The following is a 129,156-nucleotide window of genomic DNA, read 5'->3' as shown; positions in this document are numbered from 1 at the left end:
CAAATACAAGCCGGGCATCACCGATATCTCCACATTTTGCATACATATCTATTAGGCAGTTTGATACGAACAGCGGTACTGCATTCTGCTGGTTGCGCAATGCATAAGCATGAATTTGCTTGCCAATTCTCAGTGCAGCTAAACTGGCACATGCCACAAGGGCACATGATATGGTAAAAGCATTTGGTCTTGTTTGGTAATCTTGCTCGAACATCTTAGAGAAAAGTTTGAGAGCTTTATTTGCATCCCCATGTTGGGAGTATCCACCGATCATTACAGTCCAACTTACAACATCCCTATCCTTGGGGGGAAGAGAATCAAACATAGCACGCGCAACATCAACCTTTTTGCATTTAGCGTACATGTCCATCAGTTGGTTGATGACCATATTATCATCACCATGACCATTTTTACGCAAGTCTATAGGATATTTGATGGCATAACAATGAATCTCTTTACCATGCATCAATGCTCCAACAGAAGCACAACCTGAAAGAACTGAAATAAGCGTAACTTCATTTGGTTTTATCCCGGAAGATAACATCTGCCTACACACACCCAATGCTTCATATCCAAGCCCCCGTTGAGCATACCCTGAAATTGCAGCACTCCAAGTAACAACATCCATATTTATCTTTTCTTCCTGCATCTTCTCGAATAACCTAACGGCATCATCAAATCTTCCAATCTGTGAAAACCCAGCAACCATGGCATTCCAGGACACTACATCCTTTACTGACATGTTCGAAAACACTGTGTTTGCCTCATCCATCATCCCGCACTTCGCATACATATCCACCAAACAGTTCCCTACGAACATATTTTGTATTATCTCACTTGTGGTAGCAAAACCGTGCAACTGCTTCCCTAGTGAATGAGCTCCAATGGAAGCACAAGGAGGGAGAACATTCACAAAGGTAATATGATCTGGTCTGAATCCAAACTCGTTGGTCATCTTGCTAAACAATTCAAGCGCCACCTTAGGTTTGCCTAACTTTGCATAACTTTCTATTATAGAGTTCCAAGATACAACATCCCAAACAGACATTTCGTCGAACACCTTCCGAGCATCACCCAATGAACCACAACGGTAATACATAGCAACAAGCGCATTCCCCACGAAGACATTGGACATAAATCCAGTCACCAACGAAAGCCCGTGAGCAGAGACTCCACAAATAACGGAGGAGATCTCTCCGCAAGCCTTGAAGACGAAGGGGAATGTGTAATTATCCGGGGTCCATGACAGAGAATGCATAAGACGGAATAAAGAGATACATTCACTGGCGCGGCCATTCTCGCCGTGGAAGCGAATGAGAGAATTCCAATGGTAGACACCTGAATCGGAAGGTGGGAAGCGACAGAGTAGTGATACAGCAGAAGATGAGCAACCGAGGGAGATGTAGGTGGAGATCAGGTGGGAAGTAATATTCAAAGTTAGGATTCTGAAGGAGAGAAGTTTCTGGTGAATGAGTTTAACTTGGGAAATGGTCTTGCATTTGTGAATAAACGGCGGTGTTATCTCCGGCAGCGACGTGGAGAAGAGACAGACTTTAATGGATTGGTGAGATTTCGCGGCGGCGTTGGGGATGAGAAGGCGGCGGATCATACTAGAGTTACTTACTAGTGGCGGGTGATTTTTGAGTTTAAACTAAACAAATTTAATTCGGTTCGGTTCGACCGTGTTCGAAATTTAAAACCAAAGTATTTTCGGTTCGGTATTATAATCCGGTTTTCGAGTAGAGATTAGAAGAAAAGAAAGTAACGGGAACCGGATGTGAACAAAATATAATAGACCGATTGAATTTTAAGCCAACCGCAACCGGTTCCCATTACTTTCTTCTAATCTCTATCTATATTCCCAAACAGCATTTGAAAATTTTCAAAAATTTCAAAATCTAGAAAGCAGTAAATCGCAGTGTGTAGTTCCGAGAACCCAGACCTTTAATCTCCCGCCTCTTTCACACCATCAGACTCCATTATCGAAGCTCGTTCGCTCTTCTCTCTCTCTCCCTCTCGGAAGGTGAAATGCCGCGTAAACCTAAACATCGTGTACCGGAGATTCTATGGAGGTTATTCGGAAAAGGAGCCAGGAATTTAAAGGAGGCGATAGTAGATCTGATTCCTGATCGAAATATCCAGCCGGAAAATTGCCTGTGCAGGGGAAAAGGCTGTATCGGTTGCAGCAGCAATAAACCGGCGTTTCTGTTGCATTCCGATGATCCTATTCACTACCGTAAACTTCTTCACCGGTGTTTCGTTGTAATACACGAACAAACCCCTCCGCTTCTGGATTTCTCGCCGACATCTTGGTGGACACAGCGAGAGGTATGATTCTGCTCCACATTGATTAAACTATGCATTGCTTTGACGTTGAGACACATGTATTTTTATCAATTTGTATGATGTTGCTGATTTTTAAACATATTTTGCTTCAATTAAGTTTTTCAGATTGTTGAAAGAATTATTGAAATCAAGCAATCTGGGTGTGATTGCCAAAATGTGATATGTGCCAGGTATGACAAGGTGAACGCTTCTTCTACTTCTTCTGTCACTTGTGAATTTCTTTGTCCCCTGTTGTGACTCCTGTGTGTTGCTGATTTTCTTGGAATGCCTAATAGTTTCTCTTCCTGTTCATCTGTTTGACAGTATGATCAGTCGAGCTCTATTTTGGAGTTATTGACAAATTCATCTTGGCAGTTCCTTCTCAACCGGGTTTGTTGTCAAACCTTTTCATGATTTACTTTCAAATTTACTATTTTCCCGGTTGCTAAAAAATTACGTTCCCTTGTTTGTAGGTCGGTCATAATTTCATGGTATATCTTCTTCAGCAAACATCAATATTCTTACCATTATTAGGAAGAAAACACCAGCAAGTGTCTGGACCTCCTCTATGTATCAAGCAAAAGGGTAAGTCTGATTGTTCTCTTTTGAAGCTTCCACTTGTTACTTATCTGAATACGTTATGATTTTTATCTTTGCAATTTTCTTGGCTATCTATTATCTTTGGTAAAGTGTGCATTCTCCATTGGTGTAGAGGCATTGTCATCCTATGAAACCAAAAGAAAGAGGGATGACAACCAGCCTGATGACAACGTACAGCCATCAAAGAAAAAGCAGCGGCTTTCTTCTGCTGTCAATGACTGTCTTAGGGATGACTCTGCAGCTGTTACGCCCATAGTTGGCAAGGATGTAATTACACATAGAGAGAAAAAACCTAGTAAGCGTTCAAGATTGTATCTTAAGCGTAGGCGAAAGCAGGGAAAGGTCAATTCCCAGAAAGATGATTGTGATGCACCATGTATAACTTCTTGTACAAATGCTAATACTTCCACTGGGAATGAAGCTGATAAAAGGAATTTGCACATACGTGTAAATGGGGGTCTCACTAACTTCGCAAAGCAGGTAATTTTTCGTAAAAATGATTTGTGCAATCAAGTTATAGTTGAAAAATCACAAGTTTAAGTACAAATTTATTGCTTTTGAGTTTATTAAGAGACCAGTATAAGTTTCTCTTGATTTTCCCCAGCTTTGAAAGATTGATAGGGTGGGTTTTTTTATTTTTTTTTACTTAATGCATTTTACAGACCGTAGCATCTATCTTGTTGGTATTAGTAGTTATAATATTCTTCCTGGCACGTCATTACCTTCAAATTTGAAACCTGTTATTACGTATGGAAGATTTAATCACTGTGTTTTGTAGGCTAAACAAGTTAAAAGAAAGAAGCATTTTGAGTTTGGCAACTCAGAGACGTTTTCAGTTCTACCCCCAAATCGTATCCTTCATTGGAACATGTTCAGTGACTTGTAGCAGCGTTAGCTTAATTGAAATTTTATGTGTCTCTTCTCCATACAATTTTTCTGCACCGAGTCTGATTCCTTATGATATACAGACATTTTTAAAACTTTGAGGCCCAACTGCTCTGATTCAAAGTTCCTAATGAATCATATATTTGGTGAAGTAAACGCTTGGTCAATGGCGCCATCTCATGGCAAAGGCAATTGTCCTAGTGGATCTATTTGCTTGTAAGTCTTGCATTTATCCCCATAGGTTCTGTAACTCTTTATACCTTAAATCCGTGAAAACGTTCTTGTTTTCTTAGAGTATATATTGAGGAGTCAAAACCGGCTTGCAGGATACTAAGTTGCTTTTCAATTGTCTGAATAGGAAATGTTAACTAGATCCTATTTTATTTTGGTTTAGGTCAACACAAAAGTTTACCTAACTGGGATCATTTATATTATTCCAAAATGTTCTAATGTTTAAAGAAAACTAAAGTTATTCTGAAACTTGGAGCATGTATACAGATAATGGTAGTCTGAGTTGACTTGAAGAACGACAACGTTTTATTAGCTTTGTTGATTTAACTGATGCAGGGAAGTAAAATAATATCACGATTCTTTTTCCATTATTCTGCAGATACCATTCATTGCTCAAGTCTCTTAAAAGACTAATAGGAAAAGCAAAGTCCTCACACTTGAAAGTGTTACTTGATAAACATTGTCCAGTTGTCTTCCTACAAGAAGATGCATTGAAGTCTGCAAGTGCGGCTTTACAGGTTGATATATTTCCTTCAGAGACTGTTTCATATCAAACTTTGAATAATGTCTGGGAAGTTTTATTATGAACAACAGATTGAAACTAGAAAGTGAAAATCAACACAGTTGCTACTTGCTAGACTTGCATATATAATCCCCAAACCTGAATAAGAATTCGTATTTGTGGCACTTCCAACTGATCTTTGGATTGAAAAACCTTATATATCTTCTATTACAGAGTTCCTGGAGGCAAAGTTCAGATGAGCTGCCTCATGGATCAAGTTCAGAAAAGGGTAATACCAATCGTCCCAGTGTCGACGAATCGAAATTGTATTGCACGAAAGACCAAGTAGTTTCCTTTATTTGGGCCATATTTAGGTACATTGTTCCAGAAAGTTTGCTTGGGGATACTCATCAGATGAGGGTGCTAAGGCGAAACATAGCCTGGTTTGTTTCTAGGCGACGAAATGAGAAATGCACAGTGAAACAATTTTTGCATAAAGTGAAATCATCAGATTTCCCATTCTTCACCAGAAAACAGTTATGCTGTATTGTCAATGGACATGAACTCCAAGATGAGTCCATCAGAAGTACACAGCAGAGATTGTGCACGAAATGGATTTCTTGGCTTTTCTTGGAGATTGTCAAGAAATTGGTGTTCTTCAACTTCTATGCCACTGAGAGCCAAGGAGGGCGGCTTAACATTTATTATTACCGGAAAAACAGCTGGGAAAGGTTAATAAGCAAAGAAATTGGCGAAACCCTTGATGGATATGTCCAAGTGGACAGTGCTGAAGCTCAAGGTAGATTGAAGAAGCAGGGGTTATCGAATTTTAGAATTTTACCAAAGGCAAACGGTGCAAGGATGGTTTTAGATTTTAGTTCCTCGTCAAGGTTGCGATCTCTTCGCGATACACATGCCGTGTTGAAGGACATCCAGCTCAAAGAACCAGATGTTCTTGGGTCTTCTGTTTTTGACCATGATGATTTCTACAGAAACCTATGCCCATATCTGATCAGTTTGAGGAGTCAATCAGGAGAACTTCCTCCTTTGTTCTTTGTGGTTGCTGATGTAGTCAAAGCATTTGATTCAATCGACCAGGGAAAACTGCTTCATGTCATTCAAAGTTTCCTGAAAGATGAATACGTCTTAAATAAATGTAGGTTGGTCTGCTGTGGGAAGAGATCCAATTGGGTAAACACTATACTAGTCTCAAGTGATAACAATGCTAGCTTTCCAAGATTCACATCAACTGTTCCATATAATGCTCAACAAAGTATTATGGTTGATCAGGTATGTTTTTTTACTTTTTAACCTGAAACTATTTTACCTTTTTAGAATGATTAATATGATTAAGTAGAACAAGAGTTCCAGGTCATGGCGTAGCATTGTCATTGTGTCGATGGGTTCACTTTGGATTGTGTTGCCTTTTAAATTATTGATTGATCTTAAAAGACATACTTCGGTGTTTTATCTTTGCTTGATTAAAGAGGATAATAGGTTCAGGACGGTAAATGCTGACAAACTCTAGAGATCCCTTATTCTGTACTTATTTTCTTAAACTTTTTTAAAATTTGGGTCCAATTGTTTAGGGAGAAAGCCATCTAGTGAGGAAAAAGGATCTCATGATTTGGATAGGATATATGCTAAAGAACAACATGCTGCTGTTGGATAAAAGATACTATGTACAAATGTCTGGAATACCTCAGGGACACAGACTGTCATCCTTGTTATGTTGTTTTTACTACGGGCATCTCGAGAGGACTTTAATCTACCCGTTCCTTGAGGAAGCCTCTAGAGATACGTCTGCTAAAGAATGCAATAAAGAGAGCGATCTGATCAGTCCCACGAGCTATAAGTTACTGAGATTTATTGATGACTACCTGTTTGTGTCTACCTCAAGAGATCAGGCGACTAGCTTCTATCATAGGTTGAAACATGGATTTAAAGATTACAACTGCTTCATGAACGAAAAAAAGTACTGCATAAATTTTGAAGATGGAGAAGAGGCTAGGTGTTCTTCTAGCAGGATGTATGTGGATGATAATGGAATTCCTTTTGTCAGATGGACGGGTTTGCTTATCAATTCCCGCACATTTGAAGTGCAAGTTGACTACACAAGGTCTGCCTCATCTTTTTATTTATTTGGTCATTTTACTCATAAGTACACTTATTTAGCTATGTTTCCTTAGTCTTTACTGTCTAATAGATTGTCTGTTCGAGTCTAATTTTGTCACTCAAATTCATGGAAACAGGTACTTGAGTGGCCATATAAGTTCAACCTTTTCTGTAGCGTGGCAGAACCAACCAGTTGGCAGTCTTCGGCAAAAGTTGTTTTACTTCTTGGTTCCCAAATGTCATCCCATTCTATTTGACTCACATATCAACTCAGGGGAAATTGTCAGGTTAAACATCTATCAGATCTTTCTATTAGCTGCAATGAAGTTTCACTGTTATCTCTATGAGTTGTCCCGATTTTGGAAGCTTCATCCTCAAACTTCGTTCAAATTTGTCACAAGTTCTATCAGGTATGGAATAGAGAAAGTCTATTACTTTTGATTTCAGTTCGACTAATTTGGTTTGATTTTAGGACTGTTAAATAATTTAGTGTCCTTGTTATCCTTCCAATTCGATAGGTACATGTTCAGACTCATAAATAGAAGGATGCACCGATTCAACACAGGTTCTTGTTTCAGACCAGTTCTTAAACTATACAAAGAAGAGGTGATATGGCTTGGTTTACACGCTTATTTACAAGTTCTGAAGAAGAAAAACTCACGATACCGAATCCTCTTGATCTATTTGAAATCTGCACTTTCTAAACACCATCTTTCTCATTCTCTATCGCCGGAATTGGAGTATGCATCAGACCAGTCAAACTCTTCTTCACTTTGGAAATTGAGGTACTGATCCTTATTATCGAAGCTTATCTGAACTCGGATTATATCATTGTAATTGAAGTACCTTCTTCGAGATCAAATTTTTTAATAAATACTGAGAAACCCCGAACTTTTAAGTCTAATAATAGTAGAGAAAATCCAGGCATAGCTTTTATGTTACATCCCAAAGATTAAAACCACATTCCCAGCTTTCATATCAAAGAAACCAACCAGGAGAAACAAACGAAACAGTTTACTGGATGGATGATATTAGTTCTTTGAGTATTCAGACGAATGAATCGGAGAATACCCTTCTGGCAGTTGCGGCTGTGACTGTGACGGTTGTGGTGGTTGCTCAGCTTCGACCTTCTCTTTTGTTTTTTGTGTAACCTCTCCAGCTGCTTGAGCCACTCTGTTGAACGCTCCTGCGGCCCAACTCACACCAGTTAACACGTAACGGTTCTTCATCACAGCACTCCCTGCACTGCTCACAGTCTGTTCCGCAGCTGCATACACAGACTTGGTCCTCTCTGATACCTGAAAGTTTTGGTCCACCGCCTTGATTTTTTCATTCACCAAGCTTGTTCCAGCTGTAAGTTTTTGGCTTAGACCGATTTTTTGGTCTAGTGAAGCAACTCCTGCGGTTGCGGTTGAAGTGAAGCCATGTTTCTCATCAAAAGCTTTCGCTTTGCCGACGGCATCTTTTCCAAGAATGAAACCCCTTGCTAACATGCTGCTCACAACATCTTCTGCCTTCTGGACAACAGATTCTGCACCACCTCCACCGCTGCCCTGGGTTTCCTGATGAAATTAACACAAATTAAAACCCCTTCAGAGATTGCTGATTAGCTTCTCTATATATAAGAGTGTTGAGATGGAAACCTTGTTTGATATATCATATATGTATAAATTTAAGAGGTATATAATTATGCAAGTTAGTATGAATAATCGATTTTTTTTAATAACAAATCCTATTAACTGGAAGAAAGAAATAAAGAAAGAAAGAACAGTTTATGGGTGTATAGATACACTCAAGATGGAAGACATACAGCATGAGGGGCTTCCGGTGGACTGTAATTTGGAGCCATTTCAATGATGACTGATTGATCTGCAATACTCGCTCCCTGAGATAATATTCCTTGTTAGTATAATACGCAAATGACAAATTGAAACGAATTTTACATGTAATTCTCTGGTCCAGCCAGAGAACAGGTTCCATTAGGACTGACAAGTGAAAGTAACTCTCTTTTTCTTTCCATATAGAACAAAGGGTTAAATGCTGATGAGACCTTAACAGTTACTAAATTAACAGTCATATGTAACAGTTGGAGGTTACATTAATATATTAAGATAAGAAGAAAAAGGTTTTAGAGGAATAAAAGTGACTTAACTGATAAGAGCACAGCGGTCTCTGCTCCTTGAGGATCTTTGAATGTGACATAAGCACTATGCTCATTACTGCTGGTTACAACATGAGAAGAAAAGCAAATAAAAACTCTCAAGAGTGAAGACGATTTAAAAGAACAGTATCTAACTTTGCTGAGAAAAATCCCCGATCATTCAACTAATCCAAGAGTGAATGGACTTAAAAAAGCGTTAAAGTTCACGAGGATGAAATCAATGAACCCGAAAACTAACCTTTCAATGTCGATGCTTTCAACTTCACCAGAAAAAGAGAAAAACTCTTTTATATCATGCTCTGTAGCTCCTGAAGAGAGATTGCCAACTTTTACTGACCTTATCTGTCATCAAAAGATTATAGTAAAAAAACATTGATCAAGGGATCTCATCATACAAAATCATGTCTATTTAGAAATGACACAGAACTCGGGGGTAGATAAATATTCTAAATCAAAAAATTATGCTTCTTATAAACCCAACTGTTTTGAGAGAACAAAGAAAAATAATAGTTAGCTTAGCTGCTTCACTCGATGTAGCTCTATCGTCATCTTTCACAAATTAGACCCAAAAAACTTCACAAATAAGCAAGTTCCCCAACAAAAGTGCGCACAGGAATCAAATCATCTAAGTCTAAATAACGATTTTCCGAGAAGTATCGAGAGTTACATACACAGATCACACAATCAATCCGATTCCAGAAACAATAAAGACGAATTAAAACTACAAAAATAATCAAACTCGTCAAAAATAGCATCGAAGATACATGTCGGCATGTCCACAATAATAAACATACCACAGATCATCCGAAACTTCTGAAGCAGAAATCAAAATCAATTTAAACAAATCGTTCCAATCATCAGAACAAAATTTCCCGAGAAACGAAATATGACATCAAAATCTGGCAGCAGAGGAAAGGGATTACAAATTTATGCGCAAAAAAGAAAAAAAAAAAGATAAATTCAGAACAACATACCGCCATGGATTTGGATCTTCGTAGTTGCAGAGAGATTTGTTATTTCTTTATTGATATCTAAACGCAGTTCGAGATTGATGCGCAGAGGTAGAGAGAGAGAAGAGAGAGGGAAGAGTGTATTTTGCTTTATATGACACCGCACACCCAACGTGTGGGTTTGCGTTACGCCTTTAATCCTATTTTTTAGTTCTTTTTTTTTAATTTTTGTTCCCAACAAATTATATTTTTCCCACTTTATTCATTTATTGACCTTTATCTTGTTTCAGCCCAACTCTTCTTCTCTTTTCTCCTTTTGCTAGCCCAATAACTAACCCATTAATGTGGCCCAAAACCAATCATCTAATAAGCCTGCTTGGTACAATGTATTCGGAAAGAAGGGAAGGTCAAGTGGTCAACCATGACAGCGCAGGATCCTTCCCTCGCAATGACGTGGCGGCGCCAAAATAATTTAGTTACGTAATAATTTAATTCCCTTGACCACCATGTTCACGCCACGCGAACCACATGAGATTAAAAATTATTTTATAGTTTCATACAAATTATATACAAAAATCAAACAATAAATTTGGGGAAAAACTTGTTAAATCTACCTAACTCATTTCCATCGTCTTCGTCTAACCTTGTTGGTTCTTCCCCCAAAGAGAGAGAGAGATTTTTGAGATATTCGATCGTGAAGATGAGTTTTCAAGATCTTGAAGCTGGTTCTCGATTTCAAGCGCCGAATCATTTTGCCGGCGGGAGGCAACAGAGACCTTCGTCTAGTGGGAATCCATCTCAGGAGGTCGCAGCTGGGATTTTTAGGGTCAGCACGGCTGTTGGTTCTTTCGGTCGTCTCGTTAATCACATCGGAACGCCTAAAGATACTTTTGAATTGCGTGAGAAGCTGTTAGTAGCCATTTTATTAATCTCACTCTTCTTTTGTTTGTTAAATCTCTTTTGAGTTAATTAGGGTTTTGGTTTCAAATTATTCGATTTGATTTTTGCTCTCAATTATATTTTTAGGGTTTTCTAATTGTTTTTGAGACTGATCCTGTATTATTTTTCCTTACCTGAGAAAACATTTGAGATGGCTCATCTATGTTGATAAAACTTAAACCTTTGTTTAATGCCTAGATAAACAATGAGCTTGATTGGATTTTTTTTCGTATGTCTGTATTGAGCTGTTGCTATTTGGGTTAGTTTCATCTACTTGTTCCACAAATTTTCGTAATGTGTTAGGTTCGTCTGTTTGCAGGCAAAAGACAAGGTTACAGATAACAGACTTGGTGAAAAATACATCATCTAAACTGAAAGAAGCCAGTGAAGCCGACCTTCATGGAGCAGCTAGTGTAAGAATGCTTTCATTTTTTGTTTCCTTCTCCTACAAATGCTATGAAATGTTAGATGTGTGTAAGAGAACATTTTCTATCGAACCATTTTTTCACGATGGCACCATGGGATCTTGGTTAAATTTTTTTATTCATTTAGTAGGAGAATTGGTTGCCTGATAGATGATGTGTGTAAGACCTGTTTATTTGAAACATAACTCCTAATTCTTTGTTATACTTACATTTGCTCGCTTTACTTTTGCAGCCAATTAAGAAGATTGCTGATGCTAAACTGGCAAAAGATTTCCAATTTGTTCTTAAAGAATATCAGAAAGCTCAGAGACTTGCAGCTGAAAGAGAAATAACATATACTCCTGTGGTTACAAAAGAAATACCTACCAGGTAATCACTTTGACCAGTTATGGTTTCAATACCTGTTGAAAAACAGAAGATCATGGTCATTGAATGAATCTCAGTTGTTTCCTATATGAGGGAAACAAACAAGTTCCCTATATTATATACTCATATTCTTGTTGTTTATATAGCTTGGTTAATAATGTAGGATTAACTTTTGAACGTTTAGAAAACTTTCATTTTATGATTGTTTCTGATATTTTGGAATGTGAGTCTCACTTACACTTGCGTCATTGTTATGCCCTTCCATGCAGCTATAATGCACAGGAACTCGATACTGAATTTTTGAGAACCTCAGAGCAGCAAACTCTTCTTCAACAATCAAGAAGGTGAGGACTACTATCTGATTATATACGCCATTTTCCTTTGCTAATTCACTTGAGCATTTGTTAGCATAAGCAGAACCGAAACGTGACTCAAGCAATCAAATGTGCTCTTACACCTGTGTTTTGATTATTTAAACCTTCTTTCACTTTTCCTTTGTTCCTTCAGGAGATACATAACTGATTATCAAAGTTGTGCTTTACATTTTGTCATTTACTGTAGCCTGAATTGTTGATAGAAGCTTAATTAATTAAGAAGTTGGTTATGACCATGAAACCCAGTGAGAAATACATCTCTTGTTTATGGGCATTTTACGTTTCTCATATTTTGGAGCTAGGTGATATTTTTACAAACTTCTAATATTCTCATCCCAGGCAAGAAGTGGTGTTTTTAGATAATGAGATAACATTCAATGAAGCAATTATTGAGGAAAGAGAGCAAGGAATTAGAGAAATTCAAGAACAGATTGGTGAAGTAAATGAGATATTCAAAGATCTTGCTGTTTTAGTGAACGATCAAGGAATTATAATCGGTACGTAACCTTAACAATCACATTTTGTAGATCTCCTCCTTGTTTTCTTTTTGCCTCTTCAAAATCTCAGAAACCCTATAATGTGTTTTGGCAGATGACGTCAGCTCTTACATTGATAACTCACATGCTGCAACTACACAAGCAACTGCTCAACTCAGACAAGCAGCAAAAACTCAAAGATCAAACTCATCTTTGGTACGCTAAGGAGACTCTTCCCAATCTTTCTACTCTGTGATTTCGTACTTTTTTGCGGCTAAAGCTAACTCTGATATCTTTTATACTGTTGCAGACATGCCTACTTATTCTCATTTTTGGGATTGTGCTACTCATAGTGGTTATCGTCGTCTTGGTCTAACCATCAACTATCAAACTACAAGCTTCAATCTTCAAGCATCAAGTAAAGACTTATTGATGAAACTATACAAAGACCAGAAAAGAAATATATCTATTGTACAGATTCTTTATAATTGATCGTAACTTCTCATCGTGTGCATGTTTATGTATTAATCCACCGTAAGGATCTTTATGAGTAAAAGTTATTAACATGTATGTTTAATAAGCATGAACTATTCTTTCTTGGTTTTGAATCGGTAATGGGTAAGGGACCACGGAATTAACCATATCGAGATGATAATTGAATACGATGAACGTTTTCACACAAAAGTAATTTACAATAGAACCAACACAAAAGTTATTCACAAGCATGGTGGTAAATCTTTTACGTTTCTTCTTCTTTTTTTGTCTGTTAAAGTTTTGTGTGTAATGAAATGGGTACAAACACCCTCTGGTATATTCCTCCTCCTTTCATATTCCCTTTCACAACCTCACCTGAAATTTACATCAGTGAGAAACAAATGATAAATCTCAAGACCATTGCAACAATGCAGAGAAATAGATCGTGAACTTAGCTGATGTCCTTACCTTCATTTCCTCTGTGCTTCTGAGGAAAGAAGTCCCATTTGTTCAGTGAGATAATTCATTTGCTGTTGATTCCGGGTCCACTCATTTGTTGTAGGTTGTTCTTGTTCCATTACCAAGTCATTATTCTCCACTGACCCTGATAGAATCTCGTCTGTATCTCCAATCGCTTGGCTTCCATCATCAAAAAACTGTTCCCAGAATGGATCTTGGACTCCGGGCAGCTTAGAGACTCCATCCAGTAACTCATTCATCTTTCCCTCGCCTTCAGGAGAAATTGCTTCGCCTTCAAACACATCTAAAGCAGCCATTATTGGATCGAAACACTCTCCATTACCTGTCTCACATCCAACTAAATCAGATTCAGGACTCCAAGAGGCTGTAGGTACTACTCCTTGAGCCGGACTTGAACTTAAAATCGGCTGAACTAGACCAGCTTGAGGATGATGAGCCAAATATACTTCGGGTACTTGATTTGTTACTGAGTGGGATGTGTTGGGTGAAACCTCGGCCAATGTTACTCTATTTGAAGGGTTCCCATTGTCTACAGAGTTAGAACTGGGAACATCACCCAATAGAAAACTGTCAGAACTGTTTGAAACTGGTTCATACTGAGGTGTGGTACTCGTATTTAAGAACTGTCGAAGCATATTTTGTGCTGCTTCGTTTATCGATGGCTGATATTTAACAATCTGACGGTTAAGACCATCAGCCCCATGGCTTCCACAATTCTCCTGTTCATCTCCAGAAAGTCTCCTCTTTTTGTTGCTTCCAGGAATTTGTCTGCTGCCATCATTATTCTGTTGTACTAACTGGTTCAAGAAACCTGGACTTTGAACAGCCTTTGCTAAAAACGACATCATTTGTTGTTGCCTCTGTTCCATCACCTGAACTTTCTGTCCCACATTCTGCAGTTGGTTTTCAGTAACTTGTTGTTGCTGCCTTAACCTGACGAGTTCTTGCATAAGAACATTCTTATCCCGCTTAAGTCTTTCCACTTCTTCTTCTAGTCCAAACTTCCCCACCTCGACACAAGCACCAGCTGATGAGTTCCGAACTTGGGTCTGCTGCTGATTCTGCTGCACATGCGAAGATTTTCTCCTAACAATACCCTTCAGTAGTTGTTTTTGGCCTCTTAAAAACCCTTCATTTGCAAATTCCCATCGATCTGGATCAACTTTTCTGAAACCCTGGACATAAGAATACAAAGACACTATTATATAGAACGAAATGCAAAAAAATGTAGAACTGAAACGATGCGACTTTTCTTGAATTTTGGGAAAGGAGAAAGACATCATAGAGCAATGGTACGAAACATTACAAAGATGTATAAGTATATGTTATAGACCAAGAAACAGTCCAGAGTAGTTATATGTTCTAGTTATAGTATAAGTATGAGAAGGAAACAAATTCTCTGCACTGTGTCTGGCTGCAGCATAATACTACCACGTTATAAGCAAAGTAATAGTTCTTAGTTTACCAAGATGTACCTGGAGGGACATATACAAACGAAAGCAAAGCTAATAGACATTCTGTTTTTGTGATTTAGAGCTACAAGGCAGAAACATGAATGAGGAAACCAATCTTCGGACATATATGAAAGTGAGCCTGCAAAGTTCTGTGGAATGTTTTGGTGAGTAGAAATGACATAGTTTTAAAAAGATTCTCCAATACAGCCATGGGATTAATTACCATACTAAGCTTATATATAGTTTAAACCAGATAGTACATAATAATTTGCTTAGTTTTACTCGCCAAAGGTACAATTTAGATACAAAACATCTATCTAGATTGATGCCCTACAAGTTCAATTTTTCAAAATAAACCCTACAAAAAGCATCGATTAACAAATTTAAATCTGAACTAAGACTAGAACCCTTAAAACTTCACGGTTTCCATGAAATCCAGATAAAACTGATCCATTTTTTTTTTCTTTTTTTAAAGAATTTAATGGCAACAGAAACATTGACGCTTACATAAGTGTTTAACTGTCTGACAAAGCTGGAGAAATTGTTGTGCTTGAAATACTTGGGCAGGAGCACCTTCGAGAACTCAGGCACGCTCCAGACGACGAAGCTGTTATTCCCGCTGCTCCAAGACACGACCTCATTTGTCGACGGATCATCAACCATGTCGTAGGTTTTGCTCAAGAAAGGCGGCACAGAGTTCACCGGCGGCGGTATAGACGGCGAATTCGCCGATGGTACGGATTCTGGAACCGGTTCCATAACTCGAAATGAAAAAGCAAGAGCTACTTCAAGTAAATCAAACGATCAGATCAATCGATTGATCCCGAAAATTTCTTGTGTTCTTCGCGAGCTAGCTCAAACAAGACTCTCTCTAGTGTTAAAGACCTCAATCTTGATCGAAGAAAGGACTTCTCACAGGCATGGGCATTTCGGTTTGATTCACTTTGGTTCAGATTTTAAATTCGGTTACACTGTATCTGCCACCTGAATTTGGTTCGGTTAAAGTCGGTTTTCAGTTGAAAAGCACACGTAGCATCAAAAGCAGATTTTTATGTAACGCTTACATTTTTCTCGGTGAGTTTTCGTACGTGGCATATTATATACCGTCAAAATAATAAAGATTATCTATCCGGCGTTAGATTACATAATTTATATTATTTGTATTAAAAAAGCCACGTAAGACGCAGACAAAACTTTTCCTGGCTCTTATCTGAGAATCTCTCTCTCTCGTACTGACACTAGTAATTGAAAGGAATTTGAAGTGAAGCGGCGAAAACGATGAATCCGGTCGCCGTTCATCGCGTTTCTTTGGAATGCGTTTCGCGTTTCTCTTTGATCCATCGAGAATCAGGCGAAGGATTCTCCGGTCGTCGGATTGCGAATTCGCGTGGAAGGAATCGGCCGATTCGGCGGTTGCATGTGGTGACGGCGGGTTTGATCACCAGCGCTGACTCGTTCGAGGTAGGGCGGCTTATCGGAAGCTACGGATTCATGAATGTTACTAGGTACTCTCACCCGATAGTTTCTAATTTATATATCGAAATTTTGTGTAAATGTTCAAAGATGTATGTCTGAAGTCTGTAATTGCCAGAGTTTATGAAATGTATGGGTGAGGTTTGACAATGATTTGATTTGAATTTTCTGTGTATTTTCCAAACTTCACTTTCGTTAATCTCATTGAATATTGAATTTGCTTTCGTTAAATGATTATTGCGCATCTTGCTTATGTTAGATTCTGCTAAGTTTGTTGGTCTATTTTTAACTCTTATACAGTATATGGCGTCCTGTTCTACTTCGTATTCTAAAGCTTTTGCCTTTTTCTTTCACCTCTTTTATACCCCTAGTTATTCAGGTTTGCAGCCAGGACCTGACTTTGAATACACTTCTGATGATATTGGTCGATTAAAATCTCAAGATATTGGAGAAGGCGGCGTTAAGATCAGGTGCAGTTTTTGGCGTTATGTAGACAATGTATTAAACTATAGTATGTTTTGGTCAAGTTAAAAGTGTATTAGCCCCGGCAGTTGTCTGCAGACTATATGAAGGAAGAATATCTCAGGGTCCGTTTCGAGGAACACCTGTTGTCTTTAAGGTGATTCTGCATGCTTTGTCAAACTTGTTTCTTTTTCTCAGCAATCACTGTTGTTTTCCAAAGGCATTATCCATTTTTATGAATCTGGTTACATTATCCAATCCATTTAGTTTGTTCATTCTTTGTCTCACATACTCATCTCCGTAAAGGTATATCCCGGACAGCGTGCTGGTGGAGTTGAGGCTGACATGATGGCAGCAAACGAGCTTAATGCACACTCCTTTCTTCAGGTTGAATAAAGAGCCATCCAAAATTGCTAAATGGATTTGTTTGTTTACACTTCATTGGCATTAAATAGTACAATCACCTTGTTATTCTATTTATATATGCAGAGCAAAAGCCTGCCTGCTAATCTCCTTTTACTTGTTGGTGGCTTTGAGACACAATTTGGAGAACAGGTCAGGCTTACAGTTTGAGGCGCTTAAGTGTAGTATGTTGAGTCTAAGGTGCACAAGTATGTCGATATTTTACTTTATGGAACCTAGGTTGAATCGTTTTATCCATACAGTGGCTGGCATTTCGTGATGGTGGGAAAGATAGTGCAGCTGACTACGCACGAACTGCAAGTGAAAAAACATCAAGAGCTCGCTCGCAAGGAGTATGGAACCCTTATGAAAAAGAGGTGATGATGAAACGAAGGAGAAACTTTGTCATTAAAATTCTACAGGGTGCAATGAAAGGTCTAGCCTTTATGCATGCTAATGACAGGTTACACCAAAGTCTCGGGCCATCCTCTATTGTTCTCAAGTATGCCCCCCTACGAACACCTGAAAGTGATAGCACACGCACCTCTGTCTCGGTATAAGTGTATCATCTCTCTATTAATTTTGTCGATTTTTCTGAAATGATATTTAGTACACCAGCAGAACGAGAAGCCATCTATTTAATACCGAGGCTGCGAGATCTAGCCTTTTCTGTTGACATAAGGTTCCCTCACTCTCTTCCATCCCTGATTGATTATTTATACTTAGCAATTGGAGTTTTCTAATATTTCTCCATTATAGTCTTGCTGTTTATAGCTGGAACTAGCATTGTTGAGATAATGTTGGTGCTTTTTATCAACTCGCTGTTAATAGACTGAGTACACCTTTCAGGCCTTCATGCTTGGAGGAAGGAGCCACTTCTGGTGCACTGTCAGAGCAACTTTGGCGAAGGGCAACTGCTTCTGGTGCCTTTACAGTTTTTGAGAAAAGAGCTTTTGGGATTGCAGATGACATGTAATGCTTTTGCTTTCTAAGTCTTTCGCGTAATATGTTGTGAATATTGTTTGATAAACTCTTAACACATTCTTGTGGTTTACAGATATGAAGCCGGTCTTCTTTTGGCATACTTAGCCTTTGTTCCATTCTGTGAAGCAGGCGTAATGGATTCTCTATCTCTTCAGGCAAGATGTCATGTTACTGGATGCAGTTAATTTAAACAGATCTGTTTTTTTTCATCTTAACACTAATATCTCCTTATTGATCTCACAAACATATCAGCTCTCATCTTTTGTCTTCCCGAAACAGTTTCTGTTTAACCGTTATTTAATCCTATGAACTGCAGAGGCTACTAGAAAACACTTTCCGGCTGGATATCGAGGCTGTAAGAGAGTAAGCCTCTTGTTTTCTCCAGATTAACTTACATTCTGTTAAGTTATAAATGTCATTTGTTAGAAGCTTAAATAAAGCATTTTATTTAGCACCAAAGAGACGTTGTATACATTCAATCGTTTGTTCCTCCAAGTCTCCGAGTTAAAAAAACCTCACTGATGTGTTATACAGGTACTGTTTAGCCGATGAACGCCTGGAAGAAGCTGTTAAGTTTCTTGATCTTGGTGATAAAGCTGGTTGGGAATTACTCCAGGTATATAGTCCCTATGACTATCTCTGCATATATCTACATTTGGAAAGTTATGGTCCTTTGACCAATATAGTCTGTGTGTGTGGTGTTTTGGTAGGCAATGTTGAACGCTGACCATCGGAAGCGGCCAATGGCGGAAGCTGTTCTTAATCACAGATTTTTGAACGGCGTTTAATTGAGTAGAGATGAAGATTATGTATTTACATGTGTAGAATACAAACTATTAATCCTTGATCCATGTTCAGGACATGTTATAATCATAATTGTATGTCTGTGACGTGTTTCTATGTCAATATTTGGAAATAGCAGGATGATAAAAAGAAATTATCGTCATGATAATAATATGGCTCCATCTTCTCGAAGTCGAACCGATACCTGGCACTAGACTAAACCAAAGTTTTACTACAAAATAATGTCAAAGGAAAGGGAGAATAGTAGTGAAGAAGAAGCACGTGCTTGATTGTCGGAAGGCACGTGAGGTGTTGTGATCCGAAGAATGAAGCTTCGCTTTAACCCATTAACGATGTGGGGGAAACACGGCCAAGGAAGCAAAAGTCGTTTCTTCGAAAGATCAACAAAGCCCCCCAATCTTCGGATTCTGGAAACCCTAACCCACCCGGATCCGATTCAGACAGACTGGTCGGAGGCCGATTTGATCTGTAGCTGGATTTTTCCTCAAATGAAAAGTGTCGTAAATCTACAATTCCAAGTTGTTTGAGTCTTAAACATCTCGATCAAATGTCGCGGTTTCCTCGTGGATTCGTGGAGAATTCATCAATGGAGGAACCCAAAATCGCTCGTCGTCCAAGTATTTGCTTCAGGCCAATAAACCCTTGTGATTTAGAACGTTTGGAGCAAATCCATCGAGATATATTCCCTATCAGGTACAATTTTTAATTAACTTACCTTTGATATTATTATTCTAAATCTAGTTTTTGGATTTGACTTTCCCTTTTTTGGAAGTTTTATCAAAGCATTTGATTTGATTTGTTCAGGTATGAATCTGAGTTTTTTCAGAATGTTGTCAACGGAGGTGATATCGTCTCTTGGGCTGCTGTTGATCGGAGCCGCCCTGATGGTCATTCCGAGGAACTTATTGGATTTGTCACTGCCAAAATCGTGCTTGCTAGAGAAAGCGAAGTGAGTTTTCGAATATTGTCTTCCTTTCTCGTTTAGCTTTATTTTAGCTTCTGTAAACTAGGCTGCAAGGTCTTGTTCAAGTGTACATTTTGAATGTCAGAAATGGATTTTTTACGTTTTTAATTATCATTGAAGCTTGGTTTTAGTGGTTTTTGGGTTTCGTTTAGAAGCTGCACGTTCTTATCAGGTGTAGATTATGAATGTTTGAAACAGGTTTCTTATTATTGGAGAAAAAAGCTTAAAGTTGTTAATGGTTTTGAGCTATGATTGAAGCTTGTTTTGAATGGTCTTTGGATTTTGTAAAGAAGCTGCAAGGTTCTGTATAGTGTAGATTGTGAATGTTTGAAAGGGTTTCACGAGATGTATTTCTTACAAGGTTCTTGTAAATCATTACAAATTCAGCAGGTTTAAGTTTTTCATTGAAGCTTGTCTAGTCGTATGTTTACCACATGGGTTTTAACTTTTAAGCATTGTCTTCTCTTAGTTCTTCGCCTTTCGGTTTTATACTAATATTTCCTAATAATTTTGTACAGCAAGTAACAAGTTGTAAAGTTTAGATTTTCGTAATGTCCTATGTTTAAGCATGAACTGTTAAGCCACGTTCATAAGATGGGTATCTGACTAAACTTCCTAAACATCATATGGATCCATTTTTGTGACTTCTTTATTATAATTCAACTTGCTTGTTCTCAGTTCGATTAATATAACGAGTCAAGGACTATTTTTTTTTCCGTTTATGTATTGATAGTTATCTATGCCTTGCACAGATATCAGATCTAATAAGATATGACTCATCAAAGGGAGAGGAGACATTGGTGTACATCCTAACACTTGGAGTTGTAGAAACATACAGAAAACGGGGAATAGGTATTAATTATGATTCTGAACCCATGTAGTAAACCAATGACATGGATCTTTGATTCTTCTCTTATTTTGCTTGGTTTTGTTAATAATATTAAGTTCTGCAACTTTTTTATGCAGCTAAGTTACTTATTAATGAGGTCGTCAAATACGCTTCTAGTATCCCTGTGTGTCGTGGTGTTTACCTTCATGTGATTGCACACAACAATCCTGCAATTCGACTGTACAAAAGAATGTCTTTCAGATGTGTAAGGAGATTACACGGATTCTACTTAATCAATGGGCAGCATTTCGATTCTTACCTGTTTGTCTACTTTATCAACGGTTCTCGCTCTCCTTGCTCACCCTTGTATGTACAAAACACAAGTATTTTTTGCATTCTAAATTCTTTTTGCTGTGATGTTTCTTTGCGGTTTCTTCATAGATGGGGTTATCGTTGAATCATGGCTGCATTGCAGAGATCTTGCGGTGTTGGTTCTGAATTACATGAGGAGTGGAATCAAAACAGTCGCATCAAAGCTGACGATTAACCATGAAGATAAAGGCTCGAAATGGCTTAAATGCAAAGATAACACGCGGTGTCTCTTACCCACTCAAACCAAACGAAACCTTGCATCCGAAAGAGTATCATCCGGGTACGATTATGTTTAGTGTCGTCGGTCTCCAATTCGTAGACTCTGTAAAATCATTCATATCAATGTCTTCCATTAAGGTTATGATCCTCTTGTGTGTGCTGTGTAGAATAATAATGTAATAAAAATGTAAATATTTTGTGATAGTTGAAGACACTTTTCTTTGGGAGAGGGTTTCAAATTCAAACCACTGAAAAGTCTTTATACATTAGTTATAGCTTTGTTGAAAAATAGCTTTGTGCTTTGTAGCGAAAACTAGGATAAGCTCATATGTGTATTACTTAAATTACAAATACAATACCCTAACTTTCTTCTTTAGAAACCGGATTCGTCTTCATCATGAACACCTTCGCTTTGGCTCTAATTGGGTCTATCCAGCTATTTTACATGACATAGAGTTAACAAGAGATGTTTGAACAAATTACAAACCAGACCAAATTTGAACTGAACTGGAAATCTGCTATTCTAAAAATCGAAATGAGTTTTTAAAAAACATCTAGATGGGGTGGGTAATACTTCTTTTAAGTTTATCCGAAAAATCGAAATCAGTCTGAGCCAAAGCCCATATTTAACATCCTAGGTAGGAATTAACCATTTTGGAATCTCAAGACCAAAACTTTTCTAGTATATTGTAATTTTTTTTAAAAAGAACAGGGATTATCATACCAAAAAAAATGAAAGTTCAATAGAGATTAGAGAAGGGGAAAAAACAAAAACGAGCAAATTGAAGAACGAGGGAAAGGGAAAGAACCGGGAAACATCGGATTAGGGTTCACACTTCATCCGTTTTTGGAATTTTGACCGTAGAAGAAGAGGCTCCTGGATCTTGGGTTCCGGTTAAAGTACGTGAAAGATTATCTCTCACTGCGATTAGTAGTTCGAATGTTTTAGTTCGGTTCTGTTAACTCCTAGGTAAATCGAGAGTATTAGACATTAGTGTGTTCTCATTGTTGACTTTTTTTTTTAGCTTACATGGATTTATTTATATGATTCTGATAAATGCATGGTCAGAAATTGGGAAATTTTTTTATCATGTTTGCTTAGCTCATGATATGTGTATGTTCTGCAGATTTGAGTGAAAAACAAGAATCAAGTAGTTAAAGATGTCTGTGAGAGCTAGGAGGATTGTCTCTGGTAGGTCTGAGACAATAGCAGCTAATTACGCCTTTGATCCGTTAGAAGATGACAAAATTATAAGAAATAGGCTTCTCACACGCACGACTACCACCAGAGGCGAACCTCCGTTGAAGAAGCTTCAAAAGAAATTCACTTCTTTCGTTATTGAGGTAGACAAAGAAGAAGATAACTACGGTGACTGCGGTAGGCTCGCCAAAGCTTTTTTACAGGAGCTTTCCGCTTTTGAGATTCCTCTTCTTAAGAGCCAAGCGGTTGTTGCTGCGAATCTTAGGGAGAAAGATAACTTCAACGAGCTTAAAGGTGAGACAAATAGGCAGATAGTGCAGGCACAAGCTGATATAGAAGACCTTAAGAAACAGCTTGAAGAGAGTAAAATAGAGAGACAGCATAAAGAGGAGTGTGAAGCCATTAGGAAACTTATCTCTGCTCAGCCACCGAGTCAGGGACACAGAAGGTTATACATGAACTGAATAAGGAGATTGCAGAACTCGAGGCCGAGAATACCGCAAGTTGGAGACTTCTCGAGCTAAGGAAGAAGCAGTTTGCATTGTTGTTGCATGTGGTATGTCGGTTTTACATGTTTCATCGTATTTTACAGCAAAGATTCTAAACAAAAGTTTGCCTTTCTCGAGTTTCCTTGTAATGTTTTTGCTAAATTCTAACTTGTTTGTTTTTGGTTTTGTGAAAATTTGTATGTACAGGTGGATGAGTTGCAAGAGACAATGGAGGACGAACAGAAGAGTATGGTGGAAGAAATGCAGAGGAATATGTCGGAGGAAACAATGGCTGATGGCGCTGAAGCCATGTCCACTGATTAGCTCCTAATCTTAGCTACTCTGTCTTCTCTTGAATGCTAAAGTAGCCTTTCATTGCCAAGAATATGTTTTATAAATATCTGGTTTCTGGTTACCTCAGAACTAAAAGTGCAATGATTTAGTCACAATTGCAGTTTCAGAACTCTGCTTTGGCCGGTGGGTGAGAAATGGTGAACAAAGAAGGATACTACATTATGCAGATTCAGGAAGTTTATGTAGAAAATGGCAATCTTTTCAAAGCTTTTTTTGAGGACTATAAAAAAACTGGTTTTGACTTTTGAGTCTTCCATAAACCGGTGCGGTCATGAGAATTTTCTTTGGATATATTTACACTAAACTAATTTGGTTAACCGGTTCAGAATTATACCGACTAAGATTTAACCGGAATAATATATAAACACGTATATCTTCACTTATTTCCATTTATTCTTTTGCACAATCGTTCTCCTCTCGTCGCCACCAGAGTCTCTCCGTCTCTTTCCACGGCGAACTTGCGATCGTCTGCTGTATGCTACAGCTCTCTAGCTTGAAGCATTAGCTTCTCACTTTCTTTACAGTTACTAAGGCTTCTTTCTCTTCTTAATCTGCTATTCGTCGGCGTACGTTCGCAATTTTTCTGTAAACCCTTGGAAATTCCTCCTGCAATTCCTGATTGTTTTCAACCTTCTTTGTCCGTGGATCCAATATCTCAGTTGTACTTTCCACTGAAGGCTTGATCTCGAGGTAAGTCTATTGGATGTTGATGCACTTTTGCTTTCTCTGCGGATGTTTACGTTCTGTATCCGATGAATATCGTATTGCTTGACCTTGTTCCCTTTCCCGTTTATCCTCCAGTATTATACTTCGTGGTATAACCAGAACCAGGATTTGATTTTACCTTTTTCCCCAATGTTAATGAAATTCGTCTTAGGTTAGGGTTTTACTCGTTAATTGTGTTGTTTGGGATGTTGGGAAACGTTTGTCAAACTAATAATCTTCACCGGTACTTAGTTGGAGTAATTCACATGTAGCTGGTTCTGATTATCAATTTGCAGGAATAGTAGTTTTTTGCTCGTCTTGCTCATTCTAGTCTGCAGCCATTGTAAGTGTTGTTTCTGAGCTGTTCCATTTGGTGATTAGGTCTTGATTGAGTTCTTGGTTTTCATGTAGTCGTTTGAAGATGGAAGTTGAAAAGTCTAAATCAAGGCATGAAAGCAGAGAAGAGAGAGCTGAAAACGAGGGTTCTCCTGTTAGAGAACACAGAGATGGAAGGAGGAAAGCTAAGGATCATAGGAGCAAGGATAAAGAAAAGGACTATGAACGAGAAAAGAACAGGGATAAGGAGCGTGAAAGGGAAAAGGATCACCGTAGGGATAAAGAGAAAGAGAGGGATCGGAAAAGAGATAGAGAGGGAGACACTGAGAAGGAGATCTCTAGAGGTAGAGATAAAGAGAGGGAGAAAGAAAAGAGCAGAGATAGGGATAGAGACAGGGAAAGAGTAATAGAAAAGGAGAAGGAAAAAGAAAGAGATAAACATAAAGATAGAGAAAATGAGAGGGAAAGAGAAAAAGACAAGGATAGGTCAAGAGTGAAGGAGAGAGTGAGCAAGAAAGGTCATGAAGATGATGACGAGACTCAAAAAACTGCAGAAAGATATGAACATTTTGACAACAGAGGTCTAAATGAAGGTGGCGATAATGTTGATGTTACATCAAGTGGCAAAGAAGCATCTGCAATGGAACTTCAGAATCGCATTTTGAAGTAAGTGATTCTTGCTATTCAATCTTTGAAATTTGATATCAAGTGTTTTATATAATATGGTTGAGAAAATTTTGCCTTTCCATGATTTATGGATAGACTGATTTTCTGGGTATCCTATATTTCTTGCGCTCGTTTTGTTTCTTTGATGCTGTGAGCCTGTGACCGTATTTTATAATTACCTACTCTAACACCTAATATAAAGGATTAGAACATCTCTTTGCGAATATTGATTCTATCCCAGAAGTGCTGCTGTTTAGTTTACTGGTTACTAATTAGTATGATTTACTACTAGTATTGTTTTTGTATATCTTATGATAATCTTTTGTCTTGTTACAAAGTACTGTGTCATTACTCATAAGGTCCAAGGCTCTGCATATTTCTCGTTTGTTATATGACATCTAGATGTACGGGTAGTATAAGAATTAAAAAGATTTGTGTTCTCTTCCATAGGATGAGAGAGGAAAGAAAGAAGAAAGCTGAAGATGCTTCTGATGCTCTATCATGGGTTGCAAGGAGCCGTAAGATTGAGGAAAAAAGAAATGCTGAGAAGCAAAGAGCACAGCAGCTCTCCAGAATATTTGAAGAGCAGGTGTTACCTCCATTCCTTGGACATATTGTATCCTTTTATTTCTCCATAACCTCCTTTTATTTGACATTATTAATCTAATCATATCTTATATCTGTTCAGGACAATCTTAATCAAGGTGGAAATGAAGATGGCGAGGATGGCGGTATGTTTTCATTTCGAGTTCTTTCACCATTAACTTTAAATCGTCAAAATAAAAAACTAATCATGTAAAACGTGTATTCTATCATACCATAGAATCCCATTTTTTTTTTTTTTCTAAATCCAGTTTTTCATGTGATGCGTTCTGGTTGATGATTTATCTTGACATATTCTGGTTACAGGGCATCTATCAGGTGTCAAAGTTCTACATGGTTTGGAGAAAGTGGTGGAAGGTGGAGCAGTTATCTTGACACTAAAAGACCAAAGTGTCCTTGCTGATGGAGACGTTAACAATGGTTAGTATCTTTTTATGCTCTCTTGTATTTATGCTATCAGCATAGTTGATATGAGGGTCTGTAAACTAGATTTGCAACTATTCTGGCAGAGATTGACATGCTAGAAAACGTGGAAATTGGAGAACAGAAGCGTCGGAATGAAGCTTACGAAGCAGCCAAAAAGAAAAAAGGAATATATGATGATAAGTAAGTTAATATTTCAACGGCATTTAGATAGATGAGCATATATGTGTTGCTTAAGACTGAAACATGGCATGTTATTGATTATTAGGTTTAATGATGATCCCGGGGCAGAAAAGAAGATGCTTCCGCAGTATGATGAGCCCGCTACTGATGAGGTCAGTTACTCATTCTACCGGATTTCTCAATTTCCAGAAATATAGGCACTCCATTGTATAAATTGTTGTTACTGCTTTTGTCTTTAGGGGGTCTTTTTGGATGCAAAGGGTCGTTTCACTGGTGAAGCTGAGAAGAAGCTGGAGGAGGTACTATTCTTCCTAACCTTTTTTTAATATTAAGTGGATCGTAGTAACTAGTTAGTATACACTAATGGAATTTATTGTCTTTCATGTTCTACCTATCAGCTGCGTAAGAGAATTCAGGGTCAGACAACAAATACATTTGAAGACCTTAACTCATCAGCAAAGGTCACATCAGATTACTTCTCACCTGAAGAAATGCTAAAGTTTAAAAAACCAAAGAAAAAGAAACAATTGCGGAAAAAGGATAAATTGGACATAAGCTTGCTTGAAGCAGAAGCTATTGCATCGGGAATCGGAGCTGAAGATCTTGGTTCTCGTAAAGATGGCAAAAGGCAGGCCATGCAAGAAGAGAAAGAAAGAATGGAGTATGAAAAACGGAGCAATGCCTATCAGGAAGCCATTGCTAAAGCTGATGAGGCATCCAGTCAACTCCGAAGGGAACTAATTCAGCCTATTAAAAGAGATGAAGATGAGAGTATGGTGTTGGCAGATGATGCTGAAGATCTTTATAAATCGTTAGAGAAAGCTAGGAGGTTAGCTCTCATTAAGAAAGAGGAAGCTGGATCTGGTCCTCAGGCAGTTGTACATCTTGTGGCTTCTAGCACCAATCAAACAACAGATGAGAATAGCACCACTGGGGATGAAACACAAGAAAATACAGTAGTTTTCACAGAGATGGGAGACTTTGTCTGGGGTCTTCAGCGTAATGAAGGTAAAGTTTCAATCATCTTCTGACACTTTTACACTGTTATTTCTGTTATGCCTCTATTATATTGATCTGAATAGTACTTCCCACATTATTTGAAACATTTAGTTGGTGTCATACACGGCACTCTCTCTTACACATATGCATATACTAATTGAATGCATGGGGTTAGACTTGTCTGCAAATAGTTCTCCTACCTGCGGATCACTTAAACAAAACTGTGCTTAGTGGTTAGAAGTGGTATAGAGTTTTTGATCTATTGTTATGGCCTTTCAGTTGTGCGGAAGCCTGAAAGCGAAGATGTTTTTATGGAAGAAGATGAAGCACCCAAAGCTCCTGTTGATGTAAAGGAAGAGCATCCTGATGGGTGGACAGAAGTAAAAGATACTGATATGGATGAAGCAGATGATTCATCAGATACCAAAGAGGTAACTCCTGATGAAACTATACATGAGGTTGCGGTTGGAAAAGGATTATCTGGTGCATTGAAGCTTCTTAAAGACCGAGGAACCCTAAAGGAGAAGGTCGACTGGGGTGGTAGAAATATGGACAAAAAAAAGAGCAAGCTTGTGGGTATTGTGGATGATGAAGGAAGTAAAGAATCTAAAGATAGATTCGCAGACATCCGGATTGAGAGAACTGACGAGTTTGGTAGAACTGTAAGTGTTCTCAAGCTTTGCTTCTCACTCTTATTAAACTCGTCCTTGCGTGTATTTGTAAAATAATCGATGTTCAAATTTCATGTTGTTTAACAGTTAACTCCAAAAGAAGCCTTTCGATTACTCTCTCACAAATTCCACGGGAAGGGACCTGGAAAAATGAAGGAAGAGAAACGAATGAAACAGTACCAGGAAGAGCTCAAGTTAAAGCAAATGAAAAACTCAGACACACCATCGCAATCTGTTCAAAGAATGAGAGAGGCTCAAGCTCAACTGAAAACTCCTTACCTTGTCCTCAGTGGCCATGTCAAACCAGGGTATATATTTGCTTTATCATTCAGTTTTAGTTTTAGGCATCACTGAGAAGTGACGCTCAGTTTCTTTGAACTAACACTTGTTTGTTATATTTTATAGACAAACTAGTGATCCTCAGAGTGGGTTTGCGACAGTTGAGAAGGATATTCCAGGAAGCTTAACACCAATGCTTGGTGACACAAAGGTTACATGATCTGAGATAAAAAAAAATACATTCCTCTTCAACAACTTATTAATAAGATGCCTGATCCAGGATAATTATTGATCTTTTGCCTTAAAACGTTTCAGGTGGAGCACTTCTTGGGAATAAAGCGGAAATTGGAGCCTGGTAACTCGAACACACAAACAAAGAGACCAAAGCCTTGAAGGACACTTTCAGATAATCTTGCTTGCGTCTTTGCTTCACATCGATTTGGCTCTGGTAAACTCTTTTTCAGGATTCTGATTACGTCTCTGTTACAGTCTTTAGAAGAAGACATAGCTCAATATATAGATCCATGCGGAGACTGATGATATTTTGATGAAGTTGCCAAAAATGGCATGGGTTTGGTTTCAGTTCTGTAATCAAACTTCTTTTAGCAGGAAATGATTCAAAAGATCTCGAGTTTTTGATTCAGACAGAGATAAACCATAAGGTCCATAACCGTTGGCATTTTTATTTTCTCGAAAGTAATTTAAGTTCTTTTCTTGTTAAAATAAATTAATGAAATCGCTAACACATGTTTCTCCTTATATTTCCCTGTCACACCTCCAAATCAGAAATGTGCTTGAGTGTTTAACTTGAATTAAAATTGATAATTATGTTTCCTTTGACTGATAGTATTCAATATCAAGGGATTCCTTCTTCATGAGTCGGTTGACCAAAAAAAATGTTTATGAGTCGTCATCGTTTAGTTTCGGCCGCAAGATTAAAAAATAGTGCCAAGATGTTCTATCCCACGAGACATGTAGCGTAAGCTATGTAACTATAACTTTTATTCAATTAATCTCTGTTTTGTCTCCTATTAAAGTCAAAAGTGTCAAAACAAGATTGTGTCACTTTCGAGAGTATATTTTGTAGTTCACTTCTTCTTACCCATCGCCAACTAAATCTTTTAATCTTCCAATTATATTTGGTAAAACAAACAAAAAAAATATTATATATTTCTTATCCAAAAGTAATCATATTTTATTTGATCATTCGGCATGGGAGAGCCAAGGAATCTGTTTTGTTCTTACATGTTGACTAATATATAAAATACATCACAAGCTTGTTTGTTTTTTTCTTGCATTTGCGTATGCGTTTACGTGTCAACATTATGTTTACTTACTCTCCAGTTATTTTTTTGATATTTAAAATCCAAATGGAAGAAAAGATTTGCGTTTGTGCATGTTTATATATACTCTGAGAAAAGAAAACAACGTTTGTATTTGTTCATAAAATAATATATAACGGAGATGTATGTTATAGTAATTACAACAAACACGAATACTTTGTATCTAATACTGTAAGGTAATTAATTAAATTTGTACAAGATCAATGTTTACCACACATGGACTTAATTATGTAAAAAAACAAACTGTAAAGATTGGTGGACAACAAATATGTTTTTAACTCTATCGACAACAAATAAAATTATGAAGTATTCTCTCTTTTAATTATTTTCCAATCTTGTCTACTATTAAGGAAATGGCCATGGTTCCGAACACGTTTGCCTGCAAAATGGAGAATTAAACCATTAGACTAGCCAAACCCTCTCATGTGATAACTAAGAATCGCATACATGCAAGATTTATGTAGAAGAGTAATTAATCGAGAGGACTTACTCTATTATCTCTTTCCAATAAGAATCGCTTGCGCCATCGTCAATAATGTCACACCATGGCTGATGATGATCTTGTGTGAACGTTGAATTTGATGATGAAGGATTTGTAGTATGATCAGGATGATGATGATAATTTCCGATGTCATTTTTCTTGATCATGGGTTGTTTGGAATCTTCAGGAGAAGCAGGAACTAAAAGAGGGAGTGAATTATGATCATCGTGAAAATCGGGTTGTATGGGGCCGGAAGTTAAAGAATCCAAAGGGTGATCAACAATTTGGCTTTTCACCATCAAATCATCATGATCATGATTGTTCTCATCAAGAATATTAGAAAAGCTTTGAGACTGACCAAATATAGTTTGGTTCTCCGAGTAAGAAGATTGGCCAAAGAGGTTGTTATTGTTTTGCATGGTTGATGAAGAAAAAGAAGGATTATTGGTGTTGTTGTTGTTGCTAAGGACTTGAATCATATTGTGTATCAATTGAGCTTTAGCCAGACTTGTTGCATCCAACTGCACGTTTTGATTGAGATTCAAGAGGCTGTTGAAGTTTGCGGCGGCGGCCATAAGCTGCGGGAGAGCAGCTAGAACATTTAGATGGTCAGTTCTTGGCCTATGGGTCACTGGATCAATCCCCATCTGGAGAAGTTTCTTTCTCAAATGTGTGTTCCAATAGTTTTTTATTTCATTGTCCGTTCTCCCGGGAAGATTACCGGCTATCGACGACCACCTTTGAAAAAAAATCATACACTAAATTAAAGATAATCATACTGATAATATTATCATAGTGGATTAGTTTAAGACGACTAATTAATACCTAATATTGATTTGCTATGGTCATAACAAGAATTCGTTTTCAAGATTGAAAAAACGGCTACAGACGTATGCACCTAGAGAAAACCAGTGTAGTAGGTAAATGTATATATTCTTCATCCATAAACCATATACTAATATATATGTAAAACTTATATATTTCATATATTCGACTACTCTTGATTCTAGTTATAAACTCGATCCATCTTAGCTCGTTTCACACTAACTTTTTAGACCACACAACCTATGAGATATAATTAAAAGGATTTTGACTTAGAAAGAAAAAAAAAAAGTAAAGACTTATATATAAAGTGAAAAAAGCAAATTCATTACTTGTTTCCAAGAAGGGAATGGAGGTTAATAATAGTTTGTTCTTCTTCTTCTGTGAAATTTCCTCTCTTAATGTCAGGTCTCAAGTAGTTAGTCCATCTTAATCGACAACTCTTCCCGCATCGGTTCAAACCAGCTTGCTTCGGAAGAGCTCTCCAGCTTCCATGGCCATGTTTTTGAATGTGAACTATCAGTTTCTCATCCTCCTCTTGTGTCCATGGCCCTTTCTTTAATCCATTCTCATCGCAACATGGTGATCGTCCCATCTATACAACAAAAATATTTTTTAAGTAAGAAAGTAATCTTGAATAAATACTCAATCGCATAAGTATAGACTTGCATCGATCTAAGAGATAAAGTATAAAGATTGCAAACTTATGACTCGTAATTGAATTCATGATTATATTTGAACTTGTTAACGTGTGTATGAGCTAGCAGAAAAATATGTACGTATATGCATGCATGTATATGTATCGTCGAACCTGTTGAAGAGCACGTTGAAGGGAGAAAGATTTTGATGAAGGAGATCAAAATAATCTTTAGTGAATGAGGCTAAGTGTGTGTGTGTGTGATCTTAGCATTTATATAGGGCTTTTGTGTCTTGTATCTTGTCGGACGGAGAAGATCTTAGTTTAGCTTTTGACTTTGCTGACCTGAGAATGACGAAAATGTCCTTGTGGAAAGTTATCAAAATGTAATTGTAAGAAGAAGAAAAATCAAGGAAGAGAAGAGAAGATGATCAAGTTTGTGAAGCAATGTAGCTATAGGTACACAAAAGTTGCTGCAACTAATCCATATGTTGACAAAAGGCAGTTTGTATATTAATTTAAGCCCTTTTAAAAAAAAAAATTCTTACAAACGAAAACTAATATTAAGTATTATGGATATGTACATATATACTTATCATCATAGCTTTTTGTAATGAAGTATTCCTAACAGAAAACTAAATTAAACTAAGATCTTAAAAAATAGTTCAGTTTGTTTTCCTCTTCACTTGAAACTTAGCCATTTGGGTTTAGGCCAAAAAAAAAAAAATTCAACCATACACTGTTATCCTTCTTCTCTGTCATATTGCATACCTTTTAAGTGGTAATTCAAAAAAAAAAAAAATACTACACAAATCACGAAATTACTAATTAGTGGTTATATATGATCTAGGTTTTTCTTTTTGTGCTAGAAAAATATAGAGATGCAAAACTTTTTTGATTTGATATTTCATTAATTAGTGTTTTAAGTAATTAATGAAAGCAATTTTTCAAGATTCTCCCATTTAATTGATTATGTTTCAATTATATATAAGTTTGTCATTTCTCCCTTTTAAAAATATGCGTACATGGAACCTATTCGTACCAACATATATAAATTAGGTTTCCACGTGGATACGTTAAACTTGTTTCATCAGACGTTAAATTATATATAGTATTGTGTATATTGTATTTGATATATATCGTATTATACATTACAACATTTTTTGCAAGAAACAGTGTCGACAACAGTATGCATTACTGGTCATTAGTCAACAAATGATCCACACCATGCCACGTAACTCAACAACATATCATAATACGTATAAACAAACAAACAAAAGAAGTATATATATTGAAGTCAATTCATTCATCATTGAATATATCGTGTTCTTGATCAATAAAACAGTTGGCAAAAGAGTATCATTTATCAATAATTACAAATCTCGATCATCTTCATTTTTATTCTATACCTAGAAAAACTACGATTCCTTTATTTCTTATATATTATTCACGAGCCATGCATGCAGAGCTGGTGTTTGCACTTTGCAGGAATCATCGATGAGAATAATTAAAGCTTTATATAAATATAATTAATGCATATAATTTTACACTTTTACATTCCATTAATTTGAATATGAAAGCTAATACTTAAAATATTAAATTTCATTTCTCATGATATGGGTTAAATCTATAAGTTATCTCTATAAATTTTAAAACACGAATTTAGTACTACGAATAGTAAATATTCATATATATATAAACACTGCTATATATATATTACCATAATTGAAAAGAAATGAAAAAAAAAAAAAAAAGAACGTCTCGATCGAAAAGGTGGTTGATTATTGGTGTAAATTTAGTTTTAAGCACATCAAGTCACGCAAACATTAACCCTGGGACCCGTGAAAACCCTAACTCTTCTAAATTCTAACGACTAAACTTATTAATTTTCTTATTTTCTTAACACTTTTTGTTTTGTTTTTATCGCTCTTTTTAGATGTTTCTACGACGTTAATTTAGTCCCTAAAACCATTCTTATTGCTTCGACGTTGACGTTAATTGCATGTATTACATTATATATATATTTGTCACCTTAATTAATTTGTATAACCCTTTCTAATTATACACTACTATAGCTAGCTAGTTTATATATAACCCAGCCCAGCTGCAGCTAATTATATTCTTTTGACTTGTTGGATATATAGTAATCAAATTTGAACATTTCTTAAGAAAAAATAATTGTAATCTATCAAATTTCTACTTACAATAACAGCCAGTATAGAAAACAGATGAAGAAATCGTACGGAAGAAGTTTCCAACTAATCACAAGGAGACAACAGTGCTACAGTTGATATTCCGCTAACCAAACACCTTAAGGTTTTTAATTTAGTTTAGGACATAATCTTTTCTTGAATCATATATGCTTTTCTTGGTTATTTATATATCTTCGAAAATTATTTCTCATCATAAGTCATAAACTCATATGTTTTACATTACCAATTTTGGCCAGTAATCAATTTATTAAAGGCAATTAGATACCAGGTACGTACTAACACAGATTACTAATCTTTTTAATCGTGATCTAGGTTAATTCAGAATCTTTGAAATTCGCCTAGCGAGTAAAACAATTAAACCACTCACATTCAATTCTTATTATTTTTACTTTTACGCAAACCCAAAACTTTAAACAGCAAACAAAAAAAATCAAAGACTTGTATTCTTTATAATGCTCAAATTGACATTCACTGAAAAAAATATTAAAGGACAAAATTCGCTTAAGTAAGTACTTGAGTTTCTCCAAAAACTCATAAACCAACACAACAAAAGTAATAATACACACGTCACACATATATTGAAGAACCAAGTAAACTTTGTATCTATAAATAACTCCGATATGCATCAGTATGACCCGTTTCTTTCTGATGATAATTACTGGCCTGATGACAGTATATATTATCTTTTTGTGTATGAGTCAAACCTAACTTCTTGAAAAAAGACCTAACTAAAACGATCGATTTTGCACGTTACATTGCTATATATATGCATATATACGCAGAAATAATACATATTCTGGAAACCTTAAACTTAGTAATTCAACTAGTTAGTAGGATGGTACCGTCAACTTTGTACAACATTATGTTTCATAAACATAAAGAAAAAGTTAAACTATGCGGTTTGAAAAAAACTTATATACATTTTTTACTTGGAAAAAGTTACGTATACAACGAATGCAGTGGTTTGGGATAAAACTAACCAAACAGAGTGAGTCGTAATACCCAATATTTCACCTTACGCATGTACTTTTTAATTAGGTTAGGAAGATAACTAAAAATGAAAAGAGTTGGTTAAAACGAAGACTTCCATGGTCGAATATATTGCGTAACTAAGTCTTCGATTTACCTTCTCAAAGCCCGACTATACGGTAGAGGTCAATATTATGAGAAGGACTATTACGCAGACCTTTTTGAGTATGCATGTATATAAATTTTAGAAAGTGATGAATGAATTTTATAAAATTTATACCTTTTTTTGAGAAATTGCATGAGGCTAAATGCATGGACAGTCCAACCTAGAGAGAGTCCAGATGATGAAATGCTTATTGTCACGTAATTATTGCTGTTGAATATATATATGGTTACAAAAACAAATACGGAATCGATGAAACACTCAATTCTAAATTGAATGGCATATATCGACGATTATTGTGTAAGATGATTAATCAGATCGCGTTAATCATATAAATAGAACAAAAGCAGTTCAAATGGATGTATTGAAAACAATAAAATGGTAGACCAATTGAGGCAAGAAGAGACCTTGAGGAGGTCATGAAAACAACCCTCACCACTATGTATTTTCTTATAAACAAACAGACAGACACATAAATGTTGCCTCGACGGGGTCTACTTAGTATAGAATAAAAAGCCCAATATTGATTATTACGTATGCAATAGCCAACACGCGAATAATATCTCTAACCTATCACTAGCTCCTTTAGCTCTGCTTTCATAATAATCGTTTGCTTACATTGGAATACTTTTTCCATTTACCAATAATTCCGTCTTCCTGTGGTCGTGAATTAAGTTTGTCACGACTCGTCTTCAAAGCTCAAGAGGAAGAAAACAACAAGTTGGGTCGTCTCGTCGTCTTTTGGATAAAATGAAACATAAAGAGTAAATGTCGCCGTTTTGAAGGTTAGGACCAGCTTGGTTCTTGGCGCAGCCCTGCCCGGCGCTGTAGTAGTGATAGGATTTTTCGGCCACTGCGATAACAACTTTAGTCTATTCCTGTTAAGTTGTTACACATATCAATCCACTTCAATGGTATAAGCTCACAACTTAAAAAAAAAAAAATAGGCAATCAAATGTTCGAAAGTATCCGGTCATTCACTAGCTGATTTCACCAAACCAATCATTGACTAACACTTATCATTGGTATAGTCATCACCTTTGCTTTTTATTCGGAAATTGAGAATTTAAGAAAGAATATCAAATTTGTCCAGAATCATCTTATCAGCTTCACCCAAGTTGTTCAAGCATAATTGCCAACCCCAATAAGAATACATACACATTCATATAGTATGTCTGTGTAGTTAGGAATATGCATATGATGCACACATCAAATCAGAGTATACGATTCTGGAGAAGCTAAAAGCAGTGGTTTTAACCTTTGGATTATCAAAACTTGCGTGAAACTAGGAACCTATATTCTCAGCACATCCACCTCAGGACATCCCACTAAGAATCTGACAAAAGTCTCTAGATTCAGTTTTATCTCATGTGAGTCATCTAAACATCTTATATGAGGATCTTAACATCCAGAAGTGAACATACAACAAGTTTGCTTTATCAGGGAGAAAAATCATTCCAAGAGATTCATGCTGAAATTTAGACAATCACATACCTCATTAAAGATGATTTCAAACAATCTCCAGGTTTAGAATATAGACAATATAAAAGCATTATAGAGGGAAGGTTACCACTCACTTACACCTCAAATTGGCGAAAAATATATATATAAGGCATTTCATCAATCATCTACCTCATCCTTGACAAACTTTAGGCTAATATGTACCATTAAAGCTTGGCAGAGAAGTCACAGCCTACACTATTAGTATTACCAATAGTTAAGAAGAGAGTAAATGAGCAAGAATTTGGAGATCCAATGCATTTCAAGAGAAGCAACAGTTATGCATACTTAACAAGGCCTTGCAAAAACTTGGAAGTAAACGAAAGAGAAACAACTAAATAATATTAAAAAAAAACCACAAGTTTAAGAATCCAAATGAAAATTAGCAGAGCAGCTAGTCACCATAGGCCAGAACCAATTGATATGCTTGCAATGGCAGTTGCAACAAATGTTCCTGCTAACAGAGATTCAAATTTGGTAGACTTTTCCTCAGACATGATTCTTCTTTGTGACCATGTCCCAGAAGAACTCCGTCAACACAGGCTCGTACGAAGGCATCTTAGCATATCCAGGAAAGTAGTTAATATCAATTATAAGGTACCTATTAGGATCTTTGGCATCCCTAATCACGTCGAAGTTAAAGAGATTGAGACCCATTGATTCCCTCATGGCCTTTGCTAGATCAGTCAAGAAACTCAATGGAGGCATCTCCACTTTCTCTAAGCTCCTATCCTCACCATACTCTATGTTCTTGTCTTCTTGAGCAGTCAGATTCGATATCTGTGAAAAGGGAAGAGACCCTTTTGATGTCCCAATCTTCTCTTCAGAGATGTCAGGTAAAGATCGTCTCTTTACACATTTCACATGCTCTCCAACCACATAGACCTTAAAGATCACACCACCATGATTCACAAACTCCTGCAACACAATCGGAGCTTTCAATATCTTCATCCCTTCCTGATCATATATCAAAAACATCTTGTGAGATTTCGCACTCCCATCAGCATCCAACGGCTTAGCAATCACCGGAAACTTAAGCTCCCCTAAAGCTCCTCCGCCGCTCAAAACGCTCGAATCCATGACAACAACTTGCTCCGGAACACCAAATTTTTCGCTATCTGAAACAGGAAACCTCAATTGAGTTATCACCTCAAGCATCGAAACCCTATTGTGCAACCGCTCGATAGCCTCAGGCAAATCGATTACAGGAACACCAGGACATTTCTCGCGAAACTCATGAAGATTCTCCTTCCAATACACATCATAGAGCTTGTGGATTATGCAATCAAGCTTCCCTTGCTCCAACAGCGGTTTCGTCGGATCAAGCTTGACCAGATCAATGCCTCGTTGCCTCGAGTGTTCGATCAAAGAAGGCTGGATGAAACTATGCTGTTTCTTGGCTGCGAGTGCGTATCCTACTAAGTATCTCTCTTGGATTGAATCCGACATCTTTGGCTGTTCTGCTTCGAAGGTAACAAAATTAGGGAAAAATTCATGCCCAGGAAATCAAAACCTCTTCCAAGAGAAAAGGGCAAGCAAAGGTTCAAGCTTTAGCAAACCCTAGATGTGAAATTCTACACGGAACGTCAAAAGAACTCGATTAGATCGAAGAGATCATACAGAATCGAGATTCCAGAGAGGAAAAATCGAAAAGTTTGGTTTTTTGTGGCCTTTTCTAGAGATGAAATAACAGAGAGAGAGAGAATGTTGTACACGTGTGGAATCGAATATTTGTACGTGTGAAGATGCAAGTGGCGAATGTTGAACACGTGTAAGCGTGCGAAAGTGGACTAGTGTAGGTCTTTTTCATCAGATGGACGGCTACGATTAGTTCCTAATTGTTATGGGCCATTGTACTGTTACTGGGCTTGGATATTTGTATCAAGCGTTTTGCAAACGCAGACCGCAAACGCTGTATTTTGTACGTATTAAATTAAAAAAATTAAAAAAGACCAGAGATATAAAAGCGAGCTGCTTAAACCCTAATTCTTTCTCCGGCTACCTTATTCGTTCGCGCAAAGCTCTAAAACGTTCTTCTCTTCACCGGACGGGAAAGAGAGTTCGCCGTCGTGATGGCTCCTCATTCGTTGAAGAAGAACTACAAGTGCTCTCGATCTCTAAAGCAGTTCTACGGCGGTGGTCCTTTCATAGTTTCATCTGACGGTTCTTTTATTGTCTGTGCCTGTGGTGACACCATTAACATCGTTGATTCGAAGGATTCATCAGTGAAATCCACGATTGAAGGCGAGTCGGATACACTCACTGCTTTGGCTCTTAGTCCTGATGATAAGCTCCTTTTCTCTGCTGGACACAGTAGACAAATTCGAGTTTGGGATTTGGAAACTTTGAAATGCATTCGCTCTTGGAAGGTATATATTGTACTCAATTGGCTCTGTATTATGTTTCTGTTGTTTTAACTGTGTCTCATGCTTGTAAGTCCCTGACCCATCCGGATTAATGAGTAGTCAGTTCATTTATACTATCTACAATTTTCTAGAAAAGAGCTTTCAGTTCTGAATATTCGACTTCAAAATATGATTATTGTTGTCATTGTGCTGGTCTTCATGTAATGTGTGCTTAATTGTGAGCAGGGACACGAGGGACCAGTGATGGGTATGGCTTGCCACGCATCTGGAGGGTTGCTAGCTACTGCCGGAGCTGATAGGAAAGTCCTTGTTTGGGATGTTGATGGTGGTTTCTGCACTCATTATTTCAAAGGCCATAAAGGGGTTGTGTCAAGTGTCTTGTTCCATCCTGATGCAAACAAAAATATCGTATGTACCAATTCTGTCTATGGGTAAAATTATCTGAAAGTAATATTACTCTTATAAAGGAAGAGAATTATCTATTTATAAAGGGATATGTTATTCTTGTAAAGCTCTATTCCATTTCTGTTTGATGACAAGAGTTGCATTCTCAATGGTATGGTGTAGGTTATATCGGGAAGTGATGATTCAACTGTTAGAGTCTGGGATCTCATGGCTAAGAATACTGAGAAGAAATGTCTTGCCATTTTGGAGAAGCACTTTTCTGCTGTGACTTCAATTGCTCTATCAGAGGATGGATGGACTTTATTCAGTGCTGGAAGAGATAAAGTGAGTTCTAAGCACTCTCTAGTTTAATTGAGTTACATACTTCAGGAGTAGGATTGTTATCTATTTGATATTTGTCTTTATTCTAAAGTTTAATTGTCCAGTGGTGCTAACTTATTGGTTAATCACAGGTTGTAAACTTATGGGACCTTCATGATTATAGCTGCACGGCTACAGTTGCTACATATGAGGTACTAGAAGCTGTGACAACAGTTTCTTCTGCGACGCCTTTCGCTTCATTTGTAGCTTCTTTGGATCAGAAGAGTAAGAAGAAGAAATCTGAATCTCAAGCAACGTATTTTATTACTGTTGGTGAACGCGGTGTTGTGCGCATCTGGAAGTCTGAAGGGTAAGCCGTTATATTCTTTAATAGGTTTTGTTGCGGTAGTGTTGGAGTAAAGTCATATAAGCCATGCTAGCGCAAGAAAAATGTATTAAGATCTTTGGCTGTTTACTTTGACAGTTCAGTTTGCCTTTATGAGCAAAAGTCTTCGGATATTACTGTCAGTTCAGATGACGAGGAATCTAAAAGAGGATTCACTGCAGCTGCTATGCTGCCTTCTGATCACGGACTGCTTTGTGTGACTGCTGATCAGCAATTTTTTATCTACTCTGTTTTGGATAATGTAGAAGAATCAGAGTTAGTGCTAAGCAAGAGGCTTGTTGGATATAATGAAGAAATAGCTGATATGAAGTTTCTAGGTGATGAAGAAGAATTTCTTGCAGTAGCTACAAATCTCGAGGAGGTAACTGACCATTTTGCTATCTGTATCGTTCTGGCTTGATCATTATCCTGTGAGTATGATTAAGTGATTTGATTATTTATGAACTAAGATTTGCAATATATCTGCAGGTTCGTGTTTATGACGTTGCAACAATGTCATGTTCTTACGTGTTAGCTGGCCATAAGGAAGTTGTTTTGTCCCTTGATACTTGTGTATCTAGTTCTGGGAATGTTCTAATTGTAACTGGGAGCAAAGACAAAACTGTAAGTCCATTTACTGACCCTGTAGTTCCCGTAAACCTGTACCTCTTGGGTTTGTTTTTCATTGAGTTAGCTGGCAAAGCACAGGAAAAAGCTAGATTACTAGAGAAAGATATTTTTTTTGTTTCAGATTTTTCAGGGTTGTTTATAGCTTATGTCGTTGCTGTTTTCCATGCACATCATTCCCCAAAACATAACCTACAAAATGCCTTTTTAATTAGAGTGATCCCAGGAGTTGGTTAATTTATATTTGATTACTTTGCAGGTAAGACTATGGAATGCAACAAGCAAATCTTGCATTGGAGTTGGTACAGGTCATAATGGTGATATCTTAGCAGTTGCTTTTGCAAAAAAGTCCTTTAGCTTCTTTGTCAGCGGCAGCGGGTACGTGCTACATAAATGATTGCATAAATCCTTTTATTTTGATGTAAGTGAAGTATTGTACTGCCAGCATGGGAATGCTATAGGCAGTTCCCAGAAATGATGCTTCTCGTGTATGCATATATTGTTTCTAACAATGAGCAAATCTTGATTAGGACTCTGGGGAAATATAAGAAAGGAAAAATTTCGGTTGTAATATGCTGGTTGTTTACTGTCAGGCCTTATGCTGGAAAATAAAATTTACTATCAGATAAGAAGTATTAGAGACTGTGATCGAGAAAGTATGATTGCTGTTACCTTCATTGTTTAGTAAATATTCTGGCTGAAACCAATTTGTTTACGTAAATGGAGACACATCCAAGCCATGATAGATGATGTAGAACCTGTCTTCATTGTTAACAGTTATCTATTGTCTCCCAAAAGTCATGTCATCTTTCTCTTCTTTTTCTCATCTCTTAATTTACTTTCCTTTGGATTAGCGATCGCACACTGAAAGTCTGGAGCCTTGATGGTATCTCAGAGGACTCAGAGGAGCCAATTAATCTAAAAACTAGAAGTGTTGTTGCTGCCCATGATAAAGACATCAATTCCGTGGCTGTTGCTCGTAACGATAGTTTAGTTTGCACTGGTTCTGAGGTAATAAAATATGCTGAGCAAGTCTTTTCTGTTTAGTTTTGTGGATATCACACTCAATTGAATCTTTTTCTGAAATACAGGTGACTTGAGAAATCTATCTTCCTTTTCTCTCCTTTTAAATGAGATGCATTGAGCTCTGATGAAGACATGCTTAAAGTTCTTATCTGACTGTTGGTTTCTGTCTTGCAGGATCGTACTGCTAGCATATGGAGACTACCAGACTTGGTCCATGTTGTTACACTTAAAGGACATAAGAGGCGGATTTTTTCTGTTGAGTTCTCAACTGTTGATCAGTGTGTGATAACAGCATCAGGTGATAAGACAGTAAAGATATGGGCGATATCTGATGGCTCATGCCTCAAAACATTTGAAGGTCACACCTCAAGTGTACTTAGGGCCTCATTCATAACTGATGGAACCCAGTTTGTCTCATGTGGTAAGTTTCACTACCCTGATGTCATACGTTTTTCTTCCTCTTAAGTCTTAACATTTAACCGCGCACTTTTAGGTGCCGATGGTTTATTGAAACTTTGGAATGTGAACACCAGCGAATGCATTGCCACATATGACCAGCACGAGGACAAGGTGACCTAAACAGTGTTTGGTTTCTTTATGTATCCATTTCTTGGTCTGCCTTTGACGTTATTATTTATAGGGTTATGAACTTCTGCCTTGCTTGTCTTTGTATTGGAAAGTGTTTATTTCTAGCGTTTTGATGGAACATGTTCATTGCCATTAGTCACAGACCTCTTGATAGTCGTTTCAGCCAAATTACACTTTTAAATTTTACAGGTATGGGCTTTAGCTGTCGGAAAGAAGACAGAAATGATTGCAACTGGTGGAGGCGATGCAGTTATTAATTTGTGGCATGACTCAACAGCTTCTGATAAAGAAGACGAATTTAGGAAAGAGGTCTGTCAATTTCACTAATTAACTATGTCTTAATAGTCTGGTTTCCATAAAACAGTCATGTGTACTTGATCTTAAGTTTCACCATCATCTTGAACCACTTATGTCGTACAGGAAGAAGCAATCCTTAGAGGCCAAGAGCTGGAAAACGCAGTGTTAGATGCTGAGTACACCAAAGCTATAAGATTAGCGTTTGAGCTTCGTAGGCCTCACAAAGTTTTCGAACTCTTTGCTGGTCTCTGCAGGTAAGAACACGTAACAGTTGATTTTCTCGATATTAAGTCTCTTCCTTTTCTAATCTGCAATTGGTGTAACAGGAAAAGAGAATCAGACAAAGAGATTGTGAAAGCTCTTCAAGGACTTGAAAAAGAAGAGTTCCGTTTGCTATTTGAATATGTCCGAGAATGGAACACAAAACCAAAGCTATGCCACATTGCTCAGTTTGTTCTTTACCAAACCTTCAACATACTTCCTCCTACTGAAATTGTTCAGGTTTGGTGTAACCTAAAAGTCATAAGATCAATAGCAGTAAATACTAAGGTTTTTTTTGGCTTAATCTTGGAAATTTTTCTGACAGGTAAAAGGAATTGGAGAACTCCTGGAAGGTTTAATCCCATATTCTCAGAGACATTTCAATAGAATCGACAGATTCGTAAGAAGCAGTTTCTTGTTAGACTACACGCTTGGAGAGATGTCTGTAATTGATCCAGAGACTGAGAGTGAGTATCCTAAGGACAAGAAGAAAGAAACAGAGGTCAGTGCTGCTGTGTCTGCAATGGAACAAGACACAGAAGAACTAAACCAGGAGACTCCTTCGAGGAAACGAAAGTCTCAGAAATCCAAAGACAGATCGAATAAGAAGAGACTGATTACCGAAGCTCAGGGAAGCGTAATCGCAGTTTGAGTCAAATTATATATGGCATGGATTTATATTTTGATTTGAGAGATTTGAGGGGTGGAATCCCAATTTTTGGTATTCTAGTTTTATTGTGTAATAGGTTCTTGTAAGTGCTGTTGTTTTAAAATTTTGTGTTTCAACGTTAAGAGCCTTCAATTGAATGGAGAGTTTCACTTGATGACTTTCTCAAAAATTCATAAAGACATTTCTCAAAATTCAACAATCTCACCTATATCTTCTGCTCTCTCCTGCCCTTCACCAAAAACCCTACTAGTATGTATTGTAGCGGCTTTCGAGAGTTTATGTTACTTGTCCTTAAATTATTTTGTTGTATCTGCTGTCTAGTTTCTGCTACTTTTGTTTTTGATATGATGTGAGACTTTTTTCTTTTTTTTTGTTGTTGATATAATGTGAGACTTGTTGTGTTCCATTTGTAAGTTTACTCTTGAGTGCAAGAACTCATCACTAATGAGATCTCTCACTCTTGAAAACTTGGCAAAACAGAACAAACAATACATTCCCAAAAGTTATTTAATTCATCACTTGTTTCCGTTTGTCTAGATAGTACGTTTGTGTCACGTCAGCGTATATTATTCGCGTATATGGAAACAAACATTATGAATTAATTACGTAAAATCCGAATCATATTAGTACTAGAATATATTCCTTCATGATATAATTAGAATCAATGTCAAAACGTATCTTATGATTCACGCTGAATTTTCACTTCCTTCTCATTATTCTGTTTCGGTTATAGTGCGCAAAATTTGTTTCGTTTATGGACCAAATTAAGGGCACATGCATGAAATGAAAGAGCATAATAATACTTATGTAGGGTCCTTAATATATATTATATCGATTTGATTCTTCTAATTACTAGGTAATCAAAATTTTCAAAGAAATCCTTATATATTGGTTATAAATATATAGAGATATAATTCGTGGGGTCGATCTGGTCCCCCGATCCAAACTCGCTAGCTATGGATCGAATTCACTAAGTTGGAGCACATTCAGATTCAATCTTAAAAATGTATGTGGAAATTCCCGTTGGACGTCATGATGCGATTACTCCTAATTAATATGCTACGATAATTAAACAACCAACCAACAAAAAACCCACGTGCCAATATCATTGGAAGGCCAACGAATATACGAAACATTATTGTATGAATTTCATTTTATCATTCATATACATTTTATGTACAGTGCAGTGCGTATCTTCGTCTACAAATAACAGCAACACTCCCTCTTTCTCTTACACGAGCTCACAATATCTTAGTGAAGTACGTTAGCTAGTGACTGCGTCGACAGAAACATGTCGGGAACGAATATATGTGTTGCGTGCGTTGAGGAAAACAAAGGGTGTGATCATGAGTGTGAGCACGAAAACCCGCGGGTTAAAGAGTTGGTGTTGGAGCCGTCTGAAAACAGTTCATTTCTTCACTCTGTTACCAACATGGTTGGTATGCTCATTGGTACGTACTTTTAATATAATGATGCATGCACCAAGCCCATACATTTCTGTATCTAATTTGATAAATAACTAAAGTGATGTTGTATACAAGAGTGTTATAGCAAGTGTTTTTTACTTATAAATATGTATATTTATGTGTTAATATCCTTATATTATGCACGCTAGTTAATCCTAAACATGTTTGAAATAAAAGTTAAATAATTTCTCTAATTAAAACATGAATCAATAAGCAAACTCTGACGTGATGTTTCTCCGGTACCACATGCAGGACTAAGCCAACTATCAATGCCATACGCCGTCGAAAGTGGCGGTTGGGTCTCAATCTTCCTACTCATATCCTTGGGGATCCTCACCACTTACACTTCCCACATCCTCGGAAACTGTCTCCGCCGCAACCCCAAATCCAAATCCTACTCCGACATAGGCCACTCAGCATTCGGCCGCCACGGGCGCCTCATCGCCTCCCTCTTCATCTACCTCGAAATCTTCATGGCCTTAGTCTCTTACACCATCTCCCTCCACGACAACATCTACGCCGCTTTTCCCGCCACTTTTAGTCACCACAGCAACGGTCATTTCCCGGCCTCGAAGCTGACAGTGGTTGCGGTGGCTATCGCCTTGCCGAGCCTCTGGATCAGAGATTTGTCTTCCATCTCGTTTCTTTCTTCCGGTGGAATTCTTATGTCGGCGATTATATTTGGTTCGGTGGTTTACACGGCCGTATTTGGAGGCGTTATCAATGATGGAAAGATTCCAGTCCTCCGGTTAGGGAATATTCCGATGGTTTCGGGAATCTATTTGTTCGGTTTTGGTGGGCACATCGTATTTCCTAATCTGTACACTTCCATGAAAGATCCTTCCAAATTCACAAAGGTACGTTAGAATAAATATGTATCCTTTTTCTTTTTTGGTCAAAACCTTTTATTTTGCGATTTTCACAAAATACTATTCGTAGGTTTTAAAATTAAATGTGCTGCCTTTTATAGAAAGTTAGAAACCTAATGCATTGCATCATTTGCATGTCAAAATAGGTATCGATCGTAAGCTTCGCTACGGTGACGGCTCTATACGCAGCACTAGCCATCACAGGAGCGAAGATGTTCGGACCAAGCGTAAATCCCCAAATTACCCTCAGTCTTCCAAAACATTTGCTAGTTACCAAGATCGCTCTCTGGGCCACTGTACTAACCCCGATGACCAAATACGCCTTAGAGTTCGCTCCTTTAGCCATCCAGCTGGAACATAGCCTTCCTTCCACCATGACCGATCGCGCCAAGCTCGTCGCTCGTGGTCTTTTCGGCTCCACTATGTTACTTGTCATTCTCACATTGGCTTTAACCGTCCCTTACTTCAGTTATGTCTTGAGCCTCACGGGCTCGTTGGTTAGTGTCACAATCGCTGTGATACTGCCGTCTGCTTTCTACTTGAAGATTTGCTGGGACGGGATGTCGAAACTCACAAGAGCCGCCAATATCGGGTTTGTTATTCTCGGGTGTGTTCTTGGAGTTTTGGGATCATTTGAATCATCAAAGTTGCTTGTGAAAGAACTCGTTCGCGTTCATGGAGGTTGAGCGGTTATAAAACCGCTGATTGTTGTTGCGGTTAGTAATAAAAGCAGAATAAAAGTAAAACGCAAACCTTTATAAACAAAGATCGATCCGAAAACATTGTTTTAAAATAAAATAAAAAGAAGAAAAGAATCAAGAACCAACAAATTATATATATAAAGAACACTGATGAAAAAAAAAAAAGGTATACAGATATATATGTTTTACACATAAGATTTACTTTTTTTCCTTACCTCGAAGCTGGTTGTTATTTCTGGTTTACGGGTGCTTTCTTCTTGAGAAGATTCCCAACTTTACCAAGTAAAGTCTTCTTCTTCTTGATCTTCTTCTCCATCATAAGCTGTTCTTCTGAGGTTAAAGCGTTTCCGGCTTCATCAACGTTCTCTGTTGAGGTTTTGTCGCTTTCATCGATTTTGCTTAAATCTTCTTCTTCTTCTTGAGACTCTAGTTCTGTTTTCTTATCGGGGAAAGCTTCTTTCTTCTCGATTTGGCAACTTTCCCACATTTTAAATATAACTTCAACAGAATCATCTTTGTCATCATCTTGTGTTTCTTCTTTCTTCTCCTTCTTCTCTGTTTCTGCCTCGGGTTTTCCATTCACTTCTTTCTCCTCCATACTATTGCCATTACTGTTTCCATTATCAAAGCCATTGCTGATCTGCTCTTGTGAAGCTTCGTGATCCAGGGTTTCTACTTTAGAAGATTTCTCTTCTAAACTTCTATGACCGTTCTCAGAAGAAAACTCAACCACTTTTGGTAGCAAATCATAGTCTTTTTCGGTCTCACTGAGCTCGCCATTCTCTTCTTCCGGTTGCTTCTTGGCCAACAATGCTTCCTCGAGTAACTTCGATAACTCCTCGATCTTCTTCAGAGAAACATCCTCCTTCGCCCTCAGATCCTCGTTTTCGTGAATGACGTTTTGAAACTCCGTTTCTTTATCCAACAGATTCTCCTTGAGCTTCATGCTTTCTGCTTTTGCTTCCCCGAGAGTGTCCTGAAGATAAATGACCTCTTCTTCCACTTCTTTTAAACTATCTTTCGTCTGGGCCTCTTTCTTCCAAGCTGCATCGGCTTCTTCTTCGGTTCTCTTCAGCAAATTGTCCAGCCTATTCATTTCTTTCCCCATCGAAGCAACTTCTTCTTCCATTTTCTTCACGTAATTCACCAAATTAGCTTCTTTCATCTCCCAATCAGTCTTTGAGCTCTCAAAATGCTTTTTAGTTTGCTCGACTGCACTAACCAGAACATCTATCTCATGTCTTGCCTCATCAAGCATATTCTCGTACTTCTCGTTGGTCGCTTTAATCACCAATTTCAAGTCATCTATTTGCGTTTCATACTCGTGATCGCCTTGACTCAACAACTTCTCTTTCAATTCCCTTCCTTCGCTTGACACTTCATGTAAAGCTGAAGCTAAACTCTCCATTGCTTTCTTACTCTTCTCCTCTTCCTCTTTTGAGCTCTCTAGATCTGATAAGAGCTTACTTTTCTCTTCTGAAAGCCTTTGAACTCTTGAAGTAGCATCTTGCTCCTTCTTTAAAGCCCGGTTCTTCTCCTCCTCCACAGTTTCAAGCCCACTCTTTAAATTCTCTACTTCTTTTTCCATCTTTGATAATTCTTCTTCTGCACTGGCAAACCGCTGCTTGGATTCTTCAAGATCCTCCTTTTGACTAGCAATTGTTGTCTCCAATGTCACGATTTTCTCCTTAAGATCAGTGATTTCAGTTTCCATGTCATGCAATTTATCATTGCTTACTTCGAGCTGTTTCATCACAGATTCCAAAGATACAGAAGCAGATCTCTCCAACTTGTTAGCTTCTTCTAGCTGTTCCTCCAGGTCTTTGGCTTTGCTCTGCCACTCATCAGACAAGTTGTGTGCATAAGATTCTGCCATCTTCGCAGCTTCAAGGTCAACGTTAAGCTTCTCGATGATCATCTCGTTTTCTTTGACCTCTGCCTCGAAACCTCTTGCTTTCTCGAGATCTTTTTTCAAAACCAAAATCTCGTCTTCTAGCTTGGCAACCATCTCGTTCCCTGAAATGGCAGTCTTTTCTCGGGTTGAAACAAGCAAAGCTTTCAACCGAGTCAACTCAGAAGACAAGATGTCAACTTTCTCAGCATGAACATCAGCCGTCTTACTAGCATCATCTGCTTGGCTCAAGGCCTTAGTCTTAGCATCATTGGCCGCAGCCAATTCTTCATTGATTTTCTCAAGCTCCTGTCTGACCGAAACAAGAGCAGCAGAATCAGAAGCATGTTGGTTCTTGAGACTCTCTAGCTCTTTCTTCAATTCTTCTTCATTGCTCTGAACTGCCTCGATCCCTGCCTCAACAGCTTGAAACTTCTCAATCTCAGAATTGGCCTCCACATGCTGCTGCGCTTTTAAAGCATCATCCAGCTTCAGAGTCGCTTGTTCAGCCTCCTTTTTAGCATCTTTAAGCTCGTCAAGTGCTTTAGCTTTCTCCTTCTCTAATGAAGATATCCGCTCATTGGCTTTCTTCAAATCTTCCTTGATTTGACTCAACCGGGTCTGCGTTTCTGATCCTTTCACGACCACACGCGATTGAGTTTTCTGAGAACTCATTAGAAAAGAAAAACGGATGTCAAGGTATAGAAACATGAGGAAGCTCCCAAACATAAGAAACCACAGAACTTATGTAGTAACATAGTGTAAGAGTGATAAATTCACTTACAATAAAAAAAATGGTTATAAGATTCAACACTTAAAAACACATACCTCAGGAGGAGTAGGAACCTTTGGTGAACGTCTTTCAGTAGAAGACTTGGAATGTGGGGAAGAACGATCAAGGGAAAGGCGTGAATGTGGAGTAGGAGTAGTAGTAGTAGATGGAGAATTACTATTAGTTTCGGATTTATTGCTTGCTCCCCTGCTACTCAACTTTGATATTCTAGGAGTTGCAGGTGATGATTTCCCCGGTGTAGTATTACTAGTTTCGGACAAACTAGTTCTGTTTCCAACAAAAGACAACAACACAAAGTCGATCTCAGCAAGGAAGAAAGCAAACGGGCACAAATTGCTCAAAGAATTAAAATTGCCGCATAATTAGGAGGAAAAATAAAATAAAATTAAGATCTAAACAAAATCTCTATGGATCATTGACAATTTCTCAAAATAGTAACTTGTCTTTTATTTCTGTTGGCTCGATCAGATCTGAATTTACTATAAAAAAAAAAGTCACCCAAAGAGATAGGATGAAAACAGAGAGTCTCTTACTTAGTCTTTGAAGACATAGCCGCTGATCGCCGTCACCACCGGGCTCAGTTGATGGATGAAGAAAAAACAAAACAATGCAGTAATTTCAGAAATTCTCGATCGATACTGTACCAAAATATTGGGTTGTTCTCAGTTTTGTTTGAGAAATCACAGATCAGGAAAGAGAGAGAAATGATTCGAATCGGTGGGAAATGAGGAAAGAGGGAAGGATCCAAGTAGCGGAGGGAGAATGAGAGATAATGGCAGGTGTGGTTTAGTTGTCTCCAGCCAGAGTGGCCTCACTCGCTCCCTTAATTATTAACACAAAAAAAAAAGCCTTACAATTATATAATTATAATTATTAAAAAAATGTTTAAAATAAGAGTAGGATTCTCCTACCGATCCGATGTATAGAGAGAAAACAATAAAAACCCCACTCTCATCACAATTTCTTACTTCATTAAATATAAAGTAAAAAAATATTAAAAAAGAAGGTTGGTAAAATGACGAAAAAGACCCCACAGACAGACACACATACACACTTTTACTTGTTTCTTTAGGAGTCCAATCAAAGTGACAGCGAAACTACTACCGTCACGGCTGTTCCTTGCTTTGTTGATTTTCATTCATATCATTGCATTTGCGGCTACTACCCAAAAAAAAAAAAGAGAGACATCTACGGCTCTTATTCTTTGTTGATTTTGTCAACGTTCGTCGTTTCCAATTGAAAGAAAATGTGCGTTTGTTTATTATATACATAAATGCGTGTTTCATAAGAAAATAAATCTAAAAAAATCATAATATTGAATATTTGGTATAGCTCAATGATTTGGTCTGTACATGATCTTGGTAAGAAAACTATATTTCTTCCTTTACTCCATGAGAAAAATAAATTGCCATCGCATATTAACTATTATTGATTGATTGTCATCATCCTTTTTTCTATGATGTATTATGTATACTAGGTTTTTTTTTAGGATTTACATCTTCTTATTATTAGGAATGCAAAAGTAAAAAAAAAATGAGCATGTGACAACCAATGGTAAGGCACACATGAGATGAGAGACACTAACGATGCCTTTATCTCTGTCCTAAAGTATTAATCATGACGTTTCTGCATAATGAACATTATTCCACTTTCGAATTTAAAGCAATGTTGTGCTTATACGGCAACTCCCAAGTGTACTTGTAGTATATGTTATGCACCAATCATTATCAAATTTAGTGACCTTCATTTGTATGGTTTCTTTAGCTCCGAATTTATATACATTTCGTGATCACACTCTTGAAATTCAATAAACTAAACACTAAACAGCTATAGTTATACTTATATAACCACTCTTATGATTAACAAAAAAAAAGTAATTGCATTTTAAGTTTTTAGTTAAAGTGTTACTTGATTAAAGTAAACTAAACAGTACTACTTTGGAAGTTAACATAATCTTAGGTACATATGTTATGATGACTTTAGGTATCTTATGATGACCTATATCATCAGGTTCTTGACTCAAATTTTGTTTATATTTTCCGTTTTTCTTAAAAAATATTTTAGGTGACACAGAATTTTATATATTCAAGGCATAAGAATATATAGCATAACAACTTCTACTTTACATGTTCTTTCCTTTTGGAGGGGGGTCTTTTATCTATAGCGAGATTGATCATTGCACCCACATGCATGTGTGATTGCTTAGATAGATATATTATTACTAGTAATGTACTTAAGTTAGACTAACCAAATGACATTTTAAAGAAATGCAAATCTTAACTTTACCTCAGGTTCTTTAAGAGTAGTTTGCTTCAGGGAAAATGTGCTTTAATAAAAAACTATGTTTCATAAATGGAACTCGCTTGGCCATCGAAGTTTTAAGGCCGAACTATACATTAACGTCTGATGTTTAGACATACACATACTACTTCAGTGATGCTAAATGAATGACCTCAAAGGCCTACCTACAGCTTCTTTAGCAAAATGAACGATGATGGGCTTTTGCGAAATGACTGCAATGTTATAATGAGGGCAAATGGTCTTAATTCATTTACTGTTACATTCTGTTTTCTAGCCATTTGTTTTCTGCAATCTCTTTCAAAGTGTTTTAGAATGAATCACTTGTGACTTGAATGTGCCATTGTAACTATCATGAACATGTCATTTACTTTCAAAATAATTATTTTCCTTTTCTTCCAATTGAAACACAAAACAATTTACATACACATCCAATGACTAGTGAGAATCCTTTTGTTACTCCAAACAACAACAAAAACACACAAAAAACCAGCTGAGAATTTCTGTAACCCTCAGATCCTCCATTGAGCAGTGCAAGATATTGATTCCAGCTGTTCTTGAAACCTGTCTGAATAATGGTGAAAGAGTTCATAATTCTTGTAAATAACCATCACTCGTCCTGTGTCGTCTGGTTTTCGATTGTGTCTGTGAGTTCAATGGTTCTAAAATCACGGAGATGTTGCAAAATATCTTTGAGAATATCTGTTCCTTTGTCACCTTTCTTCGCCGAACTCATACAGTTTTTCAGAAACTCTCCATCTGTTTCCAGCTCCTGTAACCTCTCATAGACACTATCAACTTGTTTGATGATCTCTAGCTTCTCACTTTCCAAACCAAAGTTCTTTTCAATGGATTCCGGTAGTTCTTGATACTCGTCTTCTGATTCATTCTCTGCTGCGTCTAGAAGAGGTAGCAAACTCTTTGCCATTGATGCCATTGTTTGTCCTTCATGTTCGTTATAACTCTCTTCTTCGTAACTATTGCTAAATTCTCCTGGAAATTTTGGATCCTCAGCTGACTCATTGTCCTGCATTGTTACTAGTCTGTCCTCTAAAACCCTAAGCTGATCCAAAATTACTAGCCTCTCTTCCTCAAACTCTGATAAGGAGTCACCAAGCATGCTCATATGTTGTACGCAATCCAATGTTATCTTCTCCAAATCCACATCTGTTTCAGAAGAATTATCCTCTTCTCCATTCTCCTCCCTTTTCTCATCATCATTATTATCATTATCATCCTCACAGTTGCTTTTTGTAATTGTGATTTTGTTCGTAGCATTCGATTCATACTCCAAAACCTTCTCTCGATAAATCTCAAGTTCTCTCTGGAGTTGTTCCTTCTCTTTCTCTCGTTTCACCATCAAATGATTCAACAGCTGTAAGGCTTCTTGATCATACTCGGCTTGTTCCTCCATCATTCTTTGATACTGCAACGCTTCCATCTGAACTTTTGCTTTCTCTTCTTGTAGCCTTGTGATCATTGCCATTGTCTGGTTAGCCGATATTGCAGATGCGCTTCTTTCTTCCTCCAGCTCTGCATATAAATCTCTCAGTGCTTCTTGTTCTGCTTTCACAGTCTCTTTCAGCCTTTCAATAGTCTTTAAAGGATCGCCAACTTCCATCTCACTCACTAATACACTCCCATCATCTGCATACTCATTTCTGGCAAGGAAAAGTAGTTTCTTGTTGAATAAAGTACTGATTGAAGTTGGAGTTTCCGGATCAAGCTTCTTAGTCTTTTCTTCTCTATCTTCTTCTTCTTCATTTTGTCTACCTATGAAAGCAAAAAAACTCTATATATTCAGACTTAAAGTGCTTCACATAGATAGACAAACTAACTCAAAGATGCATACATAATATGTGCTTCACTATTTTTTGCTTACCAGTCAAATTCTTGCTCTCAAACTGGTCATCCAACAAATCTGCTTCTTCTTCTTCAACTTCTTCTTTTTCTTCCACACGCACTGTTGTTTAATCACAAAATTAAGGAATCTTTAAAACCCATGTCACAGACAAAAGTAAATTTTCAGACTTTGGGTTAATGGATTCTCACTCTACCTGAAATTTGATCTTCCCCATGTGTCTCAACATTGCCTGTGTCATCATCATCCTTTTGTTCATCCTTTGAAACCCTTGATTTAGCTTCTGGTATCTCCTCTTCGTTCCCGGGAGAATTATTGCTGATGATAGATCTTAAACCTTCCTCCTCAGACACTTCTCTCAGGCTTAAACCATAGCTCTCAACATCTGAAATCACTTCACCATTATGCTGCTCTTGTATCTTACCTTCTTCTGCTTTACCTTTGAAGAACCCCAAGGGATATGATTCTCTCTCTATGTCAAACCCATCTCCAAAAAATTTATCATCATCGATCATCTCTAAGATTAATCCTCCGTTTTCTCTATCTCCCAGAGTTTTTCCCCAAATTGATGACTTGATAAGCAAGTAATTAGGGTAGGTTTTCTCAGCCAAGCTCTTCTGACAACATGTGCAAAACCCTAAACCAATGTTGCTCCTTTCCTCTTCGCGATTTGAGCAATCTGAGCACAAGTTCGCCGATTCGGATATTTTCCCGTGAGTTTTGCAAAAGCTGAGACTGGCGAGCTCGGCGACGTGATTTTGACATAAAAGCTCTCTGTAGTAAGTGAATCTGTTTTCCGGGTTTCGCTCGAAGAGTCGATCTAGCTTAGGGCAGAGAAGACAAACTTGCTTAAGGCCGAAGAAAGAAGCGAATTTGACGACGAAGTAAGTGAAAAGGGAATTGAGGAAGATGAAAAACATGAGAAGCCATTCGAGGAATGCGTAGACCAAGATTACTGTGATTCTGTTGGTGTTCCTGCTTAGCTTCGTCGCGAAATTGTTGGCCGCCATTGATTTTGGCTCCTCCTCTGCTTCCTTCGCTGCTGAGACGGAGAGAGAGAGAGAGAGAGAGAGAGGGAGTGAGAAGAGGAGAGAGTGAGAATGATGTTGTCGGGTAACATGCGCTAACTACGCTGTCTTTGTCTACTTTAAGCTGGTTTATATCTGAACCGGAATTAAGAACTAAACCGGAATAAGCTTTTATTATGTAAACTTCGATTTTTTTGGTTAACTTACTTAGAGAACCTTCAATAATCATTATGTTAGTGACTTGGTTCACGGTTGGTTATCATGTTATGTATGTGATTAAGGATTTTTTTAATTCTCTTTAGGAAAGTTGAATTGTCCGAAAGGCAAAAAAGAGAGGACGTGATGATGAATATTTGGCTGTCAAAAGAAACATTAGAAAAAGGGAAAAGGAAACAAATCTATTAAAGTGAGGATTGCCTCTTTTGCTTTTAGGTATGGGGTTAATGTTTGTTTTTCCTTTTGCCAAATGAATTTCCATTACATTGAACCAAATTATCACTCCAAACCAGAAACCAAACCATTCTAAAATTTCCTAAAACTTTTAGCCAAACCAAACCGAATACACCTAATAAATTGTTGATGGTTTTTTCTTTTTTAATTCGGAACAAACAATGACTTTGTGAAAGAGAGCTATGAATATACTTTTCTTTTTGTTTTGGTGAAGAGAGCTATGAATATACTATTGACTAATAATACACATGCTTTGTTGGTGAAGTTATTAATTAAATACAATTGTAGCACAACTAACAAAATAGCTTCACCAACAAAACATGTGTATCACTGATAACTTCAATTGGAGTTTAAAATTACCCACATTTTTGCTTGAAACTGTTCATGATTAAAGGCATTATGGACCCAACAGTACGACACTGATTTAAAAAGTTGACGATTGAACATTTTCTTTGGGTAGGTTCAAGCTAAATTTGGGGTCCCTAAAAAACGAAAAATTAATTGTAGGTAGTTTAAATGGACAATGCCCTCATGCCTCAAATGATCATTGCAAAATAAACCGATATCTAATGGTCCATGAGCCGCTACGTAAATTACCTGAGAGAGATCTTTTAATTTACTGAGACACTAAAGAAGTAGACTTGAGAAAATCAAGTCTAGCTTTGGTCAGCTTTATCTTCTCTTCTAATTCTTCTGCTTGCTCCTTCACACCTCTCACCACTTCTTCTGGAGCTTTCTCCACGAACTACAGTGTTTCAAAATCGTGCAAAACAAGCAGTTCAAAACCGAGCACCCGCAATTTCATGCGCTTATTAGAGACAAATTCTAACATGTGTTTTGAAGATTCTTTTCATTTGTAATGGTATACCTTTGGTGAACTGAGGCGAGTTATGAGGGCGCCATATTCAGTTTGCATCTTGGATAGACGTTTGGATATGCGTTGGACTTCAGAAGATATATCAACCATGGCCGCAAGAGGTAGATATGCCTCTAGTCCTTCACTAGCAACAAGATGGACTGAGAGATTTGCATCACCTGTAGAAACCAACCAGTTGTATTGTTTTACTTTTGACCACGAGTTGAAGCGGAATCCCACATAAATGAAATTAATTGAGATAACATGAAAAAAGGGAGCAAACTGGATTTAAGATTATTATACCAGGAGGGGAATTGGTAAAATGGACATTGTTTAAGTCGAGCCTTGATAGAAGAGCTAACACCTCCTTCTCTTTCTGCAGCAACAATAAAGACACAGCTTTTAACGAGTAAAAAAACACAAGGCAAATCATTAAACCTTTATTCGTAAGATAATTTAACTATTAGGAAAGAACAAGTTACTGACCGAAATATATTCAATAACCTCTGCACTTCCAACAACGGAGGCAGATATACGCTTTACCGGTTCCACTGAATACTCTGCTCGTGCATTTCGAATGGCTTTGGTCTGTGATTTAGCATGCAGTGTGTCAAATTTTTAGGAACTTCTAATATGAATCCTTTACGTATGGTTCTGTTGGAGGTTAGCAGAATATATAAAGGCAGAAATTCATACTGACCAGAGCTTGTAAATTCTCAAATCTTTTTATTGATTCAACATTCCTTGGAAGTGAATTTTGTGGCCATGGAGATACAATGAGCGCTTCTTTCCTGTAGGGAAGTGCCTACAAATACAAATACAAATGCAATTAGAATTTAGTTTTTTGAAGCTGAAATCATTTTGGTAGCAGTACCAAAGTATAAACCACATATAACTAGGTTGTCAGTCCTTTTGCATCATCTCCAAAACAAAGCAACACTACCAAGATAACAGTTTAAGCATTCATCGGTTTGAAAAACGTCCAGTGAGCATAGAAAAACTCTTAGGTATAAGGAAAAATCATCCCCAGAGCAGTTGGCCAAGTAAACGGTGAAGGGGCAACCAATGTAGAAATTAAATATACAGATAGCAAAACTAAGAGAATGCTACCTGCCATAGATCCTCCGTTACAAACGGCATAAATGGATGCAACAGCTTAAGTATATTCTCAAAGACATATAACAAAACTGCCTGAGAAGCTAGAGAAACTGAATTGCCTCCAGATCCATACAGTCGAGATTTGCTGGCTTCAATATACCTTTAGAGTAGACTAAGTTAGTCAATTAAGTCCAAGAAACATGTATTGGTTGTTAAGATTTCACGTAGTGATACCAATCAGCGAAGTCACTCCAAAAGAAATCATATGTTTCTCTTCCTACATCCCCAAAGAACAACTTCTCATAGCTTGCTGTGACGGAATCAATGAGAATATGGAGTTTTGACACCTGAAAATAACAAAAATGAATACAAGGTGGTAGACAAATTGATACTATTTGAAAGTTCAGGGTTATAATATTATACCGCCCAACATTCAGGCAAGGGTAAACTAAGCAGGGTATCCTCTTTGTCCAACTGTCAAAAGAAGAGAAGCTAATGGTTAGAAATTTGTTACTAAACATTACTAAACATTGTGAAATATCACAACAACTCGATGGTAAGTGAGCAGCCTAATGTCACGGGTCATGACACTAAGGTAGCTTATCTTGTGATGCAATTCTACGATTGTTCTAACTTAAGGAAAAAGGTACGCTCAGAAGGAAATACTCCATGAAAGAGTCTGACCAATCTCCTACATTTAAAGCTACCTCGTTTTTTTCTGAGACTTTTATGGTCCATGAACCCATCTTGACACAAAGATAGTCTTCAACATATATTAAATAGTTTGGACTTTTTATCATACTTAGTCTGTCACTAAAAGGACAAATGTACCACAGTTCCCTTATACTTTCTAGTGGAGAGGGAAAAGCAAGCAAACCTTGAGGGCCAGCAAATTCTCCCAAGCAGATGTATCACTTAGACTAGGCAGACTATGCAGCACAAACTTTCCAGCATTCCATAGTTTGTTGGTGAATGCTTTATTTGCAGTTAACCTCTCAGTAGATAAGTTCAGATCCTAACAAAAATGTAAAGGGGAAAACATAGAAAGTAATATAGACATAAATATGACATCTTAATGTAAATCTTTTATAAATCGTGGTTCAGCTGCCTCAACACAGTAGAGTTCAAACCTGACCAGCAGTCCCGAGTGCGATCGTAAATCTCAGAGCGTCAGTGCCAAAATCTTTGATTGTGTCAAGCGGATCAATCACATTCCCCAGAGATTTTGACATTTTCCTCCCCTGATAATTCCAAATAATTTGGTCAACTAAATGGAAATATACAGAACGTGAATACAAGTTTCCCCATAAATATAAATCCTAGAAGTTACTTAACATTTAAATAGCATAGAGGGAGAAGTGAGAGACAATGATATGAAAATCCTCAATGATCAAGGTTTGAGTAGTTACTTCATAAGGAAAAGAACATTTACTAGAACAAGCAAAAAGCCAAAACTTACTTGAGAATCCCGTATAAGCCCGTGAAGGTAGACATGAGAAAATGGAACGGTCCCTGTAAATTCTATTCCCATCATAACCATTCTTGCTACCCAGAAAAAAAGTATGTCATGCCTGTCCAAACAAAAGGACAATAGTTATATAGAGGAATAATAAGAATTTCAAAGATGCGAACTTACTAAAGCGCATTTTCTTTTCAGGTTTTACTTTATTTCAATATCAGTTCTTGGTAAGAAATTGATGTTGCCATATTGGTCCAAAATATTTTCCTTACTAGTGCAGGGTGTACCATTAATAGTAACCCTGATAGTAGCAGCCAGTGTTTTCCTGATCGACAAGAAAGAAAAGAATATACCCTGTCTCTAACATATTTGTAGGGTAGAAGTTATTGAAATCCTTCGCTGATACATCAGGCCAGCCAAGAGTGCTGAATGGCCACAATGAGCTGCAGACCAAAAAATAAAAAATTGGTAAGTTATATAAATTCTTCCAAAATCAGGAAAATATGTTCAGCTGCAGATATATTCTTTAAAGGAAAAGCACTAATCCATTGTGTGAAACTTTCACATAATTAAACTAGAGACTATTTCTATAACAATGTCACACAGAAGAAAAATAATCTCCAGATAAATCTAACTGAGAACCTAACCTGGAAAACCAGGTGTCAAGAACATCTGGATCCTGGTATATTTCAACATCTTTTCCATATTTCTCATGGGCTTTCTCAAGGGCTTCTTCAGCATTTTTAGCGACTATGTAGTCCTCTTCGCAATCCTTCCCAACCACATACCAAACTGGTATGCGATGCCCCCACCACAGTTGCCGGCTTATGCACCAATCCTTAATGTTTGTCAGCCAGTGATTGTATATCTGCAAGGGGCGACAGGATATATAAGCAAAAGCAGAAGTAAGCGGTGTAAACAATAAAAAATCGAATATGCCAAACTGAGAGGAGCAAAAAAAAACAGATACCAGCTCGATAACTAATAACACACAACTGATCGCTCACATACCTTCTCAAATCTCTCAGGTATGATGGTAAGTTCTTTGTTTTCAACAGCAAGAAGAGCCTTCTCAGCTAAAGGATCCATGTGGACAAACCATTGTTTGCTTACAAGTGGCTCAATAACCTAACACCAGTTAAACCATGCATGAGAAAATATATGAACTGAAAAAGTAATACTACTGGGTCAGTAGAAAAATACTTCTCCACCACGCTGAGATCTTGGAACTCGTAAAGTATGAGGCTCCTTCTTAACAGCTAAACCTGTCTCCTCAAGATCTGCCCATAGTTTCTCCCTCACCTCAAACCGATCAAGGCCACTGCAAATAGGATGTATGTTAGCGCCATGGACGCTAAGATGTAACCTAAGGGTATTTCATTTCATAATGTTGAAACAAATGCAGCTAATATATAAGTTTAAAACAAATTTTACCAAAACAAGCCAGCAACGTCATTTAGTGTTGCATCCTTGTTCATCACATTCAGTATGGGGAGACCTAACTTTCTTGCAAGGAGATAATCATTGTGATCATGCCCAGGACTTATCTTCAGAACACCAGTACCAAAATCCTTATCAACATACTGCCACGGTAAAAAAAAATACTGATGAGAAATGCATGAACAACAGCATAGGAAATACTATGAGGTATTCAGTTTCTTGCTTCTGAGTAACTAGAACAGTAGAACTTAGAAGTTTCCCAGCAAAAAGTACTGATGAGAAAAGCATGAAGAAAAGCAAAGAAAAACAACTGCAGCCTTTTCCTTGTTAAACTTAGAAAGAGATATTTGATCCTAGAAGACATCACAAAGAGTGAACAGGCAGTAGATCTGAGTTTACCTTATCAGAAATAATTGGGACATGACGACCATATGTCATAGGTACAATTGCTGTCTGACCAACATACTTTGAATAACGATCATCCTGTTAGATGTTAAATATATTTCACAACATTAATCCTCAAACGATACGCAATACTTGAAAACATATCGAACACACTTTGATAATGCCATCTCTGATTCCCGATATCCTAATATCAATGAAAAATTCAGTACCAACCTCAGGATGCACGGCAAGAGCCACGTCACCAAACAATGTCTCTGGACGAGTCGTTGCTATAGTAAGAAAATCAGGGCTGTACAAGGAAATATCAGATAAGCCGTTTCCATAAACAGAACAAAGGTAGTCACTAATCTTCCCAGAACAATTTACTAGCACAATTTAAGGTTAACTACTGCCGAAGCAACTCTTACAGACCCAGCGTTGAGTTCCACAAGTTTCTAATGATCATACCACATAATCTAACGCCTCGGTACGATCATGCTTCTATGAGCTCTTTAAACAGGAGAGAATAATCAAATTGATGTGAGAAGAGGTTATCTTTTCACATAGTTTTGCTATATATAAGGATCCTTAAAATACAGAGTAGAAGGAAAAGTAAAGGTAGTACTGGTAGTTGGACAGTACCTTCCAGCTACACGGTATTTAATATGGTATAGAAACCCAGGTTCCTCCGAATATTCTACTTCCTGGTAAGAACAAGACAGTCACTTCTAGAAAGAAAAGAAAAAGTAATCAAACAAAAGTGTTAGATAAGATACACCACACACCAAGTCTGAAACAGCAGTCTGTAAATTAGGGGACCAGTTGACCATGTAAGATCCTGGAACAACATTATGCCAAAATCACCAAACGTCGTATGAGTACAGCACATGCTACTTACAACTAAGACAACAGAAACCAACATACATATTAGTTTACCTTGATATATCAACCCCTTGTCATGAAGCTTCACAAAAGCCTCGACTACAGCTCCTACAAAATGGAGGGAAAGGAGAATCAAGGAATATAGAGAATAAAGTCAAGGTGTAGATATAAAGGCAAACAAGAAATTTTATGAACCGCCTAAAAACTGGATAATAGTTCTTGCTGAAGTTTTTGAATTCTTAAATACCATTTAAAATATAAAGTCAACTTTGAGCACCACCTATAGTTTGCTTTAAGAATCACCATACAGAAGATTTGAAATTATGGATACTATAGAAAGATGCCTTACGACTCAATTGCTCATCAAGAGTGAAGCGCTCTCTACTCCAATCACAAGAAGCACCCAGCCTTTTAATCTGATTTGTGATGGTTCCGCCGTACCTGAGAAAAGCAACACAAACTATCATTCCAGCCTTATCCTTAATATATCAGATACAAATACAGTGGATTTTATCTTTTAATGAAAGCAATGGCCTTTGGAATGGTATAAGAACATCATTTGACTAAATTAAAATAAACGTATAGGATCGTTCTCTTGAATTTTTTTTTGAAAAGATTCTTTGAATAAATTCATTGCAGTGATTAGATAGCATACTTCTCCTTCCATTCCCAGACTCTTTTGGTAAACTCATCTCTACCTAAATCCACCCTCTTAATGCCTTCCGATGCCAGCATCTTTTCCACGACCAACTGTTCCATATATAGAAGGTTAGTAAAATATTGCAGAAACATTGACCAAACAATGCAAATATTATATAAACAAACTATACTCAACAAGAGCAGGAATTTTTAATAATGAAAATGTGGGAGACTGGTGTAGGAAAGATAGCAATGGAATGGGAAAAAGCAAGATGTTAAAAATCAAAGCGAGCACAAAAAAAAACACACGCAAACATGAATATGAATATTATGCAAAACTTGAACTATGAACGGGAAAATGAACCTGAGTGGCAATACCAGCATGATCGGTCCCAGGAAGCCAAAGTGTTGGCCTACCTTTCATCCTATTATATCGAACCATAATATCCTGTAAAAACAAAACCAAAATACAATGTGATGAGAATAGCAGAACCATAGTCTAACACAGCTAACGCATAAAAAAAAAAGCATGACATTGCTAAACCATCTTTCAAGCCAACTTAAGAACTGGGGAAGTGCCTAACAAAACCGCACATATATGCATATTAAATAAACGAGGCAAAGCAAGACGAACAAACTAGGAAGCTAAATTGAAAATAGGAACATAAAAATGGAATACCCAAATGAGTGTGAATTATCTGAATATGGATTCCACAACCTCAAGAGTGACAAACATTGCATGGCCCATGTGCAGAGAACCAGTAACATTAGGAGGTGGCATTGGTATCACAAAAGGGCTGCCTCCTTTGTCAAAACTCGGCTTGAAGTACCCTTGCGACTCCCACCTAACAATGCCCAAAATCCCAAATATCGTCAGAATGATCATATGTTCCCATCATAGTACATTGCGAATATCCAAACTCTGACATTCAAATATCATCAGCAGAATAGAAAAAAAAAATACCAATTGTATATTTTCTCCTCCGAGGAAAAATCAAAGATCTTGGATGTCTCAGGAGAAGTAAAGACATTATTTCCTGACGCAGCAACTGAATAATCTTGTAGTTAATTATCGAATTAAGGGAAATTACAAACATAAGCAACCATTTGTTGCCAACAAAAGCTAAAGGCGACCAAAGAGGTGAGTGAAGAACACAAACCAGAACAGGAAAATCTACGTTTTGAGAAACTAGAATCCAAACGGGCCGGAGAAGTTAATCGACGGCGTCGGTGAGTGAAGAACAGAGTGTTGAGCTGGTGAGGACAGCTGGGAGATAGTAGAGTAGTAGCAGTAGTAGGCGTGGGTAGAGATAGAGCCGTTTGGAGAATCATGGCGGATTCTGAAGAAACGCCCGACAGATTCCCGAGAAAATCTGGGGCGTGACCAAAATTTGAAATTCCCAGGAAATAAAGAAGAAGAAGAAGAGATAAGCTGCTGAGGCAAATGGGGGTTTAAGGAGGAGGAGGAGGGAATGAAATGGATGAGGAAAGGGCGATTCTGTAATTACAACTGTTTTCATGGTCTAGCTCACAGTTCATATTTATTTTTGCTTACAACTTGGTTCAACAGTCCAGACCGAGTATATTTATTTACCTTCTTCCGTTAGATCACTTTTTTTTATGATGCTATTTGTTACTAGTAGTAAAAAACTTGTATGCAATGCAATCTTATCCACAATATAAGTAAAGTTGTACATATACTAGATTATAACTTATAGGTGGTGAAGAAGATTTGATTATTATGTTTTGTTTTTTTACATTTAGTAGAAGACAAAGAAGATGAGTGATGATCTCTTGAGGTCAACTTCTAAATCTCTTAACCCATCACCTTTGGTCTCCAACCAGCAATTACATCCTCTGTTTGCGCCTGTGTGTTCGTGAATGATTCCCTCGAGAAAACATTCTGTAAATCCATTATAGCGGGTTGGTTAATCCAAATGAAAAGAAATTGATCGAACAAGAATGCGGTTGTTGGAATTTGAGAAGAAACATCTAAAGGACTAGCTAGTTTTTTTTTCAGACATTTACCTCCATGTATGATTTAACGAAAGAAAGTGAATCTGGAACAGACCAGTTCTTGAAATGTCCCAATGCAATCTTCATGTGGTATAACTTTGGTGCCAATGACAAATCTGCTGCTGAAATCTTCTCTCCATTTATGAACGGCCCCTTCACAGTTAATTTAGGAAGAATAGACTGGTAAATATATGTTTGGCTCATAATCGAAGAACTAGTAATGCAAGAGATCAAGACCAAAAGAGCTTACATTGTCCTTGATATAGTCGTTGAATGTACTAAGCTCATCCAGGAAAACTTGCTCAGTTCCATCTCCTGAATCTTTGCTCTTGAGAAAACCGATAAATGTGGAAAAGATCTTCGACCCACTGCAGACATAGGCAATAAACGCAAATTCTTAACTGGAAGTATGCAGATTGTCAGGCTGAACCTTTTTCTTTCCAGGAAAGAACACTAATAAGTCAATTGCACAATAACAAGTACACAATAACAAGTAGACGGCATAATAAGACTGAGAAGAAATGAAAAGGATTAGCTTACACTGAAGCCTTTTCAGGTGGGGTTGCAAGAGGAGGTTCAGGATACTTGTCTTCCAAAGCCTGTGTTATAACATCCGAATCTGGAACCCATTTCTCATCAAACTTCACCACTGGTACTTTACCTTCTGGACTAATCTTCAAGAACCTGAAAACATCAAAACAAGAAGACGACACGTTAAGAAAATACTAAAGGAAATCAATGACTGCTATTAATTAAGAATCATGTCAACTTCAAAACACATAAAGGAATGAATCCAAGTGTATTCACCATTCTGGTTTGTTACTCAAATCCACCATTTTCATGTCATAAGGGACGTGCTTCTCCTCCATAGTCAACAACACCCTTTGGCAAAATGGGCCTATCAATAAAATTACGCAATATAAACAACTCACTAAGAAAAAACATCAACCTCAGTTTTAAGTCTACTAATCTTCAAACGAAACAAGGATCAATTTCCAGTTTTATCAAACACATTTCGAAATTGTTTGGATAGTTATAGTTTTCTAATCACTATAGACAAACTACGCATCAATTTAGATAGCACGATCAAATTACAGCTTTTAATCCTCATTCCAGAATTCAAAGTTAAAGTCGAGAAAGAGAGCTAACAGTCTCCGAGCTTATTGGGAGTAGTGATAGATGCTTTGACGCAGATTTCGAGAGGAGGACTCGCCGCCATTGCCATCGTTCCGAACCGGAAGGTTCTTCCCGGTTTAGTCGAACCGCACTGCTTGATATAACCGGCGCGGCTGACTGACGCCGATAAAACACCGGCGGTGCAGGGTTGAATCCTAAGGCTTATCATTTTTTTTGGGTCTGTGGTTAAGTTCCAAGTGAGTCAGATGACTCAGGTAATCTGGAAATTTCTCAGTGGCTAAGTTGACTGACACGTGGAGAAATATTAGATATCGCGCAACGATCATAATGGGCCTCAAGATCTTCGATTTTCAGCCCACTTTGTTTTCAGTCGTCGTAGCCCACTCAAAGAAGAAGTTTGTTTTTTGTGGACAGCAGACAAAGTTTTTCTTTAGACACGTTAAACGATTCAACTACTAGTAGTCCTGTAGTAGTGTATGTTGAAAATCTCCAAGAAAAAATTGTCATGTGCAAATATTTGCACTTTTTTTTTGGAGTTCTAACATTAATCTCTGGGATAAAACAGTAAATTAAATTAGTTTTGTAAAAAATATTTTCTTGTCACCAAAGCTTTTAATTTTCCTTCTGCTTAAGACTACGATCCTTTTTTTTTTTGTCAAAGAGCTTGTAGTGATTAAGGCATTAAGCTATCATTAGTTGAGTGCTTGCAAATTTTATATAAAATCAAAAGTGTGCATACTTATATTTTTGGGCGGTGTATTATAATAAACTAGTATACTTTTGAGTAATTTTGACATCAAAGTTTCAAGGGGAAACATGAAGTTTTATTTCCAAGGATAAGTGTATATTTATATAAATAAAGGATAAAGATGCTCGATCGTAGTCTTGATGAGATTACAAATAGCTTATTTCAAGAAGAAAGCATATAGAATTCAAAGAACTTTGAACCATTGGATAGCTGGATCACACGAAGCATCCTTGGTCAAACACTTGCAAGGGTTAGCGACGACGATGTTGTCACGTTCGTCCACGTCAAGACATAGCAACAAACCATTACTTGTCTTGAACGAAAAATGCATCTTGGTAGCTGCGATCTGTCCCAACTTAGAACACTTTGTGCCAACTCCAAGCTTCACCTTTTGTCCAGCAACATTTGGAGCTTCGACGCACATTTTGTTGATCCGAAGAATGCCTTTGTTGGGGTTGAAAGTGCATGGGTCAGCTTTAGGGCATGGTCCTAATCGAACTGTGGCTAATTTATATGAGGGGCTATTCGTGACGCAGAGTCCAGATGATGGATGGAAAAGAACGTTCTTGGATTGTAATCCAGGTCCTGCATGCATACATCTCAAGATTCGGAATTTTTAAAAATTCAAGAATATGGTTCGAATAGATTCTTTCACACATTATTAATTTGGACAATTACGGTTCTGAATGCGGCATTTAAATCCATTTATACTAAATAAAATGAATTGATATTTATATGAAATAGGAGAGAGAGTATCACTATATATATATGACTATCACTAATATTATTTCATTGGTGCGTTACATATTTTAAAATAAGTGTAACAAGTTCGGATTCGATTATGTGGAAAAAAACTAATTTAACATATGCTAGCTCTAATCCCAAAAACAAAAATACTATTACTAATTTGCGTTTTCTCTTTATTTAGATATACAAAAGAGGAAGAACTCTTACCTCTAAAGGGCTGTTGGATTCCGGAGAGTTTCTGCAAGTAAGTAGCGTTTCTCACGTCTTTCCAGTTAGGGTAACCGAAGAAGGCGTCGAGGTCATTCTCGCCACAGCACCAGCCTGAGGTTGTCAAGTGGTTATCTAGTATCACCATCACTCCGTTTTCTCCAAGGTTCGATACCACTTCCTGATCATGACAAACAGTATAATATCGTATTTTTGTAATTTGCTATTGTTTCAAATTAGTTCACGTTTAGATATACATAGTCCATCTACTGAACATAAACCGGTCTAGTCCGGTACAATAGGGATCGAATAAATCAATATTTGATTACGAGAAAGTAGTCTCTTAACATTGTCTTTTACCTGGAACGCATTGAAAAGGGGGAGATTAAGGATTTTGGGGTTGTGAGTTTGAATCCCACTAACATCTTCAAACAACTTCAAGATTTCGAAAGACTGTTTAACAGTAACCTTAAGGGCCAATGTGTCATTAGTCATCAAATCAAGAGGCCAAGTGAGCCTAACGCAGTTACATCCCATTGAGATAATCTTCTTGGAGATGGAGTCTAATGGTTGTTTGCTTAGCCCTTCAGCTACCGTGGGCTGGAGATGAGCCGGCCAGTTCACGCAAGCTAGCTTCACCCTTTGGCCTTTCTCGTCCACAATCCATCGAGACTTTGTGGAGAGGGGATAGCTTGTGGTCAACTTTGATGTCGAAGAAATGAATAGGAAGAATAAACAAACATAGACGAATCTATCCATGATCATCGTTGTGTGTTCTTCCTTTTTTTATTTTGAATTTGATTCGTAATATATAGTGCAACGAAGTTAGTTTAGTTTCTGGTTTTTGGCAGATTATACGTGTTTATGTTTTAGAGATTTTGTTCCAGCAAGAGAAATTAATTGAAGCAAAAAATCCTAAGAAAAAACAATAATCGACACATAATGTAGTAACCACCAAATCACCAATCTAAGGTGTGTATTTCCCAAAGTTAAAATTAATATATTACAGAAGCTATAACATTAATTGTAACAGTAAAAATTTGTTACTATACTTAATTTCATATAACAAGAAAACAAATATCTTATCTTATAGTTTTTGAATGATTTTTGTTCTGTTATAACAAAAAAACTGAAATAAAATAGAAAGTAAACACAACTTTTAACATAATACAGTAATTTATTTGTGTGTCACAAATCATAGTTTACTCAAGTATCTTAAGGTGTAGATATAATAAAGTATTAGATATACTCTTTTTAGTTACCTGTTGTATAAGTGTGTAGAAATGACATTGATCAAGATACTTTCAGTCACCAATGTACTAAAACCAGTTTCGGCGTCTTATATCTCCTTGTTTCTCTTTACTACCATTGGAGAAGAACCAGCCTAAGAATGCACCTACTGGTGCAAAAAAAGCCGCACCAATTGCTGCACTCATCTTCCCGAACGGGATAGTTTCTTCTCTATCTTCTTCCCGATCAACGCAAGCATCTAGAGGCCCACCACACAAATCCAGGTTATTAGCATAATTCTCAGGTACGATGTGCAAGGATTCCTCAAAATTCGGGACAGGGCCGGTCAGAAGATTGTCTGCCACTGAGAACCATTTGAGCCGTTTAAGTAGCACTAGCTGGGGAGGAAGCTGGCCAGTGAACTGATTATGACTAAGCGTAAGACTGTTCAGATAGTTAATGTTTGATAAGCTGACAGGGATTTCACCGGAGAATTGATTGTAGGAGAGGTCGAGAATTGTAACAAATGGAATTAAAGAGAATATGTTGGATGGTAAAGGACCAGAGAAGTTGTTTCTAGAGAGATCCAGACCTGTCAGATCAGAACATTCCTTAATTCCAAGAGGAAACTCTCCTTTGAGACCATAACCAGAAAGCTGAATGCTCATAACCCTTTTCAGATCCCAACAATCGACACCGTTGAGTGAGCAGATAGACCCTTCAGTTTCGTTGGCAAAATTCCAACTGGACAAGTATCCATTGGGATCTTCAACTTGGGATTTTATGGTCCTCAGGCAATTTACGTTGGCCTTGTTCGTCCATGGGAAGCTAGACACCAGCAAGAAACAAAGACAAGTCGTGACCAGGGTTATCATAGACATTTTATGATTTCGGGGTGTTCAACAGAAAATTAGAGCAGACGGGAGAATTTGTTACAGTTGCCAAAACTCGAAGATGGGGAACTGTAAAGACATCCCAAGTCACTGGTCCAATAAAAGGAGTTTAGGGAGGAAACTTGAGAATCTTAACACAGAAAGACTTTTTCCATGGTTTTGAATATTCAACTATGGATAATAATAAAAAAGAGATAAAAGCTTGTTGACGAGTCTCAGTTAGATCTAGTTTTCTATTGGTGAGTCAGAGTCATGATTCATGAAAAAAATGAGTTTACTATTCTGTTTACATTAAGATAAGACGTCAAAGAAAGTATTTTATGCCAGTTCTAATCTCTATAAGCGTCTGAACAGATTCATGGAAACTGGTTATGAACACATATAGATTAAAGCACACTTACAATGGAAGGAAGTATTGAAACTATCCTTAAGAACCAAAAGCCACTCTTTGTACAAAATCTGGACGTCTTTTTGAAGGCATGCGAATTAGTCCTGCTATCTGAAGCTCCATTACAGCTCTGCAAAATCGAGCTCTGTTGGAACAAATGTTAAGGAATCTAAAGTTTTATGATCAATTATGAAATCTCTGGTTGCCTGCATTTATGTGAAATGTCCTGCAAAATGAAAAAAAAAATAAAAAAGGATGACAGTAGGTGGATCACCGATTATTAATTTTGATTCTAATTACTAAAGAATGAAATCGAGATTTCTTTTTCTTCCCAAGGACATAATCTGAATACCAAAAAGGATACTGAATTAGAGCTTCAGCGGGTGCTTCTGGTTCTTCGCATATATCCTTCCGTTTCTTTGATTTTGAAGATGACTTTGATTTTGGTTTAGCTTTGCTAGTCCGGGGAACAAGTATTGTCTTGAAAGATTGATACCAGTCATGGAGGTTAATAACATCAGCGTGCTCTTGTGCCAGTGTGTACCTAAATAATCAATTATCACAAACCTTTCTTGAAACACATATTGAAACAAAGAAAGGAGAAATAAGTGGGTTTGTGTTCATGTGTTTGGGACAACGGAAATCTCCGAAAATCATATTCCAGAAAAAAAGTAATACCAAAAGAATTGTTTCAAGAGCGATAACATGAGAATGCAAGTTTACAAAGGTAAAGGACGACTCACAAAATCGACGTATCGTGCATGGAAGGCAATAGATTTGTTCCTCTCTTGCTGCAACACACACAGTGAAGGATATTGTGAGATTCCAGTAGATCTGATTGGATCCTGCCTCTTGGGTCTCCAAGCAAAGCCTAAAACAGACACAAATATCAGACTAATGAGAAAAAGAGAAAAAAGCCAAATGTAAAGTTTTAAGCACTAAGAGAAGCGACAGCAATCTATCAATCTTTAATGAATCAGTTAAAAAAAAAAAAAAATGTTCAGACTTTCTAAGAATTGATCCTGTAACTGGTTTGCTTTAAGTTGATAAGAATGATACAACAGGAGCAGCATATAATAATTAATAATCTATTATAAAACTTTCATGTAATATAAGAATAAGAGAACACAAGAGGAATAAGGATGTTAAGTACTTACTGATTGAAGTTTATCGACATCCTTGAAACATAAAATTTCATGGAAAGGAACATTCTCAACTGGCTTCATATATTCCCTACTCCATACAAAAGATTAATTCAGAAGTTACGTATAAAACATTTTGAAATGATAACATTCTAAATTACGGTAGTCAAATCAAAAAACAATGTAACGTTCAAAAACAAGGTGCTTTCTCGGAGGTAAAAATACTCCGTGACAAAGTAAAGTTCACCTTAGCATGAATTCTATGACTACGGCGACCTTATCAGTCATGGCTTTAAGCTCCTTTTCATGTTTTGAAATGCTTCGTGATGCATGCTTTCTGTCACATCAAAATCAAACTTTTATTCAGTGTACGTGGTTACTAAGATGAGCAACAGAAGCTAATGAGAGTAGATGAACTTCTGTATATAGAAATCAATACATATCAGCTGCATAAGACACCAAGTTTCCTCATACACAGGAATGATGGGAACAAAGGAAAATATTTTAAGAGACTGACTTTCCAAGAATATAAAAAATCAAAAGGGAAACTATCTAAACTCATACATGGTGTTCAGTTTGAAAAGAGAACAATATTTAGAGATTTACTTTGGGCTGTTAGGAAGTCCTTGTCTCTGACCTGCTGCTTCCACGGATCTCATAAACGGATGCAATTCCATTACTTTATCATTGATCTAACGGCAGAGAACAAACAAACAAGTTAATAACTCATCTAGAGAAATCAAAACTGAAGATGGACAAACATATATCGATAAACAAAACCTATCTAATAAGATGCCAAGTGATTCATCTTTTCACGATCATTTACGTGATATCTCTCAAGCAATATTTTCAGATATATAGATTCCAAAACAAAAGTTCAATGGAAATGACGTGATAAAATTTAGTTAATTATTACCTCACTGAAATCCGCAGTGAGATTTTCCCAACTTTTCAACATGTTAGACAGCTGTGAAGGTGAAAGGTCCCTGAGAAAATTTCCATGCAAGAGTTCCAAAACTTTTGAGTTAATCTCCACAATCTCTCAATGACCTATAATTTTTAGGCTCACTAACCCAAGAACAGATAAAATTATTAATCGATCTAACATGATTTACCGAAACTTATCCTAAAAATCTTGTTCCCTAAATTTGGCAGCACAATGTAAGTATACTAAGATGCCATCTGAACAGAACCATCTGAAAATTATGTGCGGTCCACAAGTTTAAGAAAGTACTTGGCTGCTATTATGTGAGGGAGATATTTCACGTTTATTCCTTACAACTCAATTCACCTGAGCTTGCGCAGAACCCGTCTAATAACACAACTACGTCCTGAATCGTGAGTCTGACAGTTGGCAGTTGCCGAAGGTGAAAAATATCTCAAGTAACGTGCTTCTGGGTCAAGTGTCTCACAGAATATGTCTAGCAGTCGAACTTTATCATACTTTCCAGCTTCATATATACACTGCAGATTAGTATACAAAGAATCTGCTCATTAGTTTATACTAAAGCAGAAATCACTCTAACCAACTGCAGAACAGAACGACCTCATATTTCCTCTATTCACATACAATAGGAGAAAAATAATATGCATCAGGAGTCCAGATAAACTGGTAGAAGAACTATGTGAGGAGAAACAATAAAAAAATCTGCCTTAAAACAAGAAATCGAAAAGAAACAGTCTAGGGAAAGAACTCATAATTAACCCACCCAGAGAACATAAAGTGCAACATTCCCTATCAACGTTGTTAAGCCCATTGGAATATTTTTAATCATTAAAAAAGATTTTTCACGACATTTCCTATCTAAGTTGTTAATAAATTGAAAAACTATTTTTCACAGAAAAACGGCATCTATGATGATGAACCATAACAAAAAAAGAGAGACTCACCAAAATTACTATGCTCCAGGGATTTGGCATCCTTTGCAAGTCAGACAAAAACTGAGGCAGCATTTCATAAGTACTCCGCGTAATTTTATTCCTAGTCAAAAGTTTACGAGAAGAAATTAGTGCATCTAATTCCCTATTAATCCATGAATTTCAAAAATGACGATCAAAACTGGCCGCCAGCTCTTACAACATACAAATAGGGAAATCATAAAATCGTAACGATGGTAAAATTTTGGGGGTACCTCGTCACAGATGGCAAGTGAAAGGCATGCTTCATTGTTGCTTCTGTCAATAGTCCAGTACCTTTGTCTGACAGCTTTACAGGAGAAAAAAACAGAGTACATATGAACTCTTTGTAATATCTATCAATTCTTAATATGCGAAACATGAGCTAAAATTCTTAATTATCAACTACGCTATTATACATATGGAAGTACTAACCAAACCAAAGTCAAATATATCTGAGAAAGCTGAAGGATCTGTTGAAATATATCTGTTGAAGTTGCAGACTAGGACATCAGGCATACCTGATTAATACCATCTTGACAGAAGTGCTCGAGCATGATACTTAAAGGCTCTGATGAGAAATGCTGTAGACAAGCTATCTGAGAAAAGAATGTATAACCAAATGAACAACAGATATTAAATGATACAAAACAAGTTGAAACCTAATCGTAAAGGGATAGAAATACCTTGAGAGTTCGAACAAAAGATGTCAGTGTTCCATCTTGGCACAAAAAGTAACTTCTCATAAAAATCGCCACCTTATGGCTAACAGTGAACCCAGAGCATGGCCTTAGAAAAACAGCCTCGAGAACTGCATCCATTCGTTCGGCAGGAGAACTAAGAGTAAACCTAATAGCACACAGTCTCTGCAGCGCGTTCACTGATAGTATCTTTCTAGGTGCATCATGTGCTGTGGACACACCCATTACTAAAAAAATTGGAACTTTGACTGCCCATTCACTAAATAGAAAAAAAAAATGAAAGAGCAGGTCACACTTTGATATGGTGATGACTTAACTGAAAGTAAATAAAATTCAAGGTTTCTGAAAAACAAAAATCTAATACTCCAATGAGCTGAGAAACCTCAACATGATACAATGTAAACGCAGCAAGCATAAAAATGTTCATACCTCAATATAAGAATTAGATCTGACAGGACAGACCCACAGCATCTCTCTGTATCATCCACAATTATTACCACGGGATTGTCATGGTTTTTGTTTTCTCTATACCATGATGCAAGAATGGTTACATCAGCCACCTGCTCAAAATTCGCGTTACGAAGGAAAGCACTTAGTGGATACAGTAACTGTGCAAGTAGGCTACAAAACAAAAGGATATGGAAGGCTATGCAGACTTTACTAACATCTATGGTTGGCATCACAAACTGGCGTAACAAACCTCTAAGGCAACCTCCTACACTAGTCTTGGCTGAGAAGTCCATAGATGAAAGCTTAGCCACATGGCATCCTTGAGTCTTCAATTGCAACTCCAGTTCTTGAAAAGTCAATAAATCATCAACCATTTCCAGATTCCCTGAAAATAATATAAAGTTAATGTACAAGAAGATTCCCTAAAAACATCATCTAAATGCTACGTGCGGAGACACTAATCTTTAAGGACTTACTTGTGAGAACCATAGCAGTGAGCAGTTGCTTGGAAGAAGCCTGAGTTAAAACAGGATAAGATCGAACTGCTTCTGATATCCTCAGTGCCCCAGATGATACGATCGATTCAAATGATTCCCTTATCCAATCATAAATCCCACTAAATACTTTGGAGTTGGAATTTCTCAGAACATCCTGCCAATTTTTTTAAAAAGTCCCAATTACAACTTTTAATAGGGAGAAATCAAGGAAGACCGACCCTAACGTTGAAGATTCAAACACATTAGAAGCAAATTTAGATTAAATAAAAAGATTGAGACTCACTGCGATTGTCTTTTCGATTTTCGACCAGACAGTCTCAAATACTTTCAAGCGTAGAGTCGAGAAAAATTGGCCATCTTCTTCAACGCTTTCGACTTCAGATCTCTTAGCAATTTTAGGCGTAGGCGACTCAATCCTCCGTTTGCTTTTCACAGTCCCATTTAATTTCCCATGGAGGTTGCTCCCAGACGAAGCCTTGTGGAGTACAAAAAATGGCTGCCATGAAAACGAAGAAAATATACACATACGTATCACAACCAGCTCACAACGAAATCAATGTTCCAATTCAAATTTTTGAGTTTCTGAAAATCCAAACGGCGTTTCAGTGAAGAATGATGAAACAAAATTTCGACGGACCCGAATGTCATTCTCTGATGTGTCGCCGGAATTAAATGAATCGTTGGTTGAAGTTGGTAGGGGATCAGCGACGGTGCCGGAAGGCGCCATGGGAGCAGGAGAACGAACAGTCGTTGGTGGAGCAAATCGACAACTTCTCTCTTTAGGGTTTTAGCGCGCCTGTATCTCGAGCCGCTCTTTTTGGCGGGAAAAAGCGTGCGCCGACCACAGAAGGTAAATCTCAAAACTAAACCAGATTAAACCGGAGTTAGACCGGATTAAATTGAATACTGTAATTGTAATAATTAAATGGTTTTATTTTATTATTATTTTGGTGGTCTCTTTTTAATTGGGTGTAATTAGTTGGCCATTTGACCAAATAAAGACCACAAAATGTTTTTAACTAGATAAAAGTTAGTATTATCTTAAATGTCTTCCCTAGATTTCCAATTAAGAGATTTAGGGGGTGTTATTAGATGGAGAATTTTAAGGGATTTTAATTACGGGTGGATTTTAAAATTCAATAGCCTTTTAATACAATTAAGATGGATTTGGTATGAAAGAGATGAAATCCTTTGAAAAGTGTTAGGATTGTGTTTGTACGTGTTTTAGATGTAAAATACATTAAAATCTTAAAGAAAACAAAATCCATTGAAAATTGAATAACGCTTGTTTTAAAATACTTTAAAATACATCCAACAAATGTTAAATCCAATAACAGCAGATTTTATTGTGGTTTTTAAAATACATCGTTAAATAACGCTAGATTTTGAAATACATCCAAATCAATTAAAATACAAAGTTGAATAACACCCCCTTAGAAAAGACATCATCAATATGTAAACTTTTATATTCACATATTACTAGGGATTAATGATTATTTTACATAAAAATATCTCAGAATTTTCAGAGAAATTAAACAGCCAAAGAGATAAGGGGGTCGGTCAGATTCTTCTCTGCGTTCAGAAAAGTCTTAAGGAGGAGGAATCGATCAAACACAGAGACAAAGATAAAAAAGAACAAGGTAATTTAGTAACTGTAATTCGGTAGTAACCACGTTTAAAAGCTCTTCTTAATCTTGTGTGTGTGTGTGACTAAATCCAACAAATATTCGTCAAAACAAATACTAATTTATTATTGAAAATTTATACGTCTGAATATATAAAAATATAAGTGTATGTGTATATGTATATGTGGGCGTATAGATCCTGAGAGAGGTATATATCAACAGCTTTCATCTCTGGCTCGTGTTGTTTGTGTATATCACGAGGAAAAGGCAAGAACCCAGAAGAAACTTAGGGAGAGCTATCACTTAATCTGCTTAGACCACTCAAAGGGAGGGGAGGGAGAGAGAGATAGATAGATTTTTAAATCAAATTGGCATCGAATCTGGGTATAGGGAGATGTTAGGGTTTGTAGGAGTTGGAAAGGGAAATTAGGGTTTCGTGTTTTTTTCTCGATAGGCTGATGGAGATGCTAGGGGAAATCGAATTCAAAGGGACATGATTTGGAGACCTGAATCATGTAATGTTATTTCCCAATTTTAGGGATTTTTTTTTTGATTTTTTTGATTGATTTTACGTTAGATTATCTCTAAGATTCCGTGTTTTATGGGTTCGTTCTCCTATTAAGATTTTTTTTTATGGTGATTGGTTGATGATGGTAATTGATGTTTTCTCTTCTGGGTTTGGTTTAAATTTGTAAATTTGTTGTTTAGCTGCTTTATGATCTCCATTTTGTTGGAAAATGTTGTGCAGTTTTGTTAATATGTTCTTTGTCCCTTTGTAACAGTTGCAAAGAGCTGGATAGAAATCGGTTTCGGGCAACTTAATTCTATTGTAGATGGTGAGATTAACCCCTTTTTTCACTGTTGCTGTATTATCCTTGTTCGTTTCCTGGGTGACAAGAAGTGATGAAGTTGTGTATTTAGCATTTGATCATGACATCATGCACGTTTTACTTTTTGATTGATTGTGATCATGATAGCTTTTGATGAAGCTGTGAAGTTGGTGGTTCTAAGTAATATAACAGCTTCATATATATATATGGCTATAACTACACTTTTGTAGTATACTCTCGAATTTACTTCTTTGGTGATTGTTGTTGTCAATCACTCTTAACATTTTATATTTTTATTATATCTCCTGCAGGCTGAAAGAAGAGTTGGTAAGCGCTCAATGGGTCAGAGAGGTTTTTCAAAAGTGGAGTCTGGAACTTGTAATGTTTGTTCTGCTCCTTGTTCATCATGCATGCACCGTAATGTAGGTTTCACAGGACCAAAGTTGGACGAGTCATCAGATGAAAACTGTCATGGACTAGTGGGTAGCCAGTGTTCTGTAAACGAGGACGGTCTTTTGCCTTCTTCCATGGCTAATGCTCACAACAGTTTAAATACCACTACTAGTGAAGCAAGTAATCTTGTTAATTCCAGTCATGATGCTCTCTCTGAGAGTGCTGAGAGTAAGGAAACTATAAGATTTTCTGGGATATCAGATGATTCAGGAGCTGTTGCGATGACGACTTCTAAGACATCTCTATCTGGGAGCAAGATGAAACAGAAAGTTTCTGAACTAGCTAAGGTGTTAGATCAGAGCTCTAATTGTGTAGAGGGACAGGAAGATGGGACATTTTCTGATGATCGAGCCAAAAAATCAAATTCAGGTTATCTGAATAACAAGATGGGCAATAAAGATTCAGCTGATGGTTCAGCTCTGGTTTCTGATCCATTAATTCTGGGTGGCTCTAGGAAAGATGAAGTGAAATTACAATCTTTGCATAATTCATCATCCAACCATGAGGACAGAGTCAGTTCTGAGAGAGGAAATTTCAAGGAAAAATCAGGATCAGGGGGTGACAAACAGAGAGAGGAATCTTCAGTTGAAGGATCTACACGTTCAGGCGAGAATAGGAAGGATGGTAAGTCAAGTAAAAGCTCTTCGTTAAATAAATCAGATGAGCCAGTCTCATCAGCTGTGTCTGAGAGCGAGAGTGATGACTCTGAAATGGTGGAACATGATGTAAGTAATACTGTTTTGTCTTCATATTAGAAGAAATTAGCGAACACATCTACTTTGTCTTTTGTTGCCATATTTGCTCAACAATATTTTCATGTGAAAGGGGTTTATTTTTTTGCTGATTAGGTAAAGGTTTGTGATATATGTGGAGATGCTGGTCGTGAAGATTTACTCGCTATCTGTAGTGGATGCAGTGATGGTGCAGAACACACGTAAGCCTACTCTTCTATTCATGGAGAGAAAACATACTAATGGCCAATTTACAAATTTGGCATTTGTCCGCATGTTAGGGATATAATTTTATTTTGGATAGATATTAACCATTAATTTTGACTGTCATGTCGTCCATCGATTATAACTCAAGGTAGGGCCATTTTATGTGATAGTAATATAGTTGTGTGTTTTATTTTACGTAGCTATTGCATGCGGGAAAGGCTCAATGAAGTTCCTGGGGGTGATTGGCTATGTGAAGAATGTGCTGAGGAAGCTGAAAAGCAGAAGCAAGGTAAAGCTGAATAGTTTACTGGGCATGCTATATGTGAAAAAATTAGCGGAATAAAGTAGCATCAAGTTTGAATCTATGGTGCTGTTTTTTTTTGTCTAATGAACTTGAAGTTGAAACATGCAGAGGCTAAGAGAAAAAGAGAAACTGAGGTAACCCTCAATACACACAGCTCCGGCAAAAGGCACATAGATAAAATTGAGGCATGTCCAGATGCAAAAAGACAGGCAGTTGAGGCTTCAACTGGGTCACCCAAGAAACCTATTCTCCCCAGAGTAGGTGCCTTATCTCGGGAAACTTCATTCAAGGGCTTAGACAGGTTAAGGGGAAAGCTAAACCATCAAACATCATTCAGTGATGACACAGAAAGTGTACGATCTACTGGTTCACAGCCCCAACCTCCTAAAGGTAGGCTGCATAATGGCACTGCTGTCCCTAAACGCAACTCTCTCTTTTCTCTTACCTAGTTTTTTGTTTCTTCAGGTGCATTTTTGAAATCCAGTTCCTTCAATTGTTCGAGCTCAAAACCGAAAGTACAACTTATGGATGATGCTATTCACCCAAGACAAAAGACTGCACTTGAGTTAAAGGAGAGAAATATTGGAAAATCAATGTCAAGTAGAACTACAGATCAAGGGAGTTCTAGTGGTAATGACTCACACACAAAAATGATTGGATCGAAAGTTTATCATTTGCAAGAAGGCAAAAGCTCAAAGCAAATGAAAGATCGTGGTACAGAAGCTAATGTGTCAACATCCTCCATTGACCAGAAGTTGAAATCACGTGGCAATTCGTCTGTTTCACATGCAAACAATAATCGTGATTTCAAGGGTTTGCAGTCTGATGGTAAACGAGGTAGCTTGACAAAACAAGTCAGTAATCTTAACCGAAACCGTCTAGAAAATCCAGTTGCGGCGGGTATGATACTTGTCTTTTTTTGTCAATAAATTTAATTTATCCTTGATAGTACTTTGTTTTGGTATGTTTTTCTATGTGTTTTAGTATATGATCCCCCTTTTTTTTTAGGGGAAAATGATCCCCTTTCTAAGATATTATAATTGAGCTCTTTTTATTTATTTTTTCCCTATGCAGGAGGGGATATTTCCACAAATGAAAAGTGCAGTGCCAGCGAGCAAAGTTCAAGTCAAGCTGACTGTAAGGACGAACTGCCAAGCCACGGTACTGTAGCTTCTCATGATGGATTACCTCGGTCCAGGGAATCTAGAGAGGTAGGGAAGAAAAGCAAAGAATTTGGTAAACGCCAAAGGTCTAGCCTGTTATCTGGTGCAAAAGGCTTACCATCATCTCAAAAGGGAGGTCAGACTGTAGAATCTAGTGACACCCCAGGCGTGCCTGATAGTGATCTCTCTACCACAAAAAACGTTAAGGAGGATATAAATAAGGGTAATAGGTTACGAGCAGCAGTAGATGCTGCTCTGCGTAAAAAGCCCAGCTTTACCAAGAACAGAGGATTGGAACAAGCTGATGCGTCTTTGGTACCTAATGTGGATTCTAGTTCTGATAAGACTCCACGAAATCAATTGCCTTCAAAGATGTCTAAGAATTATGTATCACACGAAGGAGGGCATCCAACTCTATGGCCTGCTTCTGATCTGCACAAGCAGACAATTGTAACAAATGAGAAGCAGCTTGTACCCTCTGGTGCTGATACAATACCTCCACGATCTCTGGAACTTGAAGTCAAATTTCCCTCTACAAAGCCTGTTATGAGAGATTTTCCTTTAGTTCCTTCACCTGTTATATTGAGAAGCTCAGCCATTCCTGACCATGAGTCTATATGGCAGTAGGTTTTCCTTCCTTGTTGTGAAGAAATTCTCTTTTTTGGTGTCTATTATTTTTTCATTGAGGAATACGTTTTATATATGTCCATGAATGCATATTGACTTGAAGCTCTTGTATCATTTTCCAGGGGGGACTTGGAGGTGCGGAAAATCAGAAACCAGTCAGCTATGTGTAGTGGAATGCAAGCACATCTATCAACTTTAGCATCACCCAGGGTTGCTGAAGTGGTGAATAAATTTCCAGAAAAATTCTGCTTGAATGAAGTACCTCGGCTGAGTACATGGCCAGGACAATTTCAAAAATTAGGTACTAAGGAAGACCATATAGCTCTATTCTTCTTTGCAAAGGACATTGAGAGGTAGGTTTTGTACATGATTATTTACTGGCTCTACTTTCGTGTTGGTGCTCTAAATGTTTTAACATTTAAATATATTTACTGATGAGAGTTTCGCACTACTTGTGAAACAGTTATGAGAGAAATTACAAGCCTCTGGTAGATAACATGATCAAGAACGATTTAGCCCTGAAAGGAAACCTTGATAATGTTGAGCTTTTGATTTTTGCGTCCAACCAGCTTCCTTCAAATTGCCAGCGTAAGCATGCTTACCAAAACTCTTACACTTTGTGCCTGTGCCTATTATCATTTGGTTGATCGATTGGTTTCAAGATTGTAATGCCAAAAGTCTTACACTTGTGCACATGACCATCTTGTTGATGCTGTCTGATAAGTTTTTTCAAAAACAGCACCAATGATTTGAAAGTATATTCAGAAGGTAATGCCAGTTTAGTCTGTCTGCAATTTACTGCTTACATGTGGACATATTTTCCCTTGCAGGCTGGAACATGTTATATTTCCTTTGGGGTGTATTCCGAGGAAAAGAAGAGGTTTGCAGTAACCCTCAAAAGAACACATCTTTGCCTACTTCAAATGTTTTGCCGCGAGACAGAGACCCCAGTGAGCTGTGTCAAACGAGTTCTCCTTCCAATCATTTGGAGAAAGTGTCTTCTCTACCTGAGAGTACAAGCAACATAATTGAAACTCGGAATGGGACAGATGCACTTGGTCATGAGAATCCAAGTAACATAGTATCCTCAATCGAGAGAACACTGAGCACAAAGGTGGGTTGTTCTTAGCCGTGTATAAATCCTTTGTCTCTGAAGCCGTGTATTTTCATCCCTTAATATAGGGAGTCCCTTTTTGTCTCATTCTTGTGTTCCTTAATACAGGAGGAAATTGCTCCCAATATGGAAGAAGGAGGTGTGAATCATATCCCTCATCAAGCTACTGGAACCAATTCTGGAGATAGTCTAGTGAGGAAGGTCCAGCAAATTGGGGAACAAGAATTAGGTGGTAGAAAGGATCTGCCTTTGACTGTCATGGGCTCAGGGATCGAGTCCCATGGCCAAGACAGTCCTCTAGAAAAAGATCTCAACTGTAGTCCGGCTACTCACAGGAAGCGTTCACTTTGGGAACTGACAAGACCCACCAACGAGTATTCCTCTGCCATAAACCAGAAAGTGGAGCTCAATAATGACGGTTTATGCGAAGGGTCCCCGAATAAGAAGCTTAAGACAGAAAACAGAAGCAGCAGTTTCTCGCGGGATACATCTAGTCATGATTCGGGGATCATGAAGAAGAGTAGTCCCAAAGTCGTGTTTCCCTTGGACTTGAATGTCGAAAGAGACGACAGCGAAATGGTTGATAATCTCATCCCGCTTGGCAATGAAAACAACAACAGTGAGAGACGGTTAACAAGCGGTAGAGTCCCGAATCTGGAGCTGGCATTAGGAGGCGAGGAAACAAATGAAGCAGACACAATGGGATTATTGCCATTCTTAGGGGGAAGTAGCAACGCTGGTGAACAAAGTAGCAATAATAGTAATATGAATAAAGAAAAAGAGAAAGCAGATGTAGGAGATGATGATGACGGGGAGGATGCAGCTTCTCTGTCTCTATCACTCTCATTTCCGGGGAACGAGGAGAGGAAGAATGTGAATGCTCCGTTGTTTCTGTTCAGAGACCTTCCCAGATGAGAAAAAAAAGTTAAGTTATCGTTAAGTTTACTCATTTTGTTAAAAATATTTTGAGTGTCGTAAGTTGCTGTTATTTTTGTTTTGGTTGGTGAAGACTCCAACGAGATAAGTCACAGGTTTGTATATAAAAATGGTGATGGGATAGAAAGGATACCGAATGTTTCTAAGAAAATAATAATAATAATTGGTTGATATATATAAACACATATCTACAGAAGAAGAACAAAAACAGTGTTCTGGATCTCTCTCTGCCCCCTCCATGCTGTATTATTGCGTTACAGTGTTAGACATTTTGAAGACATTAAGCTAAATTAGCTTACGGTATCTTTGAATGGTTTAGAAAAACTCCATCAAAAAGAAGCAATAAGAACGAGGGTAGTCTAGTAATTGCACATAAATCTCCGCACTCGAAGATATCCAAAAACGTTGTCAGCAGCACTCAGCAGATTCTTCTTCTTCTTCTTTTTCCTTAAGAGTGTTTTATTTTTCTTTAGTTTTGGGGGATCAGATCTCCTTCGTTTATCAATTGTAATGGCGTCCTGTGTTGTTGCTCCTCTTTCTGTCTCTGGTAAAATCGAAATCCTTCTCCGCTTTGTATATCGCTCCTTAATTTCCCCTACATACTAAACTGTTTCCATCCCCAAGTTTGAAAATTGTTTGCGCATCATCAATCATTATTTACTAGAATTTCTATCTTCGAGGTTTCCGATTTAATACTCAAGATATGATTTTTTTTTTTTTTTTTTCACTTCAGGCAGCTCTTGAGTTGATCGTCCTAAATTAGCCTGATTTTTTTTATATGAGAGATTCATTTTGAAAATTAAAGAAAAAAACATATAGAAAGGTTCTTGATTTGGGTTCTTGAATATCTTGGTGGCACAGGTGGGTCTCAATCTCATCATGTGAAAGCTAATGGATTGTCTACCACAAAGCTCAATTCTATTTGTAAACCCTCTGCATTGACTCTCCTCAACAAATCAAACCGGACTCGCAAGTTTTCTGTTTCTGCAGGGTATCGGTAAGTATCTATGTCACTACTACCTCTTCTTGTTGAATTTGACTTCAAACCATTGAAACAAGTTACTTCTTCTCATGATTTTCAGAGATGGGACTAGGAATGGAAGCAGTGGTGATTTCATTGCTGGTTTTCTCCTAGGAGGTGCTGTGTTTGGCGCTGTTGCATATATCTTTGCTCCACAGGTAATGTTATCTCTTTGGTAACCTATACATATGGGAAATAGACAATACCTCATGTTTAATGGTTATCTTATGGACTGTTTCATTGGGTCTTGTAGCTTGTCATGTCATCTTAGCTAAAAGATGTCTTATGTTTTTTGTTCTTTCGTTTTTGTGATGTAGATCCGGAGATCGGTTCTGAATGAAGAGGATGAGTATGGTTTCGAGAAGCCGCAACAGCCAACGTACTACGATGAAGGTTTAGAGAAAACAAGAGAAACATTGAATGAGAAAATCGGACAGCTTAATTCGGCAATTGACAATGTTTCTTCGCGTTTAAGAGGTCGAGAAAAGAACAGCTCTTCACCTAATGTACCGGTCGAAACTGACCCAGAGGTTGAAGCTACAACTTGAAGAAACAAATAAGGTTTCCATCTTGTCTGTGTTTCATCTGTAACCGGAGTTAAAAAGCCATTTCTTAAAGATTGATTTTGTGCTTCACTTCTTTTTCTTTTTTACTTGTTGCTTTCTGTGCTCTCAGTCCTTCTCAGTAGAACTCTTGCAAAGTGATATATACGTCTATTACTGTTTACTTAATTTTGTTTCTAAAGACTTAAACAAAAATGGTAAATAGATGGATTACTCTGCGTTTAATCGAATCTTGTGGTCTTATGTGAAATTATAAAGTTACATGGTGCATTTGCAGTTTGATCAGAACAAATATAGTAGAAGATCTGATAATTCATACAAACTGGATAAGGTTTGAAGTCATCCGTAAATATACAAGAAAACAAAAAAAAGAAAGACAAGAGAGATAAACATTGGCCGGTGGCCTCGTCACAAAATATCCAAAAGGGAACCGAAAACGAAAACTCATAAAGCCAAAGCCTTTCTTCTTCCTTCTTCCGATATTACTGAGGAAGCAATCCACAAGATTCGATTCTAACTTTTTTCCTCTAAAAAAGTTTCGGTTTTGTTTTTCTTCTTGAACGGAAAAAAACAAACAAAAATCCCCCTTTGAGTTTAGGGTTCTTCTGGGTTTGTATTTTGTCTCTGTCAGATGATGTGCGAGGAGATTCTTCCTCTGGTCGTGTCTTTGTTAGATGGAAGACAATGATAAGTCTCCCCCTAAGGTAAAATTACTGGTCTTCCGAATGCTAAAGTTTGATTTTTTTTCCTGGGAAAATGCATGAGCTTCCTTGGATTTATGGTTTATTAGATAGTGTCTGGTTATTTTGGTTTGAGTGGAATCTGAAGACCTGATACAGTTTCATTTAAGTAGTGCTCTTCAAATTTCTGGATAATGATTATGTTTGTATGTGTTCTCTTATCATTTTTACGAATGCCCATTTGATTTTGATTTGTAACTATTTTGTTTTTTGTTTGAAGGATTACTATAAGATTCTAGAAGTTGATTACGACGCAACTGAGGACTTGATCAGACTGAATTACCGGAAGCTTGCATTGGTTTGTCAACTCATAAAACCCTTCTCCACTATCCATCCCTTTTAGATTGCATTTTTAAGTAATTCTAGTCTGGAACAAGGAATGAACTTTACTGAGAATGTTTTGTGATTCCATCTACAGAAGTGGCATCCTGATAAGCACAAAGGCGATAGTGCAGCTACAGAAAAATTTCAAGAGATTAATGAAGCTTATAATGGTTAGTCTTTTCTTTTGCTTAGACTGTTTCTATGCATCGGAACATAAGTACCCTAGATAGTGGCAAGCTTCACTGGTATATCTCTATTTCCATTGGTAAAGAAAAATAAAATACATGAGAGAGAGAGAGAGAGGAGTAGAGTTAAAAATAAGAAGAAAACATAATGAAACATGTAGAAAGCAGATAGTCGTTTTAGGATGATTAGGAGGAAACAAATTTTTTTAGCAATTAGAGAACAAACTACTAAAGCCTTCAGCTTTATTCATTTACTTCCTTCACCTGTATTGTTCATTACCTCTGTTTTAGTATTGATACAATCCTATCTACTTCCAAACCTGTGATAATTTTACGTCCCTTTCCATCTCTTCACTCCTGTGTACTTATATCTTTAACATGTCACTATAGCTTGAATTAATGAACTTCATCTCTGGATCCTTTACTAACTGGCTTTTAATATGAAGTTATATTTCATTTGTTATGTTTTCTATTGACACTTGAGAATATGATAGAGAACAATGCTCCTTCACTCTCAGTTTCTTGAATCAATTGATTTTGTAATGTGATTAAGCTTCTTCTCTCCTTTTGGCAGTTCTGATGGACCCGGCTAAACGTTTTGAGTATGATTTCACCGGTATTTATGAGATCCACAAATATACTTTACGGGTATGTACATTTTGGGATTTACAAGCAGTTGTTTTACATTTGAGAAACAACACGTATCTAGGTTTTGACTGACTATTTTGATATTCCAACTCATTCTTGAACAGGAATATCTCGCCAGGTTTAAGGGAATGATACTCACTTGCAATGGGCTTGGTATCAGCCAATCCTCATCACCATGGTAACAACCTCTTCACATGATTCAATGTTCTTTTCCTCCACAATGTCGAATTCTTATATATATCATGAATCTGTATGTTTATAGTAGCTTGTCTTCATCGGTAAAACTTTTCATGCAGGACACATCAACTGGCTGAGACCACCACACAACAGACGAGCAAGGTTGGTTTTCGTTTTGTTTTATCTCCTCTTGGCATTGCGAATTAACTATTTAACTCCTTCAATACCCAATAAAAACCTAAACTCTGGGATCCTTTTTTCTCTACTCATTATCTTCACAGGATACTGTATAAACTGAAGCAGAAGTTAGAAGAGAGCTGTAAAACTGTACAAAACTGGAGCTAGCGCTATTTATCGCGCACTGATGATATATTGAAATGCTTTAGTTAGATCTGTTGTATTGTTTCTTTATAAATGTAGATTTAGAGAAGCTTGTATTGTCTCTGGCTTCTATTCATACATTTACACATTGGTGATGGTTCAGATCTTTTACCACTGTACTACTCTCATCATTCATGGTTTTATCAGACTGGAGGAAAAAGTGAATAATACAATCTATGAAACGAAGATTCAGTCTTGAAGATGTATTTATATGCTTTGTAGCTGTATATAGTTAAAGATTCAATTTAATAATTAGGTTGCACAGCACAGGGAAGATACAAGAAAAGTGGGGTTTTCATGTTTGAAATTCAATGTCGACGGAGAGAAATTAATAATTTGACAAGTTCTGAGTCTTTTTATTTTGAAGTAACAAAGTTCATTACAATTCAGAGAAAAAAATAATGTGTTATATTGAGTTACTAGTAACTACAAACTACAGTGTTACATAAGAAGTTCGTTCTGACAGTATTATTGTTCACACTTCCGGAAGCTTCACAGAAAGTGATAAATAAAGAAACCTAAGAAATGGTACATAAGTACTATACATACAAAAATTGTTACAGATACTTTGTTAAAGATACATCAAAAACATTGGTATACAGTAATGTGAGAATGTACAACTTTAGACTAAGATAAGCCAGTGAGTTGAGAAGATCGCTTCAAATGTAGATTCAGCGCTCCTCATAGAATCCCAACTTGGTTTTGAAAGAGCTGAGTTATTCATTTCAAGACTAAACATCCTCTCGGAGAGACATCGGATACACATATGTGCGAGCTTCAATACAGTAATATCTGTCAATAAATCCACTACGCAGCTTACGCTCTAACGTTCACAATCTCTAATGGTTTCTCCTAATACATATGAACATCTGAAATGAGCTCATTTCATAGTGTCCCAAAATTGGTTTTGAAATATCTGAGTTGATCTTTCCGGAGCCAAACTCTCAAGGAAGGAGCCTGTCCCAGATAAAAATAACTTGCAAGCTCCCTTGTGATACTTAAGTTGACGCACTTAATCCTAGTTAGCTTCACTATTCATAACAATCATTTGGCAAAATCCCATCTTCTTTCATTTTTCTAAACAGAGCATCCGCTTCACGCCGTAGACCTTTCTTGTACAATCCTAACATCATTGTAGTGTATGTCCAAATATCAGGCATAAGTCCTTTTTGATTAAGGCTACAATATAAATCCCAAGCATCTGCCACCTCACCAGCCTTACACATCCCACGAATGATGATATTATATGTAATGATATCAACATCAATTCCACTCTTTTGCATATCCGCCAATATCACCAATGCTTTCTCTAGCTTCCCATTATCGCATAAACCATGTAACAAAACGTTGTAAGTAATAATATTAGGAGTCACACCACAAAAAACCATCTGTCTGAAGATTTCTTCCGCAACATTAAGTTTTCCTACTCGACAATAGCCCTGGATAAGAATTGTATAAGTGACTGTATTTCTAACCACTCCTCTCTGAGACATCTCGCAGAAGAGTTTCATTCCATACTCTACATTCCTAGACTTGCAGTATCCATTAATGAGAATACTATAAGTTACAACATCTGGGAAGCAACCTTTGCTTACCATGAAACAAAACATTTGCTCTGCTTCATCTAGACGACTGTACATGCAAAGCCCGTAAATCAGTAAACTGTAAGTAACAATATCAGGATCCAGAGATCTTCGGATCATCTCCTCATACAATTCTTCAGCCTCCAAAAGATTCCCTTCTTTCACGCACGCATCAATCAATGCATTGAAAGTAAATACATCAGGGTAGATTTGTCTCTTGGTCATATAGCTTAACATTCGAGTAGCATCGCTCCATCTACCCAAACTACAAAGTCCAGATATAAGAGAGTTGTAGGTAACAGCATCTGGTCTAATCCCATCTTTCTCCATTTGGTTTAAGAGTTCCAACGCGTTATCCACCTGTTTGTTTTTGCATAGACCATCAATGATTGAATTATATATCACAACATTAGGCTTATATCCCATTTCCACCATTCTATTAAACATATACAAAGCATCGTAAATCCTATCACCGCGACAGAATCCATTAAGCAGCGAGCCAAGGGTGACAATGCTAGGCTCATGACCAAGTTTCATCATCTTCCCAATAAACGAAAGCGCAAGAGAGAACCGCGAGCATTGGCAGAAACAATTCAACAAGATATTGCAAGTATAGAGATTATGAGGAATCCCAAGCATTTGCATCTGCTCCCAAAGATAGATCACAACATCATACCTCTTCATTTTGGAAATGGCACTTAATAATCTACTGAAATCAGCAATTGAAGGTAGAGGACGACACTGAACCATGTGAAAGAAGAGATCAAGCGAATCATCTAGTTTCATATAACGAATCCCATTTCTCAATATCTCTCGATAACCACTGCCACCGGAATAATAAGCTCGTCTCGAGAAACAGAAACCGCAAATGCTAAACGAAGACGACGACGGGGAAGTTCCGGGATTACCTTTATCCAAAAGATTCCGATGAAGAAACGACTTGGCTTTCGAAGAAATCGATCTCCTCATGCTTCAAGCTTGAGTGCGAGTCTCGTTCCCAATCTCCCTGACTCTCAGAGAAGAAGTGGTAAAACCTCACAACTCTTAACCGGTTCTAAATCCACCTGAATTTTTTGGATGGGGAATTTCGGTTTATTAAGGGTTTAAAATCAAACCGGTTCAGAATTAAACGGTTAGCTTATCTCTCTTCTAATTTCAATCTTCTTCACTCCTTGTTTTAAAGTAAAATATTACGTTACGACTGAAGGCTACCGATCCATCAGATGATATAAAGAGCCCCCAAAACAAATCTTAGTAAATTACAAAAAATTGTCAACTCGAATCATTAGCAAAACGTCTACATTTGTTCTACTTCTACAGAAAAGCCACATTTGCAACGTTTTGTTTTCACAGAGGTTTCCTCATCATATGTTTCTTGCCCATCCAGAAATACATGTTCATGGCTTTCATCTTCGTTACGGGACTTTCTTACTCGTGACCTTCCTCCACTCTTAGCCACTCTCTGCTTTTCAGGTGATTTCACTTTCTCCGCCTTAGCGACTGTCACTGAATTCACTTCCAAACTCTTCGTTTCGACACTGTTAGTGTTATCAGCGTAACGGTTTTTCAATCTTTCACGGGTTAAGATAGACGAAAGCAGCTGATACCATCTTGAAGCTGCTTGTGCTTCATTTCTTCTTCTCTCCTCTTCTTCTCTCTTTTCTTGTTCTTCTGCGTATGCCTAACCAAAACCAAAATGACGAGATAAGACCAACGGATCCATATTCAAGACATGGAATTCTCTCTGTGTTTCAGATTGTAAGTCATGGAGACTGTACCTGGAGAATTGTGTCTTTGAACTCGCTACAGACCACAATACCTTCAAACACGGGAATAGCACGTCCACTTCTGTACTCGAAACCAACCATGGCAGGTGCATAATCTATACCGAATCTCTTAGCAACCGAAAATATTCGAGGAAGCCTTATGTGGACTGTTCCAGGTGGGAGACATTTCTCAGACCAGACATCAACTTGACCACGCTCGTTCTGAAGAAAGAAAAGGATTTTATCTATTATACACTGTTCCCGTCTACAAAGTATGTAATGTTTTGTTTTAAAGTAATAATGGAGTTGCAACTCCAGAGGGAAAAAATTTTGAGAAACTTCTGCGGATTCCATGGGAAATAATATTTGTTTTACCTTTGGCACAATTCCATTAACAGCGTGAGGGAGACACAATGGTTCCATTTGCCACTTCCCATATAGTTCCATGCAATAAGAACCACCTGTGATGTCGATGTCACCATCTCCAAAATCTTTTGATTTCTTGAACTTCGAGTTCCGCTTAAGAATCTAAGGTAAATATAGAGTTCAAGAGTTGATAATCAAACCAGGAAAAAGGGGAATGACTAAGATAATCATCAGGGAGAGAATAAAACAGGGAAACCTTTGAGGGAACTTCATTCGCCTTAAGTTGTAGCCCATCACGAAGCCATCTTTCTTTTGTTCTAAGAGTCTGCACACAGGTTCGAGGATATACTGAATGACCATTGCAGAATCCCAGAACTGGACCTTTAGGGTGAAGTATCTGGTTCTTGTGAAGCCATTTCTCAATAGCATAGAGTTCGTGGCTTTTATAGGCCTGCAAGATTAAATAAAGGAAGTTTTGTTACTGATGGTTTAGCCGTTTAAGTGAAGCATGAGCTTATTTTTGTTAGTCGGGTTACACTTAATTTACCTGCTGGTTAGTAGGAAGAGGCTCAGTCAGCGCCCGCGTAGCCAACTCCATATCTTCAAGAGCACTCCGCATGCCAAAGGAAGAGCTACTTAAGGAATTTCTCAGAGAACTGTCTACATTGTGAGTTGCAGCTGACTCTAGATGTATTAAAGGTGCTAGTACCATATCCCACCACTCTGAACTCACCCGTTTGGATGAAATAGTGTGCCATTTTGTACAGTACCTGAATAAGAAAGATGCAAAGGAAACTAAATGTAAAAAAAGATCTTTGGCTCCAACTCTTATGAAGCAATTGTAATACAGGTAACAGAAACCTGCGAGTGACATCTTTGGCTCCACCACCAGCAAAAGCGACAACATATCTAAGATAGGTTTTGCACGCGGAAGCTGCAGCTTCAATGTTTTGCTCTGCATCTATTGTTCCATTAACACCATCCACATGGACCCATTTCCCATCCATGTTTTCCCCATTGCAATACACCTCGGCCCAACAAAGCGGAGAATCTACCCTCTTAGAACCAATAGCCGTGGATACTACTTGGTCAGAAACTGACGGGCCATAAATTGTTTTTGTTATTTCACGAATTTTCTTTTTCTCCTTCACTTCAGATCTCCGTTGGTTGTCTGTAGTTGCACTCAAAGCCATGGCTATTTGCATCTCGAATTCAACATCTCCTTTCCTCCTTGTTCCGCCAGCTTTGCTAGACGTTCCTGCTTCGCAAGATGAATTGACTGAATTGTATTGCAACTGATCAGAGCCCAGGGAAGTCCTATGCTGAGGCTTAGACGTTTGACAGAGAGTTTTATCCTCAACATGGGATGAAGATTTATTTGGGTGTGACGAGATGGCCGGCTGTTTTGGTACCATAAGCGTTGAGTTCCTGAATATCCCATGCTTCATTTTAGCTCGGTTTTGACTGGATGACTCATCCTTATCGGCCCCTGGTTTTAAGGATGCAACATCAAGAATAGACACAAACCTGTGAAACACAAATTAGTACAGAAACTTTAAACACGCTTGGCATACTAAGGCACAAGTATTATAGCTAAGCAACACTTCAGAAACTATGGTACTGTAAATAGCTATCTGAAAAAGATTACTCTAGAAAGTACAACATCAAATGTCAATGAACGTTATGGAGCTGAAAACTTAGCCAAATAAGATTGATGATACACATTAAACATGCAAGAGTGGAGCTATCATATGCCACTTTAGAAAAGGTGTCACTGATACACAGAGCAAAAAACAGATTCAAACCAATCTCGGAAACCAAATCTAAATAGTATATTGTGGCAACAGTAACAAGTATCACGTACCGAGTTGTGAGCTTTAAAGCTCTAAACAATGCAACAGACAGTGCTCCAAGCTGCAAAAAGGATTCCATAAGTTTCCTATAGAGGTTTCCAAAAAAAAAACAAAAAAACAAAAAAAAATCCTATAGAATAGCTTGGATCAATATTGGACCAAAACTTTCCTAAAAGAAGGATTATAACTTTGAAAAACATCTTCACACGCAGAGATTCAAGATACTTTGGAAAAAGGAAGCTAACTTGTTTAAAAATTGAGGTCAGGAAATTTAGGAAAGTAGAAGTTTGGAAATTAAGGTTTCAACAATACAAGTAACCAAATAATAAAAAGGTTAACATATCCTAAATCTGATCACAAGCTTACCTCTTCTGCTGTGCCTTTACGAGATTCAAGAGCAAATGCTAGGGAAGTACGAAAAGATTTCTCAGAACTGGGAGTACACCTAACAGAAAAGTTTTCACGAACCTACAATTTAAACCAGGGAAAAGTTGTTTAACTTTCCATCAGAACAAAATAAAAGCTACAGGCCAGTAAACCCATACCCAACGAAGAAGAGGGGCTATATCCTTGACAGTAACTTTCTCGAGATTTGCTACTTTTGACAAGTATGATGGTAGAAGCGAAAGCAAGGCAGCCTGCGCATAAAACTTAAAGATTAGGTAAAATTAAACGCAGGTTGAAACCTATGCAAGCAATAAGAGAAAATAGAACTTTCAAGCAGTTCTAGTTGATAGGTACAATTTATTTACCTGAATCAAGGGATCATTACAAGCATTGTCAACTATCCTCCCTCTTGCAAGCAGGCAGAGCAAGTGAACCTTATGTACAAGTTCCGCCCGTTCCTTTTAGACACAGCATAAACCTCTTAAGCTACCGCCCATATCTAGAGAAGAAACAGAAGTAATCATACTGTAATTCCTGAGATTTACTTAAAGCACAGTATACCTTGTCTTTTGCTGTTGCACGGTAAGCATTCTTTTGCTTCTTAGCATCAGGAACATCATCAAATTCTATGGTCAAATCTCTGGTGTCATCGACATTAGCATCAACCCTATCATCAAGACTAGGAATCGGGCAGTCTTCCCAGTCTGAATCATTCATCTCATCATCATCATCCGAGACTGCAATTATAACACGTTCGCTGTCCTCTGGAACGTTATCAGTTAAAGATGCCTTAACGGCTTGCTTCCCCTTTTCATTTACGCTTTTATCCCGCTGCAATGATAGAAAATTAAAACAATCTTACACTCCCAGACAAGAGAGGAACTATACAAGACAAGAATCCTAACATCTAAAGTACCAATTGGAATCACAGTTTGGCATGAGAAAAGAAGAAACAAAACCTTAGTGGAATCACAGTTGTCATCTTGCTTCTTCTTGCCCCGAGCAGTTCTTCTGTCTAGGATTTTGTTAACAGCAGCTCTAGAGGCTGCTGAGAGTTTACCGTTCTTACTATCACTTGTAGACTTCATCTTAGTCTTCTACAGAAAACCTAAAAAAGCCGAAAGACAATGACGATTAAGTTACCCAAAACGACAGTCATTGTAAACCTCAGCAACTTCCCCATCGTTGATGGAAAATTGGAAACAAAAAAAAAAAATTATAGATATCCAATTCCAATGATAAAGTTATGTTCTTTTACAATAGGTCTTGAGGTTACATTACCTAACACAAACACAAATATCTAAAAAGGAAAAAGCTTTCTCAATCGTTCTAACCGGAACCGCATAGCCAACAACTTCAAAAGTTATAACGCAAATTTTGAAGTGACGAAAATACTTACCCGACGAATCAAGCATACGATTTTCGAATCACGGCCGTAGGATGAGACTCAAAAAGTATTCGGCGGGGCGAACGATTTCACGCGCCAAATTCCCCCGACAACGACCGACGTACGGAAAAAAAGATAAAACAAACAAACCTTCTCCGATACACTTTTAGGTTTCTTAAGATGGGACCCACGCAAGTTCATTAAACCGCCTTAATGTCGCCACGTCACTTCCCTATTTTTTATTTTGACATAATTGGACTACTTTTGGATATAATACCACGAGAAAATTTACTCTTTGCAAACTTTTTTATCAAACCAAACGCTAAAACAACGCTTTCCCCAACTAAATTTCGCGACTGCGTTTAGAAAGAGTAGAACCGTGACTTCAATATATAGAGATGGGGATAAATAAATATGGGTTACACAATTCTCTGATCTGACCAAAAAAACTGAACTCTCTCACCAAAAAAAAAAGAAGTGTTTCTCTCCTACAAAAATCTAAAGACATGGTGACATTTGAGCCAAGAAGATTAACAAACCAAAAGGCGTGAGCTTTTTTATCAACCCGTCATTCCTGGAAAGAGCTGCGATATCTTGTTGAACACATCCATTACCTGCAACACAAAAATATAACATCATGTTATTCTCCTTATCATTTTCTTTCAGACAATGGCGAAGAGGAAGTAGCAGAAGACTTCGTATATACCTCTTTGTCGTTCTGGTATTTCATGATGTTCATTGGGTTCTCTGAGCACTGCAGCAACAATAACAAAAATTATCATTCTATGTTTTGTTATTGTCTAAAAAAGAAGAGCAAATGTGGACTCATGAGCAATTCTCTTATTCAAGTTATAGAATACGTACTTCCATTAAGGCTGCTTGGACTCTAGGATTCTGGAATGCCATGGCAACATCAGGGTTCTCCATGATCTTAGAAATGACTTCTTCTGGAGTCAGTCCTATTTGATCTGACAAATATATGGTTTCAATCTATTAGTATCAATCCTATTTCACAGGAATAGTATCAACTTGGTAGAGATTGAGATATATCTTACTGAATTGTTGCTTCACTTCAGGACTATTCAGGTCGAAATTCTTCAAGGTATCTGTCATCCGCTTATCCCATTCACCACTCCCACTCATGTTATTCCTAAATCAAAGAAACAAATAAAAAGTATTTCTTAATAATATCGTTTAGAGATTCTCAAAAACAACGGAAAATAAATTTGTCTGTAAAAATGGAGCTTACAACATGTCTTGTAACTGTTGACGGTACTGAGGGTTTTTAAGCATCCCTACAAAATTTCAAGTCAAGATAATAAGTCAATTAGATCACTCTCTCATGACTGAGTTAGATGAAGTGGAGACAATTCTGAAATTCTCTGATATAAACTTAGTTCAAGATTTTCATTCAAAGATAGTTACCTAACCTTTTTCTAAAACTGTGAAGTAAGATCAAAGATAATAATAATAACAGGTACATATCAACAGACTTACATTTGAAAGTTTCCGGGTTCCTCATCTCTTCAGGCAAGTATCTGCATTTATAAATGCATGTTACCAAATATCTTATAAGAAACCAGTTTTAAAGATACACTGAAGGGGGCATTTAAAGATGATGTGACAAGGAAGATGAGTTACGGGTAAACCATCTTCTGAACTGTTGGATCTTCCATCATTTTCTCTAAAGCTTCTACTGACAAACCCGGCCCTCCTTTCCCACCGCCTGTATAAACAACGGACAGACCAAGGATTCAGAAGGAAATAGAGAGTATTATGCGAGAAGAGGAGAATAAAATAAGTCATGATAAATGAGACATAAAACATACAGCTACACTAATATGCTGGGATACCAAAATCAGAGATCTGAACAAACAACCTTATGTACTGTTTATTGCCTAAGAAAAATTCTACATAACTTATAAGCATTCCATAGTGCTGAATGTCCTATATCAATACAGAGCAACGACTAGCAGAAAACCATAAGCAGCGGAGTAAAACCTCTTAAACCAATTAATATATCTTCCTATGTGTTTAGTTGCCGACACAAGTTATAATATAAAATGGAAACCTCTAGCTTCAATCATGAATCAAGTAAAGTGCTCTGCAAGTGATGAAAACTGCAATTCAAAACTCACCCAAAGATTGAAAAACCTCTGAAGCAGTCGCACCATTTGCCGGACCAGCTCCATTTTGCAAAACCTTCACCCAAAGTAGAAAAAAAAAAAAAAAAAAAAGAGAGCACAGAAACCTCCTGAGTTAGCAAAATTCGGTCACGTTTAATCACCACTTGACGTGCTGTGCAGACACAAAAGAGAAAGAAACTTACATCCTCAAACAAGCGAGTTTCTTTGGGAGCACTACTCTCAGAGACTTCAGCATAGTTGCTAAATGGGCTTTCTTTTGTGGTTTCCTCAGGTGAAACGTCTTCAAAGGCTGTATCCGAAGTTAAATCAGATTCCAAATTAGAAGCTTTGAAAATGAGAAAGGAAGAAGGTACAGATGAGAAGAGGTTGATGATTTCTGAGAGAAAAGAATCTACCATAGTTGTTTTCTTCTTTCTTCACTTTGTTTTCCTCTAAAACAACACTCGGCTTATCCACTTCTATATCCTTTGCAGGCTTAGGTTGTGGTTTAGTTGATGGAGGAGTATCAACTTTTGACGCCATCACATCAACAGTAGCACCTGAAGATGGTGACTGAGACTGGAATGGCGAGGAAGCAGGACTAGGTTGAGGAGGAAATGGAAACGGAAAAGGTGATCCTGATGGGAATCCAGGATTATTAAACTGGCTATTTTGTGTGTTCATCTGGTTCATCATTGTCTTCATAGCTGTTTGCATTGCATATTTCTGTAACAAAAGCCAAAAAGAAAAAGTGAAGAGAGAGTAACAGCCACTTAGATAATAATGATGGAAAGCATTGAGCACTTTTGAATTCTATTTCAATCAAATAGTTATGCAAATGATTATAAGTGTGAATGCCTAAATTGCATCATTAAAACCATACTGAGTAGGTTTCCATCAATGAATCATGTGACTACCCAAAAAAATAGAGGCAAATTTTCCATACTTATATATATGGTTCAAAACGTGTGAGCAAACTGCTTACTTTGTTAAGATAACCAATTCAGTGAATAACAATATTTCAGATACACAAGCACTCTACACTAGAAATAATATGGATCATAAAATCGTGGTACACAAGCACTATACACTAGAAACAACATGGATCATAAAATCGTGGTTCTGCGAAAGACTAGAGACCAAAAGTCCCATAGAACCACAGGGCCTAGTAATTGTACCTTTAAGTTTGAAGTTACCTGCAATGCCATCAAAACAAAACAAAAATCAGGTAACTATTCTTCGATATTTAAGCAAGAAAGAACATGTATTGAAGGAATCGTCATCATACTCACCAATGAGAACAAAGCTGATAACCCAACTCCAACACCAATCCAGAAAAGTGGTGATCCTCTACAAGTGAAAAAACACAAGTTAAGTACCAAGAATCAAACGATATAAACTAAGCACATTGTCCAAAACCAGGAAAACATCTCAAACTTACATGGTTGATGAAGACGGTGGTGGCACAGGCACACTAGGGGGAGCAACAGAAGTTGTCTGTTTTTCACGACTCGATGAAAAAATACTTGCAAAGGCTTTGCTTCTATGTCTCACAACCACTGCAAATGAAGACAAAAATTTGAAGTTAACAACATTAACACTTAATGGGTTTAGAATTCGAATTGCGAATTCAGAAATGTGGATTTGTAAAAGATAAAGCAAATCATAAGCTTTTGCTATACCAAAAGAAAAGGTTTTACAATTTGAGTTTCAATTATACTGAGAAATGTAAGAAACTGGAAAAATTAACGAACTTTTCCCGGAAAATTTTGACAATTTCCATCACAAATCATAGCTATGAGTGGGGAGTTGCAAACTAACCGGCTTCATTTTCCGGAAGGGACGAGGGAGGTTGAGAATGAGATTGAGCAGAAGCTGAGATTTTGGAGCAGCGGAAGACAATTTTAGGAGTCCGACGAGATAACCCTACTGGGGTTTTAAGCGAGGAAGTGAAGTTGCATCCGATTAACAGCTTAGGAGAAGAAGCTGAGCAAGAAACTAGGGTTAGGTTCTCCATTTGAATTGCTTCTTTGGATAAAAGAAACAGAAGATGACCTTAAACCCAATTCTGGTGGAGAAGAGAAAAAGATATGATGAAGAAAAGAAAAAAAAAGAAGAAGAAGAAGAAACGAAGAAGAGAGACTCTTTGGTCTAAAACGCCACTGTATCCTTCAGGCACGAGGTTTGAGTTAGTAGTGTCTTGGATCCACTGCTCCGAGGTCTACTGAAACTTTTTATAACCTAACAGGTGGCGTGATTTTTGACCGTCAATATCAATGAGCTTTATTCACAATCCATGGGTGGAGGAACGAAACTCCCTCGTGAATTATTTACAAGTCACCCCTCCACCTTTGATTTTGGTTGTGTTATAACCCACGTATCTATTTTGAGAGACATTTTACACCTCGTTTTATATCAGCATTTCATATATGCTACACTGACATTGAGTACAACTTAACCAGATTCATATACTTTCCAAACACTGTTCTTTAGTTATGTTTTCGGCACTGATAAAAAATTTAGTATCTCAGACATGACAAATTTTGATTTTTTTAGTTGACGACAATGGGGTACAGTCGTACAGATAACAGATGACAATCAACATATTCAAAAGGTTTCTTATGCCTGTAAATATTGATTTATGAAAAAGAGTCTGAGACGTTTGCTAAGCTAATAGAGTTCACGACTTCACACGCATACTTAGAACCAGTTTTGGTCCTCTTCTATATTTATCATACCTTCACGTAATGTGTAAAGAAGCTTCTAATACGTCGAACAACGTTATTATCAAATTTGAAGAAACATGGTAAACACGATTCTGTAAACATGGTAAACACGATTCTGAATCTCATACGCCTTTCACACAGTTTCATTGTTCTGTCATTATATTTCACCATTTAATGAACACTGATTAATTTGTTCTTCAATTTATATGAATTTCGTGAATTTAATTTATTAAATTGGTTCTCAAATAATATAATATGTAACTCCATACTATAAGAATAATCTTTTGTTTTATAAAAGAGTGAGAATCGAATCTCAAACAGACAAATTTATCACAAACTAAGCTTAAAAATCGAAAAGCTAAAATCTATAATAACAATATGGAAGACAAAAACCAGATTTGAAAGCTGCTTCTCAGACAATGGGCACAGAGTTTCCACGTATGAGTGCTTGAGAACATGGTATGGTTCTTGAAGGTTTAAACTAAGAAAATGTCAGACATGAGCTCTACACTGCTCTCTTCCTCGATCTAAAACACAAAGGAAAAACGGGTCTCCCTTCAAGCATTTTAGATCGAAGTGTCATCAAGCAATACAGAGCTCATGAACTCTTCTTTGGATTAAATCAAGAAGAACCACATCAACTTCTCAGCCCATCTTTTCAGTGTGGTTAAAGCAATATAATCATCATAGAGCAGCTAAAACAAAAACAAAACCAAACTCTTAAATCATAGAAAGTAAAAATCAATATTTAAGAAAACTGATTATGATAAAGCTGCATCTCAGACAAGGGCCAAATTTGTCCACATGAGTGAGCTTGAAACAGGTATGGCTCTTCAAGATTCAAACAAGGAAAAATATCAGATAAGAGCTCGACATAACTCTCTACATTAATCTAAATCACGAAGGAGAAAAACCTTCAAGCAACTTAGATCAAAGTGTCATAAAGAAACGTCGAGATCTTCTAGACTCTTTCACTGGTTTGAATAAAGAAGAGGCAAACCACATTCTCAAGCTCAACTGTTCAGTGTGGTTAAAGCAAAAAGAATCATCATAGAGCAGCTGAATTAAAAAACCAAATTTCACAAACCCAAGATCATAATTTGAGGAAAGGTCAACACTTTTTAAATCGAAAACACTAGGAAATTGTTGAATCTCGAGAAAATGATAGAATCCACGGGATATAAAAACCCCAGAATTCCACATGTCCAGAGATTCCAAACCATCAATGAAGATGTTTGATTTAGCATCGGAACATACGACTCTTCTAAGCTATACAAGAATGATAAGCTTAAAGACTCTTAACACACATCTGTTCTCATATATGCTTTCTTAACCTAAGATTTCCAGGCAAAAACCTCGGATCTTAAAGGAAAACCAAATAAAAATCGCATCTTTTTGGATTAGTGAAGATAATCTTGCGGCGAAATCAAAGACGAAGTCTTTATTTATAGCTTAGGGTTTTAACGCTTATAGTGGGCCTTAAGGTTCGTTTTTATAAGCCCATTGGCCCAAATGAGAATAGCTTTCTCTTCGCTCCCTCATCGTTCTTCTCTGTTTCAGTGATGTGATAGGAAACGATTTATTTCTCAACTTGTCGATCACTGATAGCGTCTCTCTTTCAGTGTTGTTTCATCGAATTTGCAGAGGTAAGGTTTCAGTTTCTCTGGTTGCGTTTCAATTTTTGTAAAAAGCCATGTTTTTTAATATATTGTTGAAACAAGTGACAAAAGCTTCTTCATGTTTGTGTCCAGGGCTTCGAGAATCTGAGATTCTCCTGGTGAATTAATGTCCCAAGGAGATTCCTTTCTTCATACCCATTACGTTCTCTATCTATCTTAACTTCAATTTGCTTTTGCAATTCTATATCTCGATTATCTAAATCTTCTTCAGTCTCCATGTATTTTTCCTCTGTATCACTCTGACCCAAATGTATAAGATGTGCCATGAACCTACTAAGATCACTCCATCTGAGTCGGATTTTGCATTCCCTGAGTTAGACCACATCCCCTTGACGTCCCGGCGGAGTTTGATACAATCAAATGAAAGAGAATCTCAACGTATCGCTGCTCCTGTGCCTGCGTGAGTACTACTGTCTATATTTACGTTTTTGTTAATCTAGCTTTTCGTTTTCGCTATGGAGTTAAAGAGTCTCTCTCTCTCAGCATATCGCTGCTATTGTTTTTACATATTCTTTTTCTTTGATCTCTTATGTTTGTAGATCGAATGTTGATAGTATCGTGAAAAAGGAAGAAGAAGAAGAAGAAGATAGTGAGCTGGTAAATTAGTGTTTGTTTTGATACATTCGATTTCATTTATTAAGTTTAGACAACTGATTATGTAGTTTTCAGGGTGTAGTGTCAAATTGTGATGCTACAGAACCTGTAAACACAGAAATTTTGGAATCTACAAGCAGTGGTTGTAGTCAAGGTCTGAATGATTATGGAAACGTAAGACCACAGAACAACATTCTAGTGTGTTGTAGTAATGTGGAAGAGAATGTCGAAAGACTGAAACAAATCGAGGAAACCGAAAGGAATGATGCTCTTGAACATCTGCCACTGAAAGAGCGGCGCAAAATGCTTCTTGAAAGGTGTTTCTATAAACTTATAATGTGATATATTTTCGCATATTTTCACTAACCCGCATTCAAGTGTCTAACAGCTTTTATCTACAATACTTGTTATAGCATGGTGGCTATAAGGTTGCCAGAATCTAAGTTAGAGGTAAACAAAGTGACAAGTGACCCCTGTTGTTGAAGATTTTTTTTTGTTTGGGATTTATTAGGTCTAACTAGTTATTCTCATTATATATGCAGGATGATACTAAAGATTGTGATGAATCCGATCTTTACAAAGTAAAAGCCGAGATTTCATGCGAGAATGGGATAGCTTCGTCTTCTGGTGTCCAATTCAGCGGGTTTCTAGAAAAAATTGATTCTGTCCTCTGTAAAAATTTTAGTATAGGTTCAGAATCTGGAAGTCAGCTTAGTGGAATTCAAGAGAATGATATTCCGATTGCTCACAAAAGTTCTTTTGATTTGTCCCCTGAAGCCCGTCTACCTGAGTTATCCAGTAGAGATGATGAACACTCTCAGTTAGGTAGCAACGAAAATCCAAGAAGAAGTGTGAAAAGAGTCAAAAGGAATCCGCAGCCTTTGAATGTGTTTGAAATGCAGTCTACTCAAGTAAAGACTGATCCTTTGGGTGATTGCGTCATGGAGAATAATGACGAGAGAATTCCCGTCACCTCAGAACAGGTGCCAGTCAAAAGAGAAGTGGAACACCATGGTGAAGCTTATGATGAGAATGAGCTCGATTCTGTAAACTTGAGCTCTCGCTTGAATCGTTGTACATCTTCTCTGAATCCTTCTAGGTCTGTGAAAAACGAAGCAGAGACAGCAAGTGAATTGGATGAAGATGAGTTAGATCACATGAAATTAATTGATCGATTAAAGCTTCGATCTTTTGATGGTTCTGGTTATCATGAAGAGAGTAATCCACAGTCTTCAGGGTTTAGTTTCTGTACATCTGATGAATACGTTAAACCTCTGAGGATATTGCGTCCCTGGAAGCGGAAGAAAACTGCCACGTGAGTCTCGATGCTGTGTCCTTCGTCTATCTATTGTTTATCTTTGTTTCTTTTGTGATCTTATAATATATAATAACCAATACAGTGACTCAATTGAGACAGCTCTGGAGGAAGATGCTCCTGGTCTTTTGCAGGTATCATGAATTTTGCTTGTGAAGGATTTAAATCTAGCGGAACTTCTGCAAATTAAGATTTCTTAAAACAGGTGTGTTAAATCTGATGTTTGCAGGTACTGATCCAACAAGGAGTATCAGTAGATGAACTTAGGCTTTATGGGGAGAATGAAGGAAGTGGTGTTTCCTCAGATGATTCACTTCTTGACGAGAGCTTCTCGGAGCTCGAAGATGTGATCTCGCAGGTAAAATAAACCCTTTATTTTGTTGCAAAGTTCATCATTTTTCCACATTTTTTATTTGTGTCAAAAGATTAAATCTTCTTCAAACAATGAAATCTATCAGCTTTTCTTAAAACGCCAGACGAGCACAAAACTTCTTAATTTAAGTTTCTCAAAAGCTTCAAGAACTAGCTATTGCTTGACCTGTCTATTATCTCTCATCGAACAGGTGAAAAGCCTCATCGCCTTCTTTTCGGATTTTTATTTATATTTCTTTCTTCCTAACTTGTTTCCTCATGTCTTCCAGGCGCGGTATTTGCGGTTCCGCAAATGGCCTGTTGAGTGGGGCTGGTGCCGCGATCTCCAGTCTTTCTTATTTGTTTTCGAGAGACATAACCGGTAAATTAACTCTTTCCCCTTTGTCATTGCGGCTAAACTGAGGATTTCATAGATCTTTTTACTCCATACAGTATAGTAATGGAACGGCCTGAATATGGCTACGCAACATACTTCTTCGAGCTCAGCAGCACTGCATCAGTTGGATGGCAGATCAAACGTTTAGTATTGGCCATGAAACTCGCAAGCTGTGGCCGATATCAACTAATTGAAAACAAGCCTTTACTGGTAAAATTTCTTATCTCAGCGATTAATATGATCCAATATGTCCTCTATATATGTTCTGAGCTCTCTTTGTAACTCACTGTGGGGTTAATAAGGTAGGGGAAGATATGTCAGAAAGCGAAGCGGAAGTGCTGATGAAGTATGGTTGGGTTCCAAACACGGGACTAGGGACGATGTTAAACTACTGCGATAGAGTCTTCCACGACAGGAAAACTCAAAAACCGACATCGGAATGGAGATCTAAGATTTCTAAGCTTCTTATCGATGGCTACAACAGTGGAACCATCGTCTCAACATGCATTGCACCTCATGGTGGTGATAATGATGATATTTATGATGCCGGATTTGACATGGAATGTGTTAAGCTTGAGCCTTATTGAAGCTGCGAATCTGTTATAGAGTCTTCAACTGTTGATATCATTCTTTATTTACTTGTTATAAATTCAACCAGATTTCTCTTTTACGTTGTTATATTTTCGATTTTTTTTTTAAATGATAATTTCGTTTAGTAACTTTTTTTATGTTGATGCTATTACAATGGAATCAATTATGAATTTGCCTTTCGACCAAGATTTTTATTTTGCTATTTTTGGTAAAATTTTATGGATTTGCCATGATTAAAATTTTATCGCTGAGATAAGAAATTTTACCAGTAAAGGCTTGTTTTCAATTAGTTGATATCGGCCACAGCTTGCGAGTTTCATGGCCAATACTAAACGTTTGATCTGCCATCCAACTGATGCAGTGCTGCTGAGCTCGAAGAAGTATGTTGCGTAGCCATATTCAGGCCGTTCCATTACTATACTGTATGGAGTAAAAAGATCTATGAAATCCTCAGTTTAGCCGCAATGACAAAGGGGAAAGAGTTAATTTACCGGTTATGTCTCTCAAAAACAAATAAAAAATAAACATTTTTAAAAGTTTAAAAATGGCAAATCCAAAAGATTATAGCAAAAATGGCACATTCGTAAAGTTTGTCCTAAAAGATGGCAAAATCCATAAGAACCCTATTACAATAGTTCGAAAGGCTAATCCGTGCAAGCGAATTGACAGTAACACAACTTGAATGCTTGATGAGCCTTTGTCCGAAACAAAATCTTTTACCAAAGTTTATCCTACGTTGATTTCCGAATTATAAAATGGTACGTGTCTAATGTAATCTATAAAGGGAATAGATCAATGGAATGATTGAAAATTTTATTAAAGTTAAAAGGTTCATATAAAAACTTAGAGATAACATCAAAACATCCTTTAAAAAATTCAAGTATTATGGTCCAAAGACGATGATAATTGATATGCCAACTAAAGTAAATACGTTTATCCCTTCTATCATATTTTATAAGCATGCTTATTAAAATTCCAACATCACAATTATAATATAGAACTTGTAGTTGTATATTAAAGAAAATGGTAAACCATTTCTCACATTACTTTTTAAATCCCATGCTTTCTTTTAGGTTACCACCAGACACCACTGACCTCCATATTTGGCTGCAACAATCGTCACTAGAGAGTATGTCAAGTAAAGTCGTGGGCCTATTGATATAGGCAAAACAATCAGGTGAACTTTAACGTACAAAGATGCCCGCAGTGTTTGGGCAATAGTTACATGATTCTCACTTACTTTGACGACGCTTGAGACAAGAACATGTTTTAGTTTTACATCAAGAGAGCTTTTGTCTTAAATCCCAAAAACTGAATGAAGAAGACTTAATTTGATCACTCGATTCCATCTTACAGTTTGAACATAATAGATATGGTGAATACGACATATCTAAAGATTATTTTGCAACTAACTTAAAAGATATCAATACAACACGTTTACTAGCTATAATTCATATTTTAAAATATTATTAATACTTTCTGTAATGTTTAAGCTCATAGACAAAACAATATATGGCATATAAAGGTTTTTTCTCTATTCTTATCAGTAACATTATGTATTAACAGCACTCAATCATAATAAACCATTAAAATTAATTACTACAAAGTTGTGTGTATCAGTTTGCACGATGAAAGACTGAATAAGTTTATAGGGTACTCGATCGTTGGGTTAAAACTTTGCAAAAGGGATCGTACTTTAATTTTCAAAGGTAGCCAATGTGTCACAACAATAAGTAGAAGAAGGAAACAACACTCATTTCACCAACTTCAAATATATATTCTAATCATTGTTGTCGTTACCAATTTTTCTTTTTCTACAATTTTATTTTATTTATAATAAAAAATAGAAATATATCCACCAACCTAAAAGTTTATTGTATAAAAATTCTATGAAATTAATAAATTCCATTATCTTCTTTCTTTCTTTCTTTAGTCCATCATTCACAGTTCCACTATCAATCCTTTTGCTCTTCTTTGTGACAAGTCATGCCTAAGCAATGATCATATTTGTTATCAGAAAGTTTCACATACATGCACTCTTCTCTTCACTTTCTTTGTTTTTTATAATTTATCTCTTGATCTTTATCATACATACACTTTATGGTACCAAGGGCATTCATTCATGGTTTCTAATTCAACTAAAACTTTTAAAAAAAAAAAAAACATCTTCAATTAGCAAACCTATCTTTTACATTTCTTTCCAAAATATAATAAGAGCCATAGTTGTTATTTGTTAATACGCATTATATTGTTTAATTATGATAAATGTACCTACTTCATATGTTTGGATGAAATTATAAAAATGACGTAATATTGTGATAATCAAATGTAGCAGAGATTCGATCTTTCTTTATGAGAAAAAAAGAAAATGGTTTGGTGAAGGTAGTTACCACTTAGCTATCAATCTCATGCACTTGTGGTCCATTGTCTTCACACAAATACACATACATCAACACACAACACGACCGGTCATATGGCCACAAAAGCCTTATGATGATACGATACAATCCAATAGCCTCCAATTTACAGGGCTCCTATATAAATACACTACTGTACATATCTTTATCTTTACTAGTAAAAGTAAGATTTCAATTTACATGTTACACATGTGTGTTTTGGATTGAAGGATGAGTCCACTTACAAACAAACGGTCCATGCTCTCTGTGTGGACTGACGATTTCTTATATGATAAAAACGATTTTGTATTTATAATATGGTGTGCCGACGTGCATATGACAGCATCAAAACAGACATATATGTGTTAAAGAGAAAAAGATACACATATCTGTCATCAGTTGTGTATGTACATATAAGTGTAGTGCGGACTGCATGCGTAGATCGTTGTAGCTTTCGTTCTTTATGAGATTATATTTGATAAATCGGACAACATATATGATTAGATATGAAAATTTATACCATAGCAAGTATCGACTATGTTTAACGGCATAATATTTTGATTGCTTATTTGCAGTGTGATTACAGATATTTAGAAGACGAAGACAAAACACACGAACCGTTTGAAATGTAAGAAAGTGATTAATTGTAGACAAGTTTGTATGTGTATCCCAAAAAAAAAGAAGAAGACAAGTATGTCATAGTATAACCCATAATGTACGTATTTGTTTAATCTCTTACATTTTTCATATCACATTTAGTGTTAAAAAAAACGTGTTACCGATATATCAACCGTACTTATAATCCTAATTAATTACTAAAATATGAAAGTTTTTAATTTACGTTTGTTGAAAAACTAAAAAGTATACATATATATATATGGAGATGAAGTGAATGTAGAGGTGGATGGTCCACACAAGTGCTTTGGAGTTTTTGACGTGAGATTGAGAATATATTTTGGTAGGTGGAGCTTATTTATAATATATGCTCATAGATTTCAATCATGATTGTGACGTTGTTTTTTGTTCCAAGTCTTATCGTATATAGCAATGGATTTCATCACCATGACGCGACCATTGTATCATCATTTAGTATTTTCCACTTTAAACCAAATTATATAATTTTACGTATTTTATAGCAAATTTCAACATTTTTTTCTTTCTTTGTATATATATAAGTGGAACTCCATTAGGTAAGTATGTAAGTAGCCGGCCAAAAAGTCTTTTTCGAATATATCGTGAAAGGTTAAGGTTTAAGAATATCCATTGTATAGTCAATTAACTCAATGGAGTGACAAAAATTATGATAAACCTTTTCATTTTAATGGTTTTAGATTTCTGGCATACTTTAACATTTTGGTTAGTATATATGCTGGATTTTTATAATTAGTCAGCTAATTATCAGGTATGTATGACGTCAAACTTTAATTAATGATGTTTTGTATAGTATTTTTTCCTAAAATAAATATTTCAATAGTGAAGAAAAAAAACAAAGAAACAAATATTCACCATTGCAATCTTTATTACATGTATTTTACACCTAATAATCTACTAAACTGCGACACCAAGGCCAAACCCAAATACCCCGACTTCAACAGTCTTCAAGAACAGACCAAAGAAAAAAAACAAAGCTAATGATGAAGAAAAACTAAAAGCTAGATGAGGAGATCAAATGTCCATGAATCTTGATCTAAAACCATTCTTGAACATCCATTACCATTTCCAACAATGCCGTCATGATCATGGTCATTCATAAACATATCCAAGCTGCTCAAATCATTGATGTCGTCCCACAAGTTCATCGTATCAACAGTGTTGGTGAACTTGCCGTCTAAGCTAATAATATTTTCACCTGAAGAATCATCGGATGAGAGCCACTTGAGGTCAAGATTCTCCATTTCATCAAAAAACTTGGAGAACTCATCACCCGGTACTACTGATGATGATATACACGACGAGGTAGACGAGGAAGAGGAAGAAGGCGAAGTAAATTTACTAGTGTTGATATTGACATTATCATCATTAGTATGATGATGTTGATGAGAAGAAGAGACGTCGATCAAGATCTCATGTGGACTGAGCAATGGGACTTCATCAACGCAAAAACCATTGCTAGAAGCTGATGTGTTGTTCTTCTCCAAATCTTGCTCTGTGTGATGTTGATCTCGGTTGTCTTTGTTTTCTTGATCTTCTTGATCTTGTTTTGGGTTCTTGTCATTTGCATGAGGCACTAAGCTTTTCTTGCTCCCTTGAGCTTGTTGTGAAGCCTCTTGTTCAGAGAGAGGCTTATGTGTCAGAGGGTCAATACCCAACTTCCTTAGTTTTTTCTTTATGTGTGTGTTCCAATGGTTCTTTATTTCATTGTCAGTTCTTCCTGGTAGATGAGAGGCAATTTTTGACCATCTGCATACAAGTCAAACAAAAAAAAGATTCAAAACGTTATACTTGAAAAAATTAACTCAAGATTTTGACTGTTCAGTCATTTTCATCAAAACGACTAAATTAGTGGTTAAAAGAAAAAAAGGACTACTAAGTAAAGATGTGATAGCCAATCTCTTGAGTTTAGTGACTTTCGTGTTTCTTTGATAACTTGAGAATCTTGTAATCCAATTAAATGGTCATAAAACTTTATATGCTTTTATTATTAGTTGGTTAGAATGTCAAAACTAAGGTAAGTAAACAGTATAGTATTTCTATATTATTTTACTATAATAATAGGAGAAAGATAATGAACCTATTGCCAAGTTGGGCATGAAGATCAATGACCATTTGTTCTTCATATTCTGATAAAAGTCCTCTTTTTAAATCAGGTCTTAAATAGTTTATCCATCTTAATCTGCAGCTTTTACCACACCTCAATAGTCCTGCATTTAATTAATCAAACCAACATAATAATTAATTTAACTGAAAGTTAAGCTAAAAGAAATTAAAATTGATTAGAAACCAAATAATAGCGTGTGAGGACCACGAAATCAAAACACTCATTGTTTCAGCCAAACACTATTGTTTACAATCTAATAATATGTTTTGAGCTTTTGAATACCACCAAACGAGAGATAAGTATTCATTGCAGAAAAGTAAGGTAAGAGTTTAATTATATGAAAATATGATAATCGTTTAATTATTGGTGAAAAATTACGATACTAAATGATACCTAACAAACTTATATGATAACTAATGAACACAAAAAGAAGGTAAATAAAATAGAAATCAGTAGGAATGAGTCAGTGAGATGGGTCTATTACTGAAAATGAACTTTTTCAAAGGAAGGAAAAAAAGAAGACAACTTTTAAATACGAAAAAAAAATATCAAAGAAGTGAAAAGTTTTGAACATGAGCTCAGCTATTATCCTAGACGGTGGTGATTTTGGAAAGTATAGAGGGGAGAGAGGGAGAGAGAATACAAACCAGAAAGCTTGGGAAGAGCTCTCCAACAGCAATGACCATTGGTGAGGATGAAGTTGATGAGCTTCTTGTCTTCTTCAATAGTCCATGGCCCTTTCTTCAACCCTACTTTGTCACAACATGGTTGCCTCCCCATCTCTAGCTCGAGATATATATATGCTCCAATATGTACCTAATATACTTATAAATGTTGTAATTTTTCAAGACTAAAGAAGCTACACAACAACCTATATATAGATAGAGGTGAGAGAGATCATCAAAACCATGTTTGTGGTCAGTGGACCTACGTTTCCTTCTCGTATATTCTTTTTATTTTAAAAAAGTTTGTCCAACCTTTATAATGTTCTTAAAAGAAATCCATATGTTTCTTAAGTTATCGTATTTGTCGGTTCACGGACACTCGGATTTGTATCTATCTACATAAGTTAAACTAGTTTAAAAGAAAACAGAACCATTAAGCTGAAAGATGGCAAATATTTTAAGGTGATGAAGTCATGAAACTATGGATGCATTGTGTGTATTCTGTATAATTTATTTTTAACAAGCTCAATTTATGTCTGTTCCATAATGAAAAGAAATTTAAATATACTAAAGCTATATGTATAGCGATATTTATTTTGAAGTCAATCATATTCTCTAGCAACAATTTAAGAGTGGAAATAACAAAGTGGTATATGAGAGATGTTATGGGGCTAAGGACACGTATAAGGGAGTGTGATCACGCGCAAGGTTCTTTATGCTTACAGAAAAAAAACACATCATCAGCTCAGTCATATATGTGTCTCGGATCTCATTTTTCAAAATCAGATCAGTTTAGTCTTTTCGTCAAATCAGAAGAAACAAATTTTGTTTTACTTTTTCTAAGTAAGTATAATGTGATTGGCAGTTTTTGTTGTTTTGTTTGGTTAGCACTAAGTGGTGGGTTTTTGCAGTGTGTGGGCTGTTTAGTTGGTGGTGCCAACACAAAACTTACGGTACCCATGACGTCAATCATCATCATAGTGTTACGTTTCCCAATAACCCTCCCATCTTCTTCATTGCTTAATGTTTTGGTTCACGGAATCAATAAACTTGTCAAAGAATGTAAAATGGAATGATCCGTATCATAGCTGCTACGTTTAGACGGTGAAGAAATAGATTAGGTTGATCCTCAATTGCTTATGCTTTTACGACTTAAATCTTCTCTATCAATTGGATTTAGTATCTCTTATAACTTACTTGGGTCTACTATCATCAGTAAAATGGGCCAGTCTAACAAAAGGGCCAACATTTACACAATTGAGGAGTTGGACTTTGAAAGAGTTGGGCCAGCTTTTGAGTTTAAACATTTGGTTGCAAATAAACTACTCTCTGCACTTTGGTTTCCGGTCCAGAAAGATGTAATATTCGCAATCTACACACATTCTTCTTTAATTTTTTTTTGTAGTTGTCAAACACTTTTTTTGTTCTTTCACTTTTGTAAATCGTTGGCATAATTATTGGGCGTTGGGAGAGAAACCGCGTCCAATACTGGTGCCTTGGTGAGGTGGCCATGTTCTTATAACCCTGTCGGTCTCATACTAACTTCAGAAACTCTACCCTTCTAATTTATATATCTCACGAGCACAAATATTTTCCCAAAATTCACGAGTTTTCTATACCTTTTTTTTCTTTATTATCAACATTTTCTAATTTAGACTATTTCTTAATTCTTATCTTAGCCTATTAGAGAAACTAAATTATATATTTGGATTATCGTGTGTTTGATTTTTATATTATTTTTGTGAGCAAACATTTGATGGCACCTCAATTAATTCATTTTTCCAGCTCATGTATTATTAGCATGCATAATTTCTTTAAAAATATATATGTTAGTTATGGTTGTTTTGTTTTGATTATTAATCATCACATACGATGAAAAATAATATTAGATTATTATCTATCATATTCGGCAAACATGTTCAAACATACTGTGTACTAATAAACTATACTATATGGAATAAAAATTATGAGCTGGCAAAAGTTAAAAAAAAATATTTATGATTTTAGGAAAATGAACCACAAGTTGTAAAGGCTTAAATATTTTATTTATTTATATGGATTTGACAGGGTAGATAAGATATGTGGCATTTGCTTGGGCAAAGGCATTTGTAGCAATAAAATACAATCCATCCTCTTATATATATATACAAGTGCATGTGAACCCACATGGATATGAGCTAGACCAAGAGAAAAAATGCTGTGTCCATGACTAGTTGTAATATGATTTTTGCCACCTTATCATAAACAACTGATCAAACCTAAAACATATCAATTTGTTTTTGTTTTTTTTTATAAATAAAATTTGATATTTTTGTATGTTGTTTTTTAAAAAAGGTAGTCCTTTAAATATCAAAATTTACATAGACATAACTTATGAATAGATATGTATCTATTGTAACTTTAAACAGTATCAATTTTTTCTCACATACAAAATACTAAACGCTACAATTCTAACATATATCTACTACTACTCTACTATCACATAAATTCGAAAATAAATGCTACAAGAACGAGACACATACATACATAGAGTTATGGGAAGCCTAGAGTTTATATCATTGTTTTGGATGTTAATTAAATCAATTTAAAAAATACTACTATACTATCTTTGACTGATTTTGTCTGTTATCTCTCTAGGTCTATAATTATATAGGCCTATGAATCTCATTCTCGGACAAGGTTCATCACTTTGCTACTCTCCAAAGTTTTAGAAGACTTGTCAACTTAGATACTGTGACTTACTTCTTTCATGATTTACTATTGATAGAAACGTTTATGATATTCTAACGGATTATATACTCACCATCACTAATCTTACTAGTTCAAATATCTTTACGAAATTAAATACCAAAGATCAATTGCATTCGAATGTATTAGATAATGAAGCTGCAGTAACTCTTCTTGGCATATACCTAAATTGGTTCGAATGACATAAACAAACTGTTTTGAAGTTTGTATCCACGTTAATACAGTTTATACACTTACACTGATATATCGATCTCTAATATGATCTCTTGTAAAACAGCATATGAGAATTTATAATCTGTTCTGTCGTAGAAGTCGCGGCACAAATAATTGTAGATACCAACAACTAACAACAAATCCAACTGGAAGAGTAAATCATTAACTCATTTAACAAATGTTACGTTAGCTGATTATGAAAAATATACTATTTCTGTTAAGTGTGTAACTTTATCTAATGATTACAAATTTAACAAGACACACCAAACATTTTTAAGGGTTAGATGTGGGGGGGCATCATTACACTTCCCATCGATCTCGCTTAAACTTCCAAACTAAACCAAAATCATCAACTTAATCTTAACTAACATCCTTTTTTGTATTACATATCAACCAAACCATTAATCATTTACTCATTATTCTAACTTATGTATAAATGATGCACTCAACTAATTCTTTGACACATTATTTCTTAAATGTTTTCTTAAAACCCTATATGTGTCTTGATCTATTCAATTTAGCAAAATGTATTCTTCTTTTTTATTATTATTGTTAAAGAGATTCACTTGAGATTTACTTTAAGATTAAAGGAAAGATGAAGAAACTTTTGTGAAATTTGATGGCTTCATCAATTTATCTGAATTTGAATTTGAAAGGTGGGGACTAACTTGGCAGATTCAACTAAGAAACTTGAATAGACCCGTTACCTAAATTTATATTTATTTTCATGGAGTTTGTATTAAGTATTTAGATACTTAGTCTTAGTCACCACTAATAAAATTAAAACTTGAAATTGAGGGAAGACAGAATCTATTTGTCGTTGACTTTTTATGATTGGTAGGAGTTGGGAGAAAGAACCAAACAAGTAATTGTTTTTCTCACCTTGTCCACTCTTAAAATTTAGCAATTTAATAGTAATTGTTTTTTTTTTTCTGCTTCTGCCGTTTTATTGCATAGTTTGGTTAGAAAAAAAAAGAGTCAATAATAGTGGATAGATTTTGTTTTATGAAATAAAGTAAAAAATACTAAATTCAAATTGAATGGGGGTGGCTAGGAAAAGATAAATGTACTTTTTTGTTACACACTTAACCAATTTATATTAAAAAAAAAATCTTCGACACTATTAAAAAAAAATTAAAAAAAAAACACAAAAAAAAAAAATTAAAAAAAAATTGACGTATCTTTCAACTGACTTCAAGAATCACCCAACAAACTATATAAAAGAAAATTCAAATTTAAACCAAACAATTTTATAATCGATCAATTTAGACCCTCCCATAATCGAAAAGAAAAATACAATCAATCAGACACAGGAGCTGGTGAACCAGGTGAACGAGAAACCTCCTCAATGAGCCTCGTGACCTCAGGCATTGTTGGACGACTATCTGGATACTGAGCCGTACAGCTTATACCGATCTTTAAAAGCCTGATCATGTTCTCATTCCCCTCTGATTGATACCTTGTCAGCTCTGGATCAAACACATCTGACGGTGTTTGTTGCTCAGTGATCGATGATACCCATCTCGGTAGATCTACTCCTTCTTCGTGTAACTGCTGATGCGTTGGAGATTTCCCTGCAAAACCAAATGCAACACAATGGTTTATATCACATTTTCACCTAAGATGCGGATTCCAAGATCTCTCTCTCTTTACCTGTGAGTAATTCAAGAATGAGAACACCGAAGCTGTAAACATCAGCCTTTTGGGAGATTCTACGAGCGTCGGTTACTTCAGGAGCTCGGTAACCATCAATGCGGTTTGGTGTAGAAGTAGGGCTGATCATAGGCGCAAGACAGTAATCAGAGACCTTAGCCTCAAAGGTTTCAGACAGGAGAATGTTAGATGATTTAATGTTGCCATGAGATGTTGTCGCGTCACGCGAATGGAGGTAGCTAATAGCTCTCGCGGCTCCTAAAGCTATACCAGCTCTTGTTTCCCAGTTCAATGGACTCCTACCACTTCCTTTGTTCCCTGTGAATGCCAAAGAAATTGATTTTTAACAATCTATGATAAAAGGATAAAACTTTGGAACTTGTAAACATCAAAAGGAGTTTGTTTTTACCGTGTAAAAGCGCGGATAAGCTTCCCCTAGACATGTACTCGAAAACAACGAGCTTTTCGTCGCGGCTGAAGTAATAAGCGATCAGTGTCACAAGATTGGCATGGCTTATTGATCCAAGAACCTGCAACTTCTCTCTAAACTCTTTCTCAGGCACCACCACATCTCTCAATCGTTTCACCGCCACCACTAATCCGTGTTCGAAACTCGCCTTGTACGATGATCCGAATGTTCCTTTACCAAGTACTTCCGCAGAGGCTTTAAGCAATCCATCGAGATCGAACTCGCCAAATGATTTCACGAAAAACGTCAGATCTTTACTCACTGCAGGGGTTTTCGATGCGCCATTCTCAGATGAATGCGGTGCACCATTAGTCACCGGAGTAGGGACATCAGCCGACTCCTTAGCTACGGCGGCTGAGGAAGTCGGAACAGGAGCTGCTTCGATGTTTCTCGATTGCACATTTTCCTCTTTCTTCTTCCTTCTGCAGAGACAGAACAAGATCAAGAAAAGCAAGAGAAGCCCTAAGACACAAGCGATCACTATTCCGATAATAGCTCCGGTAGATAACTTGTCCTTCTTGCCTTTAACAGGCGTCTCGGTACCGTTTCCAGTGCCATTGACGGAGCAAGCTTCCAACGGCTTCCCACAGAGCAAATTGCCCAAAAAAGCATTTTTGGGCATACCCGACAACGGATCCGGAATCGAGCCGTTCAACTGATTCGAAGAGACATTAAACTGCTGAAGCGGAATCTTAATCTCCGGGATCGGACCGGTAAGTTGGTTATCCTCCAAGTAAAGAGTAGCTAAACGGGTCGCGGCATTGACATTATCCGGGATCCGACCCGAGAAATTGTTCTGGGCGAGATTGATCCGAATAATGTTTGGTAAAGTGAAGAGAAACGAAGGAATCTCGCCGGAGAATGCGTTTCCTTGAAGATACAAGTAACGGAGCAGAGTTAGGTTGGCGAAATCTGGAGGCAGAGGACCATTAAGAGCGTTGAAACGGAAAGATAAAGTCTCGAGCTTTGTGAGGTTTCCGATGGCGATCGGTAATGGACCAGATAAACCCACACCGGGTAAACGAAGTGCTGTGACCCGACCCGACTCGCATTGTACTCCTCCCCAAGTACACGGCGGTGCTGTTAGATTCCAGAGCAATGGACGGCCATGGACGCCGTCACGGAGAGCGATCAATGCTCGTCGATCAGCTTCTAGATCTGATGTGACGGAAACGAGACAGAGGAAGAAGAAGAAGACGGTGAGACCTGAATTGGTCTTGTTCTTCATCCTTCTTCGTACCAAAGTTTATTACTTTTCAACACTGAATGACTCTCTCTCCCTCTCTCTCTCTCTGTGTCTGAGATTCAGAGATGAGATTTTTCAGAGGGTTTGTCGGGGAAAATCTTTGGTATCTTCCGAGGACTACGTGTAGAACAGTGTTTGGAAAGAGAAAATGTCGGGAGAAAATCTTCTCACATAAATTTCTCAGCTCCCTCTCTCTCTCTCTCTCTCTCTCTATCTATCTGTTTCTCTCTGTTTCGCCGGCAATGAAGATGATGAAGAAGGGGAGTAGAGAGAGAAAGAGACTAGAGAATGGAAAGATAAAGTTATAACTTGTTTAATTTTTACCTTTTTTACAGACACCTAGAGAATCTTTCTATTTTAAATGTTTTTCTTATTTTATTTAAAGCAAGAAGATACTTACTTTAATTTTGTTTCTAATTTTGTGTATTTATTGGCTGTAAAAAAGAGAGTATATTTTCACAGCCTGTGTAATATAGGGATTTTAGGTAATAAATCGTCTGATTATTATATTTAAGTGATTTTTTTTCTTTAATGAAAGATCTAGAGAGATTAATATAAATACTATAGTTATAAGAGAGTTTAATGCGAAATTAAACTAGGCTAGTTTTAATTGTTTTTTCTTTAGTAACGTTTTAGTTTTAGCATTGTTTCGTACGTACGTACTGCATTTGGTCTGATGGGGAAACAAGCAACGTTTCAAGTAATATGTCTTTTTTTTAAAAAACTCGATAATTAGTTTATAACTTTTTAGATATAGATTTAATACTGGCTTCAATATTATTAAATTATTAGTTATATATGGTTTTGTTTATCTGAATTTGTATCCTTAAGGTATTACATGACATATGTATTATGTACCAAGTTCCCACTTATATGGAAACTTAAATAACTAACTGAAAAAAATATAGAAATAAGATGGTTAACCTAAAACTCACTTTTGTAGCTTTTCATCATTTTGATTAAGCTCCCTGTAATTTTATTTTTTTTGTCAGATTAAGCTCCCTGTAATTGTTGGTACTAATATTTATACGAATAAATTTTAAAACAAACAAACTTAGCAGAAACAATTTGATATAATAAACTTCAGTTCTTCTACAAGTTAAAAATTGTTTTGAATCGAATATTTTCTTTCAAGAATTTAGGGGTGAAAAGACAAATGCTAGAATATTTCATTAGTATTAAGGTAACTTCTCAAATTTGTCTATATAGAAGATATATTCTTAACAGTTAGGTTCCAAAACAATTGTAATTGATGGGCCGGAGATGTTTATTTCGTCTTAAACTCTATGAAATTCAAATAAAGTTTGTTAGAGAACGTAAAGCCCATTATATTATTTTGAACTACGGCCCTCAAAATATGCTTATACAAACTTCAGAGAAGGTACTTTTTTCTTTTATTTTTTAATTAATGGGTTCTTAATAACATCATTAGTTTGAAACTTTGAAGCCCGTTTGATGGAATGAGATAGTGCTTCTTATGTCATGTAATAATTTTAAGACTATGATATATTTCAAGTATCTATTAGAATTTAGAATAATGAGAAATTTTGTATGAATGCATAAATATTTGTCGGTTGCGAGTTGGTTTGGTGATGTTACTTAGCCAGCGTTTGCGTATCCCCAGCTATATTGTACAACGTATTTTACTTTAGCTGATCATATTTGAAACATCTCAACCTGTTTCCTAAATTCTATATCAACATGTAATTTATCTCTTCGTTTAAATCATCAATATTGTTAAAACGTTAAGAACAAGCATGCATGTCCACTAAAAACTATCTAACCATCGCAAGAAAAAAACAAGACCATCCACCAAATTGTTATTCAAAAAGCGTTTTTTTTTTACTCCACTAGTTGGAGCATGCATGTAGAAAAACATTAAAATGCAGACTGATCGAGATCCAAATTCGATTATGTGTGGTTGTGTATATTATATGGTTTGGGGAAATTAATAAACGTTTCTATATATATTTCTCAAAATTAATAATAATAGTTGGAAGATAGGAACAAAAACATACATTGTCATATCGATTGATACACAACAACCCATAGGTCCAGCATAATATATCACTATCAAATTACAAGTTGGGACAGTGCGTGATTAGAGAGGATTAGGACTCACCCACCAATGAAGATAAAGATAAAGAGCTTTCGTATTTTGTTTGTATCTAAATCTTCAATCTTCATAAAGAAGAATATTGTTGACATCCATATATATATTATATACCCACTAGTATAGTATATAGCCCGAAGTAACGGGAACATAATGAGTACTGACCCACCAACCAATTCCAATAGTTGGGTATTATCACAATTCTTAAGATGATATTGTACTTACCTATCACAATTCTAATGGCTTGATGTAAAACAATTGTTACATTTTTTATTATTTTTTTATAAAGTTCCAAAATAGATTGAAATTAACAAAATTTAGCAATATATATATCAACCAAAATATGTTGAAATAAATTAATGTTTGCATCCATTTTTATTAGTCATCTTAAATCAACTTTTCTGAGACAGATCAGGATAAATTGATTTTGACACTAGAAATAATACTTGGACAACTTAACAAGAAAATAGTAATACTAGGATTAGATTGTAATTATATTCCTCGATTTTTAATATGGGACAAGAATCCTTAAAAAAAAAAGAATCTTTAGAAGATAAAGAGTGGATCTTGAAAGTACTAGTGGAAGCTTATGGCGCACCACTCGAATGTTAGACCCCCCCCCCCTGACTTAGGGAAGAAAAGATTGGTAAATTACAATGTAAAATTCACTAAACAAAAAACTAAGGTTAGGTGAGAAACTTCATACATACAGTATATGGTACTGAGGACATCAGGTCAACATTTATTTTCTTAATTATGTATATTTATATGGAAACTACAGTAGTGTGAAATATAGGCTGTCAAAAATAATACTACAGGGGTTTTAATACAAAAGAAAAAACGGCAAAAAAAAAAAAACAAAAGAGATACTGAAATGAATCTTTTTTTTATTTTTGGTAAAACTGAAAATGAATCTTCTGAAGGGAGAATCTTTCAGAATCTCCTGATAATTCGCGATTCCAATAATAGTCCGATATTTCCGCATTCTCCGTTTTAGTTTTTACCAAAAACAATTTCCAAAACATAGCCAAAGTCAAGCTCACACCTACCTACCCCCTTCTCTTTCCCTATTATATATAAACCACTTAGCTTGTAGGAATCTCTTTAATTTCAAAGAATATATTTTTTGTTTTTTATCAGAGATTCCTCAAGGATGACGGCTCTTGCAGATTTGATCAATCTCGATCTCTCCGACTCCACTGACCAGATCATCGCCGAGTACATATGGTTTGTCAATATATCTCGTTGATCTCTGTCAGTTCAGGCGTTTCCAGTTTAGTTTACGTCTAAAATAGATCTATACTAGTTTTTTGGTTTTCAAATGGTAATCCTTGCTTTTGTGTTTGAGTTTGTATATTTCTTGAGAATTAATTATGACTTTGGTAGATACTAGATATAGTATACGCTGAAATATTTTGGATTGACTAAAACACTTTTTTTTTTGGTGTTTTGATGAATAGGATTGGTGGATCAGGCTTGGATATGAGAAGCAAAGCAAGGGTACTTAAATATTAATAATTCATTTAGCTTTTGTGTGTTTTTCTAGCGGGCACTTGAGAATATGATTAAGCATCTTGTTAATGCAGACTTTGTCGGGACCAGTGAAGGATCCATCGGAGTTACCGAAATGGAACTATGATGGTTCTAGCACCGGCCAAGCTCCTGGCGATGACAGTGAAGTCATCCTCTAGTATGTTTCAAAAATCTATTTAAAACAACTTTATAAGTAAATCATGTACATATTAATAATGTATTTTTGATTTTTGTATGTGTTTTAAATCAGCCCTCAAGCTATCTTCAAAGATCCCTTCAGAAGAGGCAACAACATCCTTGTAAAACGAGAACTCGAATTAAACGCTTTCTTATATGATTTGAACATTTTTCTTGAAACTGTTAGAATTATATATATTTTGTTTTGTTTTGGGGGTTGATTAGGTGATGTGTGACGCATATACACCAGCCGGTGAACCGATCCCCACGAACAAAAGGCATGCGGCGGCCAAGATCTTTAGCGACCCCAACGTTGTCGCCGAAGAAACATGGTAAAATTTTGCATAGATTTTACTTTACGAGAGAAACATTGTCATGCGCATTTGTCAATATTTATAGGGTGTGTTGGCAAACTAGTACGTTTTTAAAACATAATTATAAAAATAGTACATTTACTATTCACAATTAGCAAAATAGTACAATTTTACTATTTCAGATATTTGTACATACAGACAACTGTACAGTAACATATTATTGTACATCAAATATTTGTACAAAGAAAAACAACAACATATAAACATATTTACACATAAACAAATATACATATATAGACCAGAAAATATATGTACACATACAATTATACGTATATATAGACCGCTGTACGGATGATTTTCCATACATCGATACACAACTGTACATACGGATAGCTGGACGTATCAAAATTTGTTTGAAAAATATTTGAAATTATTTTTTAAAAATTGCATATCAAATTATAGGGAAAATATATATATTTTTATGTAATTGAAATTTTATAGAAAATAAATATATTTTGATGAATATTTTTAGTTATTAGATTTAAGGGGGTTTTTAATAGTGTCTAAATAGTATCCAAATAGTAAAAATGTATTAGTTTGCTAATAATGAATAGTAAATGTACTACTTCTACAATTATGTTTAAAAAATGTACTAAAAACCCAATTAATCCATATTTATATAGTTGAGGCGTCCTGTCTTCTACAAAACTAATCGAAGGTTTTTAAAAAAAAAATAATATTGAAAATTTAGGTATGGAATTGAGCAAGAGTATACTTTACTGCAAAAGGATATCAAGTGGCCGGTTGGTTGGCCAGTCGGCGGCTTCCCTGGTCCTCAGGTAAAACTTTTCTAAACATTTTCAGATTGAGCTCACGGAAAAAAGGAATCAAATACAATTTGTCAATAAAAACAGGGACCATACTACTGTGGAGTTGGAGCAGACAAAGCTTTTGGGAGAGACATCGTAGATTCCCATTACAAAGCTTGTCTTTACGCCGGAATCAATGTCAGTGGCACCAACGGCGAAGTCATGCCAGGACAGGTTAAGTTTCATCCCTTTCCCCTTTTATTTTTCCGATTCAGTATAGTGTTCAGAACTTAAAACTGATGTGTTTTGTTGTGTTGGTTTCAGTGGGAATTCCAAGTCGGACCTACCGTTGGAATTGCTGCCGCCGATCAGGTCTGGGTCGCTCGTTACATCCTCGAGGTATATATATGAACAACAATCACGGCGATTTTATGCACATTGTCTCTCTGTTTCATGATTTACTCTGTTTCTTGGGAATGTTAAAACAGAGGATCACAGAGCTTGCTGGAGTTGTTCTGTCTTTAGACCCTAAACCTATTCCGGTTTGTGTTTCTTTTCACCATAACTGTGAAAATATACAAACTATTAATTTGGTTTTGTAAGATTCCCTCAATTATTTTGTTTTTGATTGCTTCTCAGGGAGATTGGAATGGCGCAGGAGCACACACAAATTACAGGTTTTTGACTTTTTGTGTTGTAGAAGAGTCTGCTCAGTTCTTGTTTATATGATTATATTGCTCTCTGTGTGTGTTTTCATTTCTGAATTGGGATTTTTCATTTTGTGCAGTACGAAGTCGATGAGAGAAGATGGAGGGTACGAAGTCATAAAGAAAGCGATAGAGAAGCTTGGATTGCGTCACAAGGAACACATTGCTGCTTATGGTGAAGGCAACGAGCGTCGTCTTACCGGTAAACATGAGACCGCCGATATCAACACTTTCTTATGGGTAAGAAGAATCTTAACTTCGTTTGTTCGCATTGGACACAAAAATATTTCTATCTATTCAAAATTTTCACCATTGAGCATTCAGATCACATGATGAGTCTAACACATCAATCTAACTAAACTGGTTCATACAGGGTGTGGCAAACCGTGGGGCATCTATTAGGGTTGGCCGTGACACTGAGAAGGCTGGAAAAGGATACTTTGAAGATCGTAGGCCAGCTTCGAACATGGATCCTTACACTGTGACCTCCATGATTGCTGAATCCACAATCCTTTGGAAACCATGAAAGAAGTTACCTTGAGTTTCAAGGAAATTCTAATATTAATTCATGTTCATTCTTCTATGGTCTCATTCTCATTATGAAAACACTTGTCTTTTTATTATTATGTGTTCTTTGTTTGAAAGTATTTGCTTTGAAGTCTTGTAATTGTTTCTAAGAATAATAGTTCACCAGCTTTTACTTCATTCTTTTGCGAGTCAAATAAAATATACAGTACAGTCCTAATGTCTATTCTTTAAACATAAAATGCCAATGTATTTTAATTTAGACTTCTCCATTACTAGTTGTTGGCCCAAACATAGGAAGGTGGATAGAGAAACATTATACTCAAACAAATTTGTTATATTGGGCCCTTTTCAGTTTAAGGAGACTCAAATCTATAACCTTACCATGTTGACAAGCCTTTCCCATGACAAACTAACAAGTAGCTAGGAGACACAAGCTCAAAGTACACTAATCTTATGCTATTTTGACACTTCGAAAAAATAAAGTCTTGAAACTTTGTAATAATTCCTTTTGCACTCGGCTTCAAATTGTTAGATATGGTTGCGTCTTAAGCACTTATATATGTAAGTTGGTTCCGGCTTGATTTTTTTTCGTTAGTATTTCTCTCTATGGAAATATATATAAACTTTAGTTTATGTTCGCCAATTTTTGTTTTGTTTCGTTTACGTAATTCAAAACAAAAATAGGTCTGATTTAATTCAGTCCAAGCGTTGGATTTCTGGTCCCGATTCTTATTTGGGAATATTATCTGGTTTGCCAGTTTTTAACCAAAAAAAACTGGAACTGCCATTTTGTTTTAGGCATTTTATGTAGTGCCACAAACAGTAAAAAGGGATGAGACAAGAAGACGAAACTACCCTCAGCAGGATGAGAGGTTTTGGGCCGATTTGACAGTATTTTTGACAGGGTACAGTGAGCATTAATGGGTGATAAAGTAAAGTTATTATCCATAGGATAATTGAATTGTTTAATAAGTAAATCTAAAACGAAAAAGTACATCTCAATAGTTGTTATTGAAGGACAAGTGAGAGATACGTGGGACAACTCTACTATTATGATGGACATAAAGTAGATCTAGTCCATCGAAATCTTATTTGACAGATTCCAAGAGACAACTTTGCTGCATGTCCTCTGACGTGTGGACAACTCTTCTATTTAACTTGTTTGGATTTTGAGACTAGGAATTTGGTCTTCTAAAGTTTTATATGATGGACAAATGAAGAAGATCTAGTCCATCGAAAGCTTACTTTGACGGTTCCAAGAGACTTCTCCACCGCGTGTCCTCTAAAGCGGGGTGAGTTGGTTATTATACTTCCACAAAAATTGTATAAGTTTTCTTAAACTGGTGAATGACAAACACAAATAGATAAGTAGTAAAACGTATGGACAACTGTGTAGATGGACATCTTAAGTGCAGTAGATCTGGTCCACTGAAATTTACATTGAAGAACTCTAAGAACAACTTTTGTGGAATATTCCATTATGTACAATAAGTAAAAATATATATAAAGTTAAATATTCCATTAGAAGTGGACATTGATGAAATTAGTCCATTAATTACCTTGTTATTACATATTAATCGATTTCTTCTCGATGGACAACGAAATCAGATGATATAATTTCGATAGACAAAGTAAATTAATGTTCATTACTGGATTTAGTCCATCGCAAATATCTATGTAGGACCTTTGTTGTTTTATGAAAAATTAAGTCGTGGTTGAGATATATTCTTGAAAAATAACTTGTCTATTAGATAAAGTTGGAGAAAGAAGTTTGAGAATATGAGAAAAAGGTTGGAAAGAGAGAAATGGAAGTTTGGGGAAAGAAAAATAAAACATATAACGTAGAGGAGAGAGTATATGTGAGAGAGTGTATTTTAATTGATTATTTTATTTGTTATTTGGTTATATGAAGAAGAGGGTAAAAAGGTCTTCATACATCAGTCTTATGGCATCCGGGAAAAGATGTGGAAGGAAATTGCATTCTTTACAAATTTATACACTGTTCATTGCAAAATATATAATTTTCTCTTCTTATTTGGCTTTAAGCAAAAAAAGGCTTAGGATATACATTGGCTTTTTGGGTCAAAAAAAAATCTTGATTTTTAAATACTAATATAAACCCAAAGAACTTTAGATTTTTTTTAAAAGTTAGTTCTATATTTCTGTTTGTTCATCATTAAATGATTTTCAGAATGTATATATTGTTGTGTTTATGATTTTAAAACCTGATTTAAACGTATGAATTGAGACCTAAATCAATTCAGATAAAACTTAAGCTAATACTTAAAAGCTCTAAACTACTTTGCGATGCATTGGTCCAACTAAAACTTAAATATAATCTAGTGGTTGTAGACTCGTCTTATTGGTCCATGTTAAGATTATTAAGTTGTCGCTCATTATGGTTTCCATAACAACTTCACCCACATATATATACTGAAACAAATAAATAAAAGTTTGGACGAAGGCTTTGTGTGAAGTGAATCTTTCGAGGGTATAAATAAACAAAATAAAATAAGAAGAAGAAGTAAATGTGCTAAGAGTTTGAGAGTTGAAATTGAAACAAGCGAGTCAGTCAGCAAAAGTAAGTATAAAGTTGCTGGTGGTGTGTATATAGGACAATGCAATGCATGCATGCATTCGAATTCGATTATCATTTAGTCATTATACCTTCATCATCGTGCATGCAGCTTTTTTTTCACTTTTGCTTCTTTCTTTTCTCTTCTTCCCTTGACTTTATCTTTTATATTTATTTCCATTTGTCAGAACAAAATAATACTACGTGAGAACACAGAGGGGGGAAAAAAATAATAAAGCATTGGGAAAAGCACTTTGTTTATTGAATGAATGAATTCATTTTACTTTTTTTTTTTTTTTGTTTCTCTTCTGCTACTTTTTAACAGCTTTTAGAGATAGAGAAGAAAGAAAAGAAAAGAAACAAATTCCAACTCAATAAGTAACTTTTTCACTTGTTATTATTTATTGCTCTCTCTTACTATATGAAAAACATAAAAGATAAAAAAAAAGAAAAAGAAAAAAAGAGGAGCAATCATAAAGCAATCGATTACAAAATGATTTCATCACCTCTCACATCAGGCTATCTTTTCTGCAATGGGGCAGAAAAGTCCTGTGCCCTTCTGTCTCTTCACATTTATCACTCTTTTTACATTGAATTTTGCTACTTTTTCTTCTCCTTCTTCTCCTTCTTCTCCTCTCTCTCTCTAGCTTCTCTCTCTCTCTCTCAATCTCAACCTTAAACTTACATCAATTAATTAAGATTTTGATCCATCCATACATATATATATATATATATATGCTGACTTTGCAATACATATTGGAGAATTTTTTTGAAGATATTCCAAACATTTATTTAGTGCCCACTTTTTAACATCTTGCTAGAAAGCTCATTTAGATTTCACACCTACTTAGAAAATTCCATATCAACGTACCCATAAATGTGATGGGTTTTTAGATAGATAGATAGATAGACTTGTTATTAAAAACTCTCATCAATGTGATGATGTGCTTGTTATATAGATTGTGTTTGTTAGTCTCTCATTTGCAGCACATGATTCATTCATTATACGCTTGAATGTTATACACGATCTATGAAAACAAAAAAAAAATATATTAAGTACCAATAATAATTATTAATTTTCTAAACACTAGGAAATTTTCAGGTTTAAGAACAAAATCAAGAATCTAAATAGAAACAATATATAGAATAACTGCAATATTATTATTTTCTCATGCAGTAGATTAACAAGTTAAAGGCTTGAGAAAATGATATATAGTTACCATTTCGTTTTGTAACCTTGGATATATATTAGTCAAGTCAGCATCGGACTTTACGTATATGACTAGAATAGAACATGTCTAAAGCCACCACGCTAATATTTTGGTCAAGGCAGTCCGAACGAAAACACTTAGTCCACCGGATATTCGACGAGTGGTCAAACCTTCAATTTGCAACGCAAAGACTGAGTCACACGCCATCGTTCCGACGACTGTCACAACGTGCCACACCACTTTGTTCTAAGTGATATATATATTACCTCATAAAGTTACAAACCTTGCTATTTATTTGTACTAAATATTGGAAAAAAATAAATCTAGAGAGTTAAATACTAGTACAAAGTAATATTTCAGCAACACAATTAATTATGCATTAGTTTGTGGATGTATATCGGTCCACGCATGTGTAACGACCCAAAATTAATTTCAAAACATGATAAATATATGAGAACCGATCAGAGACATGGGGTTGGGAGAATAATAATAAAAATAAAGAAACCGGTATGATTTGGAACCTAGTCGGTATGGTAAGTACAAAAATATGTATTATAGTTACGAGATGTATGTTTGGTGGGTGTCACAGTACATTCTTTGGTGTTGTGTGCTCTTTCACCCTCATAATATTCTAAGCTTTATTTATTAATCATGATGATGAAAATATATATATAGAAGAGAATTTGCATGTTACGTATATATGTGTATATATAAATTCAACAACTTTAAAAATGTAAAAGCTATGGACCCCCTTCATGAACAATGTACATCACATCTCTCTCTCTCTATGACTGTTGTTGGTTAATGAGACAACTACAAGACCTTCATGCCACATCTCATTCTTCCCCAATCTTCGGTCTTGTCCATTGCATTTGAACCAACCCATATGGTACAATTTGCCAATTCCTTAGGCCCCATCTCTTCTTCTTCTTTTTTTTTTCATAAAAATTTAATTATTCCTATTGAAGGGAAAACAATATTGTCATACAGTAGTGGCCGATTTGAGGCTAAATAAATAATATGTAGCTGTGTATATAATTCTGTTCTTTTAAAATATTGACGTTAAATGCAATAAAAATTATATATATATATATATATACATATATATATATATATATACTCTCTATCAATATCAAAGCTCTGATTACGTAACCAATAGTATTAACAAAAAGAGTATAATCAAAATATTATGTTTTTTAATTTTTTTTACGAAAATGATAGAATGACACATTTTATAATATCTAAGGGAATATAATGATCAAACGGAGTGAATGTGTATTCTATTTATCTTCTATAAATTATCTGTACGAATGTTAGTTCAATATAGAAAATTGAATTTTTAACTTCCCATTCTAATTGTTCAAATTTATTACGTACTTTACAATATGTGCCATATTACATAGATTGGTACTTGCTAGTGATCAAGGCCTAGTAAATTTTACTTTCCAGTGAATTATGAGAACTTTTTTAGTCAAATTATTTTGTAAGTATAAATTAAATATCTTATGAAGTTCCGAAACATTGTTACCAACTCTTTTGTTGTTTTAATTTGAGTGTTTTTAGTAATGTCTCTTTTAAATTAGAATGCATCATTAGAGTCATCGGGTTGCTCGCCAGGCTAAGCCCGTGCCACATTCTAATTTCAAACATGTGATAGGAAATATATGTAGTTTCCTTAGCTTTAGCTATATAACTTTAGAAAATCTAAAAAGTGGGTAATAATGTCAACCTTTTTTCTTGTTTCCTTCTTTTGGAGAGATTGGTAAGGGAATGAAATAATTTAAATCACAACTCTAGAAATTTTGCTATTTGCATGTCATAAAGTGGTGGGTCCAAAATAACCCTAAGATCATATATATTTTTCAAAAATATCGTAAAAGCTTAAAAGTATTTTTTGGGTGTTTCTTTAAACAAAATATATGGAAGATTTTTAGTATTCCCTTTATATATTCTCCAATAAGAATGGCCACTTGATAGTTGAGAAGGATATTTGTGCACGGTGAAAGTGAAAGGATATATATAGAGGAAGAAAACAATGAAAATAAAAGTGATGATAAGCATATTATATATACATATATCATTGTTAATGAGACAACGATGAACCAATAATGTTGGGCTATTCCCATGTAAAAATACCAAAAACCAATTAATGCCCACTTTGAAAGATTTGTTTTTTTCTTTTTCTTTTTTGATTTGAAAAGCTTGACGCATAACATACTAAACTAAATTCTATTAACTAAATTTTTCCATCATATTAGTCTTATAATTTGAAAATAAAATATCTAGAAGGTGAAACCAACATCCTTTGCATGTATTTTATTCTGTTTTTTTCTTACACTTAACTGTTTGTATACTACAATAAGATAGTAGAGTATACTCTATCATACTAATAATTTATAATAATAATATCAAAATTGAGCACATATAATTCTCATATATAGTAATTGAATTTTATGCAAAGAAAAAAATCAGTACTACTAAGAAATATAAGTAAAAGTTATGGTCAGTAAGATAACACACAAGAAAACAGTTTTGCAAGACGCTCCAATATATTCCTTAATCATTCATTATATATCTCTTTCCCTCGATCTCAATAAGAATAATGAATGAACAAAATGAAATATTTCAGTCCAAATTAAAGCTTATAATATTGTTTATTTCTTTTGCTAGAATGTGTGTAGGACAATTTTTCCATAATGGTAACAGAATGCAAGAAACATGTAGGTCCATTACAAAAAGTTAAATTAATACTCAAACATACATATAGACAGAGGACGACAGCTGTTTTTATTACTATTAGGCTGCTATAATATGTATATGTATGAGTCTTCTTGCCTTTTGCCCTACTTGAATCATTTTTTTTTCTTCACTAATTAATCTCACTTTACTCTTTATAATTTATTTAATTTGACGTCCATCTACATACTGTATGTATAAACAACCATGAATTCAATTTGGAATCGAACTTCGTTATAGGAAATTTAGATCTACAACAACTACCAAATAAATTACACACTACTACTTCAATATAAAATGTAATGTACCCCAAAAATATCAATTTCTCAACTTCACCGATAAATAAACATATTTGCTTATGTGATCGAATTGGCTACATGTATTAGTTATGTATAATCCAAGTAGAGTTTACTGATTGATTTCTAAAGTTTTTAAAAGGTATATATCTAGATTCCATTTTTACTATTTTATACACGTTTATGTATTTCTTATGTTTTTGGTTTAATTATTTTTACTCCTTCAAAATATATGCATATTAATTTGTTTTTATAATAAGATTTGATATAACCAAGCTACCAATATACCTTCTCCTGAATTAGAATATATAAAAATTTCCCTAGCAAACTTGTTTGTTGCCTATCCCGTAGTTGAAAATAAAAACCACATCCATTTCTTTCCAAAAAAATATGTTATCAAGTCGAAATCGAGGTAAATAAACCTTAATAAGCTCTGTTTACGAATGTTAATGAATTGATTTTAGTGAAATTTTGAAGTCATGCACCGATTGTAGAAAAGAAATGCAACATAAGAAGAAGTATCTATGGGGTTGTCACTAATAAATAAAAGAAATGCAACATATCTTTGTAATACTACTAATAAATCAGGAAACATTCAAAATTGGAACAGAAAAGAAAGAACACAGTATGGTTTAAGACAAGATGCAGAATTATATATACTACAAGAAATAAAAAGAAGAAAGTAAAATACTAAAATAAGAATAGAATGTGTGACAAAGAGATATGAACGTCAACGGATTGGTAGAATCAACGGAGACTTTCATTCTCCGATATATTCCAAAAAGGTGTTTTAAAAATAAATTTTATTTAGACAATATGGAACCTCACGTTCTGTTGGATCCATTTAATGCGTGCAGTGTTACAATTTTAATTTTTTTATAATTTTTTTTTCCTATATATATAGTATATATAAATAAATTAAAATTCAGAAAAAATTAAAAAACAAAACAAAACAAAACAGCATTAAATTAGATAATTTACTTACTTGTCATATTTGGATCTCTCTCACGCACCGACGTATGTTCGTGTCCATGCATTATTAATTAGTATTATCACACACGTTTAGAGAGATCCATCCATCACTTTAATTATATCAGATTTACTAGTAATTATCATTTTCTTAAACAATTCTCCTAATAATAATAATTGTATATAAACATTTAGTTTATTATTCTCCCTTATTTCTTATTTTGACGCACATTAGCTTTCTTTCTTTTTTTTATTAAAGGGCTTGCAACTTGAACTTTTTTTTCCCTCTTTTGAATCTTTGATAGCTCGAGTTTTAATTCGGTTAAGCAGCTGTAAGCAATATTAAATACAAGATCAAATCCTTTAATACCAAATCACACAAAAAATAATGAGATTATAAATTAGCTAAGAGAGCCCAAGACTTAGAATAAATGGTTCACTATGACGCCTGCTTCTAATCGAGAATCGAGAAGTATGTTCTAACAATTCAACTGAA

General features: G+C 36.3%; 30 protein-coding genes across 45 annotated transcripts in view; 13 read left to right on the top strand and 17 right to left on the bottom strand.

Annotated features, from left to right (window-relative positions):
• The window catches only part of LOC17881357 (pentatricopeptide repeat-containing protein At5g16860), a 3,044-nt gene extending 1,383 nt beyond the window's left edge, over positions 1-1,661 (bottom strand). The window contains exon 1 of the mRNA XM_006286998.2: positions 1-1,661. This exon is cut by the window's left edge and continues 1,194 nt beyond it. Coding sequence (XP_006287060.1) covers positions 1-1,609 — 1,609 coding nt within the window. The 5' untranslated portion in view covers positions 1,610-1,661.
• A 284-nt stretch (positions 1,662-1,945) lies between these two features.
• On the top strand, positions 1,946-7,585 carry LOC17884564 (telomerase reverse transcriptase). Of its 3 annotated transcripts, none has more exons than XM_006286651.2 (12): positions 1,946-2,328; positions 2,452-2,526; positions 2,650-2,715; positions 2,799-2,910; positions 3,038-3,405; positions 3,704-3,776; positions 3,894-4,026; positions 4,421-4,559; positions 4,778-5,833; positions 6,133-6,662; positions 6,796-7,068; positions 7,177-7,585. In XM_006286651.2, the coding sequence occupies exons 1-12, from the start codon at positions 2,029-2,031 to the stop codon at positions 7,448-7,450; spliced, it is 3,399 nt and encodes a 1,132-aa protein (XP_006286713.1). In that variant the 5' UTR covers positions 1,946-2,028; the 3' UTR covers positions 7,451-7,585. The 3 variants fall into 3 exon arrangements, with proteins under 3 accessions (XP_006286713.1, XP_023636414.1, XP_023636413.1); XM_023780645.1 differs by having other exon boundaries at positions 2,246-2,328; positions 2,444-2,516; XM_023780646.1 differs by lacking the exon at positions 7,177-7,585 and having other exon boundaries at positions 6,133-6,674; positions 6,792-7,006.
• On the bottom strand, positions 7,531-9,925 carry LOC17882978 (binding partner of ACD11 1). Of its 2 annotated transcripts, none has more exons than XM_023780647.1 (5): positions 9,794-9,925; positions 9,058-9,161; positions 8,811-8,880; positions 8,469-8,543; positions 7,531-8,220 (listed from the first exon to the last, which is right to left on the bottom strand). In XM_023780647.1, the coding sequence occupies exons 1-5, from the start codon at positions 9,797-9,799 to the stop codon at positions 7,690-7,692; spliced, it is 786 nt and encodes a 261-aa protein (XP_023636415.1). In that variant the 5' UTR covers positions 9,800-9,925; the 3' UTR covers positions 7,531-7,689. The 2 variants fall into 2 exon arrangements, with proteins under 2 accessions (XP_023636415.1, XP_006286539.1); XM_006286477.2 differs by having other exon boundaries at positions 7,533-8,220; positions 8,811-8,877; positions 9,794-9,924.
• A 448-nt stretch (positions 9,926-10,373) lies between these two features.
• LOC17884353 (syntaxin-21) lies at positions 10,374-12,932 on the top strand. The gene is made up of 7 exons (XM_006288347.2): positions 10,374-10,678; positions 11,028-11,121; positions 11,366-11,502; positions 11,769-11,843; positions 12,213-12,370; positions 12,465-12,565; positions 12,660-12,932. Exons 1-7 carry the CDS (start codon positions 10,470-10,472, stop codon positions 12,723-12,725), a joined length of 840 nt encoding a protein of 279 aa, XP_006288409.1. The 5' UTR covers positions 10,374-10,469; the 3' UTR covers positions 12,726-12,932.
• A 51-nt stretch (positions 12,933-12,983) lies between these two features.
• Positions 12,984-15,802, bottom strand: LOC17882676 (heat stress transcription factor A-1b). 2 transcript variants are annotated; one of them, XM_023780487.1, is made up of 4 exons: positions 15,265-15,356; positions 14,779-14,906; positions 13,292-14,478; positions 12,984-13,198 (listed from the first exon to the last, which is right to left on the bottom strand). In XM_023780487.1, the coding sequence occupies exons 2-3, from the start codon at positions 14,788-14,790 to the stop codon at positions 13,294-13,296; spliced, it is 1,197 nt and encodes a 398-aa protein (XP_023636255.1). In that variant the 5' UTR covers positions 14,791-14,906; positions 15,265-15,356; the 3' UTR covers positions 12,984-13,198; positions 13,292-13,293. The 2 variants fall into 2 exon arrangements, with proteins under 2 accessions (XP_023636255.1, XP_006289698.1); XM_006289636.2 differs by lacking the exon at positions 14,779-14,906 and having other exon boundaries at positions 15,265-15,802.
• A 185-nt stretch (positions 15,803-15,987) lies between these two features.
• Positions 15,988-18,986, top strand: LOC17882552. Of its 2 annotated transcripts, none has more exons than XM_006289442.2 (12): positions 15,988-16,262; positions 16,602-16,700; positions 16,792-16,849; positions 16,999-17,079; positions 17,182-17,247; positions 17,358-17,596; positions 17,705-17,776; positions 17,944-18,066; positions 18,152-18,233; positions 18,395-18,441; positions 18,613-18,694; positions 18,789-18,986. In XM_006289442.2, exons 1-12 carry the CDS (start codon positions 16,036-16,038, stop codon positions 18,864-18,866), a joined length of 1,254 nt encoding a protein of 417 aa, XP_006289504.1. In that variant the 5' UTR covers positions 15,988-16,035; the 3' UTR covers positions 18,867-18,986. The 2 variants fall into 2 exon arrangements, with proteins under 2 accessions (XP_006289504.1, XP_023636690.1); XM_023780922.1 differs by having other exon boundaries at positions 16,170-16,262; positions 16,610-16,700.
• Positions 18,987-19,115: 129 nt separating this feature from the next.
• On the top strand, positions 19,116-21,511 carry LOC17883198 (histone acetyltransferase MCC1). 2 transcript variants are annotated; one of them, XM_023780923.1, is made up of 5 exons: positions 19,116-19,575; positions 19,687-19,831; positions 20,599-20,698; positions 20,813-21,016; positions 21,117-21,511. In XM_023780923.1, the coding sequence occupies exons 1-5, from the start codon at positions 19,430-19,432 to the stop codon at positions 21,341-21,343; spliced, it is 822 nt and encodes a 273-aa protein (XP_023636691.1). In that variant the 5' UTR covers positions 19,116-19,429; the 3' UTR covers positions 21,344-21,511. The 2 variants fall into 2 exon arrangements, with proteins under 2 accessions (XP_023636691.1, XP_023636692.1); XM_023780924.1 differs by having other exon boundaries at positions 20,813-21,041; positions 21,151-21,511.
• A 649-nt stretch (positions 21,512-22,160) lies between these two features.
• On the top strand, positions 22,161-23,353 carry LOC17883216 (THO complex subunit 7A). The gene is given in 4 exon segments (XM_023780920.1): positions 22,161-22,236; positions 22,394-22,896; positions 22,899-23,023; positions 23,163-23,353. Coding segments are annotated over 3 exon segments (711 nt in total). The 5' UTR covers positions 22,161-22,236; positions 22,394-22,427; the 3' UTR covers positions 23,280-23,353.
• A 363-nt stretch (positions 23,354-23,716) lies between these two features.
• On the top strand, positions 23,717-28,897 carry LOC17884247 (SART-1 family protein DOT2). Its single transcript, XM_006287012.2, has 13 exons — positions 23,717-23,999; positions 24,426-25,016; positions 25,467-25,605; positions 25,705-25,747; positions 25,926-26,039; positions 26,129-26,225; positions 26,311-26,377; positions 26,465-26,524; positions 26,624-27,233; positions 27,504-27,886; positions 27,983-28,203; positions 28,301-28,385; positions 28,490-28,897. Exons 2-13 carry the CDS (start codon positions 24,436-24,438, stop codon positions 28,565-28,567), a joined length of 2,478 nt encoding a protein of 825 aa, XP_006287074.1. The 5' UTR covers positions 23,717-23,999; positions 24,426-24,435; the 3' UTR covers positions 28,568-28,897.
• Positions 28,898-29,594: 697 nt separating this feature from the next.
• LOC17883798 (transcription repressor MYB6) lies at positions 29,595-31,710 on the bottom strand. The gene is made up of 4 exons (XM_006286592.2): positions 31,632-31,710; positions 31,153-31,415; positions 30,008-30,736; positions 29,595-29,896 (listed from the first exon to the last, which is right to left on the bottom strand). The coding sequence occupies exons 2-4, from the start codon at positions 31,413-31,415 to the stop codon at positions 29,863-29,865; spliced, it is 1,026 nt and encodes a 341-aa protein (XP_006286654.1). The 5' UTR covers positions 31,632-31,710; the 3' UTR covers positions 29,595-29,862.
• Positions 31,711-36,535: 4,825 nt separating this feature from the next.
• On the bottom strand, positions 36,536-37,964 carry LOC17884037 (inositol-tetrakisphosphate 1-kinase 1). The gene has a single exon (XM_006288172.2). It carries the CDS (start codon positions 37,749-37,751, stop codon positions 36,792-36,794), a length of 960 nt encoding a protein of 319 aa, XP_006288234.1. The 5' UTR covers positions 37,752-37,964; the 3' UTR covers positions 36,536-36,791.
• A 335-nt stretch (positions 37,965-38,299) lies between these two features.
• Positions 38,300-43,387, top strand: LOC17882134 (transducin beta-like protein 3). The gene is made up of 14 exons (XM_006286981.2): positions 38,300-38,671; positions 38,894-39,076; positions 39,236-39,397; positions 39,526-39,743; positions 39,858-40,140; positions 40,248-40,382; positions 40,645-40,763; positions 41,240-41,396; positions 41,586-41,832; positions 41,905-41,981; positions 42,189-42,308; positions 42,420-42,550; positions 42,623-42,797; positions 42,883-43,387. The coding sequence occupies exons 1-14, from the start codon at positions 38,375-38,377 to the stop codon at positions 43,207-43,209; spliced, it is 2,631 nt and encodes an 876-aa protein (XP_006287043.1). The 5' UTR covers positions 38,300-38,374; the 3' UTR covers positions 43,210-43,387.
• Positions 43,388-44,518: 1,131 nt separating this feature from the next.
• LOC17884368 (amino acid transporter AVT1H) lies at positions 44,519-46,277 on the top strand. Its single transcript, XM_006289294.2, has 3 exons — positions 44,519-44,678; positions 44,946-45,550; positions 45,709-46,277. The coding sequence occupies exons 1-3, from the start codon at positions 44,519-44,521 to the stop codon at positions 46,246-46,248; spliced, it is 1,305 nt and encodes a 434-aa protein (XP_006289356.1). The 3' UTR covers positions 46,249-46,277.
• Positions 46,278-46,297: 20 nt separating this feature from the next.
• Positions 46,298-49,743, bottom strand: LOC17884341 (WEB family protein At5g16730, chloroplastic). The gene is made up of 3 exons (XM_006286991.2): positions 49,481-49,743; positions 48,983-49,214; positions 46,298-48,817 (listed from the first exon to the last, which is right to left on the bottom strand). Exons 1-3 carry the CDS (start codon positions 49,495-49,497, stop codon positions 46,493-46,495), a joined length of 2,574 nt encoding a protein of 857 aa, XP_006287053.1. The 5' UTR covers positions 49,498-49,743; the 3' UTR covers positions 46,298-46,492.
• Positions 49,744-51,595: 1,852 nt separating this feature from the next.
• On the bottom strand, positions 51,596-54,190 carry LOC17881152 (myosin-binding protein 3). The gene is made up of 3 exons (XM_006287114.2): positions 53,303-54,190; positions 53,128-53,208; positions 51,596-53,018 (listed from the first exon to the last, which is right to left on the bottom strand). The coding sequence occupies exons 1-3, from the start codon at positions 54,114-54,116 to the stop codon at positions 51,856-51,858; spliced, it is 2,058 nt and encodes a 685-aa protein (XP_006287176.2). The 5' UTR covers positions 54,117-54,190; the 3' UTR covers positions 51,596-51,855.
• Positions 54,191-54,933: 743 nt separating this feature from the next.
• Positions 54,934-62,804, bottom strand: LOC17881524 (valine--tRNA ligase, chloroplastic/mitochondrial 2). Of its 3 annotated transcripts, XM_006286941.2 has the most exons (27): positions 62,503-62,804; positions 62,307-62,391; positions 62,061-62,187; positions 61,707-61,790; positions 61,359-61,453; positions 61,053-61,144; positions 60,758-60,811; positions 60,607-60,659; positions 60,464-60,525; positions 60,056-60,131; positions 59,837-59,920; positions 59,432-59,580; positions 59,201-59,318; positions 59,009-59,125; positions 58,645-58,865; positions 58,351-58,440; positions 57,998-58,109; positions 57,669-57,779; positions 57,416-57,553; positions 56,962-57,012; positions 56,773-56,885; positions 56,551-56,698; positions 56,141-56,245; positions 55,927-56,028; positions 55,744-55,816; positions 55,453-55,619; positions 54,934-55,329 (listed from the first exon to the last, which is right to left on the bottom strand). In XM_006286941.2, the coding sequence occupies exons 1-27, from the start codon at positions 62,672-62,674 to the stop codon at positions 55,201-55,203; spliced, it is 2,928 nt and encodes a 975-aa protein (XP_006287003.1). In that variant the 5' UTR covers positions 62,675-62,804; the 3' UTR covers positions 54,934-55,200. The 3 variants fall into 3 exon arrangements, with proteins under 3 accessions (XP_006287003.1, XP_023636963.1, XP_023636964.1); XM_023781195.1 differs by lacking the exons at positions 62,307-62,391; positions 62,503-62,804 and having other exon boundaries at positions 62,022-62,109; XM_023781196.1 differs by lacking the exons at positions 62,061-62,187; positions 62,307-62,391; positions 62,503-62,804 and having other exon boundaries at positions 61,721-61,790.
• A 181-nt stretch (positions 62,805-62,985) lies between these two features.
• Positions 62,986-64,736, bottom strand: LOC17884168 (glutathione S-transferase DHAR3, chloroplastic). The gene is made up of 6 exons (XM_006288431.2): positions 64,508-64,736; positions 64,166-64,256; positions 63,899-64,042; positions 63,609-63,726; positions 63,371-63,511; positions 62,986-63,245 (listed from the first exon to the last, which is right to left on the bottom strand). The coding sequence occupies exons 1-6, from the start codon at positions 64,701-64,703 to the stop codon at positions 63,159-63,161; spliced, it is 777 nt and encodes a 258-aa protein (XP_006288493.1). The 5' UTR covers positions 64,704-64,736; the 3' UTR covers positions 62,986-63,158.
• A 691-nt stretch (positions 64,737-65,427) lies between these two features.
• On the bottom strand, positions 65,428-66,956 carry LOC17883874. The gene is made up of 3 exons (XM_023781965.1): positions 66,558-66,956; positions 66,198-66,378; positions 65,428-65,828 (listed from the first exon to the last, which is right to left on the bottom strand). The coding sequence occupies exons 1-3, from the start codon at positions 66,954-66,956 to the stop codon at positions 65,428-65,430; spliced, it is 981 nt and encodes a 326-aa protein (XP_023637733.1).
• A 395-nt stretch (positions 66,957-67,351) lies between these two features.
• On the bottom strand, positions 67,352-74,175 carry LOC17883711 (origin of replication complex subunit 3). 3 transcript variants are annotated; one of them, XR_002833628.1, is made up of 19 exons: positions 74,032-74,175; positions 73,678-73,890; positions 73,374-73,548; positions 73,113-73,282; positions 72,877-73,007; positions 72,433-72,706; positions 72,268-72,345; positions 71,983-72,056; positions 71,741-71,831; positions 71,142-71,314; positions 70,767-70,836; positions 70,457-70,542; positions 70,098-70,187; positions 69,866-69,941; positions 69,452-69,579; positions 69,073-69,252; positions 68,722-68,853; positions 68,020-68,255; positions 67,354-67,871 (listed from the first exon to the last, which is right to left on the bottom strand). XR_002833628.1 is itself a non-coding variant. In XM_023781866.1 (18 exons), the coding sequence occupies exons 1-17, from the start codon at positions 74,119-74,121 to the stop codon at positions 68,748-68,750; spliced, it is 2,205 nt and encodes a 734-aa protein (XP_023637634.1). In that variant the 5' UTR covers positions 74,122-74,175; the 3' UTR covers positions 67,352-68,255; positions 68,722-68,747. The 3 variants fall into 3 exon arrangements, 2 of the variants coding, with proteins under 2 accessions (XP_023637634.1, XP_006287135.1); XM_023781866.1 differs by having other exon boundaries at positions 67,352-68,255; XM_006287073.2 differs by lacking the exons at positions 67,354-67,871; positions 68,020-68,255 and having other exon boundaries at positions 68,577-68,853.
• LOC17882544 (probably inactive leucine-rich repeat receptor-like protein kinase At5g48380) lies at positions 67,517-68,308 on the bottom strand. The gene has a single exon (XM_006288416.2). The coding sequence runs from the start codon at positions 68,306-68,308 to the stop codon at positions 67,517-67,519; it is 792 nt and encodes a 263-aa protein (XP_006288478.1).
• Positions 74,176-74,956: 781 nt separating the features above from the next.
• On the top strand, positions 74,957-81,569 carry LOC17882505. 3 transcript variants are annotated; one of them, XM_023781638.1, is made up of 12 exons: positions 74,957-75,034; positions 75,802-75,855; positions 76,161-77,027; positions 77,151-77,236; positions 77,441-77,529; positions 77,653-77,934; positions 78,010-78,444; positions 78,619-79,330; positions 79,457-79,687; positions 79,798-79,922; positions 80,165-80,448; positions 80,557-81,569. In XM_023781638.1, the coding sequence occupies exons 2-12, from the start codon at positions 75,853-75,855 to the stop codon at positions 81,361-81,363; spliced, it is 3,921 nt and encodes a 1,306-aa protein (XP_023637406.1). In that variant the 5' UTR covers positions 74,957-75,034; positions 75,802-75,852; the 3' UTR covers positions 81,364-81,569. The 3 variants fall into 3 exon arrangements, with proteins under 3 accessions (XP_023637406.1, XP_023637405.1, XP_023637407.1); XM_023781637.1 differs by lacking the exon at positions 74,957-75,034 and adding an exon at positions 75,260-75,534; XM_023781639.1 differs by lacking the exon at positions 74,957-75,034 and adding an exon at positions 75,569-75,672.
• A 228-nt stretch (positions 81,570-81,797) lies between these two features.
• LOC17882711 lies at positions 81,798-83,136 on the top strand. The gene is made up of 4 exons (XM_006286526.2): positions 81,798-81,931; positions 82,246-82,381; positions 82,467-82,563; positions 82,723-83,136. Exons 1-4 carry the CDS (start codon positions 81,895-81,897, stop codon positions 82,951-82,953), a joined length of 501 nt encoding a protein of 166 aa, XP_006286588.1. The 5' UTR covers positions 81,798-81,894; the 3' UTR covers positions 82,954-83,136.
• A 212-nt stretch (positions 83,137-83,348) lies between these two features.
• LOC17881653 (dnAJ-like protein slr0093) lies at positions 83,349-85,629 on the top strand. Of its 2 annotated transcripts, XM_006288829.2 has the most exons (7): positions 83,352-83,672; positions 83,929-84,006; positions 84,127-84,202; positions 84,792-84,865; positions 84,970-85,043; positions 85,162-85,204; positions 85,324-85,629. In XM_006288829.2, the coding sequence occupies exons 1-7, from the start codon at positions 83,643-83,645 to the stop codon at positions 85,333-85,335; spliced, it is 387 nt and encodes a 128-aa protein (XP_006288891.1). In that variant the 5' UTR covers positions 83,352-83,642; the 3' UTR covers positions 85,336-85,629. The 2 variants fall into 2 exon arrangements, with proteins under 2 accessions (XP_023636644.1, XP_006288891.1); XM_023780876.1 differs by lacking the exon at positions 85,324-85,629 and having other exon boundaries at positions 83,349-83,672; positions 85,162-85,264.
• A 244-nt stretch (positions 85,630-85,873) lies between these two features.
• Positions 85,874-88,017, bottom strand: LOC17884371 (pentatricopeptide repeat-containing protein At5g16640, mitochondrial). The gene is made up of 2 exons (XM_023780993.1): positions 86,637-88,017; positions 85,874-86,546 (listed from the first exon to the last, which is right to left on the bottom strand). The coding sequence occupies exons 1-2, from the start codon at positions 87,973-87,975 to the stop codon at positions 86,455-86,457; spliced, it is 1,431 nt and encodes a 476-aa protein (XP_023636761.1). The 5' UTR covers positions 87,976-88,017; the 3' UTR covers positions 85,874-86,454.
• A 198-nt stretch (positions 88,018-88,215) lies between these two features.
• On the bottom strand, positions 88,216-92,892 carry LOC17883485 (DNA repair protein RAD4). The gene is made up of 13 exons (XM_023781556.1): positions 92,778-92,892; positions 92,338-92,486; positions 91,940-92,209; positions 91,744-91,836; positions 91,537-91,629; positions 91,358-91,459; positions 91,003-91,052; positions 90,000-90,665; positions 89,686-89,908; positions 89,395-89,589; positions 89,148-89,300; positions 88,785-88,994; positions 88,216-88,687 (listed from the first exon to the last, which is right to left on the bottom strand). Exons 2-13 carry the CDS (start codon positions 92,464-92,466, stop codon positions 88,304-88,306), a joined length of 2,568 nt encoding a protein of 855 aa, XP_023637324.1. The 5' UTR covers positions 92,467-92,486; positions 92,778-92,892; the 3' UTR covers positions 88,216-88,303.
• A 240-nt stretch (positions 92,893-93,132) lies between these two features.
• On the bottom strand, positions 93,133-96,908 carry LOC17883591 (protein TIC 40, chloroplastic). The gene is made up of 14 exons (XM_023781548.1): positions 96,713-96,908; positions 96,333-96,450; positions 96,184-96,241; positions 96,070-96,087; positions 95,308-95,617; positions 95,095-95,201; positions 94,904-94,967; positions 94,407-94,491; positions 94,263-94,303; positions 94,015-94,060; positions 93,821-93,915; positions 93,630-93,733; positions 93,472-93,519; positions 93,133-93,379 (listed from the first exon to the last, which is right to left on the bottom strand). Exons 1-14 carry the CDS (start codon positions 96,906-96,908, stop codon positions 93,326-93,328), a joined length of 1,344 nt encoding a protein of 447 aa, XP_023637316.1. The 3' UTR covers positions 93,133-93,325.
• Positions 96,909-99,176: 2,268 nt separating this feature from the next.
• Positions 99,177-102,730, top strand: LOC17882151. Of its 2 annotated transcripts, XM_023781704.1 has the most exons (12): positions 99,177-99,263; positions 99,369-99,696; positions 99,836-99,893; positions 99,966-100,207; positions 100,304-100,340; positions 100,433-101,205; positions 101,291-101,339; positions 101,435-101,563; positions 101,664-101,768; positions 101,847-101,938; positions 102,010-102,163; positions 102,256-102,730. In XM_023781704.1, the coding sequence occupies exons 2-12, from the start codon at positions 99,545-99,547 to the stop codon at positions 102,538-102,540; spliced, it is 2,076 nt and encodes a 691-aa protein (XP_023637472.1). In that variant the 5' UTR covers positions 99,177-99,263; positions 99,369-99,544; the 3' UTR covers positions 102,541-102,730. The 2 variants fall into 2 exon arrangements, with proteins under 2 accessions (XP_023637472.1, XP_023637473.1); XM_023781705.1 differs by lacking the exon at positions 101,664-101,768.
• Positions 102,731-106,437: 3,707 nt separating this feature from the next.
• LOC17881862 (transcription factor MYB20) lies at positions 106,438-108,549 on the bottom strand. The gene is made up of 3 exons (XM_006288079.2): positions 108,346-108,549; positions 107,672-107,801; positions 106,438-107,340 (listed from the first exon to the last, which is right to left on the bottom strand). The coding sequence occupies exons 1-3, from the start codon at positions 108,476-108,478 to the stop codon at positions 106,593-106,595; spliced, it is 1,011 nt and encodes a 336-aa protein (XP_006288141.1). The 5' UTR covers positions 108,479-108,549; the 3' UTR covers positions 106,438-106,592.
• A 3,936-nt stretch (positions 108,550-112,485) lies between these two features.
• LOC17884185 (probable inactive receptor kinase At5g16590) lies at positions 112,486-114,940 on the bottom strand. Its single transcript, XM_006287208.2, has 3 exons — positions 113,387-114,940; positions 112,978-113,295; positions 112,486-112,898 (listed from the first exon to the last, which is right to left on the bottom strand). The coding sequence occupies exons 1-3, from the start codon at positions 114,672-114,674 to the stop codon at positions 112,624-112,626; spliced, it is 1,881 nt and encodes a 626-aa protein (XP_006287270.1). The 5' UTR covers positions 114,675-114,940; the 3' UTR covers positions 112,486-112,623.
• A 2,992-nt stretch (positions 114,941-117,932) lies between these two features.
• On the top strand, positions 117,933-121,050 carry LOC17883809 (glutamine synthetase cytosolic isozyme 1-4). Of its 2 annotated transcripts, XM_023780732.1 has the most exons (12): positions 117,933-118,032; positions 118,266-118,305; positions 118,392-118,495; positions 118,589-118,637; positions 118,741-118,847; positions 119,581-119,668; positions 119,744-119,872; positions 119,963-120,037; positions 120,127-120,180; positions 120,278-120,315; positions 120,426-120,585; positions 120,719-121,050. In XM_023780732.1, the coding sequence occupies exons 1-12, from the start codon at positions 117,959-117,961 to the stop codon at positions 120,869-120,871; spliced, it is 1,071 nt and encodes a 356-aa protein (XP_023636500.1). In that variant the 5' UTR covers positions 117,933-117,958; the 3' UTR covers positions 120,872-121,050. The 2 variants fall into 2 exon arrangements, with proteins under 2 accessions (XP_023636500.1, XP_023636501.1); XM_023780733.1 differs by lacking the exon at positions 120,426-120,585 and having other exon boundaries at positions 120,770-120,830.
• Positions 121,051-129,156: the final 8,106 nt, after the last annotated feature.

This window comes from Capsella rubella, unplaced genomic scaffold, assembly GCF_000375325.1.
Source record: "Capsella rubella cultivar Monte Gargano unplaced genomic scaffold, Caprub1_0 scaffold_6, whole genome shotgun sequence".
In the NCBI taxonomy this organism is placed as follows: domain Eukaryota; kingdom Viridiplantae; phylum Streptophyta; class Magnoliopsida; order Brassicales; family Brassicaceae; genus Capsella; species Capsella rubella.
Note: the sequence above shows the minus strand (reverse complement) of the source record. Positions and strands in the feature narration are given on the sequence as shown.

Coding starts and splice junctions, on each gene's coding strand:
- LOC17883711 (XM_023781866.1), bottom strand. CDS start 74,121: ATGGCGCCTTCCGGCACCGTCGCTGATCCCCTACCAACTTCAACCAAC. Junction 72,707..72,876: donor GATCTAATTCTTATATTGAG/GTATGAACATTT, acceptor TTTTCTATTTAG/TGAATGGGCAGTCAAAGTTC. Junction 69,942..70,097: donor GTCATAGAATTCATGCTAAG/GTGAACTTTACT, acceptor TGTATGGAGTAG/GGAATATATGAAGCCAGTTG.
- LOC17882676 (XM_006289636.2), bottom strand. CDS start 15,516: ATGGAACCGGTTCCAGAATCCGTACCATCGGCGAATTCGCCGTCTATA. Junction 14,479..15,264: donor TCAGACAGTTAAACACTTAT/GTAAGCGTCAAT, acceptor TCTTATGTCCAG/GGTTTCAGAAAAGTTGATCC.
- LOC17883485 (XM_023781556.1), bottom strand. CDS start 92,466: ATGAAGTCTACAAGTGATAGTAAGAACGGTAAACTCTCAGCAGCCTCT. Junction 91,630..91,743: donor GTAATGATCCCTTGATTCAG/GTAAATAAATTG, acceptor TTTTATGCGCAG/GCTGCCTTGCTTTCGCTTCT. Junction 90,666..91,002: donor GCTTTAAAGCTCACAACTCG/GTACGTGATACT, acceptor TGTGTTTCACAG/GTTTGTGTCTATTCTTGATG.
- LOC17884168 (XM_006288431.2), bottom strand. CDS start 64,703: ATGATAAGCCTTAGGATTCAACCCTGCACCGCCGGTGTTTTATCGGCG. Junction 64,043..64,165: donor TTGAGTAACAAACCAGAATG/GTGAATACACTT, acceptor TGATGTTTTCAG/GTTCTTGAAGATTAGTCCAG. Junction 63,727..63,898: donor CCACCTGAAAAGGCTTCAGT/GTAAGCTAATCC, acceptor CTATGTCTGCAG/TGGGTCGAAGATCTTTTCCA.
- LOC17884037 (XM_006288172.2), bottom strand. CDS start 37,751: ATGTCGGATTCAATCCAAGAGAGATACTTAGTAGGATACGCACTCGCA.
- LOC17883798 (XM_006286592.2), bottom strand. CDS start 31,415: ATGGGACGATCACCATGTTGCGATGAGAATGGATTAAAGAAAGGGCCA. Junction 30,737..31,152: donor CATTCCCTTCTTGGAAACAA/GTAATGAATTTG, acceptor TTTTTTTCAAAG/GTGGTCGTCGATAGCCGGTA. Junction 29,897..30,007: donor TATTGGAAAGAGATAATAGA/GTAAGTCCTCTC, acceptor TCCATTTTGCAG/GCAAACGTGTTCGGAACCAT.
- LOC17882151 (XM_023781704.1), top strand. CDS start 99,545: ATGTATAAGATGTGCCATGAACCTACTAAGATCACTCCATCTGAGTCG. Junction 100,208..100,303: donor CGCAAAATGCTTCTTGAAAG/GTGTTTCTATAA, acceptor TACTTGTTATAG/CATGGTGGCTATAAGGTTGC. Junction 101,769..101,846: donor TATTATCTCTCATCGAACAG/GTGAAAAGCCTC, acceptor CATGTCTTCCAG/GCGCGGTATTTGCGGTTCCG.
- LOC17881152 (XM_006287114.2), bottom strand. CDS start 54,116: ATGGCGGCCAACAATTTCGCGACGAAGCTAAGCAGGAACACCAACAGA. Junction 53,209..53,302: donor TGGGGAAGATCAAATTTCAG/GTAGAGTGAGAA, acceptor ATTAAACAACAG/TGCGTGTGGAAGAAAAAGAA. Junction 53,019..53,127: donor TGAGAGCAAGAATTTGACTG/GTAAGCAAAAAA, acceptor TTGCTTTCATAG/GTAGACAAAATGAAGAAGAA.
- LOC17884368 (XM_006289294.2), top strand. CDS start 44,519: ATGTCGGGAACGAATATATGTGTTGCGTGCGTTGAGGAAAACAAAGGG. Junction 44,679..44,945: donor CATGGTTGGTATGCTCATTG/GTACGTACTTTT, acceptor TACCACATGCAG/GACTAAGCCAACTATCAATG. Junction 45,551..45,708: donor ATCCTTCCAAATTCACAAAG/GTACGTTAGAAT, acceptor ATGTCAAAATAG/GTATCGATCGTAAGCTTCGC.
- LOC17884341 (XM_006286991.2), bottom strand. Junction 48,818..48,982: donor AGGTTCCTACTCCTCCTGAG/GTATGTGTTTTT, acceptor ATGAGTTCTCAG/AAAACTCAATCGCGTGTGGT.
- LOC17884371 (XM_023780993.1), bottom strand. CDS start 87,975: ATGAGGAGATCGATTTCTTCGAAAGCCAAGTCGTTTCTTCATCGGAAT. Junction 86,547..86,636: donor TCGTGGGATGTGTAAGGCTG/GTGAGGTGGCAG, acceptor CAATGATGTTAG/GATTGTACAAGAAAGGTCTA.
- LOC17883198 (XM_023780923.1), top strand. CDS start 19,430: ATGTCGCGGTTTCCTCGTGGATTCGTGGAGAATTCATCAATGGAGGAA. Junction 19,832..20,598: donor TGCTTGCTAGAGAAAGCGAA/GTGAGTTTTCGA, acceptor TGCCTTGCACAG/ATATCAGATCTAATAAGATA. Junction 20,699..20,812: donor ATACAGAAAACGGGGAATAG/GTATTAATTATG, acceptor TTTTTTATGCAG/CTAAGTTACTTATTAATGAG.
- LOC17881653 (XM_023780876.1), top strand. CDS start 83,643: ATGGAAGACAATGATAAGTCTCCCCCTAAG. Junction 84,203..84,791: donor GATTAATGAAGCTTATAATG/GTTAGTCTTTTC, acceptor TCCTTTTGGCAG/TTCTGATGGACCCGGCTAAA. Junction 85,044..85,161: donor AGCCAATCCTCATCACCATG/GTAACAACCTCT, acceptor CTTTTCATGCAG/GACACATCAACTGGCTGAGA.
- LOC17883591 (XM_023781548.1), bottom strand. CDS start 96,908: ATGGAGAACCTAACCCTAGTTTCTTGCTCAGCTTCTTCTCCTAAGCTG. Junction 96,451..96,712: donor CCTTCCGGAAAATGAAGCCG/GTTAGTTTGCAA, acceptor CTTCATTTGCAG/TGGTTGTGAGACATAGAAGC. Junction 96,242..96,332: donor CCACCGTCTTCATCAACCAT/GTAAGTTTGAGA, acceptor TTTCACTTGTAG/AGGATCACCACTTTTCTGGA.
- LOC17884185 (XM_006287208.2), bottom strand. CDS start 114,674: ATGAAGAACAAGACCAATTCAGGTCTCACCGTCTTCTTCTTCTTCCTC. Junction 113,296..113,386: donor CTTATCCGCGCTTTTACACG/GTAAAAACAAAC, acceptor TGGCATTCACAG/GGAACAAAGGAAGTGGTAGG. Junction 112,899..112,977: donor CATTCTTGAATTACTCACAG/GTAAAGAGAGAG, acceptor TTGGTTTTGCAG/GGAAATCTCCAACGCATCAG.
- LOC17881524 (XM_006286941.2), bottom strand. CDS start 62,674: ATGATTCTCCAAACGGCTCTATCTCTACCCACGCCTACTACTGCTACT. Junction 60,812..61,052: donor TCTTGATGAGCAATTGAGTC/GTAAGGCATCTT, acceptor TCCATTTTGTAG/GAGCTGTAGTCGAGGCTTTT. Junction 58,866..59,008: donor TACCTGAGAGATTTGAGAAG/GTATGTGAGCGA, acceptor CGCCCCTTGCAG/ATATACAATCACTGGCTGAC.
- LOC17882544 (XM_006288416.2), bottom strand. CDS start 68,308: ATGTCTATGATAACCCTGGTCACGACTTGTCTTTGTTTCTTGCTGGTG.
- LOC17882552 (XM_006289442.2), top strand. CDS start 16,036: ATGAATCCGGTCGCCGTTCATCGCGTTTCTTTGGAATGCGTTTCGCGT. Junction 17,597..17,704: donor CCATCCTCTATTGTTCTCAA/GTATGCCCCCCT, acceptor AATGATATTTAG/TACACCAGCAGAACGAGAAG. Junction 18,067..18,151: donor TTTGGGATTGCAGATGACAT/GTAATGCTTTTG, acceptor TGTGGTTTACAG/ATATGAAGCCGGTCTTCTTT.
- LOC17884247 (XM_006287012.2), top strand. CDS start 24,436: ATGGAAGTTGAAAAGTCTAAATCAAGGCATGAAAGCAGAGAAGAGAGA. Junction 25,748..25,925: donor TGAAGATGGCGAGGATGGCG/GTATGTTTTCAT, acceptor TTCTGGTTACAG/GGCATCTATCAGGTGTCAAA. Junction 27,234..27,503: donor GGGTCTTCAGCGTAATGAAG/GTAAAGTTTCAA, acceptor ATGGCCTTTCAG/TTGTGCGGAAGCCTGAAAGC.
- LOC17882711 (XM_006286526.2), top strand. CDS start 81,895: ATGGCGTCCTGTGTTGTTGCTCCTCTTTCTGTCTCTG. Junction 82,382..82,466: donor TCTGTTTCTGCAGGGTATCG/GTAAGTATCTAT, acceptor CATGATTTTCAG/AGATGGGACTAGGAATGGAA. Junction 82,564..82,722: donor CATATATCTTTGCTCCACAG/GTAATGTTATCT, acceptor TTTGTGATGTAG/ATCCGGAGATCGGTTCTGAA.
- LOC17883874 (XM_023781965.1), bottom strand. CDS start 66,956: ATGGATAGATTCGTCTATGTTTGTTTATTCTTCCTATTCATTTCTTCG. Junction 66,379..66,557: donor CCCTTTTCAATGCGTTCCAG/GTAAAAGACAAT, acceptor TGTCATGATCAG/GAAGTGGTATCGAACCTTGG. Junction 65,829..66,197: donor AATCCAACAGCCCTTTAGAG/GTAAGAGTTCTT, acceptor GTATGCATGCAG/GACCTGGATTACAATCCAAG.
- LOC17882978 (XM_023780647.1), bottom strand. Junction 8,544..8,810: donor AGACCGCTGTGCTCTTATCA/GTTAAGTCACTT, acceptor ATATTATCTCAG/GGAGCGAGTATTGCAGATCA. Junction 8,221..8,468: donor CACCGGAAGCCCCTCATGCT/GTATGTCTTCCA, acceptor TAATTTCATCAG/GAAACCCAGGGCAGCGGTGG.
- LOC17881862 (XM_006288079.2), bottom strand. CDS start 108,478: ATGGGGAGGCAACCATGTTGTGACAAAGTAGGGTTGAAGAAAGGGCCA. Junction 107,802..108,345: donor AGCTCTTCCCAAGCTTTCTG/GTTTGTATTCTC, acceptor AATTAAATGCAG/GACTATTGAGGTGTGGTAAA. Junction 107,341..107,671: donor CATGCCCAACTTGGCAATAG/GTTCATTATCTT, acceptor ACTTGTATGCAG/ATGGTCAAAAATTGCCTCTC.
- LOC17882505 (XM_023781638.1), top strand. Junction 77,237..77,440: donor AGTGATGGTGCAGAACACAC/GTAAGCCTACTC, acceptor TATTTTACGTAG/CTATTGCATGCGGGAAAGGC. Junction 77,530..77,652: donor AGCTGAAAAGCAGAAGCAAG/GTAAAGCTGAAT, acceptor TGAAACATGCAG/AGGCTAAGAGAAAAAGAGAA.
- LOC17882134 (XM_006286981.2), top strand. CDS start 38,375: ATGGCTCCTCATTCGTTGAAGAAGAACTACAAGTGCTCTCGATCTCTA. Junction 40,383..40,644: donor CTGGGAGCAAAGACAAAACT/GTAAGTCCATTT, acceptor ATTACTTTGCAG/GTAAGACTATGGAATGCAAC. Junction 41,833..41,904: donor AACCCAGTTTGTCTCATGTG/GTAAGTTTCACT, acceptor GCGCACTTTTAG/GTGCCGATGGTTTATTGAAA.
- LOC17884353 (XM_006288347.2), top strand. CDS start 10,470: ATGAGTTTTCAAGATCTTGAAGCTGGTTCTCGATTTCAAGCGCCGAAT. Junction 11,122..11,365: donor ACCTTCATGGAGCAGCTAGT/GTAAGAATGCTT, acceptor TTACTTTTGCAG/CCAATTAAGAAGATTGCTGA. Junction 12,371..12,464: donor CGATCAAGGAATTATAATCG/GTACGTAACCTT, acceptor GTGTTTTGGCAG/ATGACGTCAGCTCTTACATT.
- LOC17883809 (XM_023780732.1), top strand. CDS start 117,959: ATGACGGCTCTTGCAGATTTGATCAATCTCGATCTCTCCGACTCCACT. Junction 118,306..118,391: donor ATATGAGAAGCAAAGCAAGG/GTACTTAAATAT, acceptor TTGTTAATGCAG/ACTTTGTCGGGACCAGTGAA. Junction 120,181..120,277: donor TAGACCCTAAACCTATTCCG/GTTTGTGTTTCT, acceptor ATTGCTTCTCAG/GGAGATTGGAATGGCGCAGG.
- LOC17884564 (XM_006286651.2), top strand. CDS start 2,029: ATGCCGCGTAAACCTAAACATCGTGTACCGGAGATTCTATGGAGGTTA. Junction 2,716..2,798: donor GGCAGTTCCTTCTCAACCGG/GTTTGTTGTCAA, acceptor CCTTGTTTGTAG/GTCGGTCATAATTTCATGGT. Junction 4,027..4,420: donor CCTAGTGGATCTATTTGCTT/GTAAGTCTTGCA, acceptor ATTATTCTGCAG/ATACCATTCATTGCTCAAGT.